Source organism: Protomyctophum parallelum (genome assembly GCF_964188405.1).
Source record: "Protomyctophum parallelum genome assembly, chromosome: 7".
NCBI classification, from domain to species: Eukaryota; Metazoa; Chordata; class Actinopteri; order Myctophiformes; family Myctophidae; genus Protomyctophum; species Protomyctophum parallelum.
The window spans coordinates 32,027,249-32,171,427 of record NC_139705.1 but is presented as its reverse complement, the minus strand read 5'-3'; the positions used below and the strand labels follow the sequence as shown (position 1 = coordinate 32,171,427).

Genomic DNA, 144,179 nt, shown 5'->3' with positions numbered 1-144,179 from the left:
CATGCGCCCCTTCAGGCCACTGTCTCTCTGCAGGAGCTCAAGGACGCTTCTGAACAGGACCCCATCCTATCTGCCCTCCGCACATACGTTCACGAGGGCTGGCCTCATGTGGTCCCGGGGGAGCTTGCTGCGTTCTCCCGTGTGCGTCAGGAGCTCTCCTGTTGGAATGACACCTGTGTGGCACGTGGGCTGTGCACAGTGATCCCTGGTGCCCTGCGTGCACGCGTCTTGTCCATGGCGCACGAGGGCCACCTGGGCATCGTGAAGCTGAAACAGCGCTGCAGGGACCTGGTGTGGTGGCCAGGGATAGATCGAGACATCGAGGCTTTGGTCAAGGACTGCGCTGCCTGCCTCGTGAGTGGCAAGACAGGCCACCAGCCACCCCCTCCCCTGCAGCCTCTCGCCTGGCCCTCTCAGCCCTGGGATCACCTGCAGCTGGACGTCTGTGGTGAGATCCACGGGGTCCCACACCATCAGCGCTTCCTGATGGTTGTCTACGACCTGCACTCAAAATGGCCGGAAGTTACCCCTACTGGTTCTGTGACCTCTCGGGTCCTCACCGACTTCCTGGACTCTCTCTTCTCCCGCTGGGGCCTTCCCCGGACCATCACAACGGATAATGGCCCCCAGATGGTGTCCGCTGAGTTCACTAACTACCTCCAGAGCAAGGGTATCCGACACGTGCGCACTGCATACTACCACCCCCAGGCCAACGGTGGTGTTGAACGTTTCAACCAGTCACTGAAAAACGGCATCAGGGCGCACAGGGCCCAAGGATGCTCGTTTTCCCAGGCCCTCCGTCATACTCTGCTGCACTATAGAGCCACCAAGCACTCGACCACAAGCGTCTCCCCGGCCTCCCTCATGCTGGGCCGGGAGCTCGCTTTGCCCCTTGACAGGCTCCGTTCCACTACGCCCGTTTCCCCGCCCCCTTCCCCTGTGGTTAGAGCCTCGGTCTCCCGTCAGCAGGCTCAGATGAAGCGCCGCTACGATCAGTCTAAACGGGCCAAGGAGCCGCTCATCGCCGCCTCCGACTGGGTCAGGGTCCGTCGGCCTCACCGGGACAATAAAATGGCTTCGTTCTGGTCCTCCCCCCTTCAAGTTGCTCGCCAGCTGGGCCCCGCCACCTACCTCCTCAACGATGGCTCTCGTTGGCACTCCAGCCGTCTTCGACAGGTCCCTGCTCCTCCACGCACGGCTGTTGACACGCCTCGCTCTGTGGATTACGCCGTGACTGCGCCTCTCTCTGTGGATTATCCCGTGGCTTTGCCTATTCCTGCACAGGTCTTGGACATTCCTGGGCCTGCTCGGCCTCAGGCCTGTGCCACTCCGCGTCCTGCTCGCGTGCGTTCTCGCCCTGCCCGCTTACAGGACTTTGTGTCGGGACTGTATGCTTGAGTTTTTGCCAGGGGGGGGGAAATGTTATGTCTCACTGACAGCTGTTCGATGGTGCTGCGCTCATTGCATGTTCCTGCATGCTTGTGATGATTGGGGGGATTTCTGGGATCTAGTACTTCAGTCTGATATACAAGATGAGTGTATGATGTTGCTGCTTCTCCGTTTGTATGTTTACTCTGAGTTTGAAAGTAAAGAAGAGTTGTGTTAACCTGTGTCATGGTCCACTGATTCACAAACACAATACCAACCTCTGACATCAGCACTGTCTTGAGACATTGCAGGGTCCACAGATGGAGGAGTAGCAACCTTCGCCACACGACGTCGTCTCTTCTTAGGGGCTCCAATCTGGTCTGCCGTCTCGAAAATATCGTCACCGTTATAAAAAACAGGGGTCATAGGGACCACCCCGTGAGGGCTACCCTCATCCATGGTGAAACGTTGAAGTTGTTCGGGTCTTGTAGAGATGAGATCAATTCAGAATACCCAGCAGAGTTTCGTAGCTGTAGACATGCGTCGGTGGTGGTCTGTGAATAACTAGCCTTCTTTTATACACTATGCCTCTACGGTCTGGTGGAGTCAGTATACTGCGCATTCAAACCTCCCGATCTTCTAATCAAAAAAAAGGGGAAGTCACAGTCAGTCTTGCACAATCCAGCTTGATTGCGAAATAGATTCATGTCATTGAGAAAGCTGCTGGCTCAGGAATGCACACATACACACACACAGCCCCACCAAAAGCGGAAGTATCATATTTCACACACAGCCTAAAACCTCCATGTCTTGTCACCAGCCTGGGCAGACACAGCCTGTCCGTTTTGAGGCACGTCGCATCGAGGACGAGAAAATTGATTTCAGGGATTAATGGTTAGACCTATGCAGTATATAAACTGTAATATTATATATTAGTGATAAAGAACATAGTCACATCCAAAGATCTGTATTGAACTCTACTTAACTAAATCCAGTGGTCTAAAATAAGGCTAAATGACAAAATGAAGAAGTCAGTAAAATTGGTGAACTAAAATACTAGCTGAAAATAACAAGTATTGATAGTTCACAGAATATCAGTTACGGTACACATGTACATACTTACACAATAAGTTAGACACAGGCATAGCCAGTCTGACCAAATGAAGAAGTTGGAATTGAAAGCGAAAGTTGGATAGAATCAACAACAACTCAAATTGAGGAAGAGGAACTAGAATCATGGTGAGATTAACGGCCATTGATTGCCTAACACGAAAGCAGAACTAGAATTATGCTGACACTAGCGGCCAAAGCTGAAACTGCATTTGAACAATCTGCTGACGTCATAGGAAAAGGGGAAGTGCCACGCCCCCAAAGTGTACTCAGGCTGAGTTGAGTCTTCAAATGAGGAAGTGCCAGATCCCCCCTAAAAAGAAAGGGTGGGAGGGAAAAAAGGGTTGTAGTAGCTATCCCCCCCAAATAAAAAGGGTGGGAGGGAAAAAAGGTGTCTTTAATCACTACTCCTATTTTCCATACTTTCTATATTCTCCTCAATCTTTTCCATTCTTGCGACCATAATGCCCACTTCCAGGTCCAGATTCGTATGCATGTCCTTCACAGCTTTCTCCAGCTCCTTCTTCAGGTCAGCTTGGCCGTTAATTATGAGTTTTGCAAATTGTCAACTTTATTATTGACTTGCTTTTCCACTGCAGACTGCATACGGTCCATTTTCGCATTAAGCGCTTTGAGTTCATTCATAACGGCAGAATCACCGCTATCACCTCCTTCCGCCTCTTTGTTCTTGCGATCACGTTGTCTCGTACTATCAGCCATTATATTGTTCAAAACGAGACGACCCGGGTCGTCGGGTTTAGTAGTATTTCACAAGTTTTTCCAAGTTTGTTTGGGACAAACAGCAGCAACAAACGCTCACACAGTTCACTCCTCCGTCAGCTGTCAAACCGGCGTCTGACGTCACCGGTCACACTCAGCTGTGACCGGTGACGGTAGTAGTGGTAGTATAGTAGTGATAGTATAGTTGTCTCCACCAGGCCGAAGGCCTAGGGGGAGAGTATGTTTTGCACTCCGTCCGTCCGTGTGTCCGTGTGTGTGTGTCCGTCCGTCCGTGTGTCCGTGAGCAGCTAATCTCGGCCACCGTTAACCCGGTCGATGCCAAATTTTGCACACACACTCCCTGGATGCCAACGATGAACCTCTGCCCCAAACTTTCCAGAACGGCCTGTTATAGCGCCACCAAGAGGTCGCTTTGTGCAAAACAAGTTTTTGCACAGTACACCTACAGATTTTGTCCAAACATCACGCAAATTCGTACACCGTCTCTCTAGAGCCATTCAACGAAACCGGTCTTTCAGATTTCCAGAACGGCCTGTTATAGCGCCACCAGGAGGCCGCTCCAGGAGGCCGCTTTGTGCAAAACAAGTTTTTGCACAGTACACCTACAGATTTTATCCAAACATCACGCAAATTGGTAGACAGTCTCTCTAGAGCCATTCAACGAAACCAGTCTTTCAGATTTCCAGAACGGCCTGTTATAGCGCCACCAGGAGGCCGCTTTGTGCAAAACAAGTTTTTGCACAGTACACCTACAGATTTTGTCCAAACATCACACAAATTGGTACACAGTCTCTCTAGAGCCATTCAACGAAACCAGTCTTTCACATTTCCAGAACGGCCTGTTATAGCGCCACCAGGAGGCCGCTTTGTGCAAAACAAGTTTTTGCACAGTACACCTACAGATTTTGTCCAAACATCACGCAAATTCGTACACAGTCTCTCTAGAGCCATTCAACAAAACCGGTCTTTCAGATTTCTCAGACTCCATCCTGATTGGTTAAGATTGGCTTCCAAAGTTCACAGGAGTGCTCAGTTTCAAACAAAATGCTGCAAATCATGAACACATCGCGTGATTTCCGTGAAATTGTGCACCCACATTCCCACTAGGCAGAGGACGAAATGCCACATGAACAATTTCAACTCAGCCTCAAGGTGGCGCTATAACTGGCCGAAAAGTGTTTTTACCTCTAACTGCACGGATCTGTGGATAACTTTGTATGCCAACTCCCTAGAGGCCAAGGAAAAACCTTTGCCTGGAATTCTTCACATCTGCTCATCCTGGTGGAGACCTGTGCCCAGTAGGGCACTTTTTCTAGTTAGTTACTGTTGTTACCTTGACCAGAGTCAATAGGTGAATCCCATTAATAGGTGTGTTTCTTTCTATGTTGATTGCAGTATTTATACTTTTACTAAACTCATTTCAAGAAATTGAGTAATCTTTCCACTACTGAGTGGAATCAAACCAAGGATCTCTCACACTGACGGGAGACCCAGACCACTGTTAATGATTCTGAACTCAATAGAAAGAACTTTTAATGATTTGAGAGTTCAAGGTTTAAGTGAAATCTAAAATGCGGAATGCCTAACGACAACCTAACTATACAAGCTAAAGCGATAGAAGCATCTGCGATCTGAACACTGGTCAGCAAGTGGTATAGGCATAAAGAAATGCATGCATTCATTATTTGATCCTGAATCCAACATCATAGAAGAACACGTTTATCCACAGTCACAAGAGGGCGCTCTGTAGTAGCCTGTACCAAGAAGACGATCTGACAACGAGTATAATAAACTGGAAGAAAAGTAACGAGTGTGTGTTCCCTTCCTTTTGATTGAGCTGAGCAGGAGCCAGGTTTCTAGTCCTGCTCAGCTCAATCAAGAGGACCAGAACACAGGTGCGGCTCCCAGGATCACATCCACCAATGGGGAGGTCAGCTGCATGGATGTATGCAGTGGTGGAAAGTAACTAAGTACTTTTACTTAAGTAATGTACTTCAGTACAATTTTGAGGTATTTGTACTTTACTTGAGTATTTCCAATTTCCAGTTCTTTAACTTATACTCCACTACATCTCGGAGCCAAAACTTTTACTTTTACTTCACTACAATTATTTGAAAACTTTAGTATAGTTACTTTGGCGATTTTAATTTTGATTAGAAAACATACATTAACCACTTCAACCCTATACATTTTGGCCATTTGAAAATAGCCGATCTACAAGCTCACAATGTGTCCCAACGCGACTCATTGTGAGGTTGTAGATCGGCTATTTTCAATAGATTTCCTATACACATTTTGAACTTGTGAAATGGGACATTCTGCCATATGAATACTTTTACTTTTAGTACTTTAAGTACATTTTGATGCTGATACTTTTGTACTTTTACTCAAGTACATTTTCAATTACGTACTTTTACTTGTAACGAAGTAGGTCTAAATTGCAGTTTTGGTACTTTTACTTAAATAAAACAATTTAGTACTTTTTCCACCACTGGATGTATGTGACAATCCACTGGAGCAGCATCGAAAACTATTTTAAAATGACATACGTATATTACGTACAACATATGTCGTCGAAAACCATGAAAAACAACATACTATAGTAGCCTATGTCATTTGACATGATTTATTTTTAATCGTCAAAAACCATGAAAAACAACATAGCCTACCGTAGTATGTCGTCGAAAATCGCTCAAAGTGTCTACCCTTGACTTTTCTGCACGTTGTCTTGCACATGCTTATCTTGAGCTATTTATCAATATTATCAACTTTGTAAAATAGTGCAAAAATATTTGGTAAAAACCATAAAAACTACCAGGGCCCAGGAAATTATTCTCTGTTCATTTTCCTCATAAACATTTCAAAAAGTATCTATTTAAAGACCTTTTAAGCCTCGTACAAAGCCAACTCTTGTCGTGACAAATCCTGACAACAAACACAATTTTTCGGGCTTGAGAAATAATTAGAAAGAAGAAGAAAACGGCAGGTTACAACAATTTCTTTTGTTGTTTTTCTTCTTTGTAATTATTTGTTTGGTCCAAAATATTGTGTTTTTTGTAATGATGTCACAACTCGAGTTGGCTTTGTACGATGCTTATAAGGTCTTTAAATAAATACCTTTTTTTATGGGGAAAATGCATTGGGAATGATTTCCTGGGCCTGGTCGTCATGAAATGGTGCGGGACTGCGACGCTCTATAGGCATACTTACATTTCTTTTGAGCTGACATTAATAACAACAAGATGGACTGTGGCTGGTCAACTAACACACTAGTCTGGACTCTGGAGGGGAAGAGAGTGACATTTCAACAAGTTTCTGAGTGAGTGTAATGACATCATGGACATTTAGTTAAAGTAAGGGACCTTTAACCTTAGAATGCTGTCATATGATATTGCATACATAATACATTTCAGACACAGGAGGGCATGTCAGTGATCTATGGCTGTGTACTGTATCTGGAATACATGGAATGTATGTAATATAAATATCACAGCCATTCTAGTCTAGGACATTTAATAGTGTTGTGGGTTCTGATTCTTCAAAAACTAAATGCGCCAGAGTGTAACGGTGGCGGAAACAGATATCGTATTTATTAGTCCGATCAAGCTACGTTGAGATGACGTGTTATTCAGAGAGTGGTGTGTACCACAGGTACGCAGGCGTATCGCAGGTGTATGTCATACTGAAAGCAGCGGGTGTAAAGTGATCGGAAAAGCACCCGACAACCTCATCTGCATAGATCCACGCCCCATAAAAGGCTTCAAGCATGACTCAGCAGACAGCAGTTTGAGATCCGTCTGTCAAAAATGATTGCTGGAAAGAAATCACAGCCGCGGTCACTGCTATGAATATATGAATATTCATTTAATAATTCTACACATGTAGGACCAGGACAGTTAGGGCTTTTATGTCATGTCGTTTTTGCACCATTGTATATTACCACTGTAGGCTACTATATATGTACAAACCATCAAAGGACACCAATGGAAATAAAAATATTTCCAAGCTTACAACGGTGCGTGCTCCGCTGAAGCAATATAATTATAATTTATTTAATTAAGTTCGGGACCAAGGCGGGTGCTCACTCACACCTTTGCAGAGGTAAAACATATCCGATATTTAAAATATCGGATATATCATGTCAATGCAAAAGTCGTCTTTTGAGAGAGAGCTAGAGAGAGAGAGAGAAGGAGGGGGGCATGGGCCCTCGACACTGTTTGCGCGATAAAGATGTGGGCCTATACATTCATAAGTGAATAATTATAGGCCTATACCTCGTAGGCCTGGGCTGGGTTCCTCTTGTCTGAAGAAATTATAATCCAGTGAGTTTATCCAGTGAGTTAAACTATTCTGTGTGTGGCATCCATGCATATCAATATAGATTATTATAAAGTCTGTCCCTCATGTTTGTGAACAAGCGCGAGTGGAGGTGAGCTGGCTTAAAACTGATATGACTGGCCGACTTTCAAACACGCTGATGCCATTCATCAGGCTAATGTGGTCTTCTATTTTTTATATAGGGCTATATAGCCCTATTCATTTTCCAATGTGAATCGGATCGGCAGCACGCTGCTGTCTGCCCCCCCCCCCCCACACACACACTACACACACCCTGCACACACACACACACACACCGACCGACAGTCAACTGACTCAAGGAGCTCCGTAACAAAACAATTTCAATAGGCCTGCCGTCTACTGCAGGCATTACAACACTAAACAATGTTGGATTCGTACAGTGCAGAATGCAGATAAGCCTATGTTCTTATTATAATTGTGAGTTTGTTTTTTAACATGCGCGAGAGCCGATCTACAAGCTAACGCGCTGTGAGCTGTGAGTAGAAAGCTGTCAAGTGAGAAGCGCAATCGCGCATGCTATAGTAATATCCTAATAAATAAATAAAAAGGTGTCAGGCTTGCACTGCAGGGGCAGTTTCTGTATGGGACTCTAGGCTATAACTTGCCTAGAATGCATGCATTTAGGCATACAAGTGCACTCAGCTTTTATTATATAGGCTATAATTTCTTTATGTGCTGATGGACCAATATGTTGGGGACACATGCCTACATGAGATTTGGGAACAATTTATTGATTCAGCATGAAGACTTCTGAATAAATCTATACGCAAGTGTATGCTTCCGCAAATTTCTCCGCCACCTAAAGAGGTCCCGTAGGATTTAGCGGAATTTCCGACCAACCAAAGTCAGCGTCAAGTTCCCGGCCATTTTCATGAATTCCAAATTAATGTGGGAAATCCACGTAAATGCCTTTCCGCTAGCGTCACGTCAATATATAAGCGGAAGCGCGTTGAAGAATCAGGACCGTGGTGTTTAAGACCTGTTGCAGTAGAGGTGCAAAGACAGACCACTCATCTTGTCGGGAAACATTGCAGCAGCTGCTGTCAAAGGTTCTCAAATGAAATGTGGAAATAGCTGATGTAAGCTTGTTTACAAACCCTAAAAGCTAAACAGAAATGTAATGTATATATCCCTCCCAATGTTATAGTAAAAAAGACAATTTAATTGTTTATCTTAATTATTTATATGACAATAGATGCCTTGAACGACCACTTCACTACTTTTCAACCTGTCTTCATATAATTTGTCCTCACTAATGTTCATGATAAAATACCATAATTTTTTTCCTACTTGGTCTGTGTCTCATAGGAGGGCTGCAGGCAGTTCAGAAACCCATCCATCAGTGACATCATCGTTAGGCAGATTATTTTTAAACAACTTTGTACGTTTTCAAAACTTCTGTGAATTGAATAAAAGTGCCCAAAAATTGGCATCAAAATGTTTTCAGATTAAAATATTCTGAAAATAGGGCTAAAGTGGTTAATTTATGTTGTGTAATCTGCAAAGTAACTAGTAAGTTTTCAAATAATTGTAGTGACAATATTGCCTCTGAGATGTAGTGGAGTAGAATTAGAAGTATTGAAAATACTTCAGTAAAGGAAAAAATACAAATTGCAGTGACTCAGTATTTGAGTATGCTACTGTACATTTCACCTTCACCACATCATTACCGTGACCATTTTCCAAAATATAGCACATTACCTGGGGTAGTGAAACAAGAAACAAGCCTAGCCAGGCAAACAATTTAATTTAATGACAATTGTGTACCTGTACATGGTAAGAATCAGAATACAAATGTAATAAATAAGTACAAATCATACATATATATTTGATGTTATTTATTTGTGTTGGTCTTTCACTGACTGACGTTCTGTAGGAGCCATGCAGGACAGAGCCAGCAATGTGATGTTGAAAACTTCTGTCTCATCCCCCCTCAGAGTGAGCAGTGCACATACCTGAGTCACCTCATTGGGCTGAAAAGTACACACACACACACACACACACACACACACACACACACACACACACACACACACACACACACACACACACACACACACACACACACACACACACACACACTTTGTATGCAAAAACATTGGCCATGCCCAAAATCATATACTAAGACACACAGGCCTCGATTAAGCAGTTCCAATAATATTACTAATCATATTACAGTATTATGATCTGGGGGCGTGTGGTATGTCATATTGCAATTTTGGGCATGTTAAGAAGCGCTTTTGACACCCCGCGGAGTGCGCAAAACGGCCTTGAATTAGTCATGGGTGTGTTTAAGGCGTGTTTGAGACGTACCCAATCAACATGTCCGTACTATTCTATTTACCAGTCAGCTGATGTCACATACGGAATGCGCACTTTGGGGATCGTGGTATTACATTTCTTCAGGCTGGCACCATAGAAGACATGACATGACTTTGTCACATTTGGGTTAATTATTCCTATTGCACTGCATGCTATCACCTTTTTGCCTCAAAAGAACAGACCCACCTATACCTTTCAGATCGGAATGGAACTGCGAGTAGATAGCAGCATATTGGCAAATTGGCAATCCATGCGTAATGTTCCCAGAATCGTCTAACCCCCGAACATGCAAGTTCGTTTGATATTGTTTAATTCGATAACGATAGAACCATGTACCATACAGCGAATGAAAGCAAGATTCCTAAGGAATATGGAGATTTTTACATTTAATAAAACGGTTGAGAAATGAGAGAACCGTGAGTGTTTATAGGCTAATATCAACATTTTTTTATGAAAGACAAACGGGCTGTGAACTTGAAGAGCTCAATCACCATCCCGACACGGAAGAAATATAGCCTAGTGCATGCATGTATATGCACTGTTGCACTTGCACACAGTAGCCTACACACGCTCTTTATTTGTTTCTATTGAAAAACACCAGTAAAATAACGTTTATTATATATGCTGTGGCCCCGATGGTATGGTCTTCGCTGAGTTCGCTCGTAGCATTTTATTGAAGAAGACTTGAATCGGGTGTGATACAGCATATGAAAGCAAACTTCCCACGGATTATGGAGATGTTTTTATTTATTTTTAAGGTTGAGAAATGAAAGAATTATGGCCGTTTCTAATCTCAACATAAAAAAAAAAGACGAGGCTGTTGCCATGTCTCATAGAAACAAGTAAATAGGTCTATAAAAATAAGCGCATATAACAGGGGTCTGTAACCTATTTTAAATTAAGTGCCATGTTTTTATTTTCTAGATAGTGAGTCTGCCATATCCAGATAAATTTTTAATGACACCACATTAAAATAAAAAAACATATTTTGATTGTCCACAAATATAAAGTTCTTCCTTCTTTTTAAATATGTTCTTGCACATTGTTATAATGATCATTATATATATCCCCCTGCAGTCAGAGTTCATAGTTTTAATGAATGAATGTGATGCATTGTGAGCTGCTATTTTCAAAAGTAATCTAATCTAATTTAATTTTTGGATTAGCCGTCCTTAGTTGGGCAAATGCATTCATCTGGGGATCCTTGACATGGGAATGTGCTGTGTGAGGATCACTGGTTTAAACAACATTAGGAGAAAAGCCCAAATAACCACTTTAGAAACAAGAAAAGCAACCACAAAATAGTACAACTACCAATATTTACAAGCAACTTTACAGAAAAAGAAGCCGCTTATAATAAACAGACATGGCAACACTCTACCAGCCTCCCAGAGCCGCTCAAGTGTAAAATCAAACAGTGCTTGTTGCGTTTATGAGGTGGTCAGACCCACGTCTAATCGTTATGCGCTGAGTGTCTTTAGGTCAAGGGGCTTAATAGCAAATTGCGCAAAGCGAAAATAATTAACATATGGACACTCCCACAATGCTAAAATATTCAGGAACGCCGTATGCCATAATGTGTGTGCGTTCAACACGGGCCGAGTGCGTTCAACACGGGCCGATATGCCTTTCATAATACGAATGTGCGCAGAGCGAGGCCAATTTATGTATTACCATAGGTAAAACGCACCTTCAAAATCTAGGCCACAGTATGCTATTTTCCTACTATTTAGAATCAACCAAGCAGTGCACTCTCACTTCAGACATACTATCAGCGCAGGCACACCTTAGCGCACAGCCGAGGACAGACGAAGCTGACGCCCGACGTCATTCCGGCTTTTTATACAGCTGGTGGATGGAAAAGAAGCTCCACCCCCAGGGCTGACTGGCGCGGAGGAGAGCGTTTCCGGGAATCTGTCCGTCGCGTCAGTCAGCCGCGGAGGTGGAGCTTATTTTCCATCCACCAGCTGTCTAAAAAGCCGGAATGACGTCGGGCGTCAGCTTCGTCTGTCCGCGGATGTGCGTTAAGGTGTGCCTCCGGCCTATGGAGGTTCAAAAAGTATCTAATCCACAATGATACCTTATGGCCACAGTGGGGCGACCATGTGACAGTGATGGTGCGTCTTTGGCCGGGCTCCACTGTGCCTCTGCTGGGCTCCACGGAGAAGCCTTGCTGCTGTAAGTTCAACAAGTTGTCCCAAAGAAACTCTCCATTCTACGGACAGACATACAGACATAGCCATCCACTAAAGTAGACTTCTGACATGCGTGTGATAACTGAAAGAAATGTTGCACGCCAGCATTATTGGGTTGGAAAAAAAATATTTTATGAGCTTTGTACGAATGATTTCAGCCCGATATGAATACCGGAGAAACTTGCCAGTTTAACAAGTCGCCGCGGCGAAAATTCTGCTAACATTCTGTCTTCATCAGTGTAGTATGTAAAACTCACAGATGTTATAGTTAATTTCCAAAGTGATCAAATTATTTTGTGCAATTAAATGGTCAGCTACAGTAGATGATGATAAAAAGGTGAGTATGTGAATGTGAATGTTCCTAATGAATTACATTGTTTCGAAACTTTTAGCACTTTTAGCATTTCTCTAATGTTAACTCTAAACAACTATCCTCTCTATCTCTCAATTCAATGCAATTTAAATGAATGTGAAGTAAAACTAAAATGCACTAAATCGCAGCGAGTTGGAAAACTGGCGAGTTCTCTGGATACCCCCGATATGGTTAGTTCTGCCTGGATATTTTAGCCAAATGTCTACTGAGAATAGACTGTTTTGTGTCTGTTGATCCCTTACTTACTGTACCTTTTTACCAGGATGTGTGGAGCGGATGCAGCCCACCTCCAGTTCTCTGACAGCGGGTCTCATGGACCCCTCACCGTAGACCGCCCTCAGAGTCAGGAGCACAGGTACGATGGGCTTCTCTGACCTCTCCGAGTCTAGCACGCCACACAAGCACAGAGGAGAAAGATGCAGTTACTGCCACGACACGTCTGGTTTAAGTAAACAAAGCGGCAGTGGCTCAGGGGTAGAGCAGCCGGATGGGAGCCGTGAGGTTGCAAGTTCGATCCGGGCTCCCCCAGAGTTAGTGTCGATGTGTCCTTGAGCAAGATGCTGAACCCCTAATTGCTCCCGATGTGCAGGTTGGTGCCTTGCATGGTTTCCTCCAGCATCGATGGGTGAATGTGATGCACAATCTATGTAAAGCGCTTTCGATAAAAGCGCTATATAAATGCACCATTTACCATTTACAAAGCGGCTCAAATGATCAGTGTTATTACTTGGATGTCCTTTGTGTCGCATACCGAAAATAGCCGTCTACAAGCGCACAACGTGCCACAGCATTGTATTTCAGCTGGATATACCATTGCATTTTCAAAGGATATCAAAGCTATATGTGATAAAAATGAAAGATTTGCCCAGATAGAGAAGTAGGCTTAGGATATGGTACTAGCTTCAATATTGGATGGATGAATCGTGATGTTAATGTAGATATTCTGTTTCCCACATTCTTCAGATCTGATATCCAGCATCTCTACGATGAATAATGTATTATTGTTAACACTTGTCCCACCGTTACATCATTAAAGTCATGAGTAATCTGAGTATGGACTATGCTATGAATGATTAAGACACAAATAAAAGAGAGATCATGTGCTTGTGCAGACCATCTAGCAAGCAAGAGAAATAAAGACAGAGAAGGGCAAAAAGGTTGGGAGTTGCCAGCTGTGACTACCTGTGAATTCAGTCCTCCGGTCTCCTATGAGGGGCAGCAGAGATTCAATGTTCACTGCCAGTGTGTCTCCTCCACACACATACATGGTGTGGGAGCAGGCAGCACCCTTCAGGTCCACCACACACGCTGTACTCTGTTCAATGACAATGAATGGCTGAGGGTTAGGTTAAGTCTGGCTCTGTGTATATATGGGCACACAAACACAACGCATTGTGGACATTCTCTTAAACATTTAGACCTGAGGACCATTCTACAAAATGTCTTCGAAATCATGACAGTTTTCTGAAAACCTCATGTTTCTATGTCAGTGGTTCTCAAACAATTTCATGTCAAGGACCCCCGAATATATATGTAATTGGCCGCCAACCCCCATCTGAAAAGATGTAGTTCCAGTGGGGTACCTCCCAGAAGCAAAGATTTGAGTTAAAACGTTTGCTCTGAAAGAATATATATTCAAAGATTTGTGCCGCATTTTCACGATTTTTCATACAAGCTCGTAGCGCGGCACTCGGTGCCGCGCTATGAGCTTGTAGATCTGCTATTTTTCAATAGCTAAAGAACAGGGGTTCCCGCCCAGAATGGGTTAAAATGTTTTCAAAGGTTGGTTTTTTTGCCTGTTAGCATGCCCAAAATAGTGAATGTGCTCAGTGTATGTGTGTTCTAGTGACCTTGTTGCTGAGCTCCACAGTGAGCCTGTCAGAGTAGTGGATGGATGGGTGATCAGGCTGGAAGGTGACCACGATGTCCTGGCTCTGTCCTGGAGCTATGGAGCCTTTCATGGGACTCGCACTGAACACACTGAGCCCACTGTAGTTCTGGGTTCCTGGTACAGGTCAACATGGAACAAACCTTGTATCATATTTCACATCAAGCTATTCATGTAGCTTATTGGATTTTTTTATACATGTGTAATATATATTGTTGTTTGTAAAGTATGTCTGGCCTCATGGGGATGGGTGGAAGGGAGGTGTGGGAAAAATGTAAAAATCACACCCGTGTGAAGTGAGGGGGCACTCTTATCATCATACATCATCACATACTATGCTCAGCCAATCAAATCATCACTTTTCTGCCCTCACTTTTATCTTCAATATGTACTTTTCTCAGCCAATCAAATCATCGCTATGGGGTGATCAGCCAATCAAACCCAGAAAGCTGGGCATAGGATGGGCGCTAGGCCCCTCAAACATAAAGGGTTAAACTTCATATAGTTGATGCCTCATCCATACAGGTTGATGCATTTATTTGTGGTGAAAAGTCAACCTATTTCCAACCTATTTCCGAATAAAAAAATTGTGTAGCTTTATCACTCATGTAATATTTGCATTCTGTGTGGATGTATTCTTAAAAATAAATAAACAATATTCTTTGGGAATTAGTCACAGACGGTTGCACAAAGGTGTTGCGCACCAAAAACAGCCAATCTATAAGCTCACAACGCGCTGTACTGGAACATGTGTTGTGTGCTTGTAGTCGACCGTCTATTTCTGGTGTGCGACACGATATGCAACTCAGGCTTAATTGTCCTTGTTGAGGTCAGGCCTTACCCACAGTGGTCCGTGTGTGTGGGTAACTGCTGAGCAAGCAGTCGGCTCCACTCTGAGGCCTGGGCACAGCCATGCTGGCCAGCAGTACTCTGAAACCCACCGCCACACACGAGCTGTTCTGCAACTGGACGAGAAGAAGAGACCAGGATGAATATTGGAATCCTGCCACTAAGGTTCGAGTCATATTAAGGCCCCATTTACACTGGCAGTGCGCCAAATCTAGCCTGAATCAGATCTGTGCCACATCCAGATTGAAATCTGATTTGTTTAAATAAGTCTAAATGCAGACAGTTCACATACAAGTCACATGGAATCAGATTATTTTCCAATGTGACTTGAGCCACATTCAGAGGTGGTTTCTAAAGTTTTCATGCTTTTAAGCAGATCTACAAGCTATGATCTTGATGTTTATTTGCTATCCTAACTAGTTTGGAGAAATTCAAGCACTTTTTAATCTACTTTCTTGGCACTCTATTTACTTGTCCACTTACCCTGTTGTTGGTTGACTAGGGTTCATGCCATTTACTCTGATCTTTCACTTTCTAAGTCGCTCTGGACAAGAGCATCTGCTAAATGCATAAATGCCAAATTGAAGCAAATTTCACAAAGTTGAGATAATCACAACTGTTGTGTCTGAACGTGTGTTGTGAGGGCTTTACACTAGCTAAGTTTCAGCTAGGTCTCAGGCAAGTACATGTACGTGAAAGTAATTTCACTGTATAAAGCCAGCCTAATTCCATTATAAGTAGTCCATAATTAGTGAATTCTGTTGTGTTCTAATAGAAGCATTGTCAGGCTACTGGCCTACTTTTGAGAAATAGTTAGTAGATTTTGATTATTATTACAATACATTACTCACTTCAGCCCTTTGTACATTTTCGGCCATTTGAAAATAGCAGATCTACAAGCTCACAATGCATCGCGATGCGATGCATTGTGAACTTGTAGATCTGTTTGTTTTACAAAAGATTTGAAAATATCAAAATGGGACATGCTGCATAATGAGTACTTTTATATTTAGTACTTTAGTACATTTTGATGCCAATACTTTTGTACTTTTACTTAAGTACATTTTGAATTTCGGACATTTACTTGTAACGGAATCTTTCTATATTATAGCATTTATACATTTACTTAAAACATTTGAGTACTTTTTTCACCACCGACCTTGAGGACACGCGAGGCGCTCTCCTGCTCCAGCACATAGCCCAGGTGGAGGAGGTCTCCGGCGGGCGAGCAGGCGACGTTAGACTGCACCCCCTCCCCACACAGCGTCACAGCCAGCGTGGTCCTCCTGGGACACTGGACGTGTATGTCTAGAGTCTCACGGTACTGGGAGGGAGGAGCAGGGGTCACCAACATTTTTGTCAACATTCCATTTTTTCCACGGACATACTGTAACAATAATGTTAGAAACGCATGAATAGATAGCCCTGAATGACCATAACAGGTCTTGCAAATAAAACATTTGCAAATAAGACATTTGATAACCACTAGTACTAGACTACTGTGCCAGTGTGCCACAGTGTCATAGTAAATATTTGTACATATTCTTTTTTTTTTAATACTGTTTTTATTAGGCATTTTTTGTATATGACAACTTATATGACAATCTTTGACAATGATAATGAGTTATTCAGTTATATAAAATGAAAGATAAAGACAGATAATGTAAATTCCACATACAATACATAATAAAAAAGATATATAAATGTAGTATTTGTACATATTCTGAAGAAAACCTGGAGACATTCAGTATTAAAGTGGCTGTTATTATGACCAAATAAGAACATTCATTATGTGATAGTGTAAAACAAAATAAAAAAAATGTTTTTTTTAATTCAGTTTCCCCCAGTGAAAAAAGGTAGTCGACGGACATTTTTCGTCATCATTTAGTCGACAAAATTAACACGACTATTACGGGGGTCGAATTGGTGACCTGATTACCAGACTGTGCCTCAACCCACTCATCAAACAGGCCATTATTGTGTGTTTTGTGTTGTGCATATAATGAATGTCATTATTCCATCTCACCTTCTTGTCTTGGTCGGGACTGAAGGCCAATAAAAGGTTATGAACCTCTCCAGGACCAAAGCATCTAAGAGCGTTGAGCAATGAGAATGGACCACTGAGGTCCAGCACTGATGACCTCAGCTGGGCAAAGGTTGGAGGTCAAGGAAAAGCATATGTAGACAGATGCTAGCTAAATCATTACAACCAATGCAGTAACCAGTGGTGGAAAAAATACTCAATTGTTTTACGTAGGTAAAAGTATCGTAACTACGCCGTTACAAGCAAAAGTCTGGAATTCAAAATGTACTCGAGTAAAAGTACAAAAGTATTGGTGTCGAAATGTACTGCAGGATGTCCTATTTCAAGTTTTCAAATGTATACACATCTTTTGAAAATGGCAGATCTACCAGCTCACAATTCGTTGCCACGCAACGCATTGTGAGCTTGTAGATCTGCTATTTTCAAATGGTGGAAATGTACATAGGGCTGAAGTGGTTACTCTGTATGTTTTGTCATTAAAATCTAAATCTATAAAGTAACTAGTAACCAAAGTTTTCAAATAAATGTAAAAGTACAATATTTGCTTCTGAAATGTAGTGGAGTAGAAGTAAAAGTACTGGAACTTTGAAATACTGAAGTAAAGTACAAATACTTCAAAATTGTACTTAAGTACAGTACTTAAAGGTATATTCAGTGATTTCACTCAAAAAACCTTAGGTTTCGTTTTTGGCTGTGGGACCCAGCCTTTCGTCCAATCAGGATAGAGAGTCAAAAACGAAACCTAAGGTTTTTTGACCCCCAGGGGTTAACTGGGGACAGGGAGGAACTCCTTATATGGCCCGCACACTCTATAGTAGGGAGGATTATCACAACAAAACAAAAAAATAAGTGATATTTGAATTAAGTGAAATCACTGAATATACCTTTAAGTAAATGTATTTACTTACTAACAAAACAAAGTGGCATGGGGCAATTTCTTAACCACTTAAGCCCTACAATATTATTACATCTTGTACGACAAATGGCTAAAATAACTGATCTGATCGGTTAGTTGCATATTCTTATTTTATTACTTTAGTTTTAGGGCAAAGTTTTGACAATTGTTCAACACAAAACTAGGGATGCCAGGGTTTACGTGGTTTATACCAAACAATTTTGATCTAATATGGTGCTACGGTACGGGAAATGACAGAAAGTATAAGAAATCATGTGCATGAATTCAGACCCTGTTATTTTCTTTAGTACTTTTACAAGTCAGTAATAGCTACTTCAGTAACCTGAAAAAAAGGATACATCCAAACATTCCTTGGAAATATTCTTCACTGTAAACTGCTTGATCACTTTCTGTCCTAAGAAAATAAATGTATTTAAAAAAAAGATATATACAAAGAGTACAAAGTGTGTGCTCTGAACACAGTAACACATGTCATATGATGAACCTATGGGCTAAAATAAACACTTCAAAATGACTGACCCACTGCTACTTGATGGAAGTTTACAGTGGACTGTCCATTATTTGATGTCACCACTAGATGGGGCTGTAGGGCAGCACAACGCAGCTCCAGGTACAGTGTATTCAGTGGACTGAAGCAACAACACAAAGACATGAAGGATGGTGTCAAACATTGAAACCATCAATATGTGATTATGTACACCTGTGTCTTGTCATAACAGTGCATTTGCATAATCACTGTCCTTAGTTAGTTCAGTGTGTATAATATGTGAGCATATTCCAGTTTGCAGCGTCAGTGTTCTCTGTGTTAGCTTTCCAAAAGATTGCTTGTTATTTATTCCATGTCTCTGTAACAACAGTGTTTTGATTATGATTTATATTTTGTCATATGAGAGAGTATAAATTAAGTATAAAATAATATTAAAGAAACAGTTAACCGGTTAATAGTGTACTGTCACTTTAAAAGCATACTTGAGAAGCATAAAACCCGGACAGCACTGGTTGGCAGATATCAATACACTTTTAGACAGACATGTTTGTGCACTGATTACATTTATTTATTGATCGCCTCTTTGGGCCTTAATGCTCGATAACAGGCTTGATAAAAGCGTATTGATAGCGGGTACTCAATAAGCTTGTTATCGGATTTTTTCGGGTATCAATTCAGTATCATGATGATCAATGATACTGACCATGATAATGATACTGACTGAATATTTTGCCAATTTATTTTTAATTGGGTTACGGGTGAATTCACATCAGCAACGGACGTTTGCTAACACGTTCTGATGAACTGGTGAGGTTCAGTACATTGTCTACTATACGGAGATGAGACAGACGCTTTCCCCACTGCACCAGAGGGCGCGGCCATCAAATAGCAAAGTGTCAAAGTTGAGAAAAGTTCAACTTGATGCTGTCGCATGTGCGGTGACACATAGCGGCAAGCCAATCAGAACTTAAGCGTTCTGTACTCTGAAGTACTCGTGGACTAGGTGTATGCATTTGACACCACAGACACCGACTACTATATGGAAACAGCGGATATTGTTAATAGAGTTATTATCACATGTGTGAAATGCATCAAGGTTGAGCAACTGCATGGTCTATTTCATAGATGGGCAACTGGCAGCCACATGCGGCCTCCACCTTCACTTAATGTGGCCCACAGGTTAATATTGGTATACTGATATATTGATTTCAGTTGTTCCAATTCCAAACATTCAACCTAACTAAATACATTTGAAATGAAATGTCATGCCTAAAATGCATAAATCCTTTACAAACAGTCTCTGCCAGAGACAAGCATTCTCCTGCTCATACTGTGAGCAACACACCTGGGGTACAGCTTTGATCTGTTCGGAACACTGAGCTCTCACTGGAGCACAACTCACTTACTTACAAGTTGGCATTCATACCTCGGCTCGGTCAAAGCAAGTTCATTGAATTTGAAGATTGTTCATACTACAGACATTCTCTCGCAGCTGCTGTCGTGAATTCACCGTTAAAAAACATTGTTTGACTACAAACTTATTTCAGAGCACTGTTTCCCAAACATTGGGTCACGGACAGTTTTATGCGTCCCCTTATTCTTTTGTTTCCTACATTGTGTTTTTTATAGATGTGCATTACATTCACCCATTCACACACACATTCAAACACCGATGGCGGCGGAAACCATGGAAGGCACCAACCAGCACATCAGGAGCAATTAGGGGTTCAGTGTCTTGCTCAAGGACACTTCGACACTAACTCTGGGGGAGCCCGGGTTCGAACTGGCAACCTTGCAGTTCACCATCCAGCCACTCTACCCCTGAGCCACCGCCACCCCTGAGCCACCGCCACCCGACTGTGAATGTGATGTTACGAGGGAATAGAGCACAGGAGAGGAGGTGTGGAAAGGAAAGCTGAAGAGATAATACCACCTCCATGTTGGCTCAGCCTGCGGGTGGTCGGCGGCCGGAGGGTCTGCCACAAAGCAGGGTACAGTGTGTCTGCTGTAGCACGATGCAAACGAGTGAAGCGCAGAGGCCCGGCCCAGTTCGTACTCCTCTGACCTATAGAAATGGAGTCGGGGTTAAAACAACGAAACAAATCAACACATGCCAGATCTACACAGTAAGAGCCTCATTACGGGTTCATTGGTTTACATTTTGTACACATAAGCATGCCTGATGAAGGTCTGAACGACTGAAACATTGCTCAATAAATCTAATGCTGTGAAGACAGTGTGTTCAGACCTTGTGTTCTACTTTTTTCTTCTAAGTTTACACATAAACGTACGCGCATGCGCGCACTCACGCACACGCCTGTGTGCTTTGCGTGACACTGTCATATAACACAAGGTATAAAATATGGTATTCAATATTCATTTCTGGAAATATATAATGAAACATGGAGATGCAAGGTTTTTGCCCAAAAGGGTTGATATACTGTGTGTGTGTGTGTGTGTGTGTGTGTGTGTGTGTGTGTGTGTGTGTGTGTGCTCGCGTGCGTGCGTATGTGTTAAATATTACATGCAAAGTAGCTGTACTTGGCGATGCCCAGGAGAGAACACTATGCAACACTATGCATCAGTCCAAATCCAAAGAAATTGAAATATTGATGAATTCATGTTAGCATCAGGAGCAAAGTGCGCAATGGCTCATATCTCGCCACCATGCATTAACTTCTACCAAGTAACTAATTGACTTTAGACTACTTCTACTTCTCAACACAGAAACGCTTTTAGGGAGGCTGAGTAAAGCAATATTGCTCTAAGATAACAGTACATGATAATACAGTGCACTCATGTAAATGCTTTTGGATATTTTGAATATTTCACTTAAAAACAAGAATTGATTAAATCAATTAATTACCAGCTGCATTATTATTATGTGCGGGGGTCCGCTATAACTGCCTCTGTGTCCGTTTCAGCGCAGTAGTTTAGGTAGAAACCAGCATTCTCTAAGGCGGAACTATTGTGTTCTGAGTCGTTCGTTTCTGCCCAGACATATTTGAGGTGTGCAGATACATCAGCCAATGAGAAAAACCAGCTGGACTAGAGGACTAGCTTGAGCATCGATGATAGACTCAGCTTGCTCTGCATGCTCTGATGAAGGCTCATAGGCGAAACGCGTAAGCGTTCCTTTTTTAGGCTTATGTGAACAACCCAGAGAGTTTTTAAGTTGCTCGATTCAGTATTTAGATATTTGATATACATTTTGCTGCCCCACCCCCTTCCTATACAAACCCATTGTAACTTCAAACTCCATTTTAACCATGTTAGATTCATCGGAAAAGGGTGGAGAATCCAGTGCTGATATTCCTGAGGCCACACCCCGCAGAAATGAAATGATTTACTGTACTGTACTGTACTCTACACCGCCCTGGCCTATGTAAGTGTGTGTGTGTGTGTGTGTGTGTGTGTGTGTGTGTGTGTGTGTGTGTGTGAGACGCTGCTCAACAGTGCCATCCAATGGTATTAGCTGTCCGTGCTCGGACACAGGGACAGAGATACATACATACAGACAGACACACAAAGCTGCATAAAGGAGTGGCTAGCACCACTCAATTTGTTTTTGTTGTTTTTTTGTTTAAGAATTCCACGGTAAAAACTGCTAAGGAAACAGCAACTTACCCAGGCTCTAAGGAAACAGCATCTTACCCAGGCTCTATGTCAGCAGGAGTGGGGAATTTGAAAGGCGTGTCAGTCTTGGGGCTGCCGATTGAAGCCTTGCTGTTCTTTGGGTTCATAGCCTGTTTGGGTTGTGGCCGTGACACCTTCTTTCCTTTGCTGGCTTCCCCTACGAGTTCTTGTTTAATCTGACAACACACAAACTGTAATATCATCATATTCACTACAAATAATGACAGCTTTCAGCTGACAATCAGTTCAACAAGGTCCTACGAGGAGGAATAAATGAATTAGGGTTAACCACATTAACCCTGTTGTCCCTATTTTCTCTCCCTTTCATTAAAAAAGAAAATATCATATCTACAGAGGCCTACAATGGCACAAATGTGTCAGCAAATTTTGATTCAGTTTTAGTCATAGTTTTTTTAAGTCTTTTTATTTAATTTAGTTTTAGTCACATTTTAGTCACCTGGAATGTTTTAGTGTTAATATCGTAATATTTTAGTCGACTAAATCTACAGTTGATTTAGTCGACTACACTGTATTTTGACGGCACCTTGATGGCGTCGTAATGGCCATCAAGTTGCCGCAATTGTGAGCTTGTAGATCGGCTATTTTCAGAGCACAACCAAGCACAAAATGAGGCAAGGAAGCAACCAGGTGCTCAGGAGGTGTGCAGGTATAAAAAAATGTAAAAATAGTGAAAAGGTGCTCCTGGGATCAATAGGGATAACACATCTACGGTATAGAACAAAGCGGAGATCTGGGCACACTTGAGGTTAAGTGGCAGGGCAGCCCTGATGAAGACCGTATTGCCCTTTCTGAAACCAGTCCCTTGACTTGAAGTGCTCTCGGGAGGTTCCCTCGTCAGGAAGTGCCCCTCCAGCTGAATGAAGTTCCCTTGATTAGGGTTCTGGGTATAAAAAACTGTTTGGAAATACACTCGCCCTCCTTGTGCAGAAACAGGAAACAGACACCATCCGTCGCCATGGTTACCATCATGCAATTGTGTTACCTGTTATTTTGTTTGTACAGTTATATTTAATTGCATCGTGTATGTTTGTGTGACATGTGGATTTCATTAATATGGAAAAAGGAAATACAGCGTGACTGTATTGACTGTACTGTCATAATATGACAGTCACATCCATGGTGTTTATAAATCATTGTGTTAAAAGTTGTTTTGTTTGTGTGGTTTAATTTATAGTTTTTCACGGTGGGGTAAATAAAGAGCCCTTGTGAACATCAGTTGGAGCGTTGTCTATTCTGCATCAGATGAAGATTGTTTAGGAGGAGTTTATTTATCATTTATTTGTGGTGGTACTTCCATTTGTAGGTCGCGGTTTCCATGCGGACAGAGAGCAGAGCTGCACAAGGCAATCGAGTCTAGATCGCTCTTGAGGGCTTCATAAGCCACTTCCACTCAAGGCTGCTTGGTTTCGGACGACACTTAATATGGCGCAGCCTCGCGTGAACGCACATATTGAGGGCAAGTGTGTAGGGCGAGTGGCGAGGAGCTCGTTTCAGAAAAGGGGTATAGGTTGAAACATGTCGGTTGAAGTTTTCCTCCTTTTTAATCTTAAGTGTGCCCGGATCTCCGCTTTGTTCCCAAGCACAAAATGACTTGTCTTTTAGTTCTACTAGATATATCTTCTCCACTAGTCCCTCCCTAACATTTTAGTCTAGTTTTAACTTTTGATTTGTTGACGAACTTGTCAAATGTAGTCATAGTTTTAATCATGGCTTAGTTTATATTATGTTTTTATTCAGTTTTCCTCAGTGAAAAGTCGACGAACATTTTGTCATTAGGCCTATAGTTTTAGTTGACGAAATCAACACTAGTTTGACGCACTGTACGGATAAAATAAAGTTTCAATGGTAAAGAGAGGATCACACTTCTGATGCAGAACATAGATACAGTAGGACAGACCAGATTGTGTACGTGTGCTGCTGGGCTTTGGCCATAACGTATTGTTGTACTGCCCCCATACCTCTTGTTCAGCGGCTACTCCTGACTCGGTGCAGGTCATCTCCAAGTCGTGCTGCTGGAGCGACTGGCAAAGGAGACGCGCCGCCTCGTCTCTGATCTGGCTCTCTGACAGGGTGGGACTAAATGTCACCTGGACCAGACATCTCTGCACAGGGAGTAGGGACAAAAAGCTCTGCTCAATCTCTGGATCACAAAATATATTCAGAGAACAGGACACTATAACAATAATGACCAACCATTATAACCTGATATTGAGGCTATTATTCTTTCAACCTGGCATGACAGTAACAAATAAAATAAAAATTACACCTGTGTGAAGTGAGGGGCGCTCTTATCAATCATCGTACATCATCATTGCCGACTTCTTACTGAGTTGAAAGCCTCCTATAACTATTATCAATGTTTGAGTTTACACTATGACGTAGAATTGTCCATTCATTGTCAATGGGAATTTTATGTTTGTGTAGGACAAAGTTTGTGGACACACACTCAAAAAAACATATATTGTGAAAATAGCCGATGTGCAAGCAACGGCCTGAGATTTTGATTTGCCCATCTGTGCCTTGGGCACAAAAAGTTAATTAATACAGCTGATTTGAAGGCTGGCTAGTACACCCATCACTAGACACATACAGTATGGTTCACTTTTATCACCACACTACGCTGCTGCTCTCAGATCAGCTGTGTAACGAATGGTTTTATTACTGGCTAAGCTTAACATGGACAGTAATGATCTAATCTTAGATTATTACATTTCAATTAAAGCTATAATACAACTGCATGTCACGTTAGAATAATGTCATAATCAGTGTATGTATTGCGTGATTATTAATAGGGTTGGGTGACGATACGAATACATCGTCAATCGCGAATATACGAATCCAATCGCCGAATATTTTTATTAGGCGATTTCTCGGGACGATTTAGCCCAATTAACCTGTAAAGTGTGAGCAACATGTGAATCAATTTGGCCCAGCAAAGTAGTAACAGCGGCCGGGTGGAAATCACCTCCTCCCGTTATAATGTATGCTCCCACAGTCCCCGCACTCAGCAGCATCGGGCACCGGGGCACGGCACTTACGGCCTGGGAGCTGAGGGAGGCTGTAGCCTACATGTTGTTTAAGCTCCGGAGTCCAGACCCATGCAGTTTAATAATATACAGTCACAACAGAATGCACACTGCTGTCTCGTGTCTCATCACAATCCCAATGCCTCACCCGTGAAGTCGGGGGGGAAAATAAAAAAACTGTCTACTAGTGTTAGTGTATAGGCTCGGGGATCATTCGTTAGCTTAGCGCTTAGCCCCTACTGGTGCTGCAACCCACTGATTGAACTTCAACTCCGCCTGTAATCTAAGTTATTTTTATTGACAACGTGAACAAACCCCAACACCAGCCCTGCAAAAACAGACAGATCTAGAAGCTCTCAACGCGTAGCGAACGGCACTGCAAAAACAGGCAGGACGCGATGCCTTGAGAGCTTGTAGATCAGCAGCAGCCAGCAGCCCGGCCGCAGCAGCCTGTGGGCTCCGCTGCTCCGCTCCGAGCCTCCGACGGACTGCCGGTGCGGGGAGTCAAGGGAGCAAGTTACCCTGGCTGCGCAGCTGCGCTGCAGTCTGCAGAAACAGACTGATCTACAAGCTCTCAACACCTAGCGAACGGAGCTGCAAAAACAGGCAGGACGCGGCGCCTTGAGAGCTTGTAGATCTGGCTTTTTTGCGACCTGCAGTGAGCTGTTCTCACTTTACTTTTATGACACGAATACATCGTTAATCGGCGAATATTGGTCAGACGATGGGCGGTTGAAAAAAATTGGCATATCGCCCAACCTTAATTATTAATACAGATTAATACCAATTAAATTATTTTCAGATTTGTGATCATGTTAATAACTAATGAACACCCCAACATATGACACCAATATTTAAACTCTTTTTTTCTGGTCTGATGTGAAGATGTCGTCAACACAAAACAAAAGAAACATGACTTCATGTAAACTCCATGTAATCCATGTAAATGCAGATTACACACGTAAGTTTAATGGAACCATCAATGATCACAGAGTGCCGCGCTACGAGCTTGTAGATCTGCTATTTTTGAAAAATCCTGAAAATGTGGTGCAAATCTTTGAATATATATTCTTTCAGAGCAAACGTTTTTAACTAAAATCTTTGCTTCTGGGTGGTCCCTGGAACAACATGTTTTCAGATAGGGGTCGGCGGCCAAATACAGAAATTTTTTGGGGTCCTTGACATAAAATATTGAGAACCACTGATATAGAAACATGTTTTTCAGAAGATTTTCATGATTTAGAAGACATATTTAAAATTTCGACAAGAGGCCTAAATGGGTTAAAATGGCTGCATTATTGGTATAATGAGACTAGACTGTGCAGTGTCACACTAGTGAGGGAAGTACAGTCACGAAACAGCAATGATTAATTTCTTCCTCATTTCAAAGTAGATGATTTATGTATTCTTTGTTCAGTTGACAATGTCAACGTTCAAAGTAATATTTCATATCTCTCTGCTGTCTGGAAAACAGGACATGAAAAAACATCCAGCTCAAGTGGAGTTGGGAGGTTGTTGTCTACATGCTTTTTAATACATTGCATTGGTTCAATATTTTTTAGCACTGATTCATGAACAAAATAATAATAATTAAGATGGCTAAACAGGTGGAGTTAGCTGGTTTGGCAGATAGTTTGAGGATCCAATGGAGTTTTCACCGAAGCACTTTTTAATAATTTCCATTGGTTCAATATTTTTCAACCAACACACAGACATAAAGGGTGTTCAATAGCATACATGTATGATCGATGCTTTGTTTTAAATTAACATGTTACCATGTTATTCACACTTAACTGACACAACAACCATAATAGCTTACTGAGTAAATTAAGTTATTAATTAATAACCAATTTTCATTACTCAAATTAATTGGTTAGCAACTTCGTTGGCAGGGTACAATAAGTAAATATTGGAAATGTCTTCTCTGCAATGGACCCTTAATGATCCAGTATATTGCAGCGTGGGAAAAACCTTGACCCATTTACAGTAGGCCTTCTACAGGGATCAGTCATAAGGACAGCTGTTCCAGTATACTGTATACCTCTCCTGGCAGCACGTGTCCGGAAGAAGGAGAGATGGCGATCGGAGAACCCTCGGGCAGGGAGAAGGCGAACAACCTGGTTCCTACGGTGGTGAAGGCCTCTCCGTCTACCCGAGGAGGCAGCGTCGGGCCCAAGTCACCGCGTCCGGCGTTGGAGTTGAGGACGTAGAGGACAGCAGTGGAGCGGTCGCCCAGCGCCGTGGCTCTGAACTCAACCAGCGAATGGGACAGTGTCAGCGGTGGATTCAAGCCCGTTCCTCTGCACGATATCGGGAAATCCCTGGTGACACGACAATAACAACAATAAGGAACGGTTAGATTCGCAGGTGACATCGTCACAGGCCTTATAGTAAGTACACCATGATTAATTCAATGTACTTTAGTAAAAGTACAAAAGTATTGTCATAAAAACTTACGAAAAGTTTAAGTACTCATTATGCAGAATGTCCCATTTCAAGTAATTAAAGTTTTCAAATAATTGTAGTGGAGTAAAAGTACAATATGTGAAAATGTGGAAATTGGAAATACTCAAGTACATTACAAAAAATGTACTAGCGGCAGCTGTGTTTTGACCCGGTACAATCGGTACAAGGAAACGAAACTACCAGATTGTACTAGGGTTCCATTCCCCTTAAAGCATAAATGCATAAATGCTTGTCTGTAATCAATAATGTGTTATTCTCAAACAGAGACAGACATACGATTACCTGTTCATTCCAGATTTACAGTTGAGCTGAAAGCGGTAGTCCTCAGCCTTCCTGGCACTGAAAATCAGATCCATCTCTACAGTCTCTTGTGGAAGCAGAGTGCCAAAGCCACCATTGGGCTGAACCTCAATAAACTAGAGTGTGGGACAAAAAAAACAACAAACCTCATTATGTTGGCTGGTTATAAATAGATCTCAACGGGGACAGATTAGACTTCAAGAGCATAGGTTAAGACAAGGCTATTAAGGTTCAACAGCAAATAAAATGGACAGTCTCAGAGGAGAAGAGCATGGGTGAAGTGCAATAAAGATGGGATTGTCTCACTGCCAAAAGTGCCCCATGTCCATGACGAGGAAAATATTTTTGTCAGATGCCGAATGGGTAGCTTTGAGAGCAGTGATTCTGAAATGTTTCTGGCTTCAGTATACGGTCCCCGGACCACTGGTTGAAAACATTCAGTACCTCTGGAGTCCCCAAGAAGCCAAAGTCCTGAGGTAGCAGGGAGAGGTTTGTGAGACGGACACTCGTCCGGACCGACTGGTGAATGGAGCAGCAACCAAAATCCACCTCGGCACGGTCAAACTGGAGGTCCGAGGAGGTGATGACTGCGTGGACCGTAAACACCACAGGCCGCACCTACAGTATGGGATCACATCAGTGATGAAAACACACCTCCATGTCTTTCTCACATCAAGGACTCATGGATACATTCCATGCATATATTTATTAAATCCTAAAGTGCTATTCTAACTCCGAGAGGGTACAAATGGAACCAAATTGACCTGTGGTGGGTCCATTTGGTTACATTTGTACACACTGATTAATTAGCAGTGAGGAGCCTGCTTGCTAGATGCGATACATTGACAAAAACAATTGGCTAGCTTTGCAAAAATACTCCTATCTGACCTTCATTTTGTCGATATGCCCTTTACATATTCACACACAAAAAATCATACCAGCCTGTCTATAAAACAAAACAAAAAAAAGTTTGTTCTGTTATTTAATAAACAATGCTGTCGTTCTAGAATCAGATATCATCGGTGTCGGGAGGAAACCACTTAATTCCGTTTTTGATTTTTTTTCTTCATAAACCAATGCTATTGAACACTTTGGTTAAACAATATTGAACTAATAAAAACTATTAAAAAGCGCAGACAAAAACCTCTTAATTCCACTGGATCCTGCTAAAGCAGCTAACACCACCACCTCTCATGGAAGTAATTTACACTATAAATAAAGTCATAATACCAAAGTTACAATACCAACTTTGATGCATTGTTTTACAAATATAAGGTTTTCTTCATCTCCTGAAAAATATATATTTTCATTTCCTGAGAAGGTGGTTTCTTCCCGACAGCAGAGAAAATAGGAATCGAAAGTGATTGCATTCTCTTGAACAGATCTTAATTATCAGTGCTGTTGAGCAGAAAATCTTATCTTCATATTAGTACTATTTATGTTTTGTTAAATAGTAGGGCACATTTGAGAGTTTTATGCGTGACATAACAGTATGGTGTGCAATATGCATTCTGTTTTATGCACTTCACTGTGTAGAAAAACAAAGTTATCTTTGGATGAAGCAGCATTCCATCCTGTTCCTGTTTCCGATAACATCCTCTTGAGCCGCGTCTAGCTAGCAGCACATGACCTTGTTTATCTGGTCCAGCTCTCTGCAGCACTGCTTCCCTCCCTGGCCAGCATGGGGTCTGGCGGCCATACGACAGTGTTTGTGCGAGTCAAGGATACACACAGAGAGTTGCTCACTTTTAGGCCTGACTCATACACAGTCGCACAGCGGTGACGCAAGTGGAAAATACCTGACCTACAAGCTCACAATGCATCGCAGATATGACGGCATTGTGATCTTGTAGGTCCGCTGCTTTCTGCACGCGACACGGTCGCACGGCGGAGCATAAAATTGGGCTTTAGGCGAACGTGTTTGTGGGGGTGTGTGTGACTGCGTTTGAGCGGGCATGGTCTGATGCCAGGAGCTCAGGGCCTGGGGCTGGGGGGGCAACAGCTTTAGGGCGCCGCAGGAGCATATCCTGGCCCCGTATTTGGCACTTTGGTCGGAGCCCTTACCTCCTCCTCTCCACTGCCCTGTCAGTTTGAGTGGGGGTGGGAGGGGGGTTTGCAGGGAGAGGAGATGGCTTGGCATAGCGAGCCGTGACTGTCAGCCAGAAATGGAAAAAGAGGACTGGCATACATACTGCACCAAGGTCCAGCAGGCAGCTTGGCTCCTGTATTTAAACCAAAGACTTGCAACGTGAAGGAATTCAGTCCCGGATGCAACCACTTTATCTCTCACTTGACCCGCTGTCGGGAGTTGACTGCGCTCATATTCTTTTAAATATGCAGGCTGGATTCGTGGGGTGGGGAAATGTGACTCCATGTTCGTTGTTGTATACACCGAAGACGAGGAAAGTGAAAATGATCTCCTCGTGAGTTCCACATAATCGGCTATATAGCATGTGACTAAATCACAAACGACAAGATGTGTGCTTGGGACGGTAACACTACCACCATCTATCAAGAATATGCTATACTGTATATGGGTAATAGATTCTGGGGACATTTTCAGCAGAACAATGTCTTATAACCTTTATGCTTGGCTCATTAGCGTCCATGGAATAACTGGGCCTTCAGGGGGTTTGAGATAATTTTAGCTTGTCACAAGTAAAATAGGTTACAACCTTCAGAGCCTATCTTCCCCCATCTTCTGATAGGGACAAAGTAGGACACAAGCTATATATATATATATATATATATATATATATATATATATATGACAGTTCAGTCCAATACAAACCTGGTCTGCTACGTGCACAGTCACTGGGACCTCCAAGACCCCCGTATTGGCATCAAAAAACACGTTCGCATCCTCAGTCAAGGAGCATCTACAAAGGAAGCAGAGAGTTGGGCTTTAGAATGCACAGTAGTCGTTTCACATCAGGTGTGTGTCGGTTCATCTTTGTACTCTTTCTACACGCGTAATGATGGCTGGATTTGTACTTGGCTATATGTGCCATGTAATGTGTGGTGCACTGAAAATGAATACATCAATACAAGCTCAAGTGGTGAGCTTGTAGATCTGCTGTGTTGTACCAGAGCGCAATTAAGTATGAATCAACCTCACGAGTGTAGTAACTGCCTGAGAGTTATTTATATTCTGTGGGCAAGTTCCGCTCACCATGGGAAGGTGATGAGGGTGGTTCTGAGACCTGGCAATTGTTTTAATAAATCACATTTAACACATAAAAGCCACAAGCGACTGTCACGCTATACACAAGAGATACAGTATAGACCGGACGCCCATCATTTTATTTTAACCCACGGCTGTGGGATCCGATCGCCAGGGAAGGCAAGTGAGAGCTAAAGAAGAGTCGTGCCTCCGCAATCCTGTAGGCTGTAGCCATGGCGACGAGAGACGAAAGTAGCCTACAATTCAAAGAGGCCCAGCAGTCAAGCACGAGCTTATGTAAAACAGTAGCCAGTCAATACTGGTTGTGTGGAGAACTGCTCTCGTGAGGACAGATGTATTTATGTACATTTCAACACAAACTAAGACTTATTAGCATTAAAAAAAAAACAGTGGTCAGATGTCAGCTCAAGCTCAACGTGGAAACTGAGCTCAGATAAATCCCACTCCTCTCACTCTCTATGTCCTTTTCCCTTCCTCTCTCAACCCACGTACCCCTCGCTCACAGATTGACTTTTCCCTTTGCATTTATTGCTTTTCCTCTGTCTTTTTTCCTATCAACTTCTCTTCTGTTTCTCAAACACCGTTAATTCTGCTTGAAGGCACGAGAGCCAGTGACGTGAATGTCAGTGGCTAGCACTTAAAGAGGGGTTTCAAGGCAAGTAAAGAGGGTTTTCCACATGACAGGATTGTTCTTTTTTATTTCAAATGATAATAAAGCTCTAGGACTGAGTCTTCATCGCAGCTAATCTTTGTCAGATACCAAGAACGGGTTTGTTTCATAAATTGTCACCCCCCATCGATGCACAGACGTGATGTCAACCAGCACTTAAGCTGTAAGGCCATTAACCGTTAAACGCAAGTGTGAAAAGGTCACATCAAATGCATTCATGAAATTCAACTGCATTTATGAAATTCAATATCTGCATTTTACACAATGCAGCGGAGGTGATACCCCCCTCCCCCATGTTGTGGAATAGCTTGACCAATGAGCACACAGGGTGTATTTAAAGAAGCACTCTTGTTTTGCCTGCTAATAGAATCGCTGCTGGAGAGTCACTCTTGAATTAGCTTGGCATGGCAGAGTGGAAAAGCCTGGTGGGACGTCACCCTCACCAGGCCCATATGCTGGGGAGAGATCTGCAGATGGATGAGGTTCCAAAGTCTGCTGGCGCCCTACAAAGATTGCCTTGTGCTGCACACTCTTCTCTGTGGCCAGATTATCCAAAAGTCTTTTCAATATTACAATTCTGAGAACACTTCAAAAAGCAGTGGAACATAATTTTTTAATTTTTAAATGCGTAGTGTCCAAAGGATTAGCATACTGTATTGTGTTGGAAGACCCGAAATGACACAATGCATTTTCTTTTGTGTAAACTAAAGTATAAATCATTAAATACATTTAAGTAAGACATGGCAAAATCCCTCGATACATTTGCGTGTCTCCTTAAAATCTTAGTAAAAGTAAGTCCGAGAAGCAGTAACATGAAGATCCCCTGATGGAAGGAGATGAAACCATCTCAAACAGCGAATGAGAACAATGTCCTGGATGTGAACGTTTGAGCACAAACTGCCCACTTGACCACCTGCGTGTTTCTTTTACCTGATAAAAAGGTATAACTGTATATTTGTAAAGATCTTTTCCACTTACGTGTTAGACCCCTGCATGGCTTTCACTTGCACATTAAAACAGTCATTATGAAAAGGATTACCAAACGGATTAAGAGGCTTAAGGATTTCTCATTATAGGAAATGGGTGGGTAAAGAAAAAGAAAGAAAGAAAGATAGACTATATAAAGAAAAAAATGACCTCACCACAAATACCCGAAAATACAACGCTAACAAAACAATTTTGAGCAAAACAGTTTTTAGTTTGCTCACAAGTCAGTGAAAGTTTAGGTTACATTTGCCAACAGCCATTTCAGCAGTGTACTTTCATAGTCACAATACCATGCAGTGTTGTTCACTGTAATCTGTAGTGAATCTGTGGTAAATCACCCCCATGTAATCTCCCTTTTACCAGCCAGAGATGACTGGCAGGACCGCCTCTCCACAGATTACACCTAAAACCATTCGTTAGCTGGAAGAATACAATTCACTGGAAAATAAACCCATTGTTGCTCTGGCCTTTAATATGATATAGAACTGTGTCACAACATGGGGTATTTTGCTTCACCTACTTACTGGCTTAGGTTGAATAGGGTCATGTATGCATGTCTGTATAATGGGCGAAGAGGAGGTAGCTCCTGGTGTAAAGAACCATTTACCCTGAGTGAACCAGCTAATGGATTACAAAGCAGACAGGACAATATGGGTATACAGAAGCATGCCCATAGTTCTTTGTCTAAATTGTTCAATGATGTCTTCCCTTTGTATTTAGGGTTTCTTCCTGGAGGCTGAAGCCTCGACAGTCAAACGTGCCAATGAAAAAAAACAGTGATATAGTGACAATATCAAACCCCCCCCCCCCCCCCCCCCGCCCCTAACCCCTCCCCCTTTATCATACAACAACAGCTGTGGGTGCGGCTTCAGTTCAGGTGGATCACCACCCAGCAGGCAAACAAGGCATACTTAATGAACTGGTGGGCGTGCCCAACTGTCCACATGAAAACGACATTTTAACAAATACTGTACGCTTAAAAATATATATATCTTCCTCCTTATATAATAAGAATCACACCTGTGTGAAGTGAGGGGCGCTAATATATTAAAGTCTAACTCATGTTGATTAGGTGATGTAATGGTGATGTAAAACAAACGGTACCGTCCAACACAAACATTAAATTCTCTTTATTGTTAATGGCATTTAATGTTTGTGTTAGGGACAGGATGACGTAAATCTTCCCTTCATTGTCTATGGCGTATTTAAAACAAACATTGAACTAAAAACAGTCACAGACTTTTGTCATTTATTGTACAGTCTAGGTCTTGTATTTCTATGTGTGGTCTACTTTTCATGGTTCTATTTTTGTTTGCTCCAGCTGTGTCTCATTTTGTAATCAACCCTCATGTGTATATCAGTCTTGTTCCCCAGTCAGTCCTTGTTGAGTCATTGTATCCTGTCACCTGTTTCAGTCTGTTTTAAGTTGTTCATGTTCACCTGTCTTCTGTATTAAAACACCAATTCATGGTTTTGAACCCTACGATGCCTGGCAAACATTAAACCTGTATATAGGAGGGGCTGGCGCCCCTCAATAATTTAACTTGATAATCATGTTTTAGGTCCATTTTAAAAGTCGTGCAGTTCAATGGTGGTCCCTCCATGCGAGTTAGGGACTGAGACACGTGCTTCTTTATTGCCCAGGGGAAGTGGGGGCAGGAAACGAGCACCTGCCATAACAGAAGCTATATGTGAGTCATTTAATGTATGTGACTGTGAAATGAGATGAAGACGAGAGAGTGAGAGTGATGAGGATTTTGGGAATCCATCCCATAGTTTTCCCGGCATGCTCTGCCATGGAAGAGCTGGCACTGTTTTCCTTTCCTCCATCCATGTGTTGCTTATTGCGTGAATATTTACATCATGCTGAAACTCATCTTGTATTTCTCCCCCTCCCCTCCTCATGTGTTGCAGAACGGATTTCCTGTTTGAGCGGAGAACGCTCTTTGGGGGAGCTTAAGGGTGTTTTATAGAACAGTCGTGGAAACTCGTGTCCCAGGTTATGTAAGCAGCGATGCCAGGGCCAACATACACGCCATGAGCAAATTATGGTCGGGCGGTGGGATGATGGGTCTTTCAAGATGAGCGGCAAAGACAGTAAATGAAAAAGGGATCTGCACAGAAGGAGTGCATAGAAGTAGTCAGTCGATGTGTGGAAAACTGAAGTAGAAATGGATCCGAAAATGGAGCAGACATAACAGGAAGGTGAGAGGGGGAAAAGAGAGAGTGAGAGTGCGAGACAAGAGAGAGTAGAGTGGCAGGAGAGACGAAGAACAACAGTAAGTGTGTGAGACAAGGAGGAGGGCTTGGAGGCAGCACGCTGCACCATCTCAGCAGCAGCAACGGCAATGGTAATGTTCTGTTCTAATCCTCCCTTTTAAAACCCCCAGCTGATTCACTCAGGCAGATTATTACGGCTGAACGCTGGCTGTTTACTTTTGTCATGCACTGTAAAAGAAAATGACAAAACTTTTAATTGAGTACTGTACTTTTTGTCTCCACCAGGCCGAAGGCATAGGGAGAAATAAGAGTATGTTTTGCGTTCGTTCGTGCGTGTGTGCGTGCGTGTGTGTGCGTGTGCGTGAAGAAACCTTATGTAAGGTAATATTAGGACAACTGACAATTTGACATAATTCAGGGCCTCTTCCTGCGTGTTCGTTGGTAGTGTAGCCATACTGTAAGCCACTCAAGTCATCTGTGCTGTGAACAAAACAGTTCCCCAATTGAACACAGCACGCTAGTGGTTGTATTATAATGGTAAGTACACAGTCTATTTGGTACCATTTGTACACTCAAATCACACATTATACGATTGTGCCAACATGCACAAACTGCAACGTCGCCTGAACAAAGGGGTGTTGTTAGTCATGCATGGTAATTGTATTGTGTGTGACGTCAGCCCTGAAATCTGGTCAGCCTATACAGTGTGAAAATAAATTTAAAACCATTTTGTTTTAAAAATTAAAAAAGTTAGGAAGTAGAGCGAGCGAGTGAGCGAGTGAGCGAGCCTGCAAAACACCTAGACTCAATCCCACCACAGTCCATGCGTATTGCAGCCTTTCTGAAGATAGACCACTGCTCTTGTAAGAAATGAGGTCTCCCCAGACTCAGGTCAGCTTTACGGAGCGGCCATGTGGCTTAACGTCTCAGGTCCACCTTCACGAATACACAAAGAGGAGCCACAATGACCTGGACTGCCAAACTCAGAGCAATGGCCAGATCCACTCAGCAGAATATCGGACAATCAACATCTCTCTAAGCAGCCAGAAACAAGAAGACAACGAAGACCAACAAGATCGTACTGTCATCGAAAGCTTACCAATACTTTAACTCAGCCAGGAGGAGTAAAGACTCATCAGTCGACCGACACTGGTGGAAACCCTATGTCTGTAATCAGTGTGACAAGAGTTTCAGTGCTTTATGTTACCTAAAGAGACACCAGCGTATCCACACTGGAGAGAGACCGTATCACTGTAAACACTGTGACAAGAGTTTCAGAGTGTCAGGTGAACTGACGAGACACCACTGTATCCACACTGGAGAAAGACCTTATCACTGTGAACACTGTGACAAGCGTTTCAGTAAAATCTGAAGGTACACCATCGTATCCACAGTGGAGAAAAGCCGTTCTCCTGTGAAATGTGTGTCAAGAGTTTCCGTTACCAGAATTCTCTGAAGTGCCACCAGCGTATGCACACTAGTGGAGAAAGACCTCACCACTGTAAGCAGTGTGGAAGGAGTTTCAAGCAGTGACCTGGTCAGTCACCAGCGTGTCCACAATGGAGAAAAAACTTTCCTGTGTAAACATTGTGACAAGAGTTTTAGTCTGTCAACTGATCTGAAGGTACACCAGCGTATCCACACTGGAGAAAAACCTTTTCACTGTAAACATTGTGACAAGAGTTTCAGTCTGTCAGCTAATCTGAAGTCACACCAGCGTATCCACACTGGAGAAAAACCTTTCCTGTGTAAACATTGTAACAAGAGTTTCAGTCTGTCAACTGATCTGAAGGTACACCAGCGTATCCACACTGGAGAAAACCCTTTTCACTGTAAACATTGTGACAAGAGTTTCAGACAGTCAGGTCATCTGAAGAATCACCAGAGAATCCACCAAGTGACCAGTGAAAGAGTTTGTATCTGGGAATAAATAAAGGCCTATGCATCCAACCGACAACCTTGGATGCAATCAGATTGCTTCCTCTGAACTAAACCCCACTTAACATTGAACGTTTAATTTTTTTTACACTTGTGTGATGTGAGGGGCGCAGTGAGGGCAGTATTTATACTGCCCTGAACAAACATTAAAGGACCACTTCACTTTTCAACCTATCATCATATAATAGGTCCTCACTAATAATCATGATAAAATGGCACAATTGTTTTCTACTCAGTCTGTGTCTCATAGGACGGCTGTGGGCAGTTTAGAAACCGTCCTCCAGTGACATCATCATAGGCAGATCTTTTTTTAAACAAATGTTTAGATTTTTATTATTGTGAGAACGATGGCTTCCATTTTCGCATTGCAACTTTTCAGGACTAGAAAGCCTGCAGTTTCTATTAGCTTGTATTCCCCATCAATGATGTCACTGGAGGACCGACACAGATCGAGTAGGAAAAAAATGCGCCATTTTATCATGATTATTAGTGAGGACATATTATATGAAGATAGGTTGAAAAGTGGTGAAGTGATCCTTTAAAGTCCATAGACTTGGCTGGCAGAACATTACGTCATAACTACCCTGAACAAACATTAAACGTGGCTGCTATATGACGTCATTGCAAAAAGCCATGCATTGGAGCGGCTAGCGCTCCTCAAAAATCACACGTGTGAAGTGAGGGGCGCCCACACACTGCTGCGGTGAGCCCACAATAAAAAGTGTGCTCATTCTCATCATACAGACACTGAGGATGACAGTAGATAAAACTAGTTTTTTTCTCCAGCAGATATTTGTATTGATTATTATTGGTTATCATATCGTCCCACAGTTTTTATAGTGTACCATCCCTTTTCTAAATGCTGGTAGCCTGCTGTGTGCAATCAATCCACTTGAGGGGAACATTTTGTACTTTTATAAAAGGTTTATAGAATCATAACAAGCTTACAGTGTAAAATGAGATTATATGCTCCAGTGATTCGATCCATTATCATTGTGTGAGTGTGTGTGTGTGTGTGTGTGCGCGCGCATGTGCGTGTGTTTGTGTGTGTGTGCGGCTGTGCGCTCACATGTGTGTGTGTGCGCTCTCACATGTGTGTGTGTGTGTGTGTGTGTGTCTCCTTTTCCTTACCTGGGCAGGAACTTGAGTTGAGCATTGAAGATGGATTTGGCCTGAATGAAGCCCGTCTTCGGCAGGATCTCCATGTGTTTCCGCATTTCTGGACACACGTCAAACGTCAGCGTCATTGCCACGTTAGCCCTGTCATACAGAACATGAAGTTTCTTTTGTTAGCTCTGTGCTACGTTAGACCCGCCATACAGAACATGTGGTTTCTTTCGTTATCTCTGTGCTACGTTAGCCCTGTCATACAGAACATGTGGTTTCGTTAGCTCTGTGCTACGTTAGACCCGCCATACAGAACATGTAGTTTCGTTAACCCATCAAGACCTATATGTCTTCTAAACTGTTTTCTAAAAAAAGAAAAATCTGTGGTTCTCTTTCTTTCATGTGAAGAACCCCCACAATGGTAAGTATTTGCCCACGACCCCCATCTCAAAATATTTTGTTCCAGGGACCCCCGGAAGCAAAGATGTTTTTTTAAAACTACATTCAAATTTTCACGATTTTTCAAAAATACAACCTCAACGCGTGATGAGCATAGCATAATGCTTTTTTATCTCAAATCAAAAATGACACAGAATCCGTGTCATTTTCGGTTAACCTCTATGCCACGTTGTCATATAAAATGTGTGGTTTCATTAGCTCTGTGTCATATTAGCCCTGTCATACAGAAAGTGTGGTTTCATGATCGGCCTGTGCTATCCAAGGGGCCAGTGAGGCTTTCCAACGTTGAAGCACGGGGCCCTAGTGGTAAGAGGAAGGACTGCAGGCGGACCCGTGGATTCATGACGAGGAAACCCCGTGCAGCTGGGCTTTAACATTGAGCGCTCAGATGCTCCAAAATTTGGTGCACAAATGCTGAATCGGCGAGAAAAGGCGGAAGTAGACGGTCCTTCCGGGTGCTTCAAAACGCCACTGAGCAACTTCCACTGACATGAATTATTCGCGCCAGATCAGTCTCTATCCTTTTAATACTCTATGGTGCTATCCCTGTCATACAGAAAGTGTGGTTTCATCGGCCCTGTGCTATCCCTGTCATACAGAACAACATGTTTTCAATAGCTCTGTGCCAACTCCCCCGAGACCATGTGGTCGTTCTAATGTGGATTGCAGAGTCCACACCGCAACTGTGAAGACAACAGTGGCGAACAATGTTTAGTATGTGACTTGCTGAATGATAGAAACACTCACAGCCAATCGACATCCATCAGAATTGATAGCCCTCATGTTCAACAAAAAGGAAATCACTCACATTCAACATTATTGTTCATCAGTGTGGATGATGTAAGCACATCATCATTATAGTTAGGTCAAATTTTATAGTTATAGTGTGATTCAGTGCTGTAATCCATCATAAAAAAAAGGACCTGAGGTTTTGACACTTACGTGCTGACACACTGTACCCTGACAAAACAACAGTAGCAATCAGGTGTGTGTGTTAATTATATGTTCTAGCAAGAGAACCCAGCAAGTTTTGGTAACCCAAAGGGGCTTGTAGGGAGCCCCCCCGCAACCCCCTCTTATTACAGTTAAGACATTCATCAGGGACAAAGTCTGCTGATTTTGCGTTTGAGTGACACGTACACGAATTGCCTCGCACACCAGGTTCTCATCATGTAGGTGACCTAATTTCTGGGAGTTCCAACAGATGGTTTCAGCCTTTAGCGAGAAGCCTCAGTTAGAGTAGGTGATATAAATGGCACTTCACCTTGGGAATTGGCAGGCGTATACTATATGCGCACACGGATGCACGCACTCACGCACGCACACACAATAAACACATTCAATGAAAACATAATTTAGTGTTACTGCTACATCCCAAAAAGTAAAACACAGAGTGCTAATTGAACTCTGTGGATCTTGCCGTGTATTTCTCTGGGTCACTGGTGCTGACTACAAAGGTGAGTGAATGATGAGCGAGCCGTTCCCCTCAGCCAAATTGACTGACAGTGAGAAGAAGCGTGAGGTCCCTCTGTTTCTCAATTCACCACTTAAATTAAGTGACCCACTTTGAATAGCAGGGTCAACCAGATGGTTTCGGTTACCCAAGGCAAGGACTTCTCAGGGACAATCAGGGAGGTGTGGGGGTGACTGGGGACGTTAAAACACTATCTATATTTTGGCCAAACATTAACCTTCAAACCGCTCTCTGAGGAATATTCATAAGCCCATAATCAACTAGGAATTAGACATGCTAATTAGAGGGGTCGCTCTGCTGATCTCATCCTCTTTGTTTTTCCTTCTTCAAGCGGCGGTCATGCAAAGCATATAAAGATTATATGAGTTTTATACTTGTGCTACACACTGGTTGGGTTTTAATAAAAGGCCATTGCAATTAACACAGAGATCTTTGCTCAGTTATACTTCTGAATGACACTCATTATCGTTAATATAATCATCATTATGATTTAGTGCAAAGGGTTGGTGAAATCATGCACTGCTTCAGATTGTTACAAGAAGATGTTTGTACAATTGTGCCGCATGCCGAAAAATAGCAGATCTATAAGCTCACAATGCATCATGATGTGTTGCGGCTATTTTCGGTGCACGACACCAATGTAAAACAAAATATAAATTACTGTTTTGTTGTTATTGTTTTTACAAAACAATAAAGTTCAACAGTCAATTAGAGAGGTTTAGGCACACATTAAGTGAGGTTTATAAACATATAAACGGTGTTGGAATAAATGTTACATTTATATATAGCAGAAACTATAGAAAAATACGCACATCACTTTGTGGAGGTGCTGCTCTTCATCTGGTCAAAACTCAGTTTTGACCAGATGAAGAGCCATGGCTCGAAACGTCGTCAATAAAAGTTATCTTTTGGAGCATACGAGTGTGCGGGTTCCCTTCTCTTTTCACATTTATATATAGCACATTTATCCAAAGCTAGCATTATATTCACCCATTCGCTCTCTGACGACAGAGGAAAAAAAGGGACCAACGTGACCATCGTGCAAGGGACCAGGGACTATCATCGGGAGCGTCTTGCTCAAGGACAGGCAGACAGAAGCGCCTGGGGATTTAACACCGTTCACCATCGTTCTACCTCCTGACCCACTGCAACCCCTGCCAGCCTGCCAGTCAAGCATGTTTTAAAAAAAACTTTGGAAAACAGTGTTGAAATAAAGTACAATGAATCTGCCCACTTGGCTCGTATTTATGAGGCTCACAAGCAGAAGTGAATGGCTGGGTGTTGAGGACGGCTTCTATGTTTCTTGAAACCGCTGACAGCGGAATGACATTAGTGTAGCTCGCACCAATGCGAGCGTTGCTAGTTTTTGGTGTCTAAAATAAGCTTCCATTCACACACACTGACAGTCATAGTCACATTGTCAAACACACTATAGTGTGCTGGCACACCAGATGGCGTTTGTCACAAATCCCCCACCACCAGCCACCCCCCCCCCCCCCCTCTCTCTCTGTGACGTGACACAGAGGCTCACTGGACGATGAAGCACAGTGGCTTCTTAACCCCCCGTGCGCATCATAATGTATCACATTCATAATCAAAAAGGATTTGCTTTTGTTCAATCCTATGTATGAAGAAAAGAGGATTTCAGGGTTCTGTGGACCTGGCTTACAGGCGTTTGGTCCCTGTGACCCTCATGCATTTTAGTTAGGTTAGGTGCCACCTAACCTAACAGCCTACTGTAAAGTTTTCAACACACAATTTTGACAGAATAATGTTTCAATATGCTGCTCTTTATCTGGACGAGGAGCCGAGTTTTATTCGTGGATCACTCAAGAGTAAGCTGTTTCTGTCACATTGAAGCAATTTCCATGAGCTGTTTTTCCAGTGAAATTGTCTTCTTTTTGGCAGCATGTGAGGGACGGTCGGTGTCACGTTTAGCAGATGGGTTGGTACAGTGTGTCACCGTCAGCAATGCATTCCTCAATGCCAACTGGCATCTCAATTATATTGCCAAGCATGACAAAAACAATGGACAAAATACTGTCCATCCAATTCCAATGCTCTGTTGTGCAGCCATTTATACTTAGGTGTATAGTATACACGTACATTGACAGAGTATAAATTAAAGGTGAATTCCATGCTAGGGGATAGCATTCCATGCACTTGGGATACTATTTACATTATGAAGAGAGGACAGTATACAAAAAAAAAGAATTTTGAGGGATGGAAATAAGCGAATTAGCACAACACCCCAATGCCCCATTCAATTCAATGCAATTCAATTCAATTCATTGGGGGCTTATGGTAGGGGGAAAATCCAATAATGAGCTTTTGCACAAAATAACACCTGGACCTCTTTGGTGGGGACGTAACAACTACAAATAAAGGTAAGAAAGCATTCTAGCATGGAATTCTCCTTTAAGTATCACCGGGCCATGTCGTTTTTGAGCTCGTCATTCTCATTCTCGAATCTTCAAATACTAAGATCAACAGGAAGTTGACATTGTTATTTAGAATAAATGCTGTCTCGGGCTTTGTAATGTTAAATACTGGCATAATTCTTTCTAACAATTAAAAACCAACACACTATCTGGTAATCAGAGCCGCTTAGCGGCCATGAACAGACGTTAAAGTCGCTGTCCACATAGTGTCCTATGGTGTGGTATAAATCCTAAAAAACGAAATCATCTCTATTCAATAAATGTCAACATGTTTCTCCTACCAAAAAAATATAGATAAAATTAGCTTTTTTTAGGCCTAATTATTCCATAAACCCTATGAATGCAAATGTTTCATCTTCCAGAATTTTGTCATCCAAGAATATGCACACCAATCACACCATGACCAAGCCAGTGAGTCACCGACGGAATGCATGTTGGTGTTTGGTGACGGGGGAGGCCTTTGTTTTGCTTCACTCATCGCATATACTTCCTCATTCATTTAGTGAGGCTCAGATTGGCATTCGGTGTGTGAAGTCCGACCTTTTCAGAGTTGCGTGCCCTGCATCAGACCTGTTTTAAATTAGTGCTATTGATTGATTGATGAAATTATTAACAGATTGGAGAATTACAGTACATTTCAAGCACAACTCAATACAAAACTGTTAACTGTGGACACCACTTGTTTACAATAGGGCCCACCATGTTCAATTCATCATAACAATTAGACGCACAAAATATACTCTTCTATATAGCCAAAAACAGGAAATCATCATAGAGGAGGTAAAAAAGAAAAGAAAAACATATACCCGGTACAGTGAGGGGAAAAGGGGTGGGTGGGGGATTCAGGTTTTTACGGGGGCCAGTTTCGAATTGCAGCCGTCCGTAGGTGCCCTTTGAGAGCGGTTTTGAAGGAGTCATAGTCGAAGGGGCAGCCCATTATTTCCCGACATCCCAGTAGTCCGATTTATTTTTAGGTTAGTGTGTGAGGATTAGAGGGGCTCAGGGGCGACCGAGCCTTTGCTGTCGCAGCTCCTACACTATGGAACTACACAGCTCCTACACCTACACTATGGAACTACACAACTCCTACACTATGGAACTACACAGCTCCTACACTATGGAACAGCATTCCTCTCTCTGTCAGATCTGCTCCTACACTATGGAACAGCATTCCTCTCAGCTCCTACACTATGGAACAGCATTCCTCTCGCTGTCAGATCTGCCCCCTCCGTTGAGAGTTTTACGTCTAGGCTCAAAACTTTCCTATACTATACAGTCCCCCTGATGCTCTTGCACTTTTATACATAGGATATATTTGCCGTACTGTTTTTAAACTGCTCTTAATGTCTCTCTTGTCTACTGTACCATAACTATGCATTGTTTTATTTTGTATTACTGCTTCATTTTACACTGGTGTATTGTATTGCACTGTATTGTATTGTTTTCTCTGACCTGTGAAGCACTTTGGTAGGGTTGAGAGACGTTTTTAAATAAGCTATACAAATAAATTTGATTTGTTTTGATGATAAGTTACTGTGCAGTGTGCAGTTTGTGAATTAATCTGCACAAATCACAATGTAGTGTTCAGTGGGGAATCTGCACTAAACATATGCTTGTTTGCATATGCTATTGTACGTGTAGGTGTATGTGTAGTCTACACTACACTACACTACACTTCATTTGGGCAAATGGAAATAGATACTTAACTTAACAGGTACCGGTATGTTAAAAGACCAGTAAAACGAAATGCTTTGGACAAACTACCAGGATTGAGCAAGCTTCAAAAACACAACCAACAATAATATTATTTTAATTTAGGGGAGAGTGGGTGTTCACTTTTCTGTACTCGGCAAAGAGAAGATGAAATCATGAATAAAACATGATTGGCCTGTACAAGATTTTTGACCATCAGAATGAGCTTCGCCCCGGGATAAAAAAGCTGTGTTCTCTGGATATGAGACTCACCTGCTTTGCACCATGATGCTGTCTTGGTAGAGTCGGTCATACATGCAGATCTTCAGGTCAATGCAGGGCTTAACCACCCATACAGGCAGACTGAGAGCCACGCCTCTCACCCTGATAGGTATCTGTGAATGGAAGAGTCACGTGTCAGACAAATGAAAACAGTACTGATACAGTAGGATATTACTATACTGAAGCCATATCCAGCATCTATAATGGGCTTGGTGTGGGGGCATTCATGAAATCCTACTGGTTTACTGGTTGGGTCAGAGAAGTTGATGTGGAAGTCCAGCTTGGCCTTCCCTGGAATGGTTGGTGTGAACACAACTTCCAGCTTAACACTGTCAAAGGCTCCAATGTTCCCCTCTCGCACCTGTGTATCCAATGAAACACAGCAACAGTGAAACAGTTAGTGTAAATGCAAATATATCTGTTTTATATTGGAAGCTTGTAAACTGCATTTGCAACACATTTTCAATCCCAACTCGTCACGTATGGACCTTTGGACAGATCGTTTTATTGTACTGGATACTACCTTTGTATAATTAAAATTGCAGGGTAAAATAGAATAGTCCCCACTCCTTGGGGTGTTTTTTGTCACTGTATACAGTATGTGTATATTGTCTGCATCCTATAACAACTAGGAACTAACAACATCTACAGCGCTCAGGGAGTAATCAGGGGTTAAGTCTTTCTCAGGCCTAGGGACACAGACACATTTCTGGCCTGGCCTGGAATCGTACCTGGGACAATCAGGGGCTCTGGCTCGGGCTCACTAACCAGTCAGCGATGGTTTGTTAGCCCTGGTAGTCAGGGTAGTCTGTGCTGTCACGTGAATAAAGATGGAATTCATTTAAAACAAGTTAAAAAGACAATTAAAACACTTTGAAAAGAAGGCAGGCACGCCATCAAAGCGGGCTTGAGGTGCGCAAGGTGCACCCAAGTGAGGTGAAAGCCCCATGAGGTGCACCGGAGTAAGGCGAAAGCCTCACTCTATGCCTGCTTCTGCCAAACTCAGCAGCATCCGATTGGGGTGAGGAGGATCAATTATGATCCGTCATCATCAACTATACCTGAGCAAGCGTCGAAACATGATGAAATTGGGAGTGAGAATGCGTTAAATTTCCATTATTATTTCTTGACTGATTTTGATTTATGTCAAACGTTTTGGGATGTGACACCCGGCCTGCGAATGACATGACGCTAAGGCAATATGCAAGCAATAGTTGTAGATCTCCCGCAATGCACAGGAATTAAGTGGAAAATACCAACGATCAACATAACACACTCCACATTTCAGGGCCATTAAGACTCGTCTGGTAATCCAGCGTTTAACAGGCCAGCCTTCATATACACCATGTGAAAGAATCAGTCAAAATAACAAATTCAGCATAGGAGCCATAAGTGCGCTAGCACGCATGCAGTCACGTGCACACACACTCACACGGACACACACGTGCGTGCGGATCGCAGAGGGAGAGGCAACGCACCATTACCCTCCACAGAGGCGTAATGAGCCCAGAACGTCTCCAGAACCTCACCCGGGCCGCCGGGCAGACATGACATAAGTGATCAAACCAGAGCAGAACTGGTGTGAGTGTGTGTGTGTGTGTGTGTGTGTGTGTGCTGCAGAAAGACATTCTAGAGTCTTCTAAATCATGACAGTTTTCCGAAAGAAAAAAACCTGTTTCTATGTCAGTGGTTCTCAAACTATTTCATGTCTAGGACCCCAAATATTATATATGTATTTGGCCATGGACCCCCATCTGAACATAATGTTGTTCGAGGAACCCTCAGAAGCAAAGATATGAGTTAAAAATGTGCTGTGAAAGAATATATATTCAAAGATTTGTGCCACAATTTCACGATCTTTCAAAAATAGCAGCTATGAGCTTGTATAGATCTGCTATTTTTCAACAGCTAAAGTATAAAGTAATGGTTAAAAGCGTTTAAAAGCTAAGCCGACACAGACGCGTCCTCAGGTCTAGATGGGCTAGACATGCCACTAATGTTTGTCGCTAAATGCCATTGGTTTCTCCGATATGGAAATTGGGACGTTTAGGCCCACACATTGTTCGTTCCCTCTCCGTACCGAGTCAAATCCTCAGTGTTCATTTTTAGCTCTGATGCGTGTACAGAATGTGTACACTCTCAGTTACAAATGGATTTCACTGTGGAGATACTGTACAACAATGCAACATACCAAACATGTTGCATTGTATTTACAGTAACCATCTGTAGACAGATACCTGTGTTACTCTAAACGTGACAATGCTGTCCCTTTCCGTTAAGTATAGGCTAATATACTCAACGTTGGGCAGTAATAAGTTACTAGTACTATATCACTGTAATATTATTACTTTACCCAGTAACAAGTAAAAGTAATATGAAATATATTATATTACTCTTGATTCCAAGTAATAAGTAATACTATTACTATTACTTTTTTGAGTAATATGTAATAAGTAACATATTACTCTCTTGAGTAATGTTGCCCAACACTGAATATGCTTAACCCTTGTGTCCCTATTATAGGCATGGCATAAAAGTTGAACATTCTGTGAAAATAGCAGATCTAGTGTTGCATTGCAATAACTTTAAATCTTTGATTGTGATTGTTGATTAAATGTTTCTTTTTCTTTTAAGTGTGGTCAACAGTGTGTCATCGTCACAGAACAAAGCTGTCACATTGTAACGAATGTGACGGGTATGCACAATGTTTAAGTTGTATCAAATATTCTATGCATGTAAAAATTATTTCAGTGATTCTCCTAGTTACTGTATAATGCTCGTGTGAATATATTTGTACTCAAAGGATGTATAAATATTGAAATATTTCAATTCCATATTCAAAGCAGATGATGTCAGTGTTGATTTTGGCAGCACATTTTGATTTCAGTTTAGTCATAGTCTTTGGAATAAAAAGTCATATTTTAGTCATCTGAAATGTTTAGTGTTAGTCTACTTTTAGTCGACGAAATCAACATTGGATGATGTGTAAGACCATCACCACACATGTCCTCAAAGCAACGCAGGGACGATGCCATCCAGATTGTGATTTGTGCGGCTTATAATTCACAAACTTCACACCAGTGTTGATTTCGTCGACAAATACTATGACATTTTTTTTTACCTCGACTACCTTTTTTCACTGACGAAAACTAAATGGAAACTAAATGAAAACTAAGCCATGATGACTAAAACTATTACTAAATATATTGACCATTTCGTCAACAAATAAAAACTAGACTAAAATGTTAGGAAGGACTAGTGGACCAGTACAAGTCATTTTACACTCGGTTGCATGCTGAAAATAGCCAATCTATTAGATCTTGTAGATCGACTATTTTCAGCAAGTGTTAAATCAGCCATTACAACTGCATCAAGGCCTGCCAAAATACATTTTAGTCGACTAAATCAATTGTAGATCGAGACTAAACACCATAAGAATTTAGTCGACTAAAACTAGACTAACACCAAGACATTCCAGGTGACTAAAATATGACAAAAACGAAATGAAGTTTAATTCCAAAGACAATGACTAAACTAAAATTGAAATTTGCTGCCAAAAACAACACTGCTGCACACGCACACAGTAGCAACTTGTCAGTAAAAGAAGATGAACTGGAAGGCTGCAAGAGAAAAATAAAAGCAAGCGGGGCGGTATGCTGACAAGCTGATGGATTCCCTCTGTGTACCTGTCCTATGGTGATGTCACTGGCTGCGGCGTCTGACACAGGTTCCATCTGCTCTGTGGAAACATCAGCAGGCGCTTCTGGATCCGGAGCCTCAGTCGCGGCTGGGCACGCGCACACGCACACGCACACGCACACACACACACACACACACACACACACACACACACACACACACACACACACACACACACACACACACACACACACACACACACACACACACACACACACACACACACACACACACACACACACACACACACACACACACACACACACACACACGCACGCACGCACACACACACACGCACACACACACAAAACAGTTGTGTCATGTTGAGTAAATAGACTAGGCTTTGCTTCTGATTAACCACTTAATGTGAAACCCTATACTATGTTGCCAGGGGTCCCCCAGGTCTCTATACTGGGGCCCCCTCTAGTTTTTTTCTCTAGTCTACACTAGAAAATAGACAATGTACAAGCTCACATCGGCTCGTCATGGTGCATTGTGAGCTTTTTTCGTCGTATGTTCACCGCAGAACAGTACAGACACTACACTTACTAGGCAACGACACTTGTGAACGCATTCATCATGTTGATACATGTATTCTGTATACAGAGCATGGTTTTAATCTGCCAGGAGAGCCAGGGAATGGACGAGGAATCAGATGCCATGTGGGCCCAGAGCCAGGAATCTACCTGAGGGCATTTTACTTACATGGTGGTACCTAGCGGATCCACCAGTACACCTCCATTAAACCCATTCTGGGCGGGAACCCCTTTTGGTGTTTTACCCCCTCAGGTCGGGAACCCATTTTGGGGTTCTGTTATGTACAGTATGTACAGTATTCAAAAATTGAAAAAAATTGATGCTGCTATATAAATATTTGATGTTTTTCAGAAAACTTAGGTCAGGATTTAGAGGCGTTTTTAGAATCGGCCTTAGGCCTAAATGGGTTAATTGCAGTCTGGACCAGAAGCCTAGATCACTGCACAGTGCATACAGGTACAATGCGATGCGATGCAAAGCATTGTGAGCTTGTAGATCTGCTATTTTCAAAAGATTTGTATACATTTGAAAAGGGACATTCTGCATAATTTTACATTTGGTACTTTAAGTATATTTTGATGCAGATACTTTTGTACTTTTACTCAACTACATTTTGAACTTATTTTGACTTAAATGCGAGTACTTTTTCCACCACTGCTCAGGCAGCCAAAGAAATTCACTGTGAGCTCCCGAGAGCAGCACTGTCGACAGCATCCTGACAAGCTGCACCGCCGCCTGGTTTGGGAACTACAGAGCGCCCTACAGAGGGTGGTGCAGACGGCCCAGCACATCGTCGGAGGTGAGCTTCCCTCCCTCTAGGACATGTAATGCCAAACGGCGTGTAGCCAAGGCTAAGCGGATCATCAACGACAATCACCAGCCCAGCCACAATCTGTTCACGCTGCTATACTGTCAGGCAGGCGATACCTAAGCATCAAATGCTGAACAAAACAGACTGCGGTTGAATTTCCACACAGCCATGGCTGACAGCCTGTCAGGCTGTTGAACAGGCGCTGAGCCCCGTCACCGTGTCAGTCTTACACGCCCCCATTACACGGCTATATACAGTATATGACTGTGAATACAACCATCCCCACGCATTTCATATCTGATATCTGCTGCTACAGTATGTGATGTCTTTACTTGCACACTTGCACACTACAGTTACATTTGAAACGGTTTTGTTTTGAGGTCCCTCCCGCCCCTGAGTATTATTTATAGTAATTTCAATTTGTGTAGCTTGTACAAAAATATTTCACCCACTTTACTTTTGTAAACTTGTGATGTGACAAAAAATAAGTTGAATGTTTGCATTGTGTGTTGCATCACAAAGGAGTATATTTGTTGAACAAAATTACTGTATATTATATGTTTCTATTCCCTTTCCAAAGTCGGTTCTTGACCACTACACTTGTCAGATCATCTTTGGAGCCAGTACAGTGGGATTTGCTTGGTGTTTAACTGTATATTGTATGTGTAGCAGAGCTATTCCTTCCAACATTATCTTGTACAGTAGTACAGTAGTGACAACTAATGTAATTTCGGTGACGTTGTAAACGATGAAGCCTCTACAGACAAAGGACAGAAGACAGTGGAGGACAGCCATTGCTACAGGGCCCAAGAACAACATACTTATCTAGGCATCAGTGGAAAGTGCTGAGTGGACTGATGAAGTCTGTCTAATTAACAGGATGCCATCTCCACACTTTTCAATTGTTGGAAATAAGTCGTTGAGTTAAATGCCACACAGCTTTCAGGCATTAAAATGCCTGAAACTTTGGTCTAAGCTTTGCGTTGTAGTTACCCGCCCACGCATGCTACAAGTTCAAATATTGTCGATCTGTTATGCGAGCGAGCAACCAGAATAGGAATAACTGAATAGCAATTAATTTCACTCCGACTGCATGGAGGCCGTTTACAGTACACCTTTATCTAAAATGCAAGCAATTACAGCAAATGCTGCCATGTACAAAAAATGCATCTTTGTGCATTGCTTCTCAATACAATTAACAAGAATGCCTTCACTAACACCAGCAGAGGTAAGTGACCCTGTGTGTGCGTGTGAGAGAAAGAGAGAGAGCGCACGTGTGCATGCTTTACCCGACTGCTCCTGCTGTGAGGCCATGGAGAGTTCCTGACTGTTTGGTTTTGAATGCAGCTCTCCGGCGCTTTTGGACGAAGGACTCTGCTGGTTCTCAGGTGACAGGTGTTGACTACACGTCTCCTGTAAGCAAAAACAAACACATTATGGCATTCAAATACACCGATACAAAAGGCAAATGTTCATTCATCACACGTTGCGTTGTGTAAATATTCTTTTTTGTTCTAACGACTGCCCTCGGGTCCCCTACTGAACAGCCTGTTCGGCATCGTAATTCAGAAGCACAGACTGGCTCAGTGACCTGCTGCTGTGTGCCGATAGACCAGTGGTTAGATGTTTGCCGATCTACAGGCTCACACCGTGTCGCTTTGCGCCGCCTTGTGAGCTTGTAGATCAGCAATTTCACAACTTCTAAAAATATTTGTTTTCTAATTTATGGAATTTCATAGATTTTTCATTTATGTCTTCATGAAATTACTGAAAAGAAAATCACTGACTTTTGGGGGAATGTTTTTTTGAAAATGTTTTAAAATAATAATAATTAAAAACTAAATATAGGAAACGAAAACAAATAAAACGTACCCATAAAAATGTGTCCCCGCAACCCACAAACGGGTCCCGAGACTCCCGAGCCAGTGCTTGGGAACTAGGGGTTACGTATGTAACCTAGGTTCTATAACAGCGAGCAAGGCTGCTCACTTTGGGAGTTGACGCCCCCTGGCGTAAACACAGAAGCACTACAAATAAACTCACAGACTTTAGGCTGGGACTTTAGACGTGATGACGTTGAAGACCCCGCCCGCCGGGTGCACTTATAAGCGTGCCTCAGCGTCACGTCTCCATTCGATAACAATTGTTCTCTTCTCAAGCAAACAAGAAGGGAATCTTGGTGAGCAGCCTTGCTCGCTGTTATAGAACCTAGGTTACATACGTAACCCCTAGTTCTATTAACCCATTCTGACCTGAGATCAGATTCATACGAGGTTTCCGACTGGACACACACTGGTCTGATGAACCCATTCTGACCTGAGATCAGATTCTAGAAATGTCAGTCGCTCTTCGATTTTTCAAAAATAGCAGACCTACAAGCTCGTATCGCGCCACTCGGTGGCGCGATATGAGCTTGTAGATCTGCTATTTTTCAATAGCTAAAGCATAACGTGATGCCGACACCAAAATGGGTGCCCGGTCAGAATGGGTTAATAGCTTCGCAAGGCTGCTCACTTTGGGAGACTTCATTAACTCCCTTATTGTCATCACGAAGTCTGGACCCCTAGGGCCCGTACCTTTATCTGTGAGCAAAGGACCACAGTACGTCCCTCAACAGGACTACTGTACCCCAACGGGAAGGCCAATCAGACCTAAGTCTGCAAATGTGCCTAAGAGGGGCCGACAGAACAACCGTCTTAACGCCCTGGAGAAGACCAACGTCCCCCGCGGGGGACCAAGTCTCCCCACCTAACTGGAGGCCACGCCCAGGACCGCATGCGCCACTGGCGCTGCTGTCACATCCAGTCTATAGAAGCCGGCAAAGGTGGAAGACGACGCCCAACTTGCAGCGGAACAAACATCCTGAACAGAGACCCCCCTACAGAGGGCCCAGGATGATGCCATACCTCTCGTGGAATGTGCTCTCAACCCTACGGGAGGCACCATATCCCTACCAGAGTAGGCCCGCTCTATAGCCTCCACGATCCACTGGGAAAGCCTAACCTTTGAGATAGGCAGTCCCACAGTCTTGGGATCCCAGGAGACAAACAGTTGTGTAGTCTTCCTCGTCACCTTAGTCCTGTCCAAATACAACCTCAATGCCCTTATCGGACAGAGGTTATGCCTCCTCCTATCCCCCTCAGAGGCAAAGGGGGGCGGACAGAACGCCGCCAAGTCCACCGGAACCGGGGCAGCTAGGCGGTTCTTAGGTAAAAATGCCGGATTGGTCTTAATGACCACCCTTGCATCCCCATTGAAACTCATGCATTCCGCACTCGTGGACAAAGCATGGATATCACTGACCCTTTTAGCGGTCACCAAAGCTAATAACAACGCTGTCTTCAGCGACAATAGCTTCATACTCAAACCCTCCAAGGGCTCAAACGGTGGCCGGGACAGAGAGTCCAAAACCAAAGCAAGGTCCCACGAGGGGACCAGAGACTTGGTCACCGGATGAAGGTGGCTAGCCCCCTTCATGAACTGGCGCACCAGCGGGAGCTGGCCCACCGTCTTGTCCTGCTATGGAGAAGAACAGAGGACACTTGCTGTTCTCTTCCGACGCAAACAGATCCACTCGTGGCTCGCCGAACCTCTCCCACAACTGTCTGGCCACTGTTTTGTGCAGTGACCAAGCCGCATAGAGGTATCGGCCGGACAACAGATCCGCTCCCGTGTTCTGGAGTCCCGGAACGAGGGAGGCTCTGACTGAAAGAAGGTGCTCGTCGCACCATAACGTCAGTCTGTGTGCTAGCGCATGCAGTTTGGTGGACCGTAGGCCCCCCTGCTTGTTGATATAGCACATCGTTGTTGTGTTGTCCGTCCTGACCAGGACATGGGAACCGCTGATGAAACGTTCGAAATGTTGTAACGCCAACATTACCGCCATCAGCTCCAGGTAATTTATGTGGGCAGACCTGATGCTGCCACTCCATACCCCCCTGGCCGTCCTGCCTTCGTGGGTGGCACCCCACCCAGACAGGCTGGCGTCCGTCGTGAGTACTTTCCGGGATACGGCCATCCCCATACTCACGCCTTCCGAGAGGAATTGAGCGCCTCTCTACTGGCGTAATGCCTCGAAGCAACCCACCGACACGTTCACAAGATGATGACAACGGTGTTGTCTTACACCCAGTGACTGCATCATGCGCAGCAGAGCCTTGCTCGTGAGCATTTTGAAGCGAAACGCTCTCAAATAGCCGTTCAGAGCCCGTAGGTCTAGAATGGGCCGCATGCCCCCCCCTTTCTTCTTCACGAGAAAGTAGCGGGGGTAAAACCCGGTGTTGCTCTGCTCCATGGGCACCACACGTATAGCCTTCTTCTCCAAGAGAGACGTTATCTCGCCCTGGAGAACCTCGGCTGCCTGACCACTCGCTTGCGAGAACAGAACGTTCCCACAAGTGGGAGGTCTTCTGGCAAACTGTAGTTTGTAACCCTTCGAGATGGTGTTCAACACCCACGGATGAACACCACAACGATTCCACTCCTGTAGACACAGTGCCAGAGGGGTTGAAGCCAGCTCCGCACCTTTTTGTGGTGGAGCGGCGCCTCCTTCGGTCAGAACCCGGGCCTGGGGCCTCTGTCCTGCAGTATGGACCTGGGGCTCTGGGGCTGTGTCCACGGCAGTTACACTTGTATTTCGGCCGACAGCCCTGGGCCCCCTCGAGGGCCCGGGCTGCTGGCCCATCCCCTTGAGTTTCGAGTGACGATTCAAAAGACCGGTTCTCAGTAGAGAACACTGCTTTATCAAGAAAAGTGGTGGCACGGAAAAAACTGGAGAGACATTTGTTCCCAAGAAACAAGTCCTCTTTCCGCCTACACCAAGCGCTTCCGGCATGAGGCCCGTGGCCACTATGCTGCGCTTCAGAGAAACTCGGGGAAGGGTGGGGGAGACAGTGTCCGATGTCTCCCCGTGGGGCAGGTCTGGTTATTTCGCCTTCCCGCCAGGTGGCCCTCTTGCCGTGGCCCCTTTGCGGGGGCCGCCGGCCGGAGAAGCCGAGGGGCGCTTGGGCCTGTCGGTCTTCTTGCGGCTGCGAGGTGGGCGGGAAGCTGAGGACGCCGCTGACGGAGCCCTCTGAGCAGCGGGGACCTTGAAGGCGCTCCTCCTGGACCTGGAACGATTGTCCCTGTTCATGGTGCGCTCGTAGGTCGGCCTGTAGGGCTGAGCCTGCTTGGGTCGCGCTCCAGACGCCGGGAGACAGGCGCCGATGACCTCCGTGTCATTCTTCGTCTGTCCGTCGCGGGAGCGCATCTCCTCGAGCATGGACGCGAAGAGTGTCGATGTGGAAACTTTCTGTTTCAGAGGGGTACGTCCCACTTTGGGGGACAGCTCCAGCCACCTGGCCCTCTCGAGGACCAGGAGTCTCGCCATAGTTCCGCCCACCATCTCTGTCTGGGCCTGAGTGAGACGGAGGAGCTCAAGGTGCAGGCGCCTCAATTCAGCCATGTCGTCGGGGGTAGGCTCGTCTCCCGCTTCCAACAGGACATGAGACGCGGACCCTTGCAGAAGGGTCGCGGCGTTCAGTGCTCTGGCCGCGGTTGAGGCGCACTTATAGGCAGCCTTATTAATTTTGGAGTCGTCCTTGTCCGAAGGCAAGGAGAAGTCCGGGTCCTCGTGGAAGACATTGGGGTTGACACCCATGAGCCACCCGGCAAAGGACTTGTCCATCGGCGGCATGGCCTCGAGGCCAAGCTGCCGTTGTCCCGCGCAGTCCAGCAGCTTCATGCCTCCGCCCAGGGAGGCGGAAGCCGAGTAAGGCTGTCCCCAGGACAGCATGAGGGATTTCAGGAACCCGTCATCGAGGGGGATCTCAGCCTTGGCCTGGGACTTCGCTGGGTTGCCTTGAATCTTCTTGCGAAACTGTTCGCATATGGTGTCCTTAGCCACCGGAGGTTCAAGACTGGCCGGCCAGGCCAGACCACAGCGGATCGTGGCCTTCTTGAACAGATCGACTATGTCAGTGTTGTCATAGTGGAGCTGCGGTTCAGCCGGAGCAGCTGGAGCCGTCGGAGCTGCAACGGTGTCGGCCGATGCAACTCCAGCAGCAACTGGCGCTGCAATGGGGGCGGCGACAACGGCCGCTTGAGCGGCCGTGACGACCGGAGGCGGCTCTGCCACCTCGGCGTCGCTCTCGTCGCTGCTCTCCCCATCATCCTCCCCCTTGTCGGAGGTGTAGGAGGATGCTGAGTCCTGAGGTGAGGACTCCCCAGAGTCCATCTCAGCGTTGTCCACTCTTGGAGCCTGCACCACGTCCGCGTTGTCATCCGCGAGAATGACAACGTCGGGGGCGTCGGGGAGTGGAGCGTCCATGTCGGCGGACCACTGCCTGGCTCCTTGTCTCAGAGCGTTGTTGTAGGCCCTCCGTGCAATAGATGTTGCAACGGCGTGGGCCGCGTCCGCTAGGGCGCGACGGCGTCGACGACGGGCCTTGGTCGGAGACTCAGACATCTTAGAAGCTAAGATGCACGTGGAAGCAAAAAACAAGGCAAGAGGGGCCGAGTTTAGCAGGCAGCCACGAAATCCGTGAACAAAACAAGCTACAAACAAGGCTCGCCGGTTTAAGAACCCGGGTTACGTACGTAACCTTCAATTCTAATAACCAGTCCTACAAGGCTGCGTGCCTGTAGGCGCCGAGTTGGTAGGTTGTCACGTTACAGTGATGCAGTGGGTGTTGCCACTCACTGCATAAGACGCCACGTGCGTGTGGAAGCTGAGAATAGAGCTATTGTTAGCTTCTATCAGAGACGTCACACAGCGTGGAAACCAAACAGTATTATCACTAAGTGCTGTTCAGGTTAGTAGGCAGCCACGTAAAAGTGGAAGCTAGGACAGGGCTATCACTAGCTGCTGCGAATGGATCGTCACTTTTTTCTTGTAAAGCCAAGAAATACGTGGACAAACAAGCCACAAACAAGGCTCGCCGGTTTACGAACCTGGGTTACGTAAGTAACCTCAAATTCTAATAACCAGTCCTACGAGGCTGCGTGCCTGTAGGCGCCGAGTTGGTAGGTTGTCACGTTACAGTGATGCAGTGGGTGTTGCCACTCACCGCATAAGACGCCTCGTGCGTGTGGAAGCTGAGAATAGAGCTATTGTTAGCTTCTATCAGAGACGTCACACATCAGAGACGTCACACAAAGTGGTAGCCAAACAGAAATATTACTATATCCTGCCTAGGTTACCCCTCCGTCGCGGGCTTGAAAAGCCGCGAGACGTACGTGTGTCGGCAAGGGCGTGCTATTAATAGCCGCCGCTAACGCCGCCGCACGTGTGGAGGCTAACAAAGGGTTGCACCGCTCGTAGCTCTTCACACGCACACACGTTCGAGGGCCACGTGGTCGCGGGCTTGTGAAAGCCACAGGACGTATGTGTGGAAGCTGAAAGAAAGCTAAGATAGCTTTATCAGACCGTCACACAGCGTGGAAGCTTAAACAGAATAAAATTATGCTGCTCAAATCACCGTCGCGGGCTTGGAAGAGCCGCGAGACGTAATGTGTGGCTGGAGCGGGCTGTTAGTAATCACCGCTAAAGCCGCCACACGTGTGGAAGCCAAGGAAGGGTCGCGTACCGCTCCTGGCTCTTCACACGTTCGAGACAGAATAACTTATGCTGCTCAAGTCACCGTCGCGGGCTTGGAAGAGCCGCGGGACGTTGTGTGTGGCTGGAGCGGGCTGTAGTAGTCACCGCTAAAGCCGCCACACGTGTGGAAGCCAAGGAAGGGCGCGTACCGCTCCTGGCACTTCACACGTTCGGGACCTTTAGGTCCGCGAAAGTTTGTGTGGAAGCAGAAACCTGGCTGTTGCTAGCCACGGTACAGACCGTCACACAGGTAATAAAGAAATACCTCCAAGTTAGTGTTAACTTAGTTAAAGAAAGCGGACTCACCGACTTTCTTCTTCTTGAAGCCTCTGGGATAAGCAGTTTCCGCGGTACCGAGAAGGCTTCTCGTCCTTGTGGAAATAAATCAGATACTCATCCGTGAGGGAGACTTCGTAGCGCCGTGTTATACACGTGAGAAGAGAATAACGAATGGAGACGTGACGCTGAGGCACGCTTATAAGTGCACCCGGCGGGCGGGGTCTTCAACGTCATCACGTCTAAAGTCCCAGCCTAAAGTCTGTGAGTTTATTTGTAGTGCTTCTGTGTTTACGCCAGGGGGCGTCAACTCCCAAAGTGAGCAGCCTTGCGAAGCTATTAATAGAACCAGTATGTGTGATAGAGACGACTGGGCCTCAGCCTCACTGACCTGCTGCTGTGTGCTGCTGATAGACGCCTGCACCGGAGGAGCCTCTGCCCCGCTGCCATCGGCCCTGAGACGTGCAGAGGGGCCCAGGCTGAACAGAGTACCCAGGGCTCCCCTGTTGGTCAAGGTGATGGTCCGTGAAATAGTCTGGCCGACCACGTGCATCCCAAAGTCTATGAGGTGGTTATCAATCTCCAGCTGGGGAAAGGGGGGGCAGAAATAGTAGCAGTTTAGGAAAAGTATTTATGCATTGAATGCTGCACAACACTGTTTCAACTAAATGGGTTCAACAGCATGCAGTGCACACAGGAACACAATCAAAGTGCGCTATGCATTAAAGCTTCACAGATTCTGCTCGAGTCAGACTGTCCGGCAGCCTCTCTTCAGCTGAAGTTATTCCTCTCTGCTGCGCTCCCCTGATCGAAGTGGCACCGATACTCACGTCACATTTCTTTGTAGTGCATCTGATGGCCACGGAGAAGGGGCCGGTGGCTGACGCAAAGTGGACCTCTCCCTCCAGATCCTCGTTGATCTGCGGGGATCAAATGTTGGAACAGTGGGAGAGTTATGGGTTGACGCGTTACGCTCACCTGGAATTTACTATCAAAATGTTTTGGCTCGCATGATGGTGGTATTTGTTTAGATAATGGACATGGTGGTACTGTATATTGGCCTGGATCTACTAAGAAAGTAGATCCAGTGTGACTGATACAAATAAGTTGGTGCAAAAAAGAACAGTGCATGCTGTTTCCTGCGCTTAACCCAGTTTGTTAATACCTGCCATGTAAATGAGGTCGGCACACATGTGCCACTCTCCTAAACTTAGATTGCATTTGAAAAGCCGACCGACTTACAGACGCTAGCGGGGCTAAAATGCTGTGTTAATTATGGTAAAAGAGCAAAATGGTCACTGTGTTGGTTCACAATTTCTTCCAAAATGTGTAGATCCAGGAGGACTTAGAGTAAACAGCATATAGTCTAAAAAATTAATTGTTGATTTGACAAACCCTGGGCTGGAAACTTGCGTGCATGTCACAGGACATTCCAGCCGGGACAGAGCCAGGGGGCTCAAAGCTGAAATGCAAAGGAGAGAAGTTGAGAAAAGTTACACACACAAGTTATGCACACAAGTTACAACACTATGTGCTGCTGAATGCAACATGGAACAAAGAGAGATTCTCCAGGACAACTAGGACAAACTCTGGGGGAAAGGACCGGGTGAACGGTCAAGCTGATGCTCAAATTGCACTGCAAAGAAAACCAGAACCGAGGGCTAATACGGCTCATTACAGTTATACTGCTTAGTGTGGATGTCTCACAGTTTTCCCGACATTATTGATAAAGACCTCGTTCCCTGCCGACCACGAGTTTCCAGAGTTATGTTTTATTTGTTTAATTGGCCGATTTTGATAACTGTTAAGGCATACAAGGTTTTTCCGCCGATACTTTGTGACACGTCACACATTTGGGATCAAGTGACCGGGACAAAAACAACTTCAACGCTTCTGGGGCTGCTGGGTAATCGAGTCTCCAATGCAATGCTATGGACAATGGCGGCACGGCCGGAGCGGCTGTTGTCGATGGCGATTGTGGAATATTATCCGACATTAGGACAAGCGACCACGCTATTTTAAGGCGCACATTCGTGCAATGGAGCTACGTTCACAATCGGGTGATTCTTCAAAGGTTAGTGAAAAACATCGGCAGGAAACAGGGTTTTCTTATTGATTAATCCCGCAGTAAATGTGTTAAATATGAAATACTGTATGTTTAATATTATTCTATAGCTGAAACAAAAAGTTCAGAGAGAGTTAAGAAATACCCATCATAAATGTTCAAAGCAACATTTGTATCCCACAGATGATGCCAGCTCTGACCCCGATGAAGCCCTGAAGCGGTTCAGCTTCAAACAGACAAAGAAGGTCGAAGCAGATCGATAGTGAGGAAGACAAGGAAGCAGGGAGGCTCAGAATTCAGTCAAATAATAATGAGCTACCAAAACACAAGAAGCACCATTTGGAAACAGCTATGCACTGGAGTGATTCTCAAGCTTTTTAATGTCAATGAGCACCAGTTTGATAATTATGCCTCTTAGAACTGAATGTCACATCCTCCGTGTTAATTTAACTGTGTACCAAATGGACCCTGGCTTATGGGTCTGCTGCAGGTCAATTTCGTTCCATTTGTACAGAGTAAAATTAAGGCATGCGTTCGCAAACAATCATGTAGCTGGCTACCCCCCGGAGTCCGGACCCCACATCGAGAACCATTAAGTTGCACGGTTGCTGTGTTTTCTGTTTGGCAATCATTGATGGAAATTACAATGGAAGAGACTGAAATTCCCATTGCTAATCCCCACTCTCTGCTATTAATAGTAATAATAATAATTAATAATTGTATCACATGCTAACCACATTTTTTGTATAGATGGTGTCCATGGGGTGAAATCTACACTGGTGAAACATCTTATTCTCTGAAGGAGTGTATGACAGAACATGTACTGTAACTAATCAATGCTATTGCTATACATTTTAATGAATCCAATCACCACATCTCATCTTTATTTGTTTATAGATTAGGCCAATAACAAAGAGGTACTGATGAGAGGCATTCTTGACGTTTCATTTTCAGTCATCAGTCTGTCCATTTACAGTAAATGTGCCTTTTGACAACCCCAATGAAGAAGACCATCATTTTTTGTGCACCTTGCTAAAGGGTGAAGTTGTGCCATTTTCCCAGAAACGTTGCATGTGAATAGCCTAGGACTGCAGAATAGGAATATGTTTACTGGTGCTCTACAAGTATACTTCGACTAGTATGACAAAGCTCATTGATGGACCCCATAGATATTTGACCATCCAAAACAACAACAATTTCTAGTGTAACCCAGAAAACAATTACAGTGTAGGCTATTTGTGAAATAAAATAAGCTCTGAGCTGTGACTGAATTACTTTCCCCAATTTATGTTATTTTTGGGGAGACTGAGATAGAGACGAGCAATATGAAAGAAAACAACTAGTGGTTCAAGTTTGAACAAGGAGTGAGGCCATGTTTGGAACAACGTGGCGGTGTGCTGTATTTTTAGCTGCAAACCAGGCCACGTTTCCAGTGCAGCAGACCAGCTACAGTAAATTATACGACTATTCTATGCTATTATACTGTGCATCCTGCAGGCTGCTTCCTCTGCCACAGTGAACTAATGTGCACTAATGTGCAGTTTATTATTCAGTTCAGCAGAGCTACAGTATAACACCCCGACGCTCACAGTGACTTCTGAGCACATTGTGATCATGAATCACCAAAATATGAACACTGTGGTGGCATTCTGCATTTTTGCGCATCTAGCTGCTGTGACACAATAAGTTCACATTTCTGTGAAATCCATGTTTAAGCGAATAGTTCAAATATTTGGACTTGCTGTAGGAAATACTTGCCATTAATATAGTTCAGTCAGGACAACTCATGAATATAAAATGAGCAATATATTTATTATGATTTGGAATTGAATTGGATGTACTTTTTATGTACTCCGATAAAGCGCATCAGTCCCAACCATAGGGACTCTGAATCCCCCGTACATAAACAGCAGGTGCAACACAACAGGTGGTAGCTGGGGTGGTGGCGGGTGAGCAGCAGTGTCTGAGCCGTGGTGAGAGCAGCAGCAGCAGCATGACAGTAGCAAAGCAAGCAGTGCAAACTTCCAGATTAAATAGAGCGGACTGAGAATGTGAATGAGTGTGTGGACAGTTGGACAGCCGCCAGCAACTGCACCGAGTGTCCTGACTGAACTCGCTTTGCACATGTCTGTGACAGGTGCGACGCATTATTGGTTTCAAAGGTGTTCAAAGCCTGGGCCATTGGGCCATCATCATGCACCTGGCAGTGTGTCCCAGCAGTGAAGACGAAAAAAGCAGTCAGAGAGTCCGTTCTGGCAACGTGTGCTGCTACTGTAATGCTGCGGGGAGAGGAGGTTGGGTGTTGGAAGCCATTTTTAGAATTTCAGGGGGCGTACAGGGAACCATTGGCTTCTGTGGAGAAAAAAAAAAGAAAAAGGAAAAAAAAACCTAGCATGTTCCCTGGTTCACATCTCTCTCTCTCTCTCTCTCTCTCTCTCTCTCTCTGCTGCTGCTGTGCAAATGTTGCTTATTGGATGTGTGAGCCGTGAAGACTTTGCCGTTGGTCACGACTGGTTTCAATCATGTGATATTCGGAGTGTGAAGTGCTGGGATTATTATGTGCATGACATGGTTGCATAATAGTTCATAATAATACTGTAGTTATGTCATTAAGAGTTGCTTTTCTGATAGTGAAGAACCCTAAAAATCCTTAGAGTTAATGTAGCCACATTTGTAACTCATAAGGGTCCATTTGGTTACATCCGTACACTCTGAGTAAAATTGACACTCGGGATGTTCACTGTGTAGAATACAGTAGGTTACAGTGCTCCTCTGATTCTGATTCAGGTCAGGAAATAATGAAGTGTGACACTTCAGAAACATGTGGGAGATTTCGGTGAGCCTGGTGGCAGGAGAGAGAGAGAGAGAGAGAGAGAGAGAGAGAGACTTGACTAGAACATATACTGTAATATCCTGAGTGCCAATTTACCTCTGAGAGTGTAATTTTCTCAGTGTGATATGAACTCTCTGGAGTTTGTGGTGGTGCCTACTGTACATGCAATACATGTACAATACAATTAAGATTCATGTTCAGATTCAGAGCCAGAATGAAAGGGTGGGCTGTGTGTGGGAGGGTGTACCTAACCAGTTGAACCCTAGCATCCCTCCTCCAGGATTTATATTTAGCAGTAATAGCAGATCTACAAGCCTATAGCACATGTCATAACCTGACGTGTTCTACCAACTATTAGTTAAGAAAGTATAGGTTTTTTTTATAGGTTTTAGGTGGTTAAAAGAGTTAATGTGAATGTGCGAGAGTGCGCGGACCAGAGCGGTGGAGATTGATGCGTTCAGACAGTCCCTACTGAGGCTGGACAGCGACAGCTAGTCTCCCCTTGCACCCCTGCATGGTTTTATTGTGTTGTGTTTATATATACCGGTATATGTTTGTTGTGTACCCCAGGAAAAGTAGCGGCTATTTTGGTGGCAGGCAGCTAATGGGGATGGGAATGAATAAATGGGAGACAATTGGCACGGTCAGGCAGAGCGAAAGAGACGAGATGAGGCGAGCAATGGGGAAGAGAGAGGACCGTGGTAACCGTGTCAATTGGCATGAAGCTAACATGCAGAAACTGATATATTGCGAGTGACCTGTGGTACACTAACACCCACATCGCTTGCTCGGGCTGTGGGCTGCTGGCAGGCATGGGGACGGGCTCATGTCTGCTATAGGATAGCAAAAGCTAGTTTTTGTCTCAATACAATGTGTTTTGCGAGCCTGTAGATCTGGTATTTTCAACTTGTCAGGCTTCAAACGGAGAATAGAAGAGCCCTGGGATGGTCTGCCTCATCACTCTTGTGGCCTGACTCATTGCAGTGACCCCTATGGACCAACTCACTGAGAGGAACTGGGAGCGTGGTGCTCCAAGCTGGTGTCCATACAGTATGTAGCCTACATAATGTAGGACGGCTAGGATTCTTCTCTCAAACACGACTGACTTCCCAACGTGCTGTACCCTCTATTAACTTTTCATTGAACATTTATCAATTCCAGCAAAAGATGCTGTTGTCACAAAATGTCACATTTTAGGTGAACTAAACAATAAACTTGAATCTGTTGCTAACTAATTCCATATCCAGAATTACTTTAGACAGCTAGTCACTCTTTTAGAAAATGGTTTGGCTTAGGGGGATACTATAGTATGAGGTGAAATATTTCTTTAAAAATACATAATACAGCCTTGTTAAAAGAGCTTAATGGCCATGCCCTTCCCTATGAGTTGTACTTTCATTTCAGACATTGCTACTTACACACCATCAACAGTATAGTGCAGGGTGTCCCTTTTCAATTCTTAGTAAAACAGTACTGCACAACTGACCACTTTGACCACTTTTTCCGTCGTCTACAGCAGGGGTTCCCAAACTACCCCTTTTGGGGTACCTGGTTTTCCAGGTACCCCCTCATCCTTGCAACACAGATAACAATATATTTACAACCACAAGCAGTGTTTCCTGCAGGAAAAAGCTTTGGCATGGTGCTGGGCGCAGGCCGCAGGGGGGCCTTCTTGCGTCGAACATTTTGATTAAAGGTATATTCAGTGATTTCACTTAATTCAAATATCACTTATTTTTTTGTTTTGTTGTGATAATCCTCTCTACTATAGAGTGTGCTGACCATATAAGGAGTTCCTCCCTGTCCCCAGTTAACCCCTGGGGGTCAAAAAACCTTAGGTTTCGTTTTTGGCTCTCTATCCTGATTGGATGAAAGGCTTAGGTCTCAGCCAAAAACGAAACCTAAGGTTTTTTGAGTGAAATAACTGAATATACCTTAATTAATTAATTTGATTCAATAATTAATTAATAAGATTAATAAATTAAGATTGATTTGTATTATTGCTCTTGTATTGCTATTGGAGACACTGGGGGACACTGGGCAGGCACTGGGGAGGCACTCGGGAGGCACTCGGGAGGCACTCAGGGGGACACTGGGGAGGCACTGAGGGGACACTGGGGAGGCACTGGGGAGGCACTGGGGGGACACTGGGGAGGCACTCAGGGGAACACTGGGGAGGCACTCAGGGGAACACTGGGGAGGCACTGGGGAAACACTGGGGAGGCACTCAGGGGGACACTGGGGAGGCACTGGGGAGGCACTGGGGAGGCACTGAGGGGACACTGGGGAGGCACTCAGGGGGACACTGGGGAGGCACTCAGGGGAACACTGGGGAGGCACTGAGGGGACACTGGGGAGGCACTGGGGAAACACTGGGGAGGCACTCAGGGGGACACTGGGGAGGCACTGGGGAGACACTGGGGAGGCACTGAGGGGGACACTGGGGAGGCACTCGGGAGGCACTGAGGGGACACTGGGGAGGCACTGGGGAGACACTGGGGAGGCACTCAGGGGGACACTGGGGAGGCACTCAGGGGGACACTGGGGAGACACTGGGGAGACACTGGGGAGGCACTCAGGGGGACACTGGGGAGGCACTCAGGGAGGCACTGGGGAGACACTGGGGAGGCACTCAGGGGTACACTGGGAGGCACTGGGGAGGCACTGGGGAGGCACTCGGGAGGCACTGAGGGGACACTGGGGAGGCACTGGGGAGGCACTGAGGGGACACTGGGGAGGCACTCAGGGGAACACTGGGGAGGCACTGGGGAGGCACTGGGGGGGGGGACACTGGGGAGGCACTCAGGGGGACACTGGGGAGGCACTGGGGGGGGCACTGGGGAGGCACTCAGGGGGACACTGGGGAGGCACTGGGGGGACACTGGGGAGGCACTCAGGGGGACACTGGGGAGGCACTGGGGGGACACTGGGGAGGCACTCAGGGGGACACTGGGGAGGCACTGAGGAGAAACTGCAGCCACTGGGGAGACATTGGGGAGGCACTGGGGAGACACTGGGGAGGCACTGAGGGGACACTGGGGAGGCACTGGGGAGGCACTGGGGGGACACTGGGGAGGCACTCAGGGGAACACTGGGGAGGCACTCAGGGGAACACTGGGGAGGCACTGGGGAAACACTGGGGAGGCACTCAGGGGGACACTGGGGAGGCACTGGGGAGGCACTGGGGAGGCACTGAGGGGACACTGGGGAGGCACTCAGGGGGACACTGGGGAGGCACTCAGGGGAACACTGGGGAGGCACTGAGGGGACACTGGGGAGGCACTGGGGAAACACTGGGGAGGCACTCAGGGGGACACTGGGGAGGCACTGGGGAGACACTGGGGAGGCACTGAGGGGGACACTGGGGAGGCACTCGGGAGGCACTGAGGGGACACTGGGGAGGCACTGGGGAGACACTGGGGAGGCACTCAGGGGGACACTGGGGAGGCACTCAGGGGGACACTGGGGAGACACTGGGGAGACACTGGGGAGGCACTCAGGGGGACACTGGGGAGGCACTCAGGGAGGCACTGGGGAGACACTGGGGAGGCACTCAGGGGTACACTGGGAGGCACTGGGGAGGCACTGGGGAGGCACTCGGGAGGCACTGAGGGGACACTGGGGAGGCACTGGGGAGGCACTGAGGGGACACTGGGGAGGCACTCAGGGGAACACTGGGGAGGCACTGGGGAGGCACTGGGGGGGGGGACACTGGGGAGGCACTCAGGGGGACACTGGGGAGGCACTGGGGGGGGCACTGGGGAGGCACTCAGGGGGACACTGGGGAGGCACTGGGGGGACACTGGGGAGGCACTCAGGGGGACACTGGGGAGGCACTGGGGGGACACTGGGGAGGCACTCAGGGGGACACTGGGGAGGCACTGAGGAGAAACTGCAGCCACTGGGGAGACATTGGGGAGGCACTGGGGAGACACTGGGGAGGCACTTAGGGGGACACTGGGGAGGCACTCAGGGGACACTGGAGAGGTACTGGGGAGCCACTGGGCAGGCACCATGGCGGACACTGGGGAGGCACTGGGCAGACACTGGGCAGACACTGCAGGGCAGACACTGGGGTGGCACTTGGGGAGGCACTGGGGAGGTACTGGACATTTCATATCACACACACACACCATGATTCACTAGCCCCCCCTTTTTTTCTTTTTTTTTGAGGGGGCTTGGGTACCCCCTGGCTATGCGTCGCGGACCCCACTTTTGGAACCGCTGGTCTACAGTCTACACCAAACCAGCCGATTTCACACAATATGCTATTTTTGGTACAAAACCTCACTTCACCACTTTTCAACCTATTTTCATATAATAGGTCCTCACTAATAATCATGAAAAAATTGACCAAAACCTTTCTACTCGGTCTGTGTCTCATAGGAGGAGCTGTGGGCAGTTCAGAAACCGTCTTCCAGTGACATCATCGATGGGGAATACAAGCTAATAGAAACTGCAGGCTTTCTAGTCCTGAAAAGTTGCAATGCGAAAATGGAAGCCATCGTTCTCGCCATCGTTCTCTTTGTACAATAATCTTGTTTAAAAAAAGAAATCTGCCTAATGATGATGTCACTGGAAGACGGTTTCTAAACTGCCCACAGCCCTCCTATGAGACACAGAAAAATAATCCTGCCATTTTATCATGATTATTAGTGAGGACCTATTATATGAAGATAGGTTGAAAAGTGGTGAAGTGGTCCTTTAAGTCCACCTGCAGCTACTTACCTGATAGTGATGAAATCCATAAGTTGGGTGGAGAGTCCCAGAAGCTTGCAGTAGTTTGTGGCGTAGGTGATGTTAGTCAGGAGAACCTTCTTTCTGTATGTTTTCCCCACCTCAAAGTCCTGTGATTTCATTGAGTGACAGTAGCTATTATGATCGATAAACAAAAGGCTAAAGAAAAGTTGGGGGAACGGGGAAGGCCAGAGGGATTGGTTTTCTTTGCCCGTCTTTATGTTGTGGAGGGGAAAAAAAGCATTTCGAATAAATAGATAATAAAAAAGATAAATAGGTAATACTTGGGGTTATTGATATTTCATGTTTGTTTGTGGTGTAAAAGGAGTGTGCACAAATTGACACATTGCTAATAATAAGTATAAACAAGTAATTATAAATGTATAAATTTAAAAAAGAAAAGAAAAGAAAAGAAAAGAAAAGAAAAGAAAAGAAAAGAAAAGAAAAGAAAAGAAAAGAAAAGAAAAGGAAAGGAAAGGAAAGGAAAGGAAAGGAAAGGAAAGGAAAGAAAAGAAAAGAAAAGAAAAGAAAAGAAAAGAAAAGTGATGTTGTAGTACCTTGAAAATGATCACGTCAGGTTTACTGATGAATGGTGGCCCTTGCATCGCTTTCCCACAAACTTTTTTAGCAGGCATAGTGAGATTCCCAGCGGGTACTGGCACGGAAGGCACGTGCTGCTTCTCTGCTGCTTTCTGGGGCAGCCTAGTAAGAGCCTCTGCATCTAGGCTCCTCTTTGATTGGACCTGGAGATGTTAATGTCATTTTCACGTTTATCATACAGTAACTTGACTCATGAAGTCAACAACTGAATCACAAGGCAAGGCCCTGAAATTTCATAGAGCCCCAACTCAAAATCGGACCAAATTGGTCAACCAGGCAAATGATTGATTTAACACATTGTCATGCATAACTTCTGAAATATTCCTTGTACAAGGATGAGACGGGTTGCATTTGAACTACTGCACAGTATATGCACACCTCTTGCCCTTTTTATTGAGTGTGTATGAAAATCAAAATGTACACATAATTGGTCGTAGAGAGCTCAATTCTAGGCCGCCTCTGGGCGATTAAATACAAAGTTACCAAAGCATTGTGTAATTTTCATTAATAAACTCTCAACAACAATTAAATATACTATGCAGTATACCGGTAATAAAAAAAAAAAGTTTCACAATACACAAAATGTTTATATGCACTGCCATGAACACTTTGTTTTCTTTCTCTTTAGACATGTTCCCAACATTATGATGCAGTGCAGTAAAGGTTTTTTCTCCAAGCAGATGACCCTAGGAACACACTGCCCACGCAGGTCTCGGCTGTGTACTAGTTGCCTACTTACAATAATGATCCAGGTAGAACCAAGCTCCACAATCCTGCCTTCAACACACTCTGCTACAAATTAACATATCCACATAAATCAACAAATCATCCTTAACAGAATCCACCCCCACAACTTCATCCATATGACTCTCATCTGCCTGATTTTGTATCATTTCCCCTCACATAAAGTGTGTCGAGTTGAGAATGTGATTGTCTGCAATGACAGTGTCGCGCTATAGGGCTGCCTGCCTGCATGATGATGACATTTTAATGAATAATTACTTAATTATGAGTTTTCCATCGAACATTGGAACACATAAAGGCTTATATAAGGAGTCCGGAATTTATGATGAATCCTATATTAAGTGTTCATTACACCGTTTCTATCTATTCACTTTGTGTCCCAGAGAAGAGCTGTGAACAGTTCGGAAACCTGCATACCAGTAGTCAGGTTTGGTCATTTAGTTATTAAATGTAGGATAAGTGATATTCCTTGAAATATCTGTATTTAAGATGGAGTTTTCCACCCTAAAACATGATCATCAGGTCTTAATTATTGTTATATAAGGAGGAAGATTTTTTTCTAAAAAAAGTGTACAGTATTTGTTAAAATGTCGTTTTTATGTGGGCACCTCCACCAGTTCATTAGGTATGCCTGGTTTGCCTGGTGGGTGGTGATGGGTGGTGATCCACCTAAACTTAAGCTGCACCCACAGCTGTAGTTGTATGATAAAGGGGGAGGGGCTGATAGTGTGATGTCACTATATTACTGTTTTTTTCATTGGCACGTTTGACTGTCAAGGGTTCATCCTCCAGGAAGAAACCCTAAATACAAAGGGAAAACTACTGAAGTACTGCATGTCACCTCATAGACACATGAAAAACTGGAAAAATACAAAAATTGTGGCACTCCATCTTTAAATAACTACAGTATATATTCTGATCTGTCTAATCATTGATATAGTGTTTGTACTCTCATGGTGTACTCTAAATGGTTAGAAAAAACCTTTTGGTCCTATATTTGGTTTTAGAAAGAACCCTTAACCACTTTGACTTTGACTAAAATTAATTGTCAGGTGTCTGTCAGGTGTCTGTACTTGGTCCACACCTTTTTTGTCTCTTTGTCAAAAATAGCAAATCTACAAGCTCACAACACCATGCGTTCTAAGGTTGTACTTCAGCGAATGGCTGCCCATTAAGACATTGTTTAAGTGGTTAAAGTTGCCTCCAAGTACGATAAAAATAGTTGTTGAGGAATCATTTGTGGCTCCTCAAAGAACATAAAAAATATATATGTTACTCTGTTAAATCTATACTATAGATATAGAACCATACACGAAGAAACATTCACTAAATAAAACGGTTCTTTAGTCGGTGATGGTTCCTCATGGAATCATAATAGCCTTTTAAAGAGATTTCTTTTTAAAAATGTATTTTCCTGTGCGTAGGAGGAAAGATCCTTTTCCACTTGACTTCACACTAGAATAGAGGTCTGAGCTGTAGTGCCGCACTCCTTCGGAGTCCTCGATGGCACCGGCACAATTAGAAGTGACGCCTGTCACCGCAGATCTTAAGTGTATGGGAGGATGGTAGTTCCTCTCTAATGGAACTACAGTAGAGAAGCTCCTTTGCATCGTATGAATATTTCATTGCCAGAAAGAATCATATCAAAGGCCCATTAAATATGGCACTACTTCCATTTGTACATTAAAGGATTGGTGCATTAAGCATACATACGTGTAATACATTACAGATGACATAGTCACTATTGTTAACACTTAAAGGGACACTTCACGTTTAGAAGATTTAGAACACTTTCCTGGGGGTCTTTATGTGTGTAATATGTGGTTTTAGATATTTTAGATTTTAGCAGTGAGCCCAGTGTCTCAAATGTCATCGACACTGGGCTCACTTCCTTCCTGGAATACAATTCACATAATGCTTTGGTGCCCTGCTCCTCCTTGTGGATAGGGGGAGGGCTGTCTTACTGAGACAACATGTAGTCTAGTCAGTCTATTGATGTGCCAATGCCAAACTACATTCTGCTATAAAAACTGTCAGTCAGTCCTTCCACCCTAATCTTTTTTTTTTCTTCAGTGGGTTGACCAATCGATCTCAATTTGCACCCAACTTGGAGTAAGTTCTTTTTTGCATTTTCACCCCATGGTTTGGAATCTGTAGTTGCTCAGATCTCATAGCCCAGATGGACGACAGTGGGTGGAAATATAGCTTTAACAGGCTCTGTGCATAACTTTAGTCCCAGGGTTTTCAGAAGGTGGCATACCCATCTCCTGTTCCCATTCCCATGCACCAGCTTTGTTTGATTGGCTCAGCAGCAGATTTGAACTGGATGCACATGTCATGTGTCATGTTTCCTGTTCAAAGTCAAACCTGCTGCCAAGCGAGGCAAACAAAGGCGTGAATGTGTGTGTGAATGGGTGAATGTAATGCACAATCTCTGTAAAGCGCCTTGGATAAAGGCACCATTTACCATTTATGGATCAATCTCAAGAGCTAGCACGGAAGGATTGTGTGTTGGTGGAAAGCAGCATAGATTTCATTTTTTACCTTATCATACGTTTGATCCCAAAGGCCCAAAAACTCAGGCTCAGCGAAGATTTGTTCCCCACCCAGTTCCTCCAGTTCCTCGTCCTGGGCCCTGGGTTCCTGCACGCCTTCCTGGCCAGAGAGATCCGATGAAGGGGTACCATCGCCACTCAACTCTCTCTCCTGATGGTCGGATACACACAGCAGCAATGTCTGGAGTGTTAAAAAATCATTGAAAGGGGAAGGAAACCATACGCTGTTTTAAGTTATTTGTTTACGTTAAAAATCACACTTGTGTGAAGTGGGGCGCCCACTGTGGCTGTCACATGATGTCACAGGGGGCATGAATAAAGCACACACAAAAAGTCCCTAGACTTGGCTGCCACATAAAGGCACACACAAAGCCAGACGTTGGAGGGGCTAGCGCCCCTCGGAAATTACAGAAGGGTAAGAACATAGTAGTACAGTACCGGTACTCTACTGGGAGTTCTATGTGGGAGACTACTAGTACAGTATAGTGAACTAACTCATTGAGAGTTTCATTCCTCTTGAACTCTAACTTTGTTAATTTACACTTTCAGAATTAAATTTACATGTACTGTATTCTCATTAAAGTTGACATTTTGCATCGACACTAACATCTGTCTCTGTGCAGGTTGTTCTTTGGACAAATCAATTCAGACATTATGAGCCACCCACTCCTCTGCAGTGGTGGAAAGTAAGTATAGTAAGTACTTAAGTACTGTACTTTACATTTACAACATACAATTTTGAGGTATTTGTACTAGGGATGGCCCGATCACGTTTCTTTGCTCCTGATCCGATTCCGATCATTTGATTTTGAGACGTACCAATCTTTCCCGATCCGATCTTTATATTTTTATACAACACTTATGCCATATCACAATAGAAAATATCCTAATGTATGTCACTCTAGTGTAGTCTCCTTTCAATTATTGGATGCCTGAAGAAGGTCAGTAGACCGAAAGCTTGCCAAATAAATTGATTGTGCGCAGATCTGAGTGTGCGGAGCTTCCCTTTATTTTTTCTAATTATTGAAAGATAAAAAGTGACTATTCCTTTAGTAGAATTACTGTTAGTGTTTTTTTTTAATACATTTTGAACACTTGAAATGGGACAGTAGTGCTTTCTACTTTTGGTAACTTACCGGTAAGTACATTTTGATGCCATTGCCAATACTTTTGTACTTTCACTCAAGTACATTTGGAATTCTGGACTTTTATTTATAACGTATTTCTACATTGCAGTATTGATACTTTTACTTGTAAGTAAAACATTTGAGTACTTTTTCCACCACCACTCCTCTGGTCCTCCTCTCCTCTGTGGCCGGTGGTGGGGGTTTAGGATCCAGGTAGTGTAGGACCTTCTCCCTGGCCCTCCCCAGGTTCAAGGGAGGGGTGCGGGGGCACTGCAGTGCCTGGCGCCTCTTGCTTCTCTCTGCCAGCTGTTCCTCCTGAAGGATTTTGGCCACAATCTCCACCCTCTTTGACTTCTGCCTCTCCTCGAATTCTCTGAGAAAGGAAAAGAATAAATAAATGGAACAACATCACATTATAGTGAATCAGGGTCATGTTTTGCTCAGCGCACAACGAGAGAAAACACCCACACGCATGCTGCATGGAGTGGGTGTCGAAAAGAAACGTGGGAGAGCAGAGCAGAGGAGAGTAGAGGAGCACACACTCTTTCTTTCGCTGGAACTCCTGCAGTTTCTTCTGCTGGACTATATGCTTGATACTGTTGAAGCCTTGAGCCTGCAGAGATGCTTTCAGTTGTCTCTCGTCCTGCTCTTTCCTCTGGGCATGAGCCTTGGCTCTGTGCTGCTGAGCCCGCAAGCTCTCCTGGAGAAATCACACCATTTGAAATCTTGACTTTGTTCAGGAACACGAAACAATCACAGCAAACTGACAGAAAATCACAGCAAGTTCCGCTGAACTCTTATTATGATGATGTGTCCAAAAGTTCATCATCTCCCACTAAAGCTGCAATTCATAACCCATTTGAATGATTTTATCCAATCTATCGGGTAGAGTAGTAGGTTAATACAATATAGCAAATCTGCAGTTGTTGCAGGTGGTCTCCATATTCTTCCAATGAGAAAGGTAGACTGTAGTTTTAGGTAGGACACTGACTGGTTGACGTTTGTGTTTGCTATTTTGCACCGTGTAGGCTGGCTTACTTGTGTGGCTGCTATATTCTCCTTCAATGTCGTCACTGCCTGCATTCGCTTTTGCATTAGCTCTCCCCTCTGACCCTCCTTTTCAGCCTGTCGCTGATGCAACCTGAACGTTACAGGAAATAAATATAGCACATAGCACATACAGTACACACACAGCGGGAATACATGTCATGTCAAAACATATACATCCAAGATATGCTTACTGTAAAAAAGCATGCATTGGGCTGACAGTATTTATGCCTATACAGTGCACCATGTTGACTGTAGCGAGTAATACTATAAACATACTATAAACTTCCTCCGTTAATTTAACTCTGAGAATTTGCATATGGAACCAAGTGGACCCTTATTTGGTAATATATAATTCTGGTAATTGGCTTCTGGCTAGTCTGCATGGTTACCTTTTAATGGTCTGTCTCAGGTACTTGTCAACTCTCTTCCGACTGGCCTGGGCCTGTTCAATGTTCTTCTGACATTGAGCTTCCTCTTTCTTCTGCATGGCTGCCTGTTTCCTGTCAAAACACACGCACAGCTAATCTCAGGATTTTAAAAAGTCATCACCAGTGATAAGCTCCTAAAAAGAGGAGAAACTAAAAAGAAAAGCATCTGTGTTTTACAGGAACAAGTAATTTATGCCTATTTAATGCTTTGCATCGTTAGCCTACAACTTGCAATAAGGGAGTATCCCACGTACAGTATGCTTTAAGACCTATCTCAAGGCAAACCACTGCCAGAAGCCCAGAACTGTGATAATCTTTAACCTGATAGGTTGTGTAATGGCTTATTATTATTTTAGTTTTTAAGTATGTATAGACTTGGGAACCAAGCCATGGGAACAAGCTCCAAACACGATGCAATTTGAGCTTGTAGATCGGCTATCTTTTGCAACTTTTGTGCGACACTGTAGTATGACAAAGTAGGGCAAAGATATAAGATAATACTTTAGTATAGTTATCTATATAGTATAGTTTCATTTACGCCTTGAGATGCTGCATCTTCATCTTCAGGTTGTGCATGGTGGTGTTCTCCTGCTGCAGCCGGGCCACCACCCGCTGGGCTTTCCGGGTGTCGTAGGCTGTCTCCTCCTCCTGCACCTCCTGTCGCAGTGAGGAGAACCTGCCGAGCTCCACCTCCACCTCGCACAGGTGCAGCCTGACAGGGGAGGAAGGGGGGGAGGGGGACTTAATGAGGCAGATGGTGTATTTAAGACATGCACTTGTGTGAATTTATGCAAATCTTTCAATGTGCATTGTGCACACACACACATGCCATTTTTGGTCCCCTTCCTTACTTCCTTCACAGGTGCTACCGCTGATACCAATGAAGGCTCTGTTCCATTCTGGTCAAACAGAGTCAGGGTGCTGCTAGTGTGTGTGTTGGCTCAATGGAAACAACAAAACCGTTATAGGTGAAGGCGCGCTCAAGTTGATAGTCTCTGTAGCGGATTGCAGATTCTTGAAGATCAGAGTTTCTTTATGTCATGAAACACATGCAGCAGCAGCAGCCCACCTAGAGAAACAAACGAGTTTCGGCACGCAGGCCTTCCTCAGCGTTTCAATCTCACTGGAAACACTGCTACACCAGTGCGTCTCAAAGTGTCCTTGAGTGGGTTCCAAATGGCCCTGTACGGTTGTGTAACTCTGAGAGTGCACAAAATACTACAAAAAGGAACAAAATGGATCAGTTTGGTTCCATTTTATATATATTATGGGGGTCCTTGAAATAAAAACGTTTGAGAACCACTGCACACTAAATGGAACAGAGCCTCAATTAGTATCATCGGTAACACCTTTAGCCCCATTAACGTGTCTGGTGGAACTCACTCATGTTCCTTCAGAGCGGTGCTGACGCGGGCCTCCACCTCCTCCTCTCTCTGCAGCTCTCCACACAGACGCCTGTGTTGGGCTCGTAGACGGAACGCCGCCGCGCTGCAAACAGTGCAGACAGATGGTCGGCTGGCGTAGTTTCATAAGCAGTTTGGCAGCGTTTGAAAGTTCGGAACGACTGAACAACTAAGGCTTAGGTTTAAGTCTAAGCATTAGCCGCAAATAGCCGATCTACAAGCTCACAACACGTCCCATTGGCAGTGGTTCTCAGGGGTCCTTGAGGGAGTTCCAGGGGGTCCCCAGCTAAATGATAGTTTGTAACCAAATGGACCCTTATGGGTCTGTAACTTTGAGTGTACAAACGGAACCAAATGGACCCTTGGTTCAATTTGTACACTCTCAGAGTAAAATTAATATTGATTTTACAATATAAATTGGAGTCTCAGAGATGTAATGAAATGCCATTAAATGGAGGTCTGTATGCATGTCAAACTGGGGGTTCTTGAAATGATACGGGCTGAGAATCATTGCTAGAGCCGTAAAAATCTTCTCTTATGGCGGTCCCTGGCATATCTTTTCAAATGGGGGTCTGCGGGCTAATTAGTGTAAATTTGGGGGTCTTTGACATGAAAAGGTTTGGGAACCACTGCCATTGGCACATGTTGTGAACTTGTAGATCGGCTATTTTCGTTTCGGGATTAACCTGCTATCTGCATCTCTCTGACGCTCCATCTCTTCTTCAACTTTGTCCCTCTGTTTCATCAAGTCAGCAATGTTCTGATGGCAGATTCTGAGCTCTTCTCTGGAAGAGAAAACACACAAAGCCAAAGGCACAAGGCTCACTGTTGAGCCAGCACAACATCGCAGTTTGAAATCCCTTCCGGGGGGAACACTTTCAAGGCCACCGGTGCCGGGACAAGTTCAGGGCATCTGGCTAATGAATTCCTTCAATGGTTATCGAACGACATAAAAGGGGTGATTCTGTTGGGCCGACACACACAGACACACAACACACAACACACGTGTGCACACACACACACGCACGCACACGCACGCACGCACACATGCCCACACACACATGCATACATGCGCACATGGCACGCACACAAACAGTAACAGCTTTAAATAGCCCAGTGTTTTGGGGGGGTCTAATGAAGTCTAATGAAGTGCAACTCAACGATCTGTGCCCAGGATGAAGGTCTTCCCTGAAAAGGGAAAACTAAAGTCCTGGCACTTTACGATGCGGGGAAAACACTGTTTATTGGTAAGACACTTTAGGAGTCATGTTTTGATGGTCAGAACACAGAAATGACTACACATCTCTGTGCATTCGTGGGAAATGACAGACATTTCATCCATGCTATGGTCTGCATCATGGTCCATTGGGTGCTTAATGGCTCGCGGTGCAGACAAATAAAAAAAATAAAAAGAGGGAAAAAACGTGGGCAGACAGAACATAGGAAATGTTCTCCCCTCGGCTGAAGTAATTTTCTATAAATTGCTGAATCAATTGGCACAGAGAAATGATCTGGGCCTTGTCAAGGAGGTTCATTAACATTTAAAAACAACTTCGAACATCAAGTATAGGTCTCGTCTGCTTTGTCACACCAGCCTGGTCGCCAGAGAAAATGTTGGAACGCACTGTCCGTCTCTGTAAATTACAATATGTTGAATGTTTTAACCTCCTAAATAAAACCTTGAATATTTTAACCTCCTAAATAAAACCTTGCATTGCTTTGCTTAAAAACATATATATAAGGTTTTCTTAATTTCTTGAACATTTTATATTTTTAATTTCCTGAATGAACATTTTGGAGTTAGGTTTCTTCCCGACAGCAGAGATATCATCTTTCCAGATATAAACCAAGTTGACTCTATTAGATTTACAAGTCAAGTAACTGATTCCAACACTATCTGTATGCAAGTTGAACAGTGCTGAATTGGCAAGCACCTGTCTTGAAACGTTGACATTCATCTGCATTATTCATCTGCATTACATTTTCTTTGGCAAAAATTGCCAATCTAAGCGAACAATGTGTCACAATGCGGCACATTGTTAGCTTGTATGTATACCTTGTACTATAATGTAGAAATGTTAGTACTATGATGTGCCCAGAATCAAAGACTAAGAATATCCACATAGGAGAACGTAAAAATAGCACATCTAGAAGCTTACAACGCATCACATTGCGACTATTTGCGAATAGTTGCAATATAATAATATTTGGCTAAGAGATTTGGTGTAGAAGGAAAAAAAGTGGTCCAAAGCCAATTGCAACTCAGGTTCATTTTAGCAAAGACTCAAGTTTCCTTTAACCCATTAAAACCAGGAAAGCATCTGTCATTAGATTTTCACATACAATAGCAGATACAAGATAGCAGCGTTTCACTTTGTGCAACGCTGTGAGCTTGTACATCTTTTATTTTTTGAAGTAATGAATGAAGGCCTTTGTAGACTCAAGTCTTAATAATGGGTTAACTCCAGAGGTCTGCAGGTTGCCATGTCCAGACCAGACCTGACTTTCAGCACGTCATGCTCCTTCTGCCGGTGAAAAGTGTCCAGCTGGTCCAGGTTTCGTCTCAGCTTGAACATCCGTGCTGTCGCTGCGTAACTCCTCTCTCCACCATCGCTGTCCGCCACCACAAGGTCACCGTCACTGTCATCCCTTCGGGGCAGATGCAAAAACGACATTTGGAAAAGGTTGCATGGTTAATGTGAGAACAGAGTCACACTGTACATACTGCGCATACAATTATGTGAATGCAGGTCCCAGAGGTGTCAGTCACTCCGCACAATGGAACTTGGATTGTTGAAATGGGACGCATGATTAATGTAACACATAACATACTGGCAAATGATTTGGCATGTAATAGAGCTTGTACTATTATATTCTTTATCTAAATTTTTGTCCCATGATTTTGCAACTCATTTTTTCACCCAGTGTCAATTATCTATTCTAATGTAATCCTGGGCGCTACATCCTGCCCCCCAGCGCCCCCAGCGGGAATCGAACCCAGGACCTTCTAGCTGTGAGGCGACAGCATTACAGACTGTGCCACCATGGCCCTAGTTTGTACTATTATTAATGATAGTGATTAATGGTGTTTAGTCTAATCAGTATGCCCATTTCTATAATGCAAAGGATGTTATAGAGCGCCGAAGTCCTGACGTCACCTGCTTCTGCCTGGTTCTGCCTGGTTCACGGAAGTCATTTCTCTATGGAGAATAACATGGGGTCCTCTTAAAATCGTTTCATATAAGCGTCGTGGTCCAAAAATAAACAAGCTGTCTCTGCGTTATTGTCAGGGAGGTGCCTCTGTATCGTTTGCGACAGTCAGTCACTCATATAGCGAAAATGTAACTAATTCAGTAGCAGTAACAATAGCGTTTTCTCTCAGTCAGTTGATTCTTCATATCCATATGAGTGAAACGGTTTCAAACACAGTTCTTATATGAGCCGATCTAAAATCCCCCTATGGGGTACATGAACCCGTACATTTGCACCCTCTACTGATATTGACATCAGACTTCAGTGCTCTATAAGAGAACATTTAAGAGATGATGACAGAACTATCGAATAGCACATTATGGCCATAATGATTCACAGGTAAATACTGTACATACAGATCTTCAAGCCATTCTAAATCAGCAGGAATGGTTGCATCTTCGTCCTCGAAGGTCTTATCATCCATGCCTTCATCTGAAATATAAAATAATCTTAGTTAGGGGCGCTCTTATCATCGTACATCATCATACATCATCTCATTCCAGCCAGGAGGGGCTTGACACAACAAGGACTTCTGCAGCAAATGCAAGATGGGCTCTATAAAACGTAGCATGCAATCAATATATAGGACATTAAGAGAGAAGCTCACAACAAGTGAGCTTGTAGATCTGCTATTTTCAACAAAGACATTTGGTTTGAAGAAGGAGCGAACCAATTAAGTTCAGGTTCAGAAACTTCAGTTTACACAGAAGATGTTGTGCACTTCACCCGGTGCCGGGCTGTGTTTTGTTCTAATCCACAGCATAAATGTGCATTTGTTATAGTAAAAAATATACTGTAGGCCTATATCACGGTTCAAATTATAGTCAAATTATATATTATCACACACACACACACACACACACACACACACACACACACACACACACACGTTTGTTTGTTTGTTTGTTTATTCACCTCCAGTTTCCTCCTCCTCCTCATCATCATCATCAGTCCAGGTACAGGTATTTCCTGGTGGGGTTTCAGACACTTCTGAATGGCTTTCCATGTCTGCCTACAGCCTGCATGCCTCCCTTCTGCATTGATAGGTTCATGCTAAAAGTTAATTTGAAATTAATGTACACGACGCGGCGTTGTACTGACTAGAGAATGCTTAAAATCTCCAACGTGTTGCATAGCGACGCGTGGTTTTGTAATCTTTTCAAACAGCGAGTAGCGACACCGCGTTGTGCGACGTATATTGGCCTATAAATTATGCTTTAAAGTTAGCTATCTGTTTTAACTTCAGCACAAAACTACTTACCGTTTTCTTGTCTCGACGTTCTTGACAAAATACCGGAATGTAAACTTTATCGCTGCAGCAGTCAGTCCGCCATGCCCAAGAATAGCCGAGACTGTTTTATGTTGCCATGGACACCGAGGGAAGGAGGGGGCGGGGCGACTCTCTTCAGGTTAAAACCAGAATGTATGGTTTAATGGAGGAACGACTAACAACGGTCTGTATGACATTATAAAAAAGAGTAAAAAAATAATGAGCTATATTAGTTTTAATTTATATATTTAATTTATAAAAGAACATTATCATCATCTTTACTGGACTGGCCATGATCCAAGGACAGGATTGGAAAATAAATACATGGATAAATAAACAAATATATAATGAATAGCCTTATACTGATTTGAATAATGAAACAGTATGACTTCAAGACTGCATTCTATTTTATTCAATTGTATATTGCTATAATTTATGTTCTCTCCCCACTTGGCTCATCATTTGCACAAATTATTATTAAAAATAAACCCATTCCCATAAATTCATTGTGGCTTCAAGCAGAAACAGAAGTATTGTAAGTATTGAGTGACTGCATCCAATTGAGACACCACCAAATAGGCCTACCAGGTCACCATAGAATGATACTACTTGAATTTTAAGCCTAATTGTGAATTATTTGTTTGGGGAAAAAAGTAAGATTGTTAGAATAAGCAGCTAATGGAGCTGTAAGTAAAACAAATGACCCCTTGACCTTTCCCCCCATGGTTGTCACCTTTGGAATTACCTTCATTTATCATTTTATTTCACACACTGATATCAATCAAGCCAAGCTCAGCATCATTTTTCCTCAAGCTGCTGCAAAAGAGATCAAATCTGTGTGAAATTATGCAAAGTCAGTTATATGGAATCTCAAGATATGACGGTATCCATTTCACTAAATAAAATAGGACATTCTGTCCTAATTACATGGTCAAATCCTCCTAATGTAACCGTTCATATGCATTTATTCAGTCCCAGAGTTAAACCTTTACTGGATGCTTTATGAAGGCATTGTGTTAGACTGTATATCTATTAAGGCTATCTATTAAGGGTTATAATGTGGAGCACGAAGACTATGACCTAATTAAAGGTGAGTGTAGTATACCTCTGTCTGTCTCTCTCTCTCTGTGTGTGTGTGTGTGTGTGTGTGTGTGTGTGTGTGTGTGTGTGTGTGTGTGTGTGTGTGTGTGTGTGTGTGTGTGTGTGTGTGTGTGTGTGTGTGTGTGTGTGTGTGTGTGTGTGTGTGTGTGTGTGTGTGTGTGTGCGCGTGCGTGCGTGCGTGCGTGCGTGCGTGCGTAATTATAGGAGATATTTAAAACAAAGTTAATTCATGTAGGCTACTTAGTGAGCCATTGAACTGAGCGAGAGCAAGAGAGAGTGAGAGAGAGAGAGAGAGAGAGAGAGAGATGGCCATCTGTTTCCTATTTTGCCAGGTGCTGTGCTGTCAGCAGCATATTTTCTCCTTATCTTGGACATATTCTCTGGGTTATCAATAATGAAGTTACCATTCCACACCTCAGAGAAATCCACTGGCAGTTCACTGAGAGAGAGAATCTCCCATCCAGAAGATTGTTTGTGTTGTATCTTAATATCAGAGGAGTTCAAGACAAGTTCTAATGGAAGAAGGTCCTTGGGGGAGGCAGAGACAGTTGGTTTTAATTCAGAGTCAAATCCCTTTTCTTCCCCAGGGTGAGGCAGAGAAACCAGGGCAGGTGCAGCACTCTGACGATACATGCTGTACTGCCAAGTCCCCACACAACATGAATGAGAAATGATTTTTAATGGGGGGATTTATACAGAACTGAGGAAAGATGGCTCTTAACACTTTACAGGATATCTCACCCCAAGAAAATATAAATGTTTTATGGTGTGTGTATAATCATTCCATTATTGACACCAGAGGTGTAGATTTAAATACTGGTATATCTTCTAAATCAGTATAATATAATTCTCACACTTTGAAGATTTTTTTTAAATTGCAAAATAATAATTAATTAATAATAATTAATATAAAATGACACAGATGCTTTGGGAAAAAAATAGAAGAGCAACTCTTCTTCTGGTGATTGATGTCAATGAACAGACTGGCCCAGTCAACAAACCACACAGAGAAAGGGATGTTTGGGTTGCAGTGCATAAACCCCTCGTTCAGTTCAGTGGTGCAAAGTCCATATCGACACTGGCCTAGAGATATGGGGAAAAAGTATACAAATGGTCTACACCATATTCACTACAAGTGGCTAGAGAACAGGCCTGAAAGTTTGACCTGTACAGTGAAGGGGAATGGTGTACAATATGCATTTTCCTGGATCGTATAAGGCCCAAATCACACCAATGCAACTCCTTGCAACAAAACTGTTTTAAGGACGTGCCACACCAATGCAATTGAAACTGCCATTGGGGATAATGGTTGCATGCAACTACCATGCAACTCACAACCGTTAAAAGGAGTTGCTTGCATGCATGGCGAATCATTGGTGTGGTTTGGGCCTTTGGGCCAAAGAATCGAATCAAAGATATTCTGAGTGATCGTCTTTATGGTGAAACATTTCTGTGTTGATGGGAGTGGTCAATGCTGTCAATGCTTCCACCCACAAGGCACAATGGGTCACGGAATGGTTTAGAGTAGTATGGAAATAATGTGCGAAATATCTCTCTCTAGGTCGTCCTCAGACGAGCCCTCCTTCGTTGCTTCCAGTCATCCTGGTTCTCCATCATAGACTGTAAAAAAATATGGACAAAGCGTACATCTGGCCAGTTCGTTGGTGCTTTGTGCTCCTGCGTTGTTCTTCAGTGCATCCACATGTTAATGTGCGACCAGTATTGTTTTCGTCGACTAATACTATGACGAAAAATGTTCGTCGACTACCTTTTTTCACTGACAAAAACTACATAAAAACTAAGCCATGATGACTAAAACTATGACTAAATGTATTGACAATTTCGTTGACAAATAAAAACTAGACTAAAATGCTAGGAAGGGGAGTAGTGGACAATAGATCCAGTATAAGTAATTTTACACTTGGTGGCATGCTGAGAATAGCCGATCTACAAGCTCACAACGCATCGCAGCGCTACGCGTTGTGAGCTTGTATAGATCGGCTATTTTCAGAAAGTGTAAAAACAGTCATTATACGATGGCATCAACGCCCACCAAACTAAATTTTAGTCGACTAAAATCTTATGATATTTAGTCGACTAAAACTAGACTAACACTAAAACATTCCGGCTGACTAAAATGTGATTGAAACTAATTGAAAACTATTGAAGAGACTATGACTAAAACTAAAATGCCATATAGGAGAACAGACTCTACCATTACATAGAAGAAGCTATAAGTTTGGTTTGATGGGGGAGGTTGGAGTTCCACTGGCCATGCCGTTCAGGGCCCTCCATGCAAGTGCCAATTCCTCACATTAAGATCTTTAAGAAATGTAGTCTATACTACATGACCTTCACAGTCACCAGATCAACCGAATGAGGGAATATGTTTTCTTAAAATGTTTATTTTATTTATTTATTTATTTATTTATTTATTTATTTATTTATTTATTTATTTATTTATTTATTTATTTATTTATTTATTTATTTATTTATTTATTTATTTATTTATTTATTTATTTATTTATTTATTTATTTTATTTTTTATACATGCCTGCAGGTCTAATCTATGAAGCTGCGGTGGCATGTGTTGTGTTGCTCTCGGTTCTGGAGGCAGGGCTGCTCTCAGCCGCTGTCCATGGTCCTTATTCTTTTTTTCACACACTCACTACAAATAGTGAGTGTGTGTGGAAGATGGAAACCATGCGCAAACATCTACTGTAGACTAATTGGATAGCCTACCTTTATGTTTTGTTTGATTTGATTTATTTGATTTTGCGCACTTTTTTGCATGCACGTTTAATGTAGTCATCTCTACTTTTACTTTAAAAGATATTGTCAATTTGAGAGACTTGCGTTAATGGCAAGGATTGAAATGTGAAGAAAATAAGTAAGCTTTTGTATTTCTGTAGCCTATAGTCGTGACTCGTGATAGCATGGTTCAACTGTAGACACGCTGTAGACACACTGTTGGACGATTTAATCTGACACTGCTGCAGACCGAGTGCAACACAGCGATTATAGTCTCTCTCTCCAGCTCCCTCCCTCCCTCTCTCTCTCTCTCTCTCTCTCTCTCTCTCTCTCACACACACACACACACACACACACACACACACACACGTGCACGCACGCAGCACGATGCCACAGCGAAGGCGAGAGTGAACGAAACGAGCCTGGCTCGGCAAACTTGTCGGTGTGTGAGAGGAGTTTGCGTACGCCCGAAGGAGCTCGCGGAACATGGGTCGTCACCATCATCATTATCATCATCACCACCACCACGTAGGCCTACACCGCACCAGTTTACTTTCTTCGTCGCAGCGCAGAATCACAAGAACACGATGCTGTGAAGAAGAAAAAAACATTTGTTTTTTTAGCTTAATAGCTTTCTGATTTCGGGAAACTTTTTTGGTGAGCGGGTGGAATATGGAGGTCTTAACTTTTCTCCTGTCTAGCCTTGTTGCCCTGCTTTATGTCGGAGGGAACCTTTTCACAAGGTGAGAAGTTTATTGTTCACATGACCCCCCTCCCCGTTTGTTTCCTATTAATTAAGGATATTTTCTTTGTAATTCGGTACCCGTATTCTGTAGCCTATATATAGCCTATATAGGCTATATAGCCTATAGGCCTATTCTATATAGCCTAATGGGCTTTGTGATGTATTTATTTAGCTTACTTATTTATTTATTATAGAGCATTTGCATTTCTCCAGGAGGTGAGTTGTTTCCATGGTTTTCGATTCCAGCATCTATAGCTGTCTCACTCTGACTGCGTGCGATGTGAGAGATGGGCGGCACGACACGCGCATTTCTCTTCCAATTGCGTTTTTAAGTTGGATTTAGCATTGTTTTTATAATCGAGGTCATGTCATGATCATTTGGCTCAAGTTTAGCAGGAGCTTTCAATTGAGGCCAAAACAAATTAGTCAAATCAATCCAGTTTTGCCATGCATGATCAGTTTTCGAACCATCTCTAATGTCTTCTCACTATAGTGTTCACACTTTTTATTCTTCTATTGTTTACTGATTCATTTACATAATGCCATGCTTTGGAATAACTTGTTAAGGCAATTATTTTTTAGATGACCATGTATATTGATGCATTTCTTTCTGTGGCATCGGCTATAATGCACCCACCATACACAGTAACATCCTCAGCTGATTTAGCCATTTATAGGCTAACTCAATTCCATTTGTATACTCTCATGAGTTGAACTATAACCACTTGAACCCCAGAATCCGTATTCTGGGGAGAACATTATAGTAAAATAGCAGATCTACAAGCTCACGAATTAAGTGTTTGTGTTGTGTGACATGTGTGGTGAGCTTGTAGATAGTCTATTTTTTGGTGAAGAGATTAAGGTGTATAGACAGAAAAAAGCTGTCCAAGTTCAGAGTCAATTCCGGTTCAGTTTAGTAAGTCTATAGAGGATTTAAGTAGAGTAACACTCTGAACTGTGTGCATGCCATCATCGTGATGGACGATGCACAATTTAGCATAGACACTTCTTGCCGCGGTTGCATAATCAGGTCTCATTTAATGAAGAGAATACTGCACTGGTTATTCACCACACCAGTATAGGCTACAGTTGACTGAACAATCCGCTTTTCTGATGTAGGCTACACTGATCATAAGCTGCTATATGCACAAACTTGGATTGGATGTTTAAGGGCAAAGGCCAAAGGGTGATTGCTGGTAGGCTGATAAGTCACTGGCTTTATCAATGGGAGGCCTGTGACAGATGACACGCAATGTTGTTGCAGTCTGCTTCTGTTTAGGCTGACATTTGAGTTCTCCAAATCCAGCTGATATTGCACATCTTTGGGTGAAGTGAGGTGAGGGCGGCCCATTATCAGATCAGGAAAATAACCATTAGCTTGCTACTGTATGAAAACATGCTCAATGCTTTTAAAATGTCTTTCATAGCCAAATTATAGTGCCCAATATAATATAGTATATTACTGCTGAATATATATATATATATATATATAAAACAAAGTAAATAATGTAGCTATATTCAACTATAAAGTAGGTGCGGTAAACTTCCATTTGCCTCATCATGCTCTATTTCAATTCTCAGCGCAGCCGACATCTACTGTAGCCTGTATACCACTAATCCCTAATTTTCTATAAAGCCGCATGTGCGGAAAGTAAATGCCACAGAGTGCTTCTGGTGGTGAAAAGGACAAGGGGTGAACCCTTTTAAGCTTTGTGCATTTTGGACAAAAACGGTACCTTCAGTCATCCACCAGTAGAGGGGCCCGGGTGATGGGTATGATGGGTATTGATTTTGTTAATGACTCTACTCAACTGTAGAGGTTGAGTAGATGTAACCAATGGTTACATTGGTAAATGTATGCACAGACTTGGATGTTTAAAGGTATATTCAGTGATTTCACTTAATTCAAATATCACTTATTTTTTTGTTTTGTTGTGATAATCCTCCCTACTATAGAGTGTGCTGGCCATATAAGGAGTTCCTCCCTGTCCCCAGTTAACCCCTTTGACTCTCTATCCTGATTGGACGAAAGGCTGGGTCCCACAGCCAAAAACGAAACCTAAGGTTTTTTGAGTGAAATCACTGAATATACCTTTAAGGGCAAACCATTGGTTACATGTATACTCTCATACTCTCTCAGTTATACAAATGGATGAATAATTGTCTACAGTGTAGGCTACTTGCACATACAAGACAAGTGCATGTATCAGGTTTAATCAAACATTTCTGTTGTGTTGCAAGCTCATATAATTTTGTTTCAGTATAACTTAATTGTATTGAATTAATTTAATTATTGAATTATCACCTTTGGTGTGGCATAAAATGCTGTCAAACACAATGGGCATGAAGTGGAGGATGTCACGTCTCTACAGAATACAGAATCAGAAATTGTTGGAATCAGAAATCAAATTTGAATTTTAAATATATAACCTACTTAATTCTCTCTCTCTCTCTCTCTCTCTCTCTCTCTCTCTCTCTCTCTCTCTCTCTCTCTCTCTCTCTCTCTCTCTCTCTCTATTTAAATAATAAATATGTTACAATGTGTAGGCCCTATAGGCATTTAACATTGGCTCTTGACCAGAGAGAAATACACATTCGAGATCAGAGTAAATGGCATGAACCACAATCAACAAATATTATATAATATAATTATACCCAGCAGACAGTACCCAGGTCCCAGTACATCCTGCAACTATAGGCTACTTCATGGTGTTGTATAGCCTACCAATAGAAAGTCACAAGACTTTGCATTTTGTACCTTTTGTGTACTTGTGTTAATCTATCAAGTGGAAAATCAGACTGTACCAATGGGTCCATTTGGTTACATGCTGAGAGTAAAATGAACACTTTCGCTGCGTAGGTGTCAAGTGCATGGTGTGTGTATGTGTGTGTGTGTGTGTGTGTGTGTGTGTGCGCGTGCATGCTTTATTTATGCTGAAAATAGCTGATCTGAAAGCTCAAAAGATGCTGTTGTGTGACACCTAGTGAGCTTGTAGATTGGCTATTTTCAGTATATACCGTCGTATGACAAAGTATAAATCAGGCAGTCTCATTAAGGCGTTCTCATTTGTTTTATTTGTACTGTCAGCAGGAAGCTTTTATTATAGTGGGTTGTGGGTAAAGGGCAGTCCATACTCTCTCCGACCACCGAACTTTTCGTCGGAAAGATCAGACTTTAATTTCTTCTCCGAAGTAGAGTTCGGAGAGTCACATCATCTGGGAGTGCAGCTTTCAGAACAAAAATTCTGAGGAATGCGTTTCAGAAGTTGCGAGTGACGTCATGTTGTAGTTGTACCGGAGCTTTCCGACGAAAAGTTTGATGGTCGTAGATAGTATGGACTGCCCTTAACACTCTTCAGAGTAGATCTGTGCCAATGATTCTTCCCAAAATGATTGAAATTGGAGTAATACAGCAATTTCCTAATCGCAAGAAGCTACCAATGAACAAATGTTCCCTGGTGCTGTAGTGTAGATAATCATTGACCTAGAAATAAATGTAGGCCTTTGTCATTGTAAACTACATACTGAAAGTACCTACATCATTGAAATGCTGGGAATAAAATGAACAAAACGTTGCTCCTTCGTTTTGTAATTGATGTATTTCAACCAGAATGTTCACCGAATCACTGTAAGCACTGCAATATAATTATTTCAGTCAATATCATGTAGGACTGTCTCATGAGGCCAGAAATAACTCTGAAAACACAAGCGTTGTGCCCAATTTGTAACACTTTCTATATGTGTACAAACAAAGCATACTTAAAATGCATTTCAATCTGCTCATAATGCTTTATAATCATAAGCACTCATAAATATCCATGACACTTAGAACAACAGATTATAAAGCATGAACTGTAGCCTATGTGGCTCATATGAAGCCTATCTGCTGTTTCCATAATGTGAGGCTGCTTGATGTAGTACAAGTACACACCCACTGGGCATGACGCTAGTATGTCACACCGTTGTACCGCCAATCCAACCCTGGTGTGTGTTCAAGCAGGGAGGCATTGGGTATCATTTTAATATTCTTTGGTACAGGGCGCCCGCTGGCCAAGTGGTCCAGACGCATGCCACATATAGGCCTGACAGCGTGTGTTGTCAGCGTGTGTTCGAGTCCCGTTCATGACGACCTTTGCTGCATGTCTCTCCCCTTCTCTCTCTCCCTCTTTCCTGTCCGTCTTCACTTGCTACTATCAATAGAAGCCAAAAACAAATCTTAATTGTTTTTGGTACAGTATGACAAGACCAGAGATTGAACCGTAGCTGACTTACCAGTCTCAGGGCGGTCACACAAAACAATACAATACAATACAGTATTGACAATATACTGTATAAGTCATTATGTCAATTCAATCTTTATTTCAGACTCAGGGGAATCCATATCACAGTAAAAAACAACATATAAGATGCTTCATAATGTGTGATGATGAGTGCTTACGGAATAACACAATACTGTGGTTGCTATAGGCAACAGACTATATTATTCTCGCTCTGAGACTTTTCTGCCAGCAAAGTGAACCTGCTTTTTGTTAACTTTTGCACAATAGAAAAGTGAAGCTTTTGGTCATGCTCCACACACTGTTGTGTCGCTGTTGTCATGACTCATGCTTCACATGCCATTACAATATAAATGGTAAGACGGAATCCAGCTCCCAGTGGATTCCTCACGTCTCACGTCATGACAGTGCAACCACATGTGTTTCATAGAAAGTGTTACAGAGTGACTGACAGTTTCCCAGTAGGCTACAGTATGCTACACCCAGTATCTTGCATCTCTATCAGATATCTAAATAAACTCTATTTATATACTCCATTGAACAATGGTGTCACTTGCCGAAAATAACTAATCTTGCATGTCGGCAAGCAACACATCGTGTGACAGAGTATAAATTGACATTGCAGTGGTGGCCAGCATTTTGTGGTGCCACAGTTACAGATGTCCATTCCATCCATCTATCCATCTTCAACCGCTTATCCGTAGTCGGGTCACGGGGGCAACAGCTCTACCAGAGTGTTCCAGACTTCCCTCTCCAGAGCAACAGTATTGACTTCCTCCTGGGGGATCCCGAGATGTGAGTCGGCCAGTGAGTCGATGTGTTTCCACCAACTGCGCCTTGGTCTTCCCCGGGGTCTCCTCCCAGTGTGACGTGCCTCGAGGACCTAGGGAGACGCTCGAGAGGCATCCTAACCAGATACCCGAACCACCTAAGCTGGCTCCTTTCCAGGCAAAGAAGAATGCAACTCTACTCCGAGTCTCTCTCGTGTGACTGAACTTCTCACCCTATCTCTAAGGGAGCTGCCAGCCACCCGTCGAAGAAAACTCATTTCGACCGCTTGTATTCACGACCTTAATCTTTCGGTCATGACCCACACTTTATGACCATAGGTGAGAGTAGGAACGAAGATTGCTCGGTAGACAGAGAGAGAGAGAGAGCTTTGCCTTCTGGCTCAACTCTCTTTTCGTCACAACAGTGCGGTACAGCGCAGGAGAGAGCTTTACCTTCTGGCTCAACTCTCTTTTCGTGACAGTGAGTGGTACAGCGATGCCCAGATGTCCATTCATTTCCCCCTCGGAAACTCAGACGTTTTTATTTCCAGGGAGAAAAAAAAAGGCTGGGACCGAGTCCACTTCAATTCGGCATAGAGTAGCGCAAACCTCGATCACTCTGCTGATTTCTGATCGTCTGCACCTTTGTTAAATTGACGCACACACGCACTCCCGTACACGTACAAACTCCTCTCTCTCTCTGTCGCTCCAATTAATTAGTCTCATGTCGTGCAGCTGCATCTACATTCGCCCGGCGGATCCTGCTGGGAGCTGCCTATGCCATAGAAAGCATACAGTAGGTGGACCCCAGGCTAGGCTCTTGGTGATTCATGAACAAACATTTGATTCTGTGTGGGGGGTCGTTATATTGTCAGATACTGTAGGCTACTTGCATGAGAGGGGAGAGGAGTGTAGCTGCATGCTTCAGCAGACAGTTTGAGGGTCCAATGGAGTTAGCTGGTTTTGTCAGAAGCACTTTTTAAAAGGATCCCTGGCTAATAAGACAAATATGCCTTATATTATAATTGGGTCTAGCTCTATGGGTCTAGCTCTATGGAATGTATGGAATGCAAATGCAATTAAAAACCAGCTTAATACTTCTTAAGCATAATGAGCATCAAAGCAATATTTTTTATACTTGTTATTAGCATGTGCATTCCATATATTCCATAGGGCTGGACCACACATGGACAAATCACATCAACTTCATGCAACGGGAGTTGTTCCTTGAGTGAAAGATTAACTATTTCTAAAATAGATACAATATTTAGTGTTTTATAGTGTTTTAAAAATTTGATTTTAATTATAGAGCAATTATAATGTATTAAGGCATATTTGTCTTATTAGCCAGGGATCCTTTTAATGAAACATGGAGTTAGCCTGGATGGCTTGGTTTCAGGCTTAAAATAATGTATGTTCAGATATCTCTATGGGAAAAATGGCCGCCACTGCTTTGCCTATATAGGCACGACATTTCTCAAATTTTTCTTTGCAGTACTAGCCTAAATCAGATGGATGGTTGTTTGTTTATCCATGATGTAGTTCCACTTAGAAATTGTACTATAGTTGGAAGCACGTTTTTAATTAGTTCTTTCTGCTGCCCGCCTTTGTCAGGCAACATACCAAGGGAGGTTTGATGTTCCCTTTGAACAGGTGCAAATTGATGTCACCGTACAACGCTAATTAAGCTTGTTTCCAAAGACATTGTAAATCTGAGATGGGTCTTTTGTGTTGCCTTTGTAGAACACTTAAACAAGATGTTTGACAAAACGAGGCCTCGGGAGATGCAGCCTAATGAAGTAGAATAAAATATTAAGTGGAACAAGCATCGTATCAATGTACTTGTGCACTTTGAACTGTTTTGAACAGAGCAAAGTTTGAGAGTATCATAAAGTGAGACTGCTTACTGAATCTCCCAGGCAACCAATAATGTTTAATCCCGGTTAGTGTTTTTTAAATACATTGCATTTGTCTCTGATGTGCCTTTGAAGTGAATGCTGTGATGTATGAAGAGCAGTAATAACACTTTTGTCAAAACACTTGTAGTGGGCACTGGGGGCGTGTTCCCTCCTCTGTGTCATCAGTGCCAATACCCGAGGCGGGGTTAGCGAAAGGGCCTTTCTGTGTGGAGTTTGCATGTTCTCCCCATGTCCCCTAGGGTAGGTACCCTCACATGTTCTCCCCGTGTCCCCTAGGGTAGGTACCCTCACAAAAACATGCCGTAATCCTGGTCTCTAACTACCTCCCCTGCATGGCCAGCCGGGGCGCCTGATGGAGGAGAAAGGAAATGGTCGGAATAACGTGTTCCTTCCATGCGCTACGTCCGGCCAGGGAAACTCTCCCCTGTCAGGTGAAAAGAAGCAGCTTGAACTCCTCATGCATAGAAGGAAGCATGAGGTCAGTCCGCTGCCCCACCCCCAGGTTGGCATAGGGAAGCAAATCTTGACAGATCATTTCTTATGGGAGTCCCTGGCAGGGACGTGCAGAGAGTGTTAGAGGGGCAGGGGCCAAAATCCCGTAAGAGGGCACTTTTGGATAAAAATTGTGAAAATAGCAAATTCAATAGCAAAGGCTTTCGCATTTTATGGAGGGACAGACAGGAGGCTGACAGGAAATGGGGGGAGAGATGATGGGGGGAAGACATGCAGTAAAGGCCGTCGGGATCGATAGTCGAGCCCGCGGCACACTGCCGGACTGGATTGACAGCCAAGGTGCCTGGACCACTGAGCCATGACCCAGGCCAGATCAGCTATTTTCAGGGCCCAACCCAGCACTCCTTAGCTAGTGGAGATGCTGTGTACAACATGGATTTCAAAAGCAATTCTCCTGAATGCTGCCTTGGCTTCTGGCATGGCATGCATTTCTTTCACTATAGTAAATGCTGCATTCGTGGTCTGGAAAGGGCGATTAATTGTTTTACAGACGGGTAAAAGGGCAGGGGCTGAAGCCCCCTTTGATGTCTATGTGTGCACGTCCTTGGCACAAAACACCTTTCAAACCGGGTGGCCGTGTTTGGGGGTGATTGTTTGAGAACCACTGGCCTATTGTAGATTCTTTAAGAAACAGCTCTTCCCAGAATTAGCAACTGTCAATTAGTGTTGGGAAAGAAAAGTGTCACACATTGATTCATTAATACATTAATTCAGCGTCCCCCTCTATCCATGTCACAGCAGTGATTATGATACTAAAAATACAGCTACAAATTGTGCAAAATCAAAAACAGTTTCAGTGAGGAAATGTCATGTTGTTTTTCCTGTATGTTTTTCCTTTCATGCTTAAGATGTATCCATTTGTAACGGTGTATAGTATACTGAAATACTATTTCAACAGAAAATGTATTTTCAGGTTGTGATACCAATTTTGTCCAATCAGGATAGAGAAAGATGTCTCGAATCTCGATACAGATTTAAACAAGTGGAAAAGTGATGACGCAAATAAATGAGCAGACAAAATTGGAACTGGAACACTATAAAAAAATGACGCTTCTTCTGTCGTATGTCCTTAGACCTTTAGCTCCGTTGCAGCAAGTCCACTGCAGTCCAGTGTGTCATTGTCTATAGGACTAGGTCAATCAAGCCTTGATCACCATTTGGTGGCGGGTACAGTATATGGGCAGCTGGTCACTCAGCACGTGTTCCACGTAGTCTAATGGATCCCCACATTCACAGTGGGCACTGTCTGTGAGACCACACTTCTGCATGGATGCACCAAAGTGTCCCACACCTGCCATCCACTCCCTGCGGGGGAGGTGCTGGCTGGCCAGGAACATCTGTGGGATCCTCGATGTAGTGGTGAAGCCTGGATGGTTCTGCTGCATGCCTTCCACTGGGCCCTCCATCTTGCCATCACCCAGGAAGCCTTAAGGAGGTGTCGGCTGGTGTTGTGCCAGTTCCTGGGCCTGTGTGGCAAAGGGGCGCCGGGACTTGAGACGAGCAAATTACGCTGATAAATGGCTACTCTCTGATTGGCAGAAAACAACCTGAAAATGTATTTTCTGTTTATTAAAGAGCTGGAGAGACAGGGAGACCTCTGTTGCTGCACAAACACTCTATAGCAATGATTACAATCAGAATATAGTGATTTAACCTTTTAACAAGAAACATTTTGTGACCTTTAATGACGATTTAATGAATGAATGTAAAAGTTTCATTTACAAATCTGTTTATTTGATCTAAATATAAGCGATTACCTTTACAAATCTTGACTTGTAAAATAGTGTGTGCACTAGAATATTTGACCCAGTGTGGACAAAGCAATTAATTTACTGGATAAATGCATGAAATATACTGTAGACAGCAACTTAAAAAATATACACTGCTATTATATACTATTATACACTGCCCCCTGGTGGTACATGCATTGCTTTGTATTAGTTTGTAACGTCCAAACCACAGTCAAGACACAGCGTGATGTACTGTCTAGGCCTACTGTAGATTTATCAGCTGTCAGACAAATCGATCCAGTTTGTTCCCCTCGCCTTTCTGGAGCATCTCTGACAAACAATCTGTCAGTGTCAGAGATGGTGAAGAAACACAACCCACAAAGAAATATATAGGGTACAATGATGTCGTGCAGTATGATCTACAGTATAGCCAGTGGTGGAAAAAGTACTCAAATGTTTTACTGAAGTAAAAGTATAAAATACTGCAATGTAGATGCACTCCATTACAAGTAGAAGTCCCATATTCAGAATGTACTCAAGTAAAAGTACAAAAGTATCAGCATCAAAATGTAGCTACTTATATTGCAGAATGTCCTATTTCACAAAAAAAGTGTGTACACAATCTTTTGAAATTAGCCAATCTAAAACCTCACAATGCGTTGCGATCTCCAAAATCTTCAAATCTCCAAAATCATCCAAAGTAACTAGGTTTTCAAATAATTGTAGCGGAGTAAAAGTATAAATTTTGCCTCTGAAATGTATGGAGTAGAAGTAAAAATAGTGGGAATGGGGAAATACTCAAGTAAAGTACAAATACCACCAAATTGTACTAAAAAGTAGCTTACTTAGTTACTTTCCACCACTGTCAATAGCTGCATGAACAATGTTATTTATGTGGTATATGACAATCTCCTGTATTCAAATGTAAACTATGGTATGGCTCCCCCATATCTTGCAAGCATGATATGGGGGATCAGCCAATGCAGGAAAGCTGGAAGTACCTTCACTAAAACACCGGGACAACGCTCCACACGTCCCAAACTTTTCTCCCTTCTGGCCCCAAAACTGTGGAATGCACTTCCCGTTGCAATCAGAACTGCAGCATCACTCCAAATCTTCCGCCGTAGTCTGAAAACCCAACTTTTCAGACTCAATCATGGCCCATAGCACTTACCCCCTTAGATAGCACTTTTTAGACTTAGATAGCATTTGAAACAGACTTATAGCATGTCATGTAGACAGCACAATAATTGCATTGTATGTAGTCATAGCACTTCATAGTACATATGTATAGCATAGTATAGTACTGTATATGTATAGTTTATATGTATAGTGTCATTATATAGATATGTTCTAGTTACGTTCTTAGCTTTGTTTCATGATAAATGCATTTTATATATGTGATGTATTCCCATGCCTTTTTGTTCTTGCTTAATGTAAATCGCTCTGGATTAAGAGCGTCTGCTAAATGCCTAAATTGTAAATTGTCCTCTCTGTGCTGGAGTTTCTTCCAGATTTTGTCCCCGCGGCCCTCACCGTGTGCGAGAGGATGAAAATGTCTCACCGTCTGCTGTGTACTTGTCTCCCTTAGGGCCATGCTGAGTGACATTGGGGACTATGTAGGTACAGACATTGAAATATCCTGGTTGCCTAATCTGGATGAGTTAATGAAGGGCTATGCCAGAAATTTTCGCCCTGGGATAGGAGGTGAGTAATGAGATCTACGGCTTCGTGGCATTGGATTGCATTTCACCCCCTCACATTTACAGCCATCCTTAGCATAAAACTCTCAAGCCCCAGACTGTATATGGGGTTAGCTTTAAGATTTAGTTGTCGCTCGCTCGCTCCTCAATTCCATAAGCCTGAACATTATGTCACTGCCTGGCTGAATGTCTTTAATTTCTCAGGGTTTTGTTTGATTTAAAGCTGCAATCCCACAGATTCATACCCGGGTCTTTCTACGGCTCTTTCAAGATGCTTGGCTGGGGGAGATATTGTGATTATGCACTCCGGGCAGTATACTACTTGTCAACCAGTAGGCCTATAGGTGTCCTATACACCCAATGATGGAAAAAGTACATTTATTTTTTACTTAAGTAAACATATCAATACTGCAATGTAGAAATACTCTGTTACAAGTAAATGTCCGGAATTCAAAATGTTCTTGAGTAAAAGTACAAAAGTATTTACAAAATGAGAATAAAGTACCAAAAGTAGAAAGTACTCGTTATGCAGAATGTCCCATTTCACACAAGTTTGTATAGGAATCTTTTGAAAATAGATCTACAAGCTCACAATGCGTCGCATCAATATTTGTGACCAAGCTTGACACACAGTAAGTCATTGGATTTTTCTTCATTTCGTTTTCTCATGTCATATGAAAGCAGGGAATCATAGCTTCAAATTGACATATTGGTTGTTCAGTTTGACCCACCAGTTTTGGAGATATGCATAGTAATGTCTTACAGAAAACTGTGACTAAGTTCCGGTAGGCCTGCTAAACTTACAGAAAACAGCGAGTTGAGAAAACAGGCTTGAGAGGTTCACTTCTGTGGTCTCTAACATTACACCTACTGTAACTACATGTTTAAGCATTTATTTCATATTTACAGTTGGGTTGTCCCGATCTGATCACGTGATCGGTGATCGGGGCCTGATACACCATTTCCAAATGATCGGAATTGGATCGGGAGCAAAAAAAAACCCTGATCAGGACATCCCTAGTATCAATATTATATCCATATCATGATATTGGACTGGATATTGTCTGTGATTTTGGATATTGTACTATTGTGATATGGCATAAGTGTTCTAAGAAAATACTCATGAACAGTTAGTCTTGCCGCCATGACTGTCTGTTCTGTATCAACAAGAGTCACATTTTTATTTGAGTGGGCGTGTCCACACAAAACTGGTGGGCGTGTCCACACAAAAACGATATCTTAACAAATACTGTACACTTAAAAATAATAATAATAATCTTCCTCCTTAAATAATAATAATAATACCTCATGATCATGTGGGAAAAGAATCACGGCACTCTTGCATCTTTAAAATAAGGTTCCGGATTGCAGCTTTAAATATCTAGTACAAAAGCTACAGTAAAGTACTTAAATAATCACGCTGAGCATTTGAGCGAGACGAGTGTACACACAAATGATTCAGTGCATGCAGTGGTGGAAAGGAAGTTTCTGTACTGCACTTAAGTACAATTTTGAGGTCTTTTTACTTGAGTTTTTCCAATTTCCAGTACTTTTACTTCTACTCCACTACATATCGAAGGCAAATATCGTATTGTCCCCGAATATAAGACGACTGATTATAAGACGACCCCCATTTTTCATTTTTTGTGGAAAAAGAACATTGAATTTCCAATAGTCTAGTCCCCGATTATGACTAGACTATTTTTTAAACTTGTGAAATGAAGTACTTTCTACTTTTGTACTTGAAGTACATTTGGATACCAATACTTTTGTACTTTTACTTTACTATTTCCACCATTTAGTGCATGCAGGGAATACTGACATAAATGACACCTTTTAAGTGCCGGGGAGAAGGAGGGGCCAGGGGGGTGGGGGGGGGGGGGGGGGGGGGGGTGCTCCGGTGCTGTGATGGAGACCTTGTTAAGAATGGCTGCAGAATGTGAAACATCCAATGTCCACAGCAATAGATTTCTCAATCTCACAGCTTAACAAAGGTGAAAACAAATGCTGTTCAGGGATGCAATGCAACTATATCACCAAACGCCACAGCTTTGTATGAGACATCCTATGGTCCCTTAACTGACATTCCTGCTAATGTTCTATGAAACTATATCCGTGATACAAGCCATGTTTTATACTCGTCGTACGGTGGTGGCGCGTGCCAACAATAGCCCTATTTTCGGCGCACGACATCCCTGTACGACAGACTATAATGTAAGCATTAGGATGACAAGTTCGGAACAAAAGGTTGTTCATGCATGGCCATTAGGGAATCATATCAGTTGGCACAATGGCCCTTTACCCGGCTCATATCCCATATTAGCCATCAATCACAAGAGGTATTGTTATTCTAAAAGCATTAGACTGAAACAAAATACGACTTGAAACATTCCCTCCGTTATCATTTCTCATGATAAATAGTTAACCTTAATTTGTTAATAATGCATGATACAAATCCATTATGAATGTCTATTGTCTTCTAAAGGAGTTACCAGTTCAAATTTGACAGTTATTGCATCAGGGGATGAGAAAGTTGGCTCCCGTAACGTCCTCTAAAAGTCAGCTCCATTGACCTCGACTTCCAATCAGCTTCGACACACTGCAAATTGCCTCGCCCTCTACGCCCACAATAAATGGGCTATAGAATGCGATTTGCCATAAATGGTTATGGGATAAGTGTTGAGCTGTGGTGGGGGAACGGTAATGTATGATTCCTTAATGTTCAATATAAATAGCCTTTCTGCTACGCTTCACCGACCTCCTATCTACTCTTGCTAGATTTCTGCCTCAAGCATCTCATAGCAGTGGCACAATCCATGCAAATCGCACGCGCACGCACACACGCACACACACACACACACACACACACACACACACACACACACACACACACACACACACACACACACACACACACACACACACACACACACACACACACACACACACACACACACACACACACACACACACACACACACACACACACCCACACCCAAAACAAGCTGTAGTGCGTATGGAAGCCATGCATACGCTCACTCCATGAAACTCCATTCGAGGTCAAGGTCACATGTGTGAATGTCCATGAAGCGCTGTGTCGACATACTGTATAGCATGGTTATTGGCTAAGAAGGATGATGCGTAATCTATATGCGCTGCATGAGTGTTGGGTTGGGGGGGTCAGCAGCTGTAGAAATTGGTGATGTGTAGAGAAACACTGTTGGGGAAAGAATGGAGGGTTTTGGGGGGGGGGGGGGGGGGGGGTCGTCGGGTGTTCTTTTCTCACTTGTCTTCCTGCAGGCCCTCCGGTGAACGTGGCCATGGCTATCGAAGTGGCCAGTATTGACCACATCTCAGAGGCCAACATGGTAACGTATACAGTAGAGTTGTACAGTACTGTCCTCTTTTTCAGGGTTATTATTATTATTATTATAGATTTGGATTTCTCATTTGTTTTTTTTATGTTTTATTTAGTTTTTTGTTTGTTTTCAATGTCTGTTTAGTTATAAATAGTTTTTAAAGGCGAGTTTTCTTTTTGTATCTATTGAAAAGATTTTAGTTTAGCTTTTCGTCACAGAGAGATTCTCCACAGAGAGATTCTCCATATTTCTCCCATGCATTCTGCATTGGTGCAAATCAAAGATTAGCATAATCCAGATGTATGAGTCTAGAGGATTTGGAAACATGCTTAGTGAGGGACCTGTGTGAGACATCAATTCAGTTTTTTGTATTAATAATTTGACACTTTTACAGAATATACGTTGGGGGTATTCAGTTCATATTGATAAGAAAACAAGTGCCTCCTTTCTGAAAGAATTGAGAAAATCAGACAAAAAAAGACAGGATTTCAATTATTGTTAATCGGTAATCATGGTCATCCCATTCCTAAAGTCAGGCACCAGATAATCAATTGCCTAAGTGTTCACCATGGAAGCTAAACTCCACTGACCATGAAATAGAGACAGATTTTATGATGTTTATCTAAGTGGTTCTGACCGAATGAGTTTTATTTCAGTAGTTTGAGCACTTATGGAGCAGAGCATGTGTCCATATTCCCGTGAAATTGTTCTGGCTATATTGTCACTGGCCCTAATATCAGTGTCCCATTATCAGTGGGATGACAACTCTGGGATTTGTCGTGATTACCGCCCGTACCTCGTCAAGAGACTGTCACGTCTCTGTTTGAGCTCTTAGAGAAAATGCAAGCCCCTGCAGATCCACACTGTCTGAGTCCTGTATAAATCCATTCTGGTGTAGGCTGGCTTTGCCCTTTAATCCCGGTGATTATGGATGCAACGTGTGTTGGCCTGCTGACAGAAACATAGAGTATGGCCTATCTATCCTGTTGTGTTGACTTTGATCCAGGATCTAAATGTGTAGCCAACCAGACCGCATCATCTCTGATCTCTTCAATGTGTTCAAAATTCCCATAGAAATGTCCTAGGCTCAACTGTATCCCGGCGTGTGGTCTATCTCTCTCTCTGTGTGTGTTGTGTGTGTGTGTGTGTGTGTCTGTGTCTGTGTGTGTGTGTGTGCGTGCGTGCGTGCGTTCACATCCAATGTGAATATGAATGAACACACCATGTCCTTGTCATGCTTGTGTCTGTCTGCATGCGTGCACGCGCGCGCGTTGTGTGTGTGTACGTGCGTGCGCGTGTGCCTTTATTTTTGGCCGTCTGGCATGCAGGACTACACCATGACCGTGTTCCTGCGGCAGAGCTGGCGTGACGAGCGCCTGTCCTACAACCACACCAACAAGACTCTGGGCCTGGACAGCCGCTTCGTGGACAAGCTCTGGCTGCCCGACACGTTCATCGTCAACGCCAAGTCGGCCTGGTTCCACGACGTCACCGTGGAGAACAAGCTGATCCGCCTGCAGCCTGACGGGGTCATCCTCTACAGCAGCCGGTAGGGGGCGCCACAGGCATGGGGGAGAGAGAGAGAGAGAGAGATAGAGAGAGAGAGAGAGAGAGAGAGAGAGAGAGATGAGAGAGAGAGAGAGAGGAGAGAGAGAGACTGAGAGAGAGAGTAGAGAGAGAGAGAGGAGACAGAGGAGAGAGAGAGAGAGAGAGAGAGAGAGGAGAGAGAGAGAGACTGAGAGAGAGAGTAGAGAGAGACAGAGGAGAGAGAGAGAGAGAGAGAGAGAGAGAGAGAGAGAGAGAGAGAGAGAGAGAGAGAGAGAGAGAGAGAGAGAGTAGAGAGAGAGAGAGTAGAGAGAGAGAGAGAGAGAGAGAGAGAGTAGAGAGAGAGAGAGAGAGAGAGAGAGAGAGAGAGAGAGAGAGAGAGAGAGAGAGAGAGAGAGAGAGAGAGAGAAGCAAAGATTTTAGTTAAAAACATTCACTGTGAAAGAATATATATTAAAAGATTTGCGCCATATTTGCGCAATTTAAAAAAATAGCAGATCTACAAGCTCGTAGGGCGGCACTCGCATTCTCCTTTAATGGAATGCATCGGCTGTTGTTTAACTACTCCCCCCCCCCCCTCGGTTGTAGAATCACTTCAACGGTGGCGTGTGACATGGACCTGACTAAGTACCCCATGGATGAACAGGAGTGCACGCTGGACCTGGAAAGCTGTGAGTGTGGTCATACTTTCCTCTGGACATAATCTTACTACTTGATAGCGGCCATCATACGCAGATAAGGTGTTATTGTAGCGGTTATTTTGATGTGTAAACTAGAAAAGGTACAGCTGAGCACAGGTCTCCGCCAGGTCAGCAATGGGTGGGCCAGCAATGTTCGAAATTCAGTCGTCATTGAGGGATTGATGTTGATTAAGTTATTGCACAAACACACTGCATTCATGATTTGAGGCATTTTGTTGCCAATCTTAGCCAGTCATAGATGGAATATGAAAACACAGACAGATCCTTCTTCATCACATGGCTATTGAGATACTGTGTACCGATTTGCGTGATGTTTCTGTAGGACTAATATCAAAACATGTGTTTAGCCAAAATCAGCCTCCTGGTGGCACTATAACATGTCAATTGGTATCAGAGGTTCTGCTCTGTCATGCAAGGGAGTGTATGTGCACAGTTTAATGTTCACAGACGGAAGGACGGATACACGGACACACAGATGGATACGGATGGACGGACGGAAGGACGAACACACAAACGCACAGACAGACAGACAGGGGGGAAAACATAGCCTTCGGTCTGGTGGAGACAAATATCATACTGTGTTATTGTAGAGGTCATCTCAATGTAAATATATTCAGCCCACTCGCTGTTAAATGGGCCACTGACATTCTGGATGAGAAGAAAAACGGTCTGCAGTGAAAATCCCACAGAATAATGAGCCGTGTTACAAGCTCCTGTCCCTCCATGCAAAGATAAAAAATGACTGCGTCAAAGCACACGAGTAGACCTGGGAGCGTAATATACATTTTTACAGGACGCATCATGCACTGGTACTAAAATGTCTGGCTGTGTTTGTTTGTTCCAGATGGTTATTCGTCCGAGGACATCGTGTATCACTGGTCGGAAAGTCAGAAGCATATCCACGGCCTGGACAAACTGGAGCTCTCCCAGTTCACCATCATTGACTATAGCTTTGTCACAGAGATGATGAACTTCAAGTCTGGTGAGGTTATAATAATGTACGCAAAGGCCATGCATCATTAGAATACTTCTTAATACAAAGAAGATGACAGGACATCATTCTTAAAATAACTACACTTGAAGTATATACAGCATATAAATAATGTTATTTTGTCAGTAAGAGCAGTAAAGTGGCTTGCCAAAACCTTTGAACTACAGTTGGATTTTCCATAAGTGAGACATTGTGAAATGGATACAAAGTGGTCATTGTACAGAAAAGTAATGGTGCTTTTCTGTCTTCTGTTTCCCCCATGCAGCGGGACGTTTCCCCAGGCTGAGCCTTCGTTTCGAGCTGAGACGGAATCGAGGCGTTTACATCATCCAGTCATACATGCCCTCTATATTATTGGTTGCCATGTCCTGGGTGTCCTTTTGGATCAGCCAGACAGCAGTCCCAGCTCGGGTGTCCTTAGGTGATGAGCGCCGTTTCACCAAAGACAGAATTTATGTCCCTGTCCATCGTGTGGATTAAATCCATCAGCCCCCAAAACTTCCCTACCCTTTACAGTACCTTTTACCTAATTTAGTATTCTATAGGCTATGAATTATGCATACATTTGATGCTGGAGTCATCATCCTGATCCCTGCACTGTACAATGATTGTCAATGGCAGTGGTTCTCAAAGCCCCAGGGGTCCTTGGGAGGGTTCCAGGGGTAATTTTACTCCACTAGAAATATTTGAAAACTTTACTGTACTTTTGGAGATTTGGATTATTATTACAAAACAGACATTAACCCACTTCAGCTCTATATACATTACGGCCATTTGAAGCTCACAATGCTCACACATATTTTCAAAAGATCTTTGTACATTTTATACAACTTGTGAAACGAGACCTTCTGCATAACCAGTGCGTTCTACTTTCAGTACTTAAAGTACATTTAGATACCAAATACATTTTGCTATTACTCAGGTAATGTTTCACTTGCAACAGAGTATTTCAACATTGCAGTATTGATACGTAGTAAATTAAAAAAAATAACCAAGTGAATACTTTTTCCACCACTGACCAATGGTCCAATGTTCCTCTGCACATTTTCAGTGGTGGAAATTAACAAAGTGCATTTACTTAAGTACTGTACTTAAGTACGATTTTTAGGTATTTGTACTTTACTTGAGCATGAAACATTTTCAGTTCTTTATACTTCTACTCCAGTACATTTCAGAGACAAATATTGTACTTTTACTCCACTTCAAATATTTGAAAACTTTAGTTACTAGTTACTTTGTAGATTTTGATTAATACAAAACACACATTAACCACTTCAGCCCTATACACATTTTGGAAATAGCCAATCTACAAGCTCGCAATGTGTCATGATGCGAAGTACATTTTGATACCAATACTTTTGTACTTTTACTCAAGTACATTTTGAATTCCGGACAGTATATTGCAGTATTGATGGTTTTACTTAAGTAACAAATGTGAGTACTTTTTCCCCACCACTTTGCAGGGATCACCACGGTTCTTACCATGACCACGCTGATGGTGAGTGCGCGCTCCTCCCTGCCTCGGGCGTCAGCTATCAAGGCTCTCGACGTCTACTTCTGGATCTGTTACATCTTCGTGTTCGCCGCTCTCATCGAGTACGCCTTCGCTCACTACAACGCCGACTACAGACTCAAAGAGAAGGCCAAGTTGAAGGAGAGGAGAGAGATGAAATCTGAGGTGAGGAGAACATTTTTCAGCCCCGGCTGGGGCCGATCACGTCATTTTCAAATGATTGGAGTTGGATCGGGACCAAAAAAAACGTGATCGGGACATCCCTAGTATGAATATTATAATCCATATCACGATATTAGACTGGATATTGCCTTTTTGCACGGTCCTTAGGATAATAAAAATATCCAATGTTACTAGAGGAAGCTATAGCAAAGAGTTGTGACTTTGACCTTCGATATTCTTTACCTGGATATAAATAGTTTTATGCAGGCAGCCAAATGAGCGTGGATGTGGGTTCATGAGGGTGTGGGTCTATGATGTTATAGTAGGCAATTGTCTGTCCTAATGAAGGTCTAAGTGACCGAAACGTCGACCTAATAAAGAGCAATTTTCTTTTGGCAAGTGTCTGACAGTGTGCTCAGTGTGCACTTCTTTGTCTTTCAAAGATACCCTTTTCATTATATGCTCTATTGCCCTACGCACCTGTCATCAGCCTTTTGAGGTGTGCATCGGCCTTTTGCTATATAGTAGGCAGAGAGGTCTGACCCACACCTCAACCTATCCAGTGCTGTAAAGTAACTAAGTACATTTATCTCAAGTGCTGTACTTAAGTAACATTCTGAGGTACTTTTACTTTACTGGCGTATTTCAAATTTACAATACTTTTACTTCTACATCTCAGATTCAAATATTGTACTTTTAGTCCACTATACAATTATTAGAAAAATTGAGTTACTATAGTTACTAGTTAGATTTTGATTATTATTATTACAAAGCAAATATTAAGTACTAAATGTTGGCCATTTGAAAATAGCCGATCTACAAGCTCGTAGATCTGCTATTATGTTAAAGATTTTGATGCATTTGAAAACTTGAAATGCATGAGACATTTCTTACTTTTACCTTTGGTACTATAAGTACATTTTGATGTCAATACTTTTGTACTTTTACTCAAGTACATTTTGAATTCCGGACTTTTGCTTGTAACAGAGTAGTTCTATATCGCAGTATTGATACTTTTACTTAAGCAAAACCTGTAGTACTTCTTCCACCACTGAACCTATCCCACACGCTAATGCAAACCATGGCATACATCTCTCTCCCTCTCGTCCTCCTCCAGTCCATAGTGAAGAACGGCAAGCAGGCCATGGTGCTCTTCTCCCTGTCGGTCACCGGCATGAACCAGGGCGTCGTGATCTCCAACCGCCACTGCCGCGGCGGCGGCCATCCCCCGGGGGAGGGCGGCGGCGAGGAGGGGGCGGAGCCATCGCGAAGGAGGCGGACCTCCCGGCAGACGGAGGAGAGCGAGGAGGAGAAGAAGAAGTGCTGCTCCAATTGCGCGTGCAAACCCATCGACGCCGACACCATCGACGTCTACGCCAGGGCCATGTTCCCCCTCACGTTCGCCGTGGTGAATGTGATCTACTGGGTGGCTTACACCATGTGAGCGGGAAACCATGTGGAGGACTATCTGCAAATGGCCAGCGCTCACGGCTGTATATACATGTAGGGAACAAAGGAAATGAGGGCGGAACGAACGGTTCCGCTTTGAATCCTGGAACTGTGGGAGATCAAAACTCTGGCCTCGGAAAAAAAAGAAAATTTAAAAGAAAGCTTCAAGAGAAATGAAGTATATGCTATGGCTTATGAATATGGTAATTAAAGGAAGTATTATAGAAGATAAAGCTAATATGGACAGGAGGGCATCAGATTAAGCATATGGGCACCTCTTCCAAGTACAAATACATAATTGTACTCTACTTGAATGGTGATTTTCAGGTTCACTGTATCACAGCTTGGAAGCAGACACCAACAACTACTGTACAGCTCATGCACAGACAGTTGCGGGACACCATCCCGACTCCATCACACTACACACACACCCACTGTAAAGAGACATCCTCAGACACACCACTTTGAACACATACAGTATAATGACACTTTATCTGTGTTCAAACCTGCTGTGTATAGTTGGCTCAACTCTGCAGTTTCCAAACTTTTCTGGATCAGCGGCCCTCTTGGAATTCTGGAAAGCGTACATGCGGCCCACCCATCAGGCCCACCCATCCGACAGCTGTTAATTAACATTAGCCGTGCATTTTCGGAGCATGTGTGTTTTAATAATCGATCAATCGATTGTGTTCTCGCTTGGATCGATGTAGTCCCATTGACGTAGAATACTTTAAATTACTATTCATCGGTGTCACAAAGAAAACTCTTTTTTCCAAGGTTTTTTTTTTAAACGTACATTTCTTTTATATTAATGTTATATTATTATTAAAATTGTAGTGTTTTGCCAATTGTTTGGGGGCCCAATTGCAATATCCTCACCCCTGGGGCCCAGGTTGGGACTGTAATCTATAATTGGGGCTATAGGTGGGCCTGCCTCATGACAAGATGAGGTGTATTTCTATTCTGCATGGCTGATGGCTAATTTATACTTTAATACTTGCTCACCGTACATACAGTATCTGATGTTCAACGCAGGGAGACAAGTAAGTTATTTAGATGAAAATCAGTCATCTGCGAGCAACACGGTTGTATGATACCTCACTCACCCCTCGCCTTTTGTCCTCCACCCATTTTTCCAATACATTTTTTTCATTTAGGATGCAGAGTTGATTGTCTTATCTCCTTTGCCAGTTCTGCCTGTTTCCTGGCTATTAAAAGACTTTCTCCACTGCCCGTGTGCGTGCGCGCGTGCGTGTCTCACTCTCGGCTGGATGGAAATGCTTTATCTTTAATTAGTTGTTTGTCATCATTAAACTGAAAGTTAAGATCCTCTATAGCACTGATATAATGTAATCAAAACATTTCTCACAAATGTTCAGTACGACTGCAGATTGATGTATTGGTCTATGCAAAGATATGGATATTAGAGCAAATGCATTTCTTGCAGCTGTAAATGGGTTTCTCCAGGAATCGACTTTGTTGCTACAGAAACTACATTTTAAGAAATTCACAAATTTGTAGGATTCTGAATAATTTAAGTTGACCCACTCCCACAGACTAAAACCATGTGGAAATGTTCATTTATACATTCTTAATAGGATCTAATGTTTCCTGTCCGTGTCTTAGTGGCAAATGGTAAAATGATGGTTTCAGCTGACTTAAAATAGTCCCCCCACCACCACCAATTAAAAGTTCTTTGAAACTAGTTAACATGTTATATTTCAAACCAACATCACAATTAAGCTTATTACAATAAACAGAAAAGGAGGTGGGCTACAGCGTTCAAAATGTCTGCCCACAACGGTGTCTTTCACTCTGCATCTCATGAGCTGTGGCCAGTCCAGAAACCTGTTTACCAGCAGTGGTGAAAAAAGTGCTCAATTGTTTTACTTAAGTAAAAGTAACAATACTGCAATTTAGAACTACTAGTAAAAGTACGGAATTGAATATGTACTTGAGTAAAAGTACAAAAGCATCGGCATCACTACTTAAAGTACTAAAAGTAAAAGTACTCATTGTGCAGAATGTGCCATTTCACAAGTTAAATTGTGTACAAATTCTATTGAAAATAGCAGATGCACAAGCTCTACAAGCTCACAATGCGTCGCAGAGCTTGTAGATCGGCTATTTTCAAATGGCCGAAATGTATAGGGTTGAAATGGTTAATGTATGTTTTCTAATCAAAATTAAAATCTCCAAAGTAACTAGTAACTAAAGTTTTCAAATAATTGTAGTGGAGTAAAAGTAGAAATTGTGGCTCTGGAGTAGAAGTAAAAGTATTGGAAATTGGAAATACTCAAGTAAAGTACAAATAGCTCAAAATGTTACTTAAGTACAGTACTTAAGTAAAAGTGCTTAGTTACTTTCCACCACTGTCTACCAGTGACATCATCGATTGGGATCCCAAGCCAATATAAACTACAGCCTGTCTCTCCCCATAAAGTTAGCATGCTGAATTGAGGCCATTGTTCTTACATGTTGTAATGAGCTACAGTTTATGCTGCCATCTTAGTCAGCCGCCTATCGGAAGTCCCGAGGCCATTGTTCTTGCATTAATAAAATGTTTTAAATCTTGTTTGGGTTTATACCAAACCTGCCTACCAATGATGTCACTGTTTGGCATGTTTTCTGAACTCCCATGCCCCTCCTCTGAGACACAGTAAGTAAAGAAAGGCTGCCAACTTAGCATTAGTGAGGACAGTTATATGAAGATAGGCTGAAAAAGAGTGAAGCAAAGGTGCTGCTTTGGTCCAAAAAAGGGGGGGAATGGGGGATCGAAGCATCAACAATACAAAATAAAAACCAAGGCACTCTTCAAAAAGTTAAGAAGCTTACTACAATATATTGCCAACCAGGAACATAAACCCAACAGTCCCTGGACAGTCCTGACATCAACCAACACAGCATCCAATTTCAAAAGCCTCAATAGCCAAACATTTACAAGCCCAAAGCCTTCAAGCGAGGGGTGCTGCGGGGCCGCGTGCCCGCCTGCCTGGCTGCACCGTGTTGCTTGGTGTGTGTGGGCTGGGGGACTGTGGGGGAGCGTCGAGGCTCTTATCAGGCCAAGCAGTGCAGAAGCAGACCAGGCATGGGTGGGGAAAAGGGCAGGGTTGAGAGCTCTTTGAACGTGGCCCCATGGCAGGACCAGGGAGATAACTTTGTTCAGGGCCAGGAGAGATGACATCATGACGGATGAGGATGAAGATGTGGGAGCAGGGGCAGGAAACGTTATCCAACGGGCCTTCACTTCCAATGGCACCGCGCGGCCGGGCATGGACACACACACACACACACACACACACACACACACACACACACACACACACACACACACACACACAGAGTGACTTTTGCAGTGCCTACTCATCCAATGGGTTACCCTGCACAGTCAGGGCTCGGCGGTCAGGTTGGAGGTTCCTCACTCAGAACCAGTGGTCACTTCATAAAGAGACACACATACGCATGCATGGGACCGTGACCCCGCTTTGATCAACTCCGTCCCCAAAGACAGCTGGGAACTTTTGGGAGAGATATAAAAGGGTCATTCAACTAAGCATCTGGCTTTTACCTCTGTAAGTGCAATCAGTACATTTACTAAATTAATAATGTGCTCCAACGTGTTACTCTGTTTGAAATATAGTCTGTTAAAGGCCTTGGAGTTATTAAAGGCTTTTAGATTCATTATTGTAGGGGCTTGAGTTGGATTTCTAGTTCAGCGACTGCGACAAACGGTTACAGCACGGATCATTAATGCTAACTTTAAACCTGGAATGATAGGCCTATAAATGACAAACATTTCAAATTGCAGAAACAAAATGTCAAGTGATCAAACGTAGCCTATATATAGAGCGTTGTGTTATTCCTTTTGATTTGCCGGTGCAGTCCATATTAGCTCTGACGGGCAGAGATGACTAATGCGGTTGTATAATTTGTCACGTGATGGTGTCGCACGAAAATGGACAATCTATAAGCTCACGACACGTCACATCAAACACATTGTGAGCTTGCAGATCTGATGTTTATGGCAAGCAACGTATACATAGACTACTGTATACATACTGTATGAATCATTACAGTAGCAGTGCCTTACTAATCAGTACTGGCAGAGTACATATGCTTCACTCACAATGTTCCGGCTGGGTGAATGTTGTCTTTCTGATTCGCCAGCTGTGCTGAACGAGACTCTCGCTGTCTGGCATCACTTTAATGGTAAATGACAAATATATAATAAGGATGGACCCGGGCTATAATGCACTACTGTATATGATTTGTCCTTTTTTTCTTTTTTTTCAATTTTCTCTCGGTCTGTCACTTTACTCACTTCCACATGTTGTATGGCAACTATGTCAAATGATTTAATAATTAAATTAAGTTTAATATTAAATTCCCCTTGCAGCATATTAATGTACTGTATATCTAAAAACACACAAACACTTGATTCTTACACAAAATATCTAAATGTATACCTTAGTATTTTGACGGCAACCATTGTCCAAATAATAAGAAACATTTTAATAGCCTACTTTCCAGATATCGGTATTTAAACAATTTCATTCCCTTTCTTCTCTTGCTCAACGTGTGGTTGTGAGAGATTATTTGTTTTTATATTACTGTAACTTGGATCATAATTTTCTGTTCAGTCTCTTCTTCCAAAAGGTTCATTTTTAAAATAACAACCTTGGTCTTGATTTAAGCAGCAAGCTCTTTTCAACCAATTAGGGGATAAAGCTGTCCCCCCGGGCAACTTCTCATGAACGATCTGCTCTGCTCTGAAAAAGCCTTATGACAGGGGATTTTCACCCTGCACTGAGATTGGGCCTAATTGGAGAGCCTAATTGGGTTCAAAATCTGTGAGGATAAGAGCTGCTTGCAATCTGTACTTTAGCCACACGGTCTTCACAATTTATATTTTCTACATCAGTGGCTCCCAAAGTGGGGTCTGGAGACCCCCAGGGGTCCTTGAGGCAGTTCCAGGGGGTCCCCAGCTAAATTATAGTTTGGAACCAAATTAACCCTTATGGGTCTGTAACTCTGAGAATGTACAAATGGATTAAAATGGATACTAATGCATGTCAAACTGGAGGTCCTTGACAATAAAATGGTTGAGAATCACTGCTAGAGCCGTAAAAACTTCTCTTATGGGGGTCCCTGGCATATCTTTTCAAATGGGGGGTCCGCGGGCTAATGAGTGTCAATTTGGGCGTCCTTGACATGAAAAGGTTTGGTACCAGTGTTCTACATGAACCAACCAGGACCAACCACCAACCAGGTCCTTTTAGATTTTACCGTTGGTGATTCAAAAATAGCAGATCTATACAAGCTACTAGGATGGGAATTATCGATTAATGCATTAATTGATAGATACGTTTTGATAAGCTTAAAAAAAAATCAGAGAATCTTCATTTCCCTCAATGTCTAACATAAAAATCTATACTTTGCTGATATACAGAAAGTATACAAAAGCCGGCATATTATATTCCTTAATCAAATAGTTATTTGACCATTTGCGATACAGGGCCAGGCAATGGCATCTTTGTATGAGGAATAGAATCAAATGAAAAGTGCACTGTCTTCTCTGTCACATCACATGCAAAAGCATTCATTTGATTAGTTATTAACTGTTAAGTTTAATTGACTAATTTATTAATGGTGATTAATAGATTTACTATTAACATCCCTATAATATCCCTATAATACAAGCTTGTGTATGTCTGCTATTTTTGAACATTTGTGAATATGAATGCACAGAGCCTATATAGGCCTATAGCATTGGTTCTCAATCAATGTGGGGGTCAAGGACGCCCAAATTGTTGTTTGGCCATGCACTAATGCTCAAAAATAGCAGATGTACAAGCTCGAAGCGTGGCACGAAGTGACGCATCGTGAGCTTGTACATCTGCTATTCTTGAATAGCCAGTGTATAAATCATGGATTAAGTTGTTGAAATGATGGTGATGCTGTCTGTATAAATCATCCTACTACAGGGACCCCCTGAAAATCCCCAAGGCCCCGGACCCCCACCTTGAGTACCACCTATGTAAGAATGAATTCCCACGATCTGGGATATGGCCCATCTGAGAACAACAGCCTCTCACTCAATGTTTGCAGAGAAATGGAAATCAAATTCAGCATAAATCATTGAGATGAAAGGTCTGCTTGCTTCATTCTTCATTGAAGTAGATTTACCACAAATTAAAATTAATTAAAGTCAAATTAACCAAGTAGTATTAACCAAAAAACCAGATTGTTAACATCCTATCTCACCAACAGGAGAGTGATGGATAGTGCAATCATTTTTACAAGTTTAATACTTGAAATAAATAAAATATAAATAATTCCAAAGTGTCTCATGTACAATAAAATAACTGCGCTGATTGACCAGCTGCCATAGGAAAGATAAGGCAGCCAACTCAACATGCTCAAGCTTATCACCATCTCTGTCCTTTCATCGCCCATGGGGTATGCCATAAGATACAAAATAAAAAAACAATAGATGGTAGAGTAGCTCAGTGAGCAGGGAAACAATCTCATGATTACCTCAAGGAACCTTCATCTGAAATATCTCCTATATACCTGCTGAATCACAGATGCGTTGTGAGCTTGTAGATCTGCTAGATCTTCGAGCACGTGCAGTGAAGCTGTCAAAGTAAAGCATAAAGCATCAATCTGTCGGGCTAGAGCGCGACTGTCTAACATATAATTGTGAAACCTCGATCAGAATCAACAGCACGGATCAAAGAGATAAATCATAATTCTAGATGTAAACAAAGAATGACAGCCCTTTATATCTTCCCCACACAGGCCTGCTCACTGTTGGGACAGATCGAAATGTGCCGTATCCTGAACATCCTGCTGGCTCTCCTCAGCCGCTTCCTGTTTGCCGTGCACGGCATGGTGACGGTGTGGCGGGTGGTGGCTGTCAAAGGCGAGCCTCTCTATTGGCTGCTGCTAACGGGCGTGGCCCTGCTGGGCGTGGAGATGGCCGTCACGCTCAGGTGCACTCGGAACGCCGAGTGGAAATGGTATAACAGAGCATCAGAGTTGTTTTTGGCAGTAGTTTTAGTCATATAAGCCTCTTGAATAGTTTTCATTTAGTTTTAGTCACATTTTAGTCACCTGGAATGTTTTAGTGTTAGTCTAGTTTTAGTCAACTAAATATCATGAGATTTTAGTCGACTAAATCTAGTTGATTTAGTCGACTGAAATGTATTTTGGCGGGCCTCGATGCCGTCATAATGACTGTTTTTACATTTGCTGAAAATAGCTGATCTACAAGCTCACGAGTCACAACGCGTCTCAGCGTGACGCGTTGTTTTAGACCTGAGGACGATTCTATACAAATGTCTTCTAAATCCTAACAGTTTTCTGAAAAACTATGTCAGTGGTTCTCAAACATTTTCATGTCAAGGACCAGAAAAATATGTAATTGGCCGTCGACCCTCATCTCAAAATATGTTGTTCCAGGGACCCCCCCTGAAGCAAAGATTTGAGTTTAAAACGTTTGCTCTGAAAGAATATATACATTCAAAGCTTTACGCCATATTTTCACGAATTTTCTAAAATAGCAGATCTACAAGCTTGTAGCGCTGCACTCGGTGCCACACTATGAGCTTGTAGAGCTGTTATTTTACAACAGCTAAAGTATAACATAATGCTTAAAACACCAAAAGGGGTTCCCGTCCAGGGTTAAATCATTTAGGAGTTTCTGTGGCCAAGCATGAAGGAAATCATGTCATGACAGTCACATCTAAATGAAACACACCCACAAGTAATGTTATTATTACCGCTGGGAAAGGGGTCTGTTCTGTGACCAAGTAAGGGGTCTCAAGCCTTCTAAAAATGCTCAAAGAAAATATCACCAGATATAAAACTGAATATTCACGTCACACTGGCGTTTCCAGCATAGCGTACATGGTCCTCGTATTGACACAAATTCTAAATAGGCTATATATTATATTCTGTGGGGGAAAAAAAACACCTTGGTGGATACTTACTTATACCTATAATAGCTGAGAAAACTTCGTTCAGCATTTCAGGAAGAAGAAGCTGAATCAAAACATGTTTTTTTGAATTGCCATTTCTGCCAAGCAGGAAACTAGCTATAGGCCTTGACTCGTATGTTTTCCATTATCAGTTTTTTCAGAGCTTCGGAATTACAGATGGGTAGGCAGAAGCATTTGAAAGCATGTCTATTATGATGTCAAGGCTGGTCATGTTTGTAGCGGAATGTCCATCAGGGAAACAGCTGTTTCAATGAGTAGCCTTCATGGGAACCAAATGGCTCCTGAGCAATATATGTGGCCCTATAGGCTGTATAGCGTGAGGCAGCTTGATTTACAAGTTCGCCCCCTGGACATGACGCTATAGTATGTCACAGGGACTTACCCCCAATCCAACCCTTGATGCTGTGTGCCAAGCATGGAGGCATTGCGTACCATTTTTATAGTCTTTGGAGAGGGGATTGAAGTTGAACCCCCGAGCTCCAAATCTCAAGGCGGACACTGAGTTTAACCACAGGGGGGAAGATCCTCAGTATTAATCCAACTCTGATGTGGTTACATTACATTACATACATTACACTCTCAGAGTTATACGAATGAATACATTACAATTTAGGCATTTAGCAGACGCTCTTAATCCAGAGCGATTTACATTAAGCAAGAACATACATACAAAGTAGCTATCATGACTTAAGCTAAGAACATAAGGAATATCTTGGAACTACCTGTATGCATGTATACTTAAAAATGCTATAAGTCAACATAAAATGCTATCTAAGTCTGCATAAAAATGTCGGGGCTAGGGCAAGTGCTACGGGCCATGATGGAGTCTGAAGAGGTGGGTTTTCAGACTACGGCGGAAGGTTGGGAGTGAGGCTGCAGTTCTGATTGCAATGGGAAGTGCATTTCATAGTTTTGGAGCCAGAAGGGAGAAGAGACGTGTGGAGCGTTGTACCAGCGTTTTTACTGAGTGCGTGGGAGGGTTTGTAGGGATCGTTCAGACTTTCAAGATATGGGGGAGCCATACCTTTGGTTGCTTTGAATGCCAGCATCAGAGTTTTGTATTCTGTGTGGGCAGTGACCGGGAGCCAATGGAGGGAGCGGAGAAGGCTGGTTGAAGACCAAGCGAGCTGCAGCATTTTGGATCAGTTGGATAGGCCTAAGTATGCATACTAGTAGGCCAGTAAGGAGGGAGTTACAATAGTCAAGTTTTGACAAGACTGTTGTCTGGATTAAGAGCTGGTCTGACATGTGTAAGGAATGGTCTAATTCGTCGTATGTTATACATTAAAGGGCCACTTCACCCCTTTTGCAACCAGATCTTATTTTAGTTACCGGTATGTTTGGGAGACAATAAAAACTTTCCTGTGGTTTTTATGTGGGTAATATGTGTTTTTAGACATTTTAGTATTTCAAAGTATCGATGATGTCAGATCTCACTTCCTTCCTGGACTACAATTCCCATAATGCTTTGGTGCACTGCTCCTCCTTGTGGATAGGGGGAGGGCTGTCTTACTGAGACAACATGTAGTCCAGGAAGTAAGTGAGCCCAGTGTCCATGACATCATATGGACACTTGGAAATACTAAAATGTCTAAAAACACATATCATAAAAACCCCAGGGAAGTGTTTCTTGTCTCCCAAACATCATTAAAATAATAAATCTGGTTGCAAAAGGGGTGAAGTGTCCCTTTAACACTGATACTTTTTCTGTATACACTGTGAGACGCACACCCTCCAAGGCATAACTCATTTTCAGCTCTATTAAAAACGTGTGACAAGAAGACTGAGGTAATACAAAGCAAAATGTAACAATAATTTGACAACACAGATGAGCTTGTTCATTTAATATGGTTCCCTCTCCTGTCTCTCTCCTGTCCCTATTGGGATGAATGAAAAATTGTTGCTGGGCTGACAGATAAGAAAATAAGACAGAAACCAACCAACAAGAGCGAGTCACGCTGTTGTCTCATAAAAATGGCTGGCGAAGGAAGGATTGAGGAGTAGCAGTCCTCCACGTAAACATTTTTTGCGAGGCAAGTAAATAACTTCTGACCTTGTAAGTTGTAACGGGAAGAGCAATTTACAACTGCCCGTCCAAGATGGTGAGAGGCAGATTCTGTGTGAGCTGTGAGGCGCTTTATGTTCTCAGCCAAAGAAAAACATCTCTCTCTCTCTCTCTCTCCCGCCTCCCTCTCCCCATCAACACCAAAGCTAGTCCTTTGAAATGTTATTGCGCTCTATGTCTCTCTGTCTGCTTACGTTGCACCATATCGCCTCCGTTACATCTCTCTCTCTCTCTTTGTCTCTCTGTCTGTCTGAGTCTCATCCTTTCTTGGAGGAAATACCTACTGGCTCTAGTATTTTTTATATTATTTTTAACAGCCAGGTCCGTGATATTTCTGCCCCTGGGACGTTTAGAGGAATAAACATGAACTGAGGTCAACCGTTATTACAAATACTTCAAAAAGGTACAGCAGTGTGACGCCAGAGCTCATTCGGAAAGCAACGGTTCCTCTGTCAGAATCATTTGGTTGCGGCTTGGCCTGCCTCACTCACACATGCAGGGAGCATTTTGACACAAGCCTTTTTCATCTCTCTCTCTCTCTCTCTCTCTCTCTCTCTCTCTCCCTCTCTCTCTCTCTCCCTCTCTGAGTGTTTACTTTGAAGTTCTCTCTTCATGGAGAAGGCTTTGCGCTGTCAAGAGGGATTTGCATATATGATGAGAATAATTGCCTGTCTGAAATACGATGCTTATTTTGGAAAAAGTTAAATAAAATAAAAGCATGCATAGGCTATACGGTATATATATATATATATATATATATACACAGGCGTGCGTGTGTTTGCGTACACACACACACACACACACACACACACACACACACACACACACACACACACACACACACACACACACACACACACACACACACACACACACACACACACACACACACACACAGTATATTTAGCTTCTTTCTTCTTTAATGATTATGGGGGGGAATGAACTCACCATTTGCACAACTCTCTCTCTCTCTCTCTCTCCCCTTTGGGTGTCTTCTTTTAGGTTCTCCCCCATGGTGTTCCTCTACCTCAGCACAGTCATCCCCTCCATTTGGTTTCTGGAGCTGAGCCTGCTGCAGTCCAAGCTGCCCGTCAACGTCTCCTCGGGTCCCGAGCTGCACCTGCTGGCTCACATCCCCATCGCAGCGGTGGGTGTCACCACCGGCCGCCTCACGCTGCGTCTCCCCCCATGCACGCTGGTCGCTGCCACCCCACTGCCTCCGAATGCCTCCCCCCATACACGGCACGCTGGTCGCTGCCACCCCACCGCCTCCGACTGCCTCCCCCCATACACGGCACGCTGGTCGCTGCCACCCCACCGCTTCCCCCCATACACAGCACGCTGGTCGCTGCCACCCCACCGCCTCACACCGCCTCCCCCCCATACACGGCACGCTGGTCGCTGCCACCCCACTGCTTCCCACCGCCTCCCCCCCATACACGGCACGCTGGTCGCTGCCACCCCACCGCCTCACACCGCCTCCCCCCATACACGGCACGCTGGTCGCTGCCACCCCACCGCCTCACACCGCCTCCCCCCATACACGGCACGCTGGTCGCTGCCACCCCACCGCCTCCCCCCATACACGGCACGCTGGTCGCTGCCACCCCACTGCCTCCCCCCATACACGGCACGCTGGTCGCTGCCACCCCACCGCCTCCCCCCATACACGGCACGCTGGTCGCTGCCACCCCACCGCCTCACACCGCCTCCCCCCCATACACGGCACGCTGGTCGCTGCCACCCCACTGCCTCCCACTGCCTCCCCCCATACACGGCACGCTGGTCGCTGCCACCCCACCGCCTCACACCGCCTCCCCCCCATACACGGCACGCTGGTCGCTGCCACCCCACCGCCTCACACCGCCTCCCCCCCATACACGGCACGCTGGTCGCTGCCACCCCACCGCCTCACACCGCCTCCCCCCATACACGGCACGCTGGTCGCCGCCACCCCACCGCCTCACACCGCCTCCCCGCATACACGCTGGCCGATGCCACCCCGTCACGCTTATACCTGAGGAGAGATAAAAGTCTTTAATCTGGCAAAAGGGGCGAAAGATAATGTGTTTCTTGCAGGAAGTGTATAATGCCCTGAGATGAAGTCCAGATAGACACTGTGCTCCCAAAAAAAACGAGAAAAACAAAAATGCTGTGCTCGCTCAGATCTTGTACCTCGTGGGTGGTTTTAGTGCTGTTGCTTTCATGTGGGATTTGGCCGGGGTTTGTTTTGGCCCTCGTGGCTGTGCGCTTTGTGCTGGGTGACAGCCATTGAATCTAGATGATGTAGATGACGCATACAGACAGTATTCAGGATAACATGAAATGCCACATAATCACTCCTTTCACCAGTGGTTCATACATTTTCAGGTCAACTATTTTCAGCTGTTTTCATTACAACTTAAACATTTTGTTTTCTAATTTATGGAATTTCTTAGATTTTTATTTGATTTCTTCATAAAAATTACTGAAGAAAAACCAAATGTGTTATTAATTCATGAAAAGTCTTGCTTTTCTCACTGTTCTCACAGTGGGGTCCGGGGACCCCCAGGGGTACTTGAGGGATTTCCAGAGGGTCCCCAGCTAAATGATAGATAGTTAGGAACCAAATTGACCGTTATGGGTCTGTATAACTCAGAGAGATACAAATGGAACCATGTCCATTTGGTTCCATTTGTACACTCTCACAGTTAAATTTGAATTGATTTTACAATATGAATTGGCATTCCAGAGTTAAAATGGAAGTATCACTGCTATAGAGCCGTAAAAATGTGTCTTCCACCTGCTCAGGGAATCGGCGAGTTAGACCCAGAGAACTGGGCGGCGGGCCTGGAGCAGACCATGCTCATTGTGCTGGTGTTGGGCCGATGGCTGATGCCCAAGGGGGACATGTCCCGCGACCAGCTGTCCCAGCTGCTCATGGTCTACGTGGGCCTGGGCGCAGACATCCTCGACATCTTCGACACCTTCAAGGCAAGGTTATTATTATGGTTATACAGAAAAACTAGAACTAACATTTCCAAAAACATTTCCGTTAAGCGAACTAAATAAAAAACAGAAAAGGGAAAGAAAAACGATAACTAACTGAAACTGTATTGTGCATTTACAAAACTAAGTAAAACAAACTGAAAAATAAATAAATAATTATATACAAGTAAGACGCCTGGGGGCGAGAAGTGACCTCGCCCCTAAGGGGTATCTTGAGTGTACAGGGTGTGATCAGGTCAGATCAAGATACAGGTCAGCTCCATATAGGAGATCTAAGGGTGGCAGCGGGGGCAGTGTATTGTATATACAGGGTTTGATGAGGGCCCAGGTATAAGGGCCAGGCCTTAATTTTCGGGCCTAAAACTAAAACTATAATGAAAAATCCAAAACTATTATAACCTTTGTTTTCAAGGAGCCCGAGGTGAAAACCAACCGCGTGGTGATCATTGTGGGCTTGGCGCTCTTCTCCTGGGCCCTCATGCAGTTCCCCCTGGTGCTGACGCAGACCAGGCCCCCCAAAGGCCAACACCACCAGCCTGGCACCACCACCCCACGTCAAGAAGAACCATCTCCTACCCATGTGGGGAACGAGAGAGCCTCCTGCTGCTCCAGCGAGGTGTGGAGCTTGTATTTAATATTTTTATTTATTTATTTGGCCACTCAAAATAGCTAGTCTTAAGTGAAGTCATAAGACCTGGTACTTCAGACACGCATAATACTGAGTAGGTTTTGAGCAAGGCAATCTAAGAAGGGCTGCAAAATAACATAGAACTTTCTTGAATTGTCCATCATATGATAACAAGTTTTCTCGTTAAAGGGACACTTCACCCTTTTTGCAAAAAAATATATGTTAATGACGTTTAGAAGCTTTAGAACACTTTCCTGGGGGTCTTTATGTGTGTAATATGTGGTTTTAGCTATTTTAGATTGTAGCAGTGAGCACAGTGTCTCTGATGTCATGGACACTGGTCTCACTACCTTCCTGGACTACAATTCCCATAATTATTTGGCGCACTGCTCCTCATTGTGGATAGGGGGAGAGCTGTCTTACTGAGACAACATGTAGTCCAGGAAGGAAGTGAGCCCAGTGTCCATGACATCAGAGACACTGAGCTCACTGCTACAATCTAAAATATCTAAAACCACATATTACACACATAAAGACCCCCAGGAAAGTGTTCTAAAGCTTCTAAACGTCATTAACATATATCTTTTTACAAAAAGGGTGAAGTGTCCCTTTAAGACAGTTCAGATATCCAAGTCTTGAAGTGAGCTGCTTTCCAAAGTCTTAAGGCCTATTCATAGTCCAGTTATCGGTGCAGAGGTGACCACCTGGTTAGTAAAAACAGAGAGATGTGTTGTGTGAGCAGTGACCACCGCGGCGTGACGTCATGTTGTAGTTTTCAGGTGGTCACCTCTTCACCGAAAACTGGACTATTGTTGGGTTCACACGGGCAGACGCAATGACGCAGTCTACCATTCACTTGGCAGCAACAGGGCGTCTTTGCGTTTCATATCTGCCCGTGTGAACGCACCCTAAGAATAGACCTTTAGAATCTTTATTTATTTTTTGCAACTATACCAGGTGTGGAGCTTGCTGCTGACGGTGGGGCTGCAGGACGGGCCATTCCTCGTGTACCGCCTGTACCTGCTGGTGGAGGAGCGGGTGCTCAACCAGCTGATGATCTTCTTCACCTGCAAGAACATCCTGGTCGTCCTGCTGGAGCTCTACCGGATATTCGTTGTGCAGTGCGAGCAGCGCCAGCCTGGGGCGGTGGTGGCGGCGGCGGGGCGGGGGGCGGATCGGTGGGCGCGCTACACGCCGCCACTGGCGCCCTCATCGTGGTGTCGAATCTGGGAGGCCAAGAAAGGGAAGGAAGAAGAAGCGGAGGCGGCGGATGATGACGCGGTCAGTGGTCAACAACACGCGGCGGCGGACCAGGACCACCGGAGCCGTCACGCGGAGATGGAGGGCGTGGGCGAGAGTGACGGCGAGAGAGAGAGATTAGAGCCGTCACTCGGTGTGGAGAGACTGAAAATGCCATAAGGCGCGAGTCCCCCGAGGGGAGAACTCTCTTACCGAGAGAGAACACTCGAACACATCTCGCGTCTCCAGTGATGGAAAGTAACGTGCAATTACTTAAGTGTTTATACTTTTACTTGAGTATTTCCAATTTACAATACTTTTACTTCTGATCCACTACATTTATTTGGAAACTTTAGTTAGGCCTACTATGTAGATTGATTATTATTACAAAACATACATTAACCACTTCAACCGAATCAACCCTATATTCAGTATTATACCGGTAGGCTATACATTTCGGCCATTTGAAAATAGCTATTTTCAAAAGATTTGAAAACTTGAAATGGGACATTTTGGCATGATGAGTAAAATGGTAAAAGGAAAATGGTGCAATACATAGCGCTTTTATCCACAGAGTACTTTTGGTAGCCTAAGCCTACTATAAAGTACAATTTGATGTTGTATAACAGAGTTTCTATATTGCAGTATTGATACTTTTACTTAAGTAAAGAATATGAGTGAATACTTTTCCCACCACTATACACAGCCCCGTTCCGTCGTCTACACCAGTGGTTCCCAAAGTGGGGTCCGGGGACCGCCAGGGGTCCTTGAGGAAGTTCCAGGGGGTCCCCAGCTAAATGATAGTTTGGAACCAATTGGACCCTTAAGGGTCTGTAATTCTGAGAGTGTACAAATGGAGCCAAATGGACCCGTCACTCTCAAATTAACATATACATTATTTTATTTATTTTATTATTATTCATTTATTATTGTATTAATATAAATTGGGTGTCCCAGAGATATTTAACGGGTTGAGAATCTCTGCAAGAGCCGTAAAAATCTTCTCTTATGGGGTGTCCCTGGCATATATTTTCAAATGGGGGTCCGCGGGCCAGTTAGTGTCAATTTGGGGGTCCTTGACATGAAAAGGTTTGGGAATGACTGGTCTACACATATATCGTTTCAGCTCTGTCTGGAGGCTTGTCTCCTCCAAATAGACCACAGGGCAGGAGAAAAACCTATTCAGAGAGACTGCATTTATGCAATGCCTTTGACATGCAGGAGCCACGAAGGAAAATAAACCCAGGCTCAGGTTCAAACAAGGTTTAGGCCTATAATGGTGGATGGATTTCTGTTAATTGGAAGTGCATACATAACACAACGGTTCAATCTAACTAGTGGCACTGCTGAATACGTACTGAAGACAAGAATAGTCACACAAATATAACCTACTACTGCAATATTAACATGCACATAGGCTATTGCCTACCCTATAAATACCATGTATTATTTTAAAGAAAATCAACCATGGCTGTCTTTTCTGTGGCTGCCATGAGATGGCACTGTTGCCAAGTCAACCAAGGCAGGCCAGAATGTTTATATTTGATTAGGCATGCATGCCAGTTATAGAGAGAACACGTGCACAGCAACACACACGCACGCAAGCAAGCACACGAGCGCACACACGCACAGTGTATAATTATATAGGCTACATTGAGAGGTTAATACAGTTAACCCGTAAGTCGGTGCTATTGCAATGAATAGTTTGATCCAAACAAAACGTTATCTTTGTCAAATTCAACGGCACACAATATGGTCACACGCAGCCTGCATACAGGAGAGGCTCTCTACTAACTGATCCACACCACGTTGTGACTGTGAGCATGTAGACTGGCTATCTGGCGCACAACTAGGGCTGTCCCGATCCGATCACGTGATCGGAAAACTGGGGGCCGATCACGTTATTTTCAAATGATCAGAAGCAAAAAAACATGATCGGGGGTCACTCAGGACATCCCTATAAATACCAGTAAGACGCCCTGAGGGCGAGAAGCGACCGCCTGGTTGACGGCAGACTGCTGGGTGAGCGCTGTCGCTTTGGCCTGGGGGGGGTCAGATCAACATATGGAATGAATTATGTACTGGCCATATGTAGAGAGTGTCTTGAGTGTACAGGGTTTGATGAGGTCAGATCAACATATAGAATGAATGATGTACTGGCCATAATAGAGAGTGTCTATAAAATGAAGGGCCGGGTCTTAATTTCCGGGCCTGTTGGGAACTCCGGGTGGGAAGGGATCAACATATGCAATGTCAGAACAGGTCAGCTCCACATATGGAGATCTAAAGGGTTTGAGGTCAGATGTAGAGTTGCTGGCCCGATATGCAGATCTAGGTGATGATCCAGTCTTCTCCATGTATGGCTATCCGGGGTTTGAGTGTGTCGTGATCTTCATAATGGAGACGGACATATATGGTGGTGTGATGTGTCACGAGGTGTGATGTCACAAGGTGTGACCATATATGGAGGCGTTATGTCATGAGGCGTGATCATATATGGAGGAGTGATGTCATGAGGCGTGGCCATATATGGAGGCATGACCAATCGACCGACGGGAAATGCAGGTTTTTGCAGTCGCAATTATATCCATATCGCGATATTAGACTGGATATTGTGTGATTTTGGATAATTTGTACTAATGTGATAAGGCATAAGTGTTCTATAAAAATACAAATATCGGATCAGAAAAATCGGTATCGGCAGATACATGATAAAAATAAAATGATCGGAACCGGATCGGGAGCAAAAACTAAAAAAAGAAAACTGTGATCTCTACGCACAACATCATCATGTCAGTATAGCCTAAAATAAGCACAAAGTCACCTCCGAGACAATCAGGCCCAGACTACAAAAGTAGGCTAAAAGGCTCTTCCAGAACATGAGAGGACGTTAAACTAAGTATCCAATATCTCTTCTTCACGGTGAGGGAAACACACACACACACACACACACACACACACACACACACACACACACACACACACACACACACACACACACACACACACACACACACACACACACACACACACACACACACACACACACACACACACACACACACACACACACACACACAACAATACATCAAACTGGCAAACGGTGCCAGGGGCTTGTGCAGCAGTGGGACTCATAACCCTGCTGCATTCAAGGATGACTTTCACCGCCTTCTCCTTACCACTCACACACAGTGTGTGCAGCACAGACAGAGAGGGGGGTGGCATCCAGCTGAGGGCCTGCTCTGCTGTACTGTACTTGTACTGTACTGTACTGTACTTACGGATTCATAGAAAGGTTTATCTGCAGATCAGTTCCCCCACATCTGTGCTCACCAAAATAGCATGTTATTTCACTCACCAAGCGTATATTCACTTATTGATGATAGGGTCTCGGGCTCCGGGCGAACTAGGAGGCACTATTTTGCTTTCGGGGAGAGGGAGAGAGAGAGAGAGAGAGAGAGAGAGAGAGATAAGAGAGAGAGCGAGAGAGAGAGAGAGAAAGAAAGGAAGAAAGAAGTACAGTACCTCCGGAGGATTTGTGGGAGAACCTGTCTCTCAATAATTGATGGTGAACCCGTGACATTCACGGGTGCAGAATTTATGAAAGTCCCCCATTTCCCACGTTAATACTTTAAGCAAAACAATGTTCTCCACACATGCTGTGGCAGATAAATCCCCGCTTCTACCCACTCAAATGACGTCATAAATACTTACCACAGCAAGACCTTTTTGGAGCACCTGTTGTTAATTTTCTGTAACTTTTGTGTGAGAACGTGACGGAGGCAACACAACAGGATGATGAAAAGGCCCACATCATGGCAAAAAGGGTGCCTTTCCTCCTCAGATTAACTGTATGCTTTAACAAGATTGTGCAGGCATGTGGGTGGATGGGTAATGTCAGCTGATCGTGCCTTGTTAAACCGCGGGCTGCCCTACTTATAGAATGGAAAGAGGGTGGTGATGAACAGCTTTGAAATGGCACAACTATAAGAGCAGGCAAGTCAGTCAGTCATATACTGTAGCATGCATGCGCACGGATCAGAAACAAATCAGCCCTTTGCGACCGCCTCGACTGATCTCCTCCACAAGTAGGGAGAGGCGGTGGCGTACATGTATGGGGGCAGGAGGCAAAGGTGCATTTCAGCAGGGAGGAGCGTTTCCGTTGCATGGCTGTCACAATTCCCTCTCTTCGTGTCAGCTAATCATGAAGGTCAAACTTCCAACCGTGTGCCTAATCAGCCTGAAGTCCCACAGACAAACCCAAATGGTGTCGACAACGCGCCGTCGAGAGATGCTACAGAGATGGAAAAGTGAAAGAAAAACAAAGGCAAATTCATCAAATGATTCCCCCAACTTTTGACAGCTGGCAAGAGTAGCCTGCTCGCACTTTGGCAAAAATAATGAGCCTCACTACGCTGGTTGTGCAGGGCGAGATGGTATACTGTATGTTGAAAACGATGACTTAAAGACAGTCAGTCAGTAGTATGGCGTAATCATGCAACTTTTTGCCAGGTTGGTAAGACAGATTTTAGGATGTGTTAAGAGAACAGAAATATAGTGAAATACTGCATCAAAGGGTATTTAATTTCTCTTTGGTTAAGCTTTTTCACTTTTTTGCATGCAGCCTCCATTGGCAGTTGACATCAATATGGTAACCACTGTCACATATGGCTGTTCTTTCTGAATTTCAAACAATTTATTTGCAATTGCAAGGATATAAAAAGACACAGTAAGTAATACTTGGGCTCACTTTGAATGTACAATTATATTACATTATATTGTATAAATTATAATACAATTTAAGTACAATTATAGAATGAGAAGGTAAGTGCTCATTGAATTATAGTTCAACCTATAACTAAAGTACTGTATATTTGCCAAATGAAATCGTGCAGCTCTCCCAAGATTAATAGCCAAAAGGTTATTCTTTTCTATCTCTATTCTAGTGTAGCTGATATTATTGTTGCAGAGAGCCGGGGGTGGTTGTGACATTTCTGACATTTCTCTCTGTCTTGGAGCTCTTTTATGCCAGTGCTTTCAAAATAGTTACATGTGTCTGCTATTAAATGATGGAGGTGTTATCTCTGTAACACAAATGCAGGGAAATGTTGCAATTCACCTCATATAGGCTACTGTAGTCTGGGTTAGTTATTGAAAGCTTGTTATTCAACACTTAAAGGACGACTTTAACCATTTTCAACCAATCTTCATATAATTGGTCCTCACTGATGCTCATGATATTGTGGTACCAATTTTGTCTACTCAGCCTGTACGTGTTTCAGAGGAGGGCTGTGGACAGTTCAGACACCCGCATACCAGTGACATCATCAACGGGGAATCCAAGCTAATAGAAAATGCAGGCTTTCTATTCCTGGAAAGTTAGCATGCTATCATGAAAGCCATTATTCTCGCATTAATGGGGAAATATATATATCGGAGCAGCCAATCAAATCATCGCTATGGGGGGGGGGGGGGGGGGGGGGGATCAGCCAATAACAAGCCAATGTTTGTGTTTACACAAACCCGGAAAGCTGGGCATAGGAGGGGCTAGCGCACCTAAACAATTAAAAAATAAAACTGCCTAACGGACCAAGGACCAATTATATTAATCATACTAATGTGAAATGGGTGAATACTTTTTGGTGTGCGTGCCTGCGTGCGTGCGTGCGTGCCAGGTCTGTTAGTCACTGTCAGTCACAGTGGGGACAAACTATATGCATCTGGGGAGAGATGTTCTCTTCAAAATGTTAAGAAGCACCCGCCCCTGTCACTCTTTCTCTTCCAAGAACACATATTGAAACACAAAACTAAAAACAAATAAAACAAAAACAAAGTAGTCCATGCCAGGTGTGCCCCCAACTACGGACTGCCGTCCCTGACACTTTTCTGTCTTCACTTTTATCTTCAATGTTTGTGTTTACACAAAGCTGGTCATAGGAGGGGCTAGCGCCCTTCAAAAATTGCAACAGATCAACTGTTGCAACTGAATCCCTACTGAATTTAATGTTGAAATGCATGTGTATACGTTTAAGGACCAATCTGTCTCTTCTCTCTCTCGTGCTGTGTCACACACGCGCACAATTATGCTGTCATGGTCTGTCACCTTTCACAGCTGTGTACATCTCATTCTACCTGCTATTCCTTTTCATTTTCATGTACAATTGACTGTTAACTCGTGTAGCCATAACGTCAATGACAAAGCAAAGCAACTGTGGCAGCAAAACCCGACACTTTCAAGCCTTTTGATTGACTGGCGATACAAACATACTTGACTCGAGGAATTAACATTCACACACAGTGTGTGAATGTTAATCTGCAGTGTGTGACACACTGCAGATTACACAGAACAATGAATGACAGAAATCTATTCGGGATATATTACGTCACTGGAGCAGGGAGGTTTGCGCACACATGATGACAACATGCCACTCTTACTTATGTGCTTGCATCATAATGTGATGTAATGACCTTTATTATATCCCTTTATTATATCCATTGTACACGCAACCCCAAAACATTATCAACACCTGCTGCAGTCAGAGAAAAAGGTGGAAAGACGTAATATAGGGCCTGCCTCCCGGTGGAGATTTGTGAGCAGCCCATTCTGCTCATAAACTAGGATATGCCTGCCACGGGCTACTCCTTCCTCCCATGAGGAGAACAGGCTAAACTGAGCCTGCATGTGCAGAGAGAGAATCAGGAGATTCAGAGCTTGTTCCCCATTTGATAGATCGAAAGTGTTACAACTATATTCCATGTTCCAACCATCCCGGCTTTCCCTACTCCAAATGATAAAATACCTCACTATGTGTAGCATAGCATCGTGGTTGCTCTGAGCCATTCTATTATATGGAAGGCATGGGTAAGAAAGTCCTCTTGTATTGATGCAGTGATGGCTTCCCTTTAAGGGGACAGATCCCTGGCAGGACCAACCCTTACCTGGCTGAGGAAAAGTATTTGGAGCATTGCTTAGACAGAGTTATTACAGTGGAAGAGCCAAACGGGCCAATGGTGCTGCTATAGGGCTGCGGTCCACTGGACAGGTCTCCACCAGGAGGATAGGAGGATAGGAGGCTACTCCTGAAAACTTTAGAAGCCAATCGTAGCCAATCACGGTGGATTATGAGAAATCAAACAAACCCAAACTTGATCACATGACTATGGAGAGCATGTGTACCGATTTGCGTGAAATTTGGATCAAATCTGAAGGAGTAATATTAGAAAATGTGTTTTACATATGTCGGCCTCCTGGTGGCGCTATAAAGAGCAGATGTGAAGAAAAAATTACGGAATAAATAAATAAATTCAGGCAATTACTATAGTCTGGTTGACTCTGGCAACCACACAAACAACTACAGTTTGGTTGCTGTACAAGCTGAATCGAAATAGTGTTGCCTAACAGGGCAAGCAGTAAAATGTTTATTTAGAGAGTAACCTCAAGAAGTTTGCCTACCATATTTATTATTTCGCCCCCTGTGATGTCATGTGGGTCAATACGTTATCAGACATCATCATCATACTGTCCTTAATTGCAACCACACTTGCAACTTCCCAAAAAGTACTTTGTCGAGCAACTCCCTCTCTCTAGGTCGAGCAGCCGTGGCTTATGTTCAATACATTTTCTGCAAATACAATGTTTTTGCTCTGCGGTGAAGTTTAAATGAGCCTGTAGTATAGGGCCACTATCATATAAATAAATATCAGGAAACGCAATTTAGACTTCATCATACAACGGTGTCCCCCACCGAACGTAGACGATTACAAGCTCTTGTAGATCGACAATTTTTGGCATGAGACACCGACGTACAAAAGAGTATAAAATAAGCATAGTTTCAGTAGAGACCTCTAAATGTCATTCTGTGGCTACAGTGACTGTCCTGTGTTATGCGTAATGTTTAATTGTTTTTGAGCACAGTATGCCAACAAATGCTGACTTCCTCAAATCGTGTGTTTGTCTGCCAAGGCCCAGATAGTGTACAGCAACTGAAGTAATAGTCAGTCAGCTCGCTAATTTATCTGCATCTGTTATATGCAGTAGGTGTATACCTACAGTGAAATATATAAATTGCGCACCACACGTGCATTATTTGCAATCCATCCATGATGCACAAAAAATAGCAGCCGACTCGAGACAGCATGAGCGAGCGAGGGAGAGAGATGTTTCTTCCACAATTAGGCTAAAATAGACATTAATTCATTCATTACTTTGTAGATATGGTGCTGAGATTTTGAAACAAGATGCTGAATCAAGTCATGAGTGAATCATTTGTTGAAAAATGGTACCACTGTCTGTACTATTAGCAAACAGGCAGTCATGGCTTAATTTAATTTTAGTTAATTTGGAATATCTTTTTTTCTCCTAATTCTAATACTAAATAGCACTTATTAGTGCTGCTAATACATATACGTTTATGCAGTAAGGTGAGTCTATTCCCTGGAGTGTGCAGTCCCTTCCTTAAAAAGGTCCATTCTTTTTACAGTAGCCTATATACCGTAGGCCTATATATAATTTATTATCTTAAGTAAAAGCTTTGGGATCTCTCTAATCAAACAGAATTAAATTGGTCTAAAGGTAGATACACTGCTGACTGCTGAGACACTAATTTAAACACAGCATATTGGTTTTGGCTATAAGCCAGCTTAAGAACACACCATTACATTGTACAAATAAAAGTGGGGTATTGTATAGCTGATGAAATGGATAATGACATTTAATGTATTCATGTTTAACTAACCAGGACTCCTCATAATTTAATAATGATGTTAATTTAGCTACTGATTAAACCTCATTAACATTAAAAGTAATCACTATGAACTACAAAGTCTTCCGGTTGCCAATGCAATGCGATTGCCAGTTACATTTGCAGCAACAACACTCAGAAAAGCATTCAATCAACCAATAGGTTACACTCTTTAACTATAAACATTATAGGTTAGCTGTCTACAAGTATAATAAGATGTTAAAACAATTGTGGTTTTCACTGTCTGACACTGGCAGATCTTGGTAGCCTTGGAAAACGGCTAAGTGATCTTCCACCCCAAAAGGCTATCCACCCTAAGGCTCCTATAAAATAATTGCTCTGAAAGACTCAAATACAGTTGTTAGCAGAGGAATTTAAGTGCTGCTGAATAATATTATGGCATTTAGCCTGGGGAAAAGAAGAAGCTCCAGGATTTTGGCACCACAGTAAGTTTCCCTGACGTGCAAGAGAGTGCCATACCATTCTCAGACTAAAATAAAATAGATAACCAATGCATAAAGAGCTCTAAAAGTTCATATTGATGTGTCTAGTACTGTCTTATACAAAAGAAAGATGATCTTTGCTGTCGGGAGGAAACGACCTAACTTTCTATTGCATAAATCAGTGCTATTGAACACCTGTGTGTTGTTTCGAAAATATTGAACCAATGAAAAGTAGAAAAAAAAAGCTTCGGAGAAAACCTCTTAACTCCATTGGACCCTCAAACTGTCTAAAGCAACTAACGCGCCCACCTCTTCCCTTAAGATGGAAGTAATTGACAATATATAACGTCACAACACCAACTTTGATGAGACAGTATTGCTTTGTTTTAAAAATAAAAGGTTTTCTTAATTTCCCGAAAATAATATATTTTTCATTTCCTGAAAAACGAACAGCAGAGATATAGGCCTACAGGTAAATCTTGCTGCAAACCCATGAGGTGAATTACAAGAAATCTCTGTCCGTTGATTGTCTATAGTAGGGCACAGCTGGCTCCCAAACCTTTCAGACCGCAAGTGCGACCAGCCAAAATAATCATATTTGAACTGGGGGCCGCTCACCCTGACAAAACTGACACCCTGAAACGTATAGCCAAACTACAAGCTCAAGTGCGAGGCGTTGTGAACTTGTAGATCGGCTATTCTCACAATGTTTGCTTATTTATTAGTTCTTACGTATTTCTTTTACAATTTGGCCAATTTGGTATTAAAACGGTCTTAAAAGTCATTCCATAGATGATACCACAAGGTATCATGTGGAGACTTTTACCCTTTTTATGTTGGTTTGTTTATTGAGTGAGAAACCAATGTTGCACATTCATCATCTGGGGACCCCCCAAAATAATTGAGACTCCTCACTCAAATGTGTACTTTGGGCAACTCAAAAGCAAACTCCACATGCCCAAACATTTTATTTACCTCCCATAGTGTCAACCCCTTACCCCTGTGTCGGATCGGTGGTTAGACTGGCATATTCACCGATACCGAATCAAATATGACCCGATATGACCAAAAAGGGCCGATACCGATACAGTATCGGGACATCTCTACTTATGAGCTTTTTGTCCCTCTAAATCAGGCTTCAGAGAGATGTTGGGTTGGGTGGTTGGGTTCATCATCAAAGTGACGTCTTTGTGTTTGCGCTTCAGTGCAGTATTCAAATACCCTTTTACCATTCAAATACCCTTTTACCATTTTGTCTGCACTCAGCATGCAGTGAAACCATCTGTATGGTTTTGATAAATAAAAGTGATAAAAATATATGCATCTCCTTTAGATATAATGCCAAAATAAATCATTTAAAAACCTAAGCTTTTATGAGTCAAAAAGAGCGATGTGCATGTCTTTGAACATAGTAGCGGAAGTGAATACATACATAAATTGTGTGTGTTTTTTTGCATCATACGAGCATGGAGGAGACCACTGGCTTGAAATTACACAGAGGATGAAAGGAAATCAGGAAAGCTTTTTAACTCCTGAAAGCCTGATTTATACTTTGTCGTACAACGGAGTATGCCTATAAATTAAGCATAACAGTGAGCACTATATAAACACATATGACGTGTGAAATGATCACAGATGCTGCCTTTCAGAACAGAGGCATAAACGTCTCCATAAATTGCATGTGTGCCGTTGACATTTGTGTGTTCAAAGATTCGATCCTTCAAGAGCCATGTAGGCCTTTTGTCTTTGATGGCATATTATTAACACATGGCTTTCCAAGAGGCTGTGCTTCAAGCCAGCCTATGTATACTTTCAGTGACATATTTTCTCAAAAAAGAAATTAAGCTCTGTAATTCAATACTACTGTAATGGGGTCGCTCTTCAAAATATTTGAATAGCTATCCTTCCCTGCTGAAAAATTATATATATATATATATATATATATATATATATATATATATATATATATACATACTGTACCTCTGCACTTTTTTCTTCTGCGTGTGTGTGTGTGTGTGTGTGTGTGTCCATGCAACCAGCCAACCAACCACACATGATACCTGCGTATCATCATGTGTTAGCAGTCACTTATAATGCTATATGACAGGCTGTGCCATGCGTGCTTCATGGCAGGTTTCTCTCTCTAATTGGTTGCTGTTCAATCTTTGTTGTCGGAGGTGCTGCGTCTCCTCTGTCCCTGGGTCAAAGTGTCCTGTATAATAACATTCTCCCTGAGCACGACACCACGCGGCTGTGAGCCAGACTCTGACAGAGGGAGAGCACACATGCTGAATTAGGTGAAGCCATGGCTTTGTACCTTCTGCAAAGAAGGCAGAGACAAATACCACAGACAAGGGTACTACTGTAAATTACTGAGTATCTCAAATGCTGTGCTGTGAGAAGGATGGACACTTATAAGCTTTTAGTTTCAGCCCATGCCTTTTGATCACCTTCACGGGACTGGGTTTTTTTTGCTGATGTAAACTAAACTAAACTAAAAGGGACGGGACGGGACATATTATCATTTAGATTTGAAATGCCACTAATTAACAGGTACAGTATAGCCATGAAGTGAAACCTCATTGATACACTTAATTAGCATTAGCATTGGGTGTAACAAGAAAAAGCTCTCGAGCGTAAAGAGGCAGGGTTGGCGAAAGGGCCTTTCTGTGTGGAGTTGTTCTCCCTGTGTCCCCTAGGGTATGTACCCTCACAAAAGATACGCAGTAATCCTGGTCTCTAAACTACCTCCCCCTGGCCAGCCGGGGTGCCTGATGGAGGGGAAAGGAACTGGTTGCTACATCTGGCCGGGGAAACTCTCCCCTGAAGTGAAAAGAAGCAGTTTGGACCCCTCATGCATAGAAGGAAGTATGAGGTCAGTCTGCTGCCCCCCCCCCCCCCCCCCCCCCCCCAGTTTGGCAGAGGAAGTGTAGCACCCAGGATTACATTTGATAATTGATAATTGTGTGAAAAGATTGGTTACAAAATTGTGGGATAAAAAAAAGTATTATCTGCTTCTCAGGTGAAGGTTGCAAATGTTGACTGCTGTATGCTGTGCAGATGGTTCAAATCTGAAATCTTACATCCATTTTCTTGGTCCCTTCTCATTAGGGAGGAGCTCTCCAGAGCCTATTTGTGCACGCTTAGGAGCGCTTTAACATGTTGTCTCCCACTTTAAAACCTCTCACTGCGGTCGCTTTGTTTAACCTAGATTTTGACACCATTTCCGAGAGCCTAGTCAGTGCCGACAACAAAATAGAGTCAATGAGGACTCTCCTGTTACAGTAAAGTAACTCTGGGTCTGGGCAGATAGTTGCATAAACTTTTGATTCCTCTTCCTAATATCCTCTCAATTCAGAAGGCAACAAAACCAGGGCCAAGGCAAGTGTTTTAAACTTTAATTTAAATCTTACATTTAAATCCGGTAGCTGTGAATTGTTGTGGTAGCATGCGTCAATTTAAGGGGAACTGCCCATAGATCCGAGGTCCCGTTAGTCCGAACATGCACTGCTCCCGTGCTTGCGGTTAGGTTTAGGTTTGCTCCCGTGCTTGCGGTTAGGTTTAGGTTAGGGTTAGAGATAGGGATAGTAATTTCGGAACAATGAACCTTCTGACTAATGACACGTACGTTACCCAATTTAAGGGCCACCTCATTCCATTAGTAGCCTACAAATGAAGAACTATTCGGGCAGTGGAGGTTTTTCCTCACCAAAGAGCACAGCACCATTGTCTGCATTCTGCTTATCGTGTAACTCTAGGCACGTGCTGCAGACACGTACACACACACACACACACACACACACACACACACACACACACACACACACACACACACACACACACACACACACACACACACACACACACACACACACACACACACAAGCACTTCCAGTGTCAGTGGTTATTTTCCCACAGAAGATGGTCGTGAGAGATGAGAAGCTATAGGAGAGACAGAAACATGAGTGAGAGAGAGAGAGAGAGAAATAAAGAGCAAGAAGGGTAGTCAAGAGCTACAAGTCAAGGAAGGTGTGCTTGAGTGTGTGTGTGTGTGTGTGTGTGTGTGTGTGTGTGTGTGTGTGTGTGTGTGTGTGTGTGTGTGTGTGTGTGTGCGCGCGCGCGCGTGCGTGCGTGTGTACGTGTGTGTGTGTGAGAGAGAGAGACACAGACACAGACAAACAGTCACCTGGGCATTTCCCGGAATATAATTTGTCAGGATTCCTTGTTCCTTGTCTCATTCTGAAGGGGTCAAAGAAAGGGTATTTTATTTAATTTTTTTACCTTGCACGTCTGGTTACATTTTGTAATTAGTTGGCCCATGGTGTTTTAATATTTTGCTCCAGATAGAAACAAGACACAGAGAGAGAGAGAGAGAGAGAGAGACGTCCTTGAAAAAAGTGTTATCAGTGCACTTCTGTCTCAGGCCCAGAGGCTGAACTGGGTTCTTGATTGACCTCTCTCCTGTGTGGAGACACTGCTATCTCTCCTGTGTTTCCCCTCAGACCTTACCGCACCTTCCCCTGATGGAAACACACAAGCAGGAAATAGACATTAACTAATGAAGCATCCCTGGTGGACACAGCGCGCCTGACTGGGTGCTACTACAGCGGAAAGCCTGTAGCTGCATCCACTTGTCCCCTCCCCCTCCTTTGATGATACGCTGCCGACTCCGAACACGCCAACGCATCATCTACAATAATCACTTCAAAAGAGTGATGAAATTGCGCTGAGAACAGTTAAGATCAGGATTGATACAGTACGACAAGTCCGTGTCAGCGCGCCAGAGCGACACTTGTTAAAGCGTGGGAGAGAGGGAGACCATGCGTGACAATTAGGACGTAGGCAGGCCCCTATTCTGCTTTGGTATTCACGCACGGTCGCGGCTGCCCGTCTTCCCAGACGCGACTGCTCCTCCTGCCCACAAGTGGCTGAGGGTATTAGCCGGCTGTAGGAGTGGGACAGTGATTAATGTGGTTAGAAAACCAGTCGTCTGACTTCTAACAGTTAGACTGGATCATGCACCCAAGGAACTCCAATGTGCTCGCTGGAGCAACAAGAAACTGGGTGATGATGTGAAAAGTGGGAAATGTGTCTCATCCAACTTTGAATGTGTCTCCTCCCACTCAACCTAAAAAGTAGGTTAAGTGGGAAAAAACTCTTTCAAAGCCTCCAGAGCAGAGGGAGACATCTGAGGTATTTGTCCACCATCATACAATACATTGTTTCCAGATCTGGTTTAGCATTGCAGGGTTTGAGTTGCATGGCATTAACATGTTTGCACATATAGTAATTATAGGCCGGGAACTGCAAAATCAACAGTGGCCAAATAGTATAATTTCAGCATATCTGAAGAATTTGAATGCCTTTATGGCGCGCACACACACACACACACACACACACACACACACACACACACACACACACACACACACACACACACACACACACACACACACACACACACACACACACACACACACACACACACACACACACACACACACACACACACACACACACACACACAAGTTTGTCACTGCATGTATACGGGCTGGGGAGGAGCCTGTCAGCAGGGAGATAGATACCCATGTACATACCTGTCTAAATACTTCCTTAATGTTAACAAAGTCCACACCCACAACACCAGAGGAAGTGCAACAAACCATGTACAACCCAGATTCGGCACAAACCAAGGGACTAAATTATTTTCGCTCCTATGCCCTTCCAGCTGGGCAGGAAGGGTGGGGGCTCCTCGCTGGGCAGGAAGGGTGGGGGCTCCTCGCTGGGCAGGAAGGGTGGGGGCTCCTCGCTGGGCAGGAGGGGTGGGGGCTCCTCGCTGGGCAGGAGGGGTGGGGGCTCCTCGCTGGGCAGGAGGGGTGGGGGCTCCTCGCTGGGCAGGAGGGGTGGGGGCTCCTCGCTGGGCAGGAGGGGTGGGGGCTCCTCCCTGGCAGTGACAACCAGTGTTGGGAACGTTACTTTATAAAGTAACAAGTAACTTCATTAGGTTACTGGATTACTGCCTTTAAAAATAATCCTGTTACGTTACAAGATTACCCACTGGGAAAAGTAACTTAATTTTGCGTTATTTTGCGTTACTGACAATTAAAATCCACCCTAGAGAGAAAAAATCAAGAGTGCAGCCTACCAAGTGTTATGGAGCCGTGCAGGGCTTGCCATGACTAAATTGATGTTGCTCCATCCTTACACACCTGTAGGTCTAAAATGTAACTAGTAACGCCATTGTTTTGGAAAAGGTAACTAGGTAACTGATTACTCCAATTGCAAAATCATCTGTTAAGGTCCTTTCAAACGGGCAGCGATTAACGACTCAACGTTTTCAATGAGAACTGCGGTTATTTTCTGTACGCGTAGAGAAGTTGAGGGGTGACAACGCAAGCATATTTACGTGGGCGTGGTCCCGTGAAACTGTCGCGCGCATGCTGGTTTCGTGCACACGCCCGCGACTAACCTGACCTGGATTCTGTTGAGCTTTGTTTACGCGTCGTTGTCGCGTCCCTGTTGAGCAGACCTGGAGCAGACCTATCGTTGATCCAGGCGACAACGTCTGCGTTAATCGATGCCCGTCTGAAAGTACCTGTTAGGTTACTCCGTTACCCAAAAAAGTATTCCGTTACAGCAACACCGTTATTTGGGCTATAACGCTGTTACCCCCAATGCTGGTGACAACACACAAATGTCTGTGGGGAGGAATCAACTGGCATAACGACTACATTTGGGAGAAAAAGGTAAAAAATAACAAATAAATAAATAAAAAGGGTTAGCCAAGTACAAGGTACAAGGGTATCCGGATAACTCGCCAGTTCACCAACTCGCCACAAATTTGTGCATTTTAGTTTTACTTCACCTTCATTTAAATTGCATTGAATTGAGAGAGAGAGAAGATAGTTGTTTAGAGTTAACACTAGAGAAAGTAGGAATGCTAAAAGTTTAAACACCAAAGTACAGAAACAATGTAATGAATTAGTTAACAATTCCTAAAATGGTAGGCCTACTTATCATTGGTATTCACATTATACTCACCTTTTTTATCATCATCTAGCTGACCATTTAATTACACAAAATAATTTGATCACTTTGGAAATAAACTATAACATCTGAGTTTGACATACTACACTGATGAAGACAGCATGTTAGCATAACGATGAAGACATTGATGAAGATCTTTCGCCGTGGCGACTTGGTAAACTGGCGAGTTCTCCGGTATCCGGTACAAGAGGTCCAGTGGATTTTCCTCAGGCATTCTTTTCAATTACCGTTTCATGGTACATTTAATCCCAATTCATTTATTTTTCCTCTCCTACGGTGTCAACTATTGACTGAACATCTGTCTGGGACCGAATTAATGATGCTGATGATACCGCTTTATCCATTTGCAGCAGCACAAATGTATTGATGTGAAATTCTTTCCCCCATGCTCCTGCTATCCTCCTCTCTCTTCCTTCCACCCCAGAGGTGTTCGGCAGATAAATACAATTATTTGCTCGAAACAAAAGATCAGCTAAAAGGATGTGGTTCCGGATTAAGCAATCTTTTTTCATATGCTCAGGGGCAAACAATACAGCAAGTTCTACCAGAAAATGATGTGAGTGGAGAAAGCTAAGATAGCGGTACACAGTAAAATCCACAGTGTTCATTTATCCATTTGTAACTCTGAGAGTGTACCAGAGTAACCAAATGGACCTTTAGCTGCACTCTCTCAACATTCATCTCTGGATATCTTAAGGAGGAAGGAATATCCGCACACTTGCTTGTAGAGCTCCATGGATTTATTTTATGGCCAAAAAGCCGCAACGTTTTGACCGTTAGGTCTTCATCAGGAAAAAATATTTTTTTATGGACGCTAGCTAGCCCCTCCAATGCATGGCTTTTGAAGATTACGTCATGTGGCAGCCAAGTCTATGGGATTTTTTATGTTTGTTTAGAGCACTTGGGACGTAAATCGTTTGCCAGCTAAGTCTATGGACTTTGAGGAAACAATGTTTAGAGAACTAGCGAAGCCAAGACTTTAAAGTTTGTTTAGGGCACTAAATAACGACGTAAGATGGCATGCGGCCGATATAAATACAGTTGACGCCCCTGCCCCTCACTTCACACGAGTGTGATTTTCATATTCTCCTTGATTTTTGCCTTGATGCCTTGACGTCCAGCACCATGGCCAGGAAAAAGGTTGTGCACATGCATAATCCTCTCTGTGAATATCTTATGAGCAATCAACCTGTTACAGCATACACCCTTTATTCCCCTGAATCCCCCACAAAGCAGCACAGTGACATGCACTCATGTACTCACATTATGCTCCGCCTGCTCGCAGACCTTTTTCTCTTGTTATCCGATGCCAAGTAATCAGTCCGAACAAGTTCTCTCATTGATGTCCATATTGGATTCGTACGGGCCACGCAGGGCTGACAGTGACAGATGACACCCGAGCGTGCAGGCTGTGGAGGGCCAGAGCCAAAACAGTGGATGTATGGAGCTGAAAGCATGTTGCTGACACTATAGTATACTGTACCTACACAGTATCTCTCCGGTTTCTCTGTTCATCTGCCCTCCATTCCTGGCAAGCACACTAGGGGAATATATGAGACGATGCCTTCAAAGGATTTCCTTTTGAGCACTGCATACCTGCACCGCAGCACTTCAAAGTGAATGTATCATTTATCATTTCAGAAACATGCTCCAATTCGAGTTAACCACTGCCGAGCGGTACAACGGAACCACCACACCCCAAATGGTTAACAGTGGATTTGTGTACAACCAACGATTGATGTCGTGCTAAAGAAAGCTGTTCAAAGGGCATTAGACCGTCGAAAACCATTAGCTTGTCAAATTGTTTTCGACCGTCTTTGATTTGCTCTATCCTCACTGTCTGCCACTTGGAAATGTGTGAGGCGAGGCGGTTGTCGTGCAGTGGAAATGGAAATCAGGTCCCAGCCTGACAATACACTTCCACGAGAGGCCCTTTGAGTAAAGCATAAAAGAAAATAGGTTTGATCAATCCACCACAATTAAGTGGGGTTTTAGCAGAGGTGGGGACTTGGACTCGAGACTCGAGACTCGACTTGGACTCGAGTCCCGATTTTGATGACTTTAGACTTGCTTGATCAAATCAAAAATAGACTTGGACTTGCTTGGGACTTGAATGCCAAAGACTTGAGACTTGACTTGACTTGAACGCCAAGGACTCGAGACTTGACTTGACTTGAGCCCTCTTGACTTGAACATTTTCAAGTCACTTAATACCTTACAGCATCTGATTATATTTTTTATGACATGTAAAATAGTTTGGTATTTGTATATAAAGGGATGCCGCGGATCGGATATCGGGGCGATATCAGCCAAAAAACGTGATCGGGATCGGATCGGACTACAGCGAAAATGACCGATCCATTCCAAGCACTGCAAGCACTCCACTCCAGTCCATTCTAGTACTCCACTCCTCCAGGACTTTATTCCTCCAGCAGTGTGCGCTACAGAGGCATTGGCAGCCACAGTCACACTTCACAGTGGCAGTCTTGCACAGTGCAGGCTGCTAGGCTAGCCACTAGCCATTACTGCGCGCTGCTACTCAGTGTGGAGAAAGCCGCATTGACAGCCGCTCCCGCATGGGAGTATTATTATATATTATAAAACAAAAAAGACCCAACAGCCGAGTGCAAAAATGGATTCGCCACCGTGGCAACAACAGCAGCAAAGTTTCAGCCTTAGCTCAATGCAAGCTAATCTTTAGCATTGATTAGCGTCAACATCTTAGACGAGAGAGACGGAACAGCGCAACAAGCTGACAGCTGAGCATGACGACATGCTCATGTTCTTAAAATTATATATCCCCACAGTCCCCAACAGTTGGTTGACAAATATGACCGCTGTTTGTCAATACTTATGTGACAGACCATGCTATGATGCTAATAACTGCTTAAGTGCTAACCAATGCTTAAATAAACAGACGTCACTATTTCCATTGTCACGGACAGACAGTGTGCTGTGTAGCTGTAGGACAGTATGCACGGTTTGGGGATCAGGGGTCCCCACTCCCAGCCAAATGATAGGTTCCATTTGTACACTCTAAATTGACATTGATTTTACAAAATAATAATTTGGGGTCACAGAGATACAAATTGCTGGGTCCTTAAAATTTTGTGCATAATGTGCATAATAATAATAGTATGGATAAAAAAAGGCATAGAATACAATAAAATAAATTTGTCACTAGAACACTTCCACATTTGAAGTATAGGCTCAAGTTAAAAATAAATGGGTCAGTTATTCTCAACCTATACTCATGTGGAACTTGTTTGTTGACTATTATTCTGGGGAGGTGTTGTTCTCTGTTTTGAGTAATAATATTATCACTTGATCAATCCTGATTCAACATTCCAGACTATAAAATCTGTAATAAAAGGTAAAGATAAAAAAAGTCTGACAGATTTGGGAAAGCATAGAGCGACTTAAATATGTGCTGGATCGGATTGGATTGATATCGGATCGGTATCAGTTATCGGATCGGTTTTGATGATTTTAGATCGGTATCGGATCGGGAGTGGAAAAAGTGGATCGAGGCATTATGTAACATTCCTCTTCTACCCTGGATTTTAACACCTTTTCAGTGCAAGTAATGACATTTTACCATTGTAATAATAATAGCCTGCTTGCTCAGGGGAAACATTTAATTTGTGTCTCGGTGAGACATGACCTTTGACATGATCTAAATGGCCCAATAGATGCTCATGATTTATGTAAATCTTTACATATCATTAATTATTATTATGTCTTGGTGGGACTTGTTTGGGACTCGAAACAAAAGGTAAGGACTTGGTTGGGACTTGAAACAAAATGCTTAGGACTTGTTTGGGACTCGAAACAAAAGGTAAGGACTTGGTTGGGACTTGAAACAAAATGCTTAGGACTTGGTTGGGACTCGAAACTAAAAGTTCAGGACTTGGACTTGCTTGGGACTTGAATGCCAAAGACTTGAGACTTGACTTGACTTGAGAGCAAAGACTTGAGACTCGACTTGGACTTGCAACATAGGGACTTCCTCCCACCTCTGGGTTTTAGTACACGTTGTGGAACATACAGGAAGATTGAATGAATGCAGCAGCAGCAGCAACCTGATTTATTTAGCTGCAAAGTAGCTGCAAAGTATGACAAATGGAGCTCAAGTGGTCGAGGGAATTGTTTGTACACCTGGAGTTTTTACATTGATTTAAATTATTTAAAGTGGGGTGTCCTTTGACGCAATAGATTCTGTAAATGGAGAAATATGAATCAATTACAATTATCACATGCTTACAATCATGTCACAAAATTGCAGGCCGTGACATTCTTGTACGCAGAGCCTCCTCAACACTGTAGATAAAATAATAGCAATGTTATTAATAACAATAAACAATCAATAAGAAGATTAAAACTGCAGGTCCTTTTCACAATATGTCCAACAAGTGCCATAGAACTTTTCTTTTTTCATACAAGAAAAGGCAATAAGAAAAATAACTAACTAAATGGTAACATAAACAAAAAAAAATCCCAGCAGAAATACATGTTTACAGGCTAAAACACATGGCATGAGGTACTGTATATAATGGAGCACTATGTGTAACCAGGCCAATCAGACACAACAAGACCTGCAGCAGTAATGTGTCTTGAGATTTCAGACAACACTAGCACATTCGTATAATGCACTTTGCAATGGGCATTACATTCCCCCATTCACACACATCCACACAGCACCGAGGGAAGCCATGCGACGCACCAACCTGCAACCAATCACGAGCAGTTCACGGTTCTCTACGGTTGTCTTGTTCAAGGACCGGGAGGAGCCAGGGATTGAACTGGGAATCTTCTGGTTAATTCCCACATTCTCTGAGGTCAGAATAAAGTAAAATTGCAAAACCAATGCTATATAAAAGCCTAAATAGAAAATTGACAATGGTGTATTGTAGCTATTTACAGGCCATGAGGCCCATAGGGGCAGGAGCCTATCTCCTGTTTCCTTAGCGTGAGGCAGCTTGATGTACAAGTTCACCACCTGGACATGACACTTGTATGTCGCAGGGACTTACCCCAATCCAATCCTTGATGCTGAGTGCCAAGCAGGGAGGCATTGGGTCCCATTAAAAATTTTCAGCATCTTTGGTATGACCCGGCGGGGGATCGAACCCCGACCTCCCAGTCAAAACAAACATGGGTACATTTTCCTTCTACAGCACTGCCACCCAACTTCCAAGCGTGGAATGCCCTGACTCCCTCCCTCAAAAAAATGCACATGACTGTCGTCCTTTAAAACAGGCCAGAAAATCCACCTTTCAGCATGCCAAAGGAGAGGAAATGATTGCTCCCCCCTTAGTCAAGTGACTACCCCCACCCCCTTATAATTAACCCCCTTATCTTTTTTACCCATACATTTTTTTTTTTAATAATTTCAACTTTTTATCATGATTTGAATTTTGTTGTTATTTTTCACGTCATGATTATGAATTGAAAACCCAGGACCTGAATGGAAACAAGACAGCAAGGACTTGTTTTCTGTGATCTCTTTGGACGTGTGTTTGACTGTACCCTGTGTCGATTTTTATTTCAAGAATCGAAGTATATCGAAATGAAAACAGCAACATTGACTATGTATCGTATCGCTTTGCAATGCAAATAATCGGTGTCGAATTGTTTTGCAATGCAAATAATCAATTTTTTTGAAGAAAAATGAAAAATACGGGTTTTATTACTTAGTTAAAAATAATGTCAATGTATTTTAAATAGTTACTGTATCGATTTCATATAATTGAATCGTATCGCCATAATGAACCAATATAGTCTATGTATCGTATCGTCAACCATGTATCGTGATACGTATCGTATCGCTGTTAAAATGTATCGTTACACCCCTACTGTTTACCCTTCTGCCAATAAAGTATTCAATCAATCAATCAAAGTCCCAGGGCGGACACTCTAACGTCTAACCTACAAGGCAACTGAGCTGGTGATGCATTTTCTAGAGAATAAAGTGCATTGTGCGTGTGCATTCAATATAAATCTCTCTGCCTCTCTTTTAACACATTTTGGGTGGGAACCCTTTTGTGTTATAAAGCGCTATTGAAAAATAGCAGATCTACAAGCTCATAGCTCAAGTTCGAGCTTGTAGGTCTGCTATTTTTGAAAAATTGTGAAAATGCGGCACAAATCTTTTAATATATATTCTTTAACTCAAATCTTTGCTTCCGGGGGGGTCCCTGGAACAACATATTTTCAGATGGGGGTCGGCGGCCAATTACAGAAAATTTTTGGGGTCCTTGACATGAAATATTGAGCAACACTGATATACAGTAGAAACATAGGTATTTCAAAAAACTGTCAGCATTTAGAAGACATTTTTAAAATTTCGACGTCAGGCCTAAATGGGTTAACCCAATGCCTATCTCAGATGCATGCCTGATCTGTCGATTCTCTCACAAACTCTGGGACACTGGGGGCTGCACATGGTGCAATAACAAATATCCTAATGTGTAAAATATGTGTTTATTCTCTGAATCAAAGCTGCTTCCCCTCACCACTAACCCATTTCCTGAAATAGATCTGCTCCATTCACTCTCTCAAGTGTTCCAAAGAAGGAAAAAAAAGAAAGAAGAAAAAAAAACAACGCTTCTGGCTGCCCATGTCCTACATAATGTAATTATGTAAACCAAACCAAAAGGAAAAGAAAAATAACCACACAGACCTCAATCTACCTCGTAATAACCAATGGGAGATAATAACAACTGAGATCATAATGTATTTGCAGGAGTTTACAGAATGCATGCTCAGATCTGGTATAGGTCTATGTTCTGTCTCACTCTAATACTAATGAGAGGGTGCGGAGATATGCAAGGCATACTATAAAAGTCTAGTCAGTGATTGGGGTTCTAAGTTGAAAGTAAGTCGTGAGAAGTAAGTTGAACGTTTTAAATAAAATGTGAAACACAAATGTGTGGATGTACTTCCTTGGCACACTTTTGGTGCTGATTGGACCCGCATTTTGGGGGATTAGGCCCTGAGCCTCGGACACTAACAGACTTGTACTATAAATCCATCCATACATCCATACATACTGTACTGTACATACATCTGTCCATCACCTTGGTCCAAAACAAGAAATATCGGAAACTACTGGCTAGATTACCATGGGATCAGACAGACAGACAGACAGTCTGTGTCCCTGAAACATGCATCAGACTTTCAATAGATTTGTGCATTGATTTCAGTATACTTCTGCAAACTGTCAATACACTAACATTGACCCCCAATTGATTTGAATTGACCTAGTTGAAAGGCAATGGAATTAGCAAAGAACACAAATCACGCTGATGCCTCATTTGAAAACCAGAACAGGAAGTGTGTTGGCGCGGTACTTGTATCCACTTCTTACAAACGTGGAAATTTGTCATGAGTTGCTGCACATGATAATTTGGTAACAGAACATGTGGTGTACAATAACAATGCAGTGATGATCGAGACTGCAAGGGGAATACAATTTTGCAAACGAACAAGTCATGAACACAAGTGACACAAGAGACACAATATGAAGAAGTCAGTGAAATTAGATGTGCATTCAATCGAAAATCTATTGGGGAGTAGAAATGTAATTAAATAGGCCTGTCATTTAGGATTATCCACATGAAGCACCAACTGAGGATGGCGATGTTTGAAAAAAGAAAGAAAAAAAGCTTATCCTATGATAGGGTGACCTTCTGAATTCCCCAAAAGAGGACAAATGTGCGCAATGTCGTGCATGTGTGCGTGCATGTGCTGTGCATGCACGTGCATGGGTTGTGTGTGTGCGCGAAAACAAAATGCGGGTCACGGTTCTGTTTGAAGAAAACCCGGACTGGATCTTCAAATAGTAAAATCAACAGGAAGTTAACACTTTGACTACTATTCACGAGTTGCCAGAGTTAATTAATTGTAGAACACTTTCCCTGCGATTTGCCCGAGTTATGTTTTCATTGTTTAATCCACGTTATTAATCAGTTTTAAGTCATACGGGCAATCCACCGGACAGAATGGGATATGAGACGTGTTTTGATGACGTCCTCGCAAAAAGGTCCGTCGCTCCGGCGTGTTATGGGAAATTGAGTCCCTATTGTTTACAATGGCGATAAAGACTGACTTTGAGAGCTGCAGTTTCAGTGTACAATGTAACTCAATGAGGAGCATATTTTAAATTATCAATTTCTAATCACTGGAGCGATTTCCATATTTGGAGTTTCATCATGGCAAGGTTACACAAGCAGGCTCCATCCAATATGTGCTGAAGTTTCTTTAGCCCAGCACCCAG

General features: G+C 43.4%; 2 protein-coding genes across 2 annotated transcripts; both read left to right on the top strand.

Annotated features, from left to right (window-relative positions):
- Window positions 1–84,042: 84,042 nt before the first annotated feature.
- On the top strand, window positions 84,043–105,004 carry gabrd (gamma-aminobutyric acid type A receptor subunit delta; the record flags this gene model as incomplete). The annotated part of the gene is made up of 9 exons (XM_083770300.1): window positions 84,043–84,113; window positions 94,916–95,031; window positions 98,328–98,395; window positions 99,715–99,935; window positions 100,520–100,602; window positions 101,477–101,614; window positions 101,889–102,044; window positions 103,087–103,301; window positions 104,416–105,004. The coding sequence occupies 9 exons, from the start codon at window positions 84,043–84,045 to the stop codon at window positions 104,740–104,742; spliced, it is 1,395 nt and encodes a 464-aa protein (XP_083626426.1). The 3' UTR covers window positions 104,743–105,004.
- A 6,571-nt stretch (window positions 105,005–111,575) lies between these two features.
- Window positions 111,576–119,850, top strand: LOC310862028 (transmembrane protein 26; the record flags this gene model as incomplete). The annotated part of the gene is made up of 5 exons (XM_083769764.1): window positions 111,576–111,769; window positions 115,818–115,962; window positions 117,606–117,788; window positions 118,216–118,419; window positions 119,389–119,850. The coding sequence occupies 5 exons, from the start codon at window positions 111,576–111,578 to the stop codon at window positions 119,848–119,850; spliced, it is 1,188 nt and encodes a 395-aa protein (XP_083625890.1).
- Between the last annotated feature and the right edge of the window lie 24,329 nt (window positions 119,851–144,179).